At 38.0% G+C, this 118,778-nt stretch overlaps 1 protein-coding gene across 1 annotated transcript; it reads left to right on the top strand.

Moving 5' to 3' along the window:
• Positions 1-5,532: 5,532 nt before the first annotated feature.
• On the top strand, positions 5,533-118,577 carry LOC128743189 (uncharacterized). Its single transcript, XM_053839716.1, has 10 exons — positions 5,533-5,548; positions 5,954-6,869; positions 6,930-7,629; positions 69,371-69,462; positions 83,225-83,458; positions 83,537-83,964; positions 92,465-92,775; positions 92,851-93,009; positions 93,098-93,171; positions 118,457-118,577. The coding sequence occupies exons 1-10, from the start codon at positions 5,533-5,535 to the stop codon at positions 118,539-118,541; spliced, it is 3,015 nt and encodes a 1,004-aa protein (XP_053695691.1). The 3' UTR covers positions 118,542-118,577.
• The last annotated feature ends 201 nt before the right edge of the window (positions 118,578-118,778 follow it).

A 118,778-nucleotide genomic window follows, 5' to 3' on the forward strand; every position in this document is an offset into this window, starting at 1 on the left:
TCCCATCCCTACCGGACTGGGAGAAAAGGTTTGAATTGACAATGACACTTCCATCAATAGTGTTTTGTCGGCAACTAATACCTAGACAAAAGAAGAAGTATACCACAATAGATCAAAATAATGTCGTAGTGGTCAAACGTTCCGACAAAAAAAGTAGAAAACAATCTCCCCGCAACTTTGCCAGATAAAATATTCGCCGTGATAACATATAACATTTCGCCGAATACCATTTCACGGAAAATCCTCGATCCTCGGGGTGATCCTCTCCTTATTCGTTGTCACTCGTTCGGTAGGTCAGTAGACCTAGGAAAACAAATAAACCTAGACAGAGGTGATTTCTGCGGGGGTCTGCAGATAGTTTTTGGTGGTCTCGTTATTTCTCGAGTTCGATTAGTTTTTGAGTTACGCAAAAAATTTTGTTTTGTTTGTATGAGAGTCCTTATTCTCCTACCACAAAGGTGAGGGGTCTCAAACCGTCATAAAAAAATCCTGCCTACAAAATCCCCCACATGCCAAATTTGGTTCCATTTGCTTGATTAGTTCTCTAGTTATGAGGAAGTTTGAATTTCGTTTGTATGGGAACCTCTCTCTTATAGGGGGGAGGTTCCTAATTTTCACCATAGCAAAAATTCTTGCCTCCAAAAACCTCTTAGTGGGGGGAGGGATCTCTAACCACCATAAGAACCTTTCCTGGTCCCAAAAACCCCTACATGCAAATTTTCACGACGATCGGTTCAGTAGTTTTCGATTCTATAAGAAACATACGGACAGACAGACAGAAATCCATTTTTATAGGTATAGATCATTGATAAATCCAAGGTAAAATGCCGTTTACTTGGCCAAAATATCAAGATACAACCATGTGATGAAAGGCGATAAACGAACTGTTAGTAACTATAGGGGCATCACATCACTGTGTGCAGGCTCCAGGCTAATGGAAACTGTCGTGAGTGAAGTAATTCTTTTCTCCTGTAAGAATTATATTTCTCCTGACCAGCATGGTTTCGTACCAGGACGATCAGTTGATACAAATTTGCTAGATTTTACTACATTTTGTATCAACACAATTGGCTCAGGGTACCAAGTTGATGCCGTTTACACAGATCTTAAGGCAGCATTCGATCCGATTGATCATGATATTGCTCTGAAGAAGTTTGCTGAACTTGGGTTTTCTCAACGTCTTTGTCGCTGGTTGGAGTCATACTTGAAAAATAGGAAGCTACAAGTTAAAATCGGATCATCACTGTCTGATTTTTTCGTTAATGAGACTGAAGTTCCCCAAGGTAGCGACCTAGGCCCGTTGTTATTTTCATTGTTTTTTAATGATGTGACAGCTCTACTTAACGATAAATGTAAACTGGTATATGCTGACGACCTAAAAATATACATCGCTGTGAAAAGCTTGGCCGACTGCTATGTTCTACGGTCTTTGTTGAAAACCTTTACCAATTGGTGCCAAGAAAATAGAATGACGCTCAGCATTAATAAATGTCTCGTAATTTCATTCCACCGTAAACAAAGCCGTGAAGCTTTCGAATTTGACTATCGTATTAATGATCAGATACTTGAACGTGTGGACTGTATCAAAGATCTTGGAGTTTTGATTGACACAAGGTTAACTTTTCGGAACCATCTCTCAGCGATAAAGCAAATAGACAACTTGGATTTATGTTCAAAATTGCCAAGGAGTTCGGCGACTCACACTGTCTTCGCTCATTATACTGTGCACATGTCCGATCTCACCTGGAAAATTCTGCAGTTGTTTGGTCACCTTATCGTGCAAACTGGATCAATCGGATAGAGGCTATCCAACGCAAGTTTGTTTGGTACGCCCTTAGGCATTTACGGTGGAATAACCCACAGAATCTCCCACCATATGAAGCTCACTGTCAGTTGCTGGGATTGACAACCCTCGAAAAGAGAAGGAAGGTGTACAAGGCTGTTATGGCAGCTAAAATTCTCACGTCAGAATTAGATAGTCCCGCATTACTAGAACAATTACAGGCAAGGGTATTGCCCAGAAACCTTCGTCAACGTAGCGGATTTCTGCATATGCCCATCAACCGATCAAATTTCACGAAGAATTCTCCTATTCAATCGATGCACGCAACCTTCAACGAGTTCTTCCACCTGTTCGAGTTCAACGAGTCGTCATCGGTGTTCAAACAAAAGCTGCTTAAGTTACTTAACTCATCTATTAGTTAGTAATTTGTTCATTTTTGTTTATTGTGAATTGACCATTACGTTTTATTTTGTAAATTATTTTTGACTACTATTGTGAGCTTTTATAATACGAAATGCTAGTTAAACGATATTGGGTTTTATGCCTATTAGAGAATGACTCCACAATCGTTTTTTCTGATCAACTCGAACGGGCTTTCCTAGTCATTTACATTTATGTAGACTATTAGTCGGATGAATTACATTATAAATAAATAAATAAATAAATGTGTCGTAAACAAATACTATGTCGTTGAATTCCTCTTGATGATAGCTTATTTATGGCGAAAAAAGATCAATTTTATCTCAGCGAAATCCGGAGATATGGACCTTTACATCTCTTCTTGTCGAGAAAAGTAGGGTAAAAAGCCCTTCTTTTGGCAAAAACTGCTGGACCCAGATGCGTGCCGTAAACAAGCATCACACCATTGGAATCCTTATGAAAATATCTTTCTTTTGACATCAAAAGACTGATTGTAGCCCAGCGACATTTTGAGATACTGAGATAAAGGCCTTTTTTTCTCAGAAATCCCCACTGTGCAGTGTTAGAAAACAATATTTTAATTAATATTTTTTTGATTCTTTTTTTCGAACTGACAGCTGCCCGCAAGTTGTACAGTGACAATTTTTTTTGTCTTCCAAAACCCACACTTGCTGTAGATTTATCCAATCCGAATCTGATGGAAACTTTTTAAGTATCAAATGAAAGAAAGCATCTCTCATAACATTCTCCTTCGTGTACTGCGGCTGAGTGCCGAGTGGTCGATTCGATAGGCAGAATGCTGACTTTCCCAGCAGGCTGGCTTCGACTTTGGCAAGTTGAAAGAAAAAAAATAGAGTAAAACAATTTTCAATTAACTCGAACCATTACCAGCAACGACAAACAGCAATGAAGTCGAAATGGTACGAGGAAATAAAACTGACCGCCACCAGTGCCAAGTCGCGCAGCGGCCAGACGGTCCGCATTTAGCAGCACAGTAGCATGTTTCAACATAACTCTTATACCAGCAGCACAACAACACAACATAATTTCCATTACATATAGGTATAGGAAGCGGGTTTGGGTCAAACGAGTGCACCGGTTTGTTTGTGGATATTTTAGTAGTTGGTGTACATTTTACCCACTTGTACCCCACCCTCCCCTCCCTCGGATGAAACCGAAAGCAAGCCGCGTCTAATCTCGCCCTTTTTGTATCTCTTTTTTTGCAGCCGCCAGTTCTAAATATACCAGCGCCGCAGTCATCGTCGTCGTTGTCGTCGTCGGTTGCAGCAGCTCATGGACTGTGGTGCGTGCGTTCAGCGTCGTCGTCGTCATCATCATCGTCAACGCAGTTAATTAAACGTAATCCGTGACGTTCCGGGTTAGCTCGCTATGGGTATGCTTGCGCACAGGCAACAACGCAGTAAAATCGATGTGCCTCTGTGTGAATAGCACTTTTGGTGGCGATCCTATTTTGTGTAGCATTTATTATTAGTAGCAGTAGCAGTCGGTCGGTTGGGGATCGTCACAATCGTCGTGGAAGATCAGTGCGGAGATAAATCTTCATCCCGCGTCGCAACATACAAACTCGAACACAATATAGAGTATCTCTCGTCAGGCGCGACGCCTCGCCGAGATTCGAGTGAGCATTGAGCGAAGAGTGACTGGGAGCAAACCGCGAGGCGAATGGCCAGCCACCTATGATCATACTATAGAGTAGAGTGGCAGACAGGCTACTGTGATCGTTAGTCGTTTAGTCGCGAGAGTGTAATTCTACGGGCAGGACGTGTTTGCGAGAGTCGTCGTATTGCCAAGGCGCTCGCCACCCTGTGGGCGTTCTGTCAGGGGTGCAGTGGAATTTGCAGCAAGGAAATTAGGAAGAAATTTTTACAGCAGCAGAGCAGATAGTGACGGCCGGTGTAATTTCCGGCATGCGAAAGTGCTAATGAGCAAGAATATTTTGTGAAGACGAAGAAAATTTTTATTCAATGGCGAATGATTTTCCCCGTGCCGAGGAGCCGAAGCAGAAGAAAAGTGTGATTCTATAAATAAAAATCTTTAGAAAGTGGCGGTGCCTTGTGTGAACATGCTGCAGCGCACTGCCTGGTAGCGTTCCGACGAAACACACGAGCTGCCGCAGAATAAGAACGGTGCAGAAAGAAGATTTTAATGAAAAGTGAAGAGTGAATCGTGTTGCGCTCAGTGGGAAAATCGAATCGAAGCAAGCAAGGAAAATTCGTGTTTTTCTTCCGATTTGTTTCCATTTTGTGCCGCCGACACATACACACACAGAGAGAAAGAGAAAACCCGAACGCATCCTAAATGAATGAAGCTTTCAATTTCTATTATCAGAATTTGTTCTCGATAAGTGAGTTCGAATCACCCCACGTCGCTTTTTTAAACACTACACTGTGATGTGTTAGCCCCTCTCACCAACCAAAAATCTAAAATTGTGAACAACATCGGAAGCGTTTTGCCTTCGGCAATTTCCAAAACAGTGATTCCCGACTCAACAAAACAGAAAACCGCCGAATAATAACATCTCCAAATCAATGTTATAAAATTTGACAAAAAAAAACAAAGCCATTTCCCGAAAACAATCGGTAATAAAACTGTCCTCAGCGGGAAGAAAGAATAATTTTTGAAAGTAAATAACATCAATCAGCCCAACCCACTTGTGCAAAAAAAAACAACAGAATAAGACAGTGTGCAGTTGTGAAACAAAAAACAGCTAACCAACCCATTTCCGCTCTCACTCACATTTGCCTTGACCGCGATCTCGCACCTTAACCCCAGTATAGAAACCACATGATTTGTGTTCGATCCTCTCGTCCCCGACAGCAGCTGCCAAAGGACACAGGCGGGGGGTCGCACAACAGAAAAAACTTGCCACTTCCATTGTTTTCGTTTTGTGTGTGTGTATTCGTGCAATGTGAATAACCATTAATCCTGATGTTTTCTTTTTTCATGTGTGTGTCTTTCTCTCCTTTTCTCTCTATGTTTTAGCTACTAATGTGAATTGAGTTTTGATTGAAAGCGCAAAAAGTTGAAAATTACCAAATGCAAATGTTTGATCGAAAATAATTTTAATCGATGCAAAGCAGAGGTGCGAAACAGAAAGAGAAGAAAACGAGAGCATTTACTCGACATCCATATTTGTGTGCGTGTGTTCGATGCTGCCGGCGCGGCGCCACGGGCGCACCAATAGCCGCTGTGTGAAAGCAATAGCCATAGCAACACAGGCCTGTTAACCGCTACAGTCAAAAATATATACACATACATCCATCTATCAGCCTACAACGGTGCCGCCGTGTGTCCTACGTGGTTCGTGGATGTGGATAATGATGTGTAAGAAATGTTTTTGTAATCTTATCTGTATGATACAAATTCGACGAGCCAAATCGAAACCAAGCAAAGTATAGGAAAAAAGTAGAAAAGTTCCATGTGTGTACTGTATTCTCGCTCATACCGCATTGTTTGTTGTGATTAATGTTGAACAAAGAAGCACACCAATACACATGCCCATTCTGAGAATACAGCCGGCGAAGAAGATCAAGCTCTAATATTTTTTCTCTTTCGTTCCATTCTATTGCAAACGAAACAACAACCGAAAAAAATGATGAATCGGAAAAAATTGTTTGTGCGCGCGTGTGTGTTCTAATCGATGAAAAATTACGATTGTGTGCAAAACCGTACGAACCTACGACTCACGTGAACCGCTCGCCGGAACCCGGAAACCAATGGCGACTACAGCGAAGCAGTCCTCCGCTTCGTCGCCTTCGTCGAATGTGCGTGGTGGCTTCGTCGTCGAAGGTCAACCGTCGAACCATCACCACCACAACCATCACCAGCAGCAACAGGAGGACCTCGATGCGATTGCGAAGCAAATTTCCGATCACGCCGAAGCGATCTATCAGACATGGAAAGCTCGTGGCCTAGCGCCAACTGAAATCCTCAACTGCCAACTGCCGACGACGGACGGTGAGAATGCTTTCAGCAAAGCCTTGAGTCCTACCGGTACTACTACCTCTTCCGCATCGCCGTCGTCGTCGTCGCCGTCGTCATCCGTGTTACCACTAACTTCCGGCAGCAGCGGTTCCGCCGCATGTGGAAGCCCGAAATCGTCCACCACTTCCGGGGTAGCCGAATTGCTGGCGCAGGCTCCCGAGCTATCGAACAACAGTCTCGAGCAGCTGGTTAGCTCGTTCGTGAACGAAGACAAAGCTCGAATAGCGGCTCAGAAGCAGCGATCCACCGGACGAACTCCAACGGCAGCAGGGTCCGCTATCAAGAGTGTGCTTCAAAAGTTCGAACAGAACGGTGCGCAAAACCTGAGCACCTCCCCAGTCAATAAACCCAACTACAACATCCGACCCGGGTCTAGTGTAAATAAAGTGAACAATAACCTAAGTAGCTACAGCAGTAACAACAACAGCAACAACAACAGTAACAATAATAACAATAATCACAGTACGTTAAACAAGAATAACGTGCCCGATGTGCTAAAAGATACGATCGTCGAGAGACCTCGCGAGAAACCTCAAACTCCGGTCAAACCGGAGCATCTGTTGAACCATGTTCCTAGCTGGCCGCTGAAGAACCGCGTAGTGAAGGGTGCACCAGCAGGTCAGCAAGCCAATTCCGACAAAGTCAACCATCACCACAGTTCGTCAGGTCCAAGTAGTGGTCCCAGCGGCGGCAGCAGTAATAGTAGTAATAATAGTAGTAGCAGCAGCAGCAGCAGCAGCAGCAGCATCACCAATAGCAACAGTGGCCTTAGCAGCAGCATCGGTAATCCCGGTTTTCGTGGAAAGAACAACTCCATCCTGCTAGAAGAGGTAATACGCGAAGAGGAACGTCTAATTAACGCCCTTAAAACGGGAACCGTACTGAACAGTAGCGACAGTCTACTGCCGGAAGTGATCACTTCGACGCTCACCGATCGTGACGTTCCCGATTACGGTTACAGTAGCGTTACGGCTCCCGTGAACATGGTTACCACCACCAATCTGATGGCCAGCACCAACGCCAACACCAACGGTATGAACGGCACTAACGGTACCAACGGTACCAACGGTACCGGCGCCGGCGCCGGTCCGGACGGGCCGAACAGCACGGCCGGTGTCAAGCACTGGAACGGTGTCCCGATGAAACCGAACCACATACCGATCCTGAGCCTGCACCAGATCCACGAGCAGCAGAAGCTGTCGACGAACTTCACGCGCAACGTTGCGACCACGAGACTGCCGAAGGACTTTGGCCGGCCGGCGGCGCCGGACGACAAGAAGGACTTCCAAGCGAAAACGATTCCGAGCCCGATCCGGCCGTTCCTGTCGCGCGGTTCGGTTGCCGAGCGGGTGCTGATCTTCGAGAAGTGCCCGGAGAAGGCACCGCCCCGGGAGCGACCGAAGGAACCGGTTAAGGTGCAGGTGAGTGTGATCATTTGTTTTTTTTTTAATCAATTTTGTCACTGAAAACCGATCAGTTTCTCGAACATACAGTCAGTGCCCGGTTGGTTATTAGAATAACCGATAGGTTTTGCACTTATGCAATGTGACCGTAAAGTGCGCTGTTCTCGTTCCACACTGCTGCCACCCGGCCACCATGATGTTTACGATCTGAAAGACGATTATTTTTTTACGATCCTTCTTGTGAAAGGTGTTCCATTGCACAGTGATCCAAAAGGGTGAAAAGTGGAACTTTTTTCCTAGTATCTTTTGTTTCCATTTTATCATTTATGGTCTTCAGCACTTTTGTGTTCGTATGAATATCCCCCTTAATCTAAAACTGTCAAAAGTTAGTCATCGCTTACTATACTGAAAATAAAAAAATAACTTTTTTGTGTTAGTTTCTTTGGCAAAGTTGTAAATATTGTAAAAACAAGCAACTTTGCTGAAGAAATAAAATTTCTATCTTTATCGAGTGCTGAACTATCGCGCATATTCTTTAAAACTTCTTTAAAAATTGGTTTTTTATGCTTAACTTTTCTCAGTTGCATTTTACAAGAATACATTGTTCTAGACAATTATCGAAGCTCTCAAAATACACGTTTTCGCAGAAGACCGCAAATCTCTTGGACTTTTACTTTCAAAGTTATCATATATTCAAGCTTTAAATTTCCATAGCTTCACGAGCCTATGGAGTAAAATGAGGCAAGTGAATTTATGTAATCAGCACTTCATCTTAAAGCTTAAGTCGAGTACTAATAACTTGTATGGGTTTCGTTTGTTCCCAACCACCCAAATGAGAGTACGGCAAGCATACGTATTATATGTTTCGCGTTCGCGAAAGGCTCGATACCCGTCCATTTTTTGTGTTAGTAGATAGACACATGGTTTCTTTGGCGAAGTTGTGGAAAAGATAAAGGCAAATAACTTTGCTAAAAAAATGACATTTCTATCTCTATCGAGTGGAGAGCTATAGAACATTTTCCTTGGTAATTTAAAAAAAATTAGTTTTTCCTACTTAGCTTATTTTGGTTACATTTTACAAGAATATATGGTTCTAGGCGATTATTGAAGGACTCAAAATACACGTTTTTGTAGAAGATTGCAAATCTCTAGGACCTTTCCTTACAAAGTTATCGCTTTTGGCTCGTGAAGCTAGGGAAAAATAAAGCTTAAATAAGCGATAACTTTGTAAGGAAAGGTCCTAGCGATTTGAAATCTTCTACAAAAACGTCTATTTTGAGTCTTTTAATAATCACCTAGAACCATATATTCTTGTAAAATTCAACCAACATAAACTAAGTATGAAAAACTAATTTTTTTTAAATTTTAAAAGGATTTCCAAGGAAAATGCTCTATAGCTCTGCACTCGATAGAGACAGAAATGTCACTTCTTTAGCAAAGTTGTTTGCCTTTATATTTTCCACAACTTTGCCAAAGAAACCATGCGTCTATCTACTAACACAAAAAAATGGACGTGTATCGAGCCTTTAGCGAACGCGAAACACATAATACGTATGCTTGCCGTACTTTCATTTGAGTGGTTGGGGACATGTGGTTGGGGACCCATACAAGTTTATAGTACTCGACTTAAGCTTTAAGATGAAGTGCTGATTTCATAAATCCACTTGCCCCATTTTACCCCATATGCTCGTGATGCTACGGAAATTTAAAACTTGAATATATGATAACATAGAAAGTAAAAGTCCCAGAGATTTGCGGTCTTCTGCAAAAACGTGTATTTTAAAAGCTTCGATAATTGTTTAGAACATTGTATTTTTGTAAAATGCAACTGAGAAAAGCTATGTATGGAAAACCGATTTTTAATGAAGTTTTAAAGAATATGCGCTATAGTTCAGCACTCGATAGAGATAGAAATTTTATTTCTTCAGCAAAGTTGCTTGTTTTTACAATATTTACAATTTTGCCGAAGAAACTATGGCTATATTTCCTAACAAAAAAAGTAATTTTTTTATTTTCATTATACTAAGCGATGACTAACTGTTGACAGTTTCAGATTAAGGGGAATATTCATACGAACAAAAGTGCTGAAGACCATAAATGATAAAATGAAAACAGAAGATACTAGGAAAAAAGTTCCACTTTTCGTCCTTTTGGGCTACTGTGCGTGCTCGTCGCACGCGGTGATCTAGAGTGCTATGCGTGATGTATGAGTTCGTGCAGTTTTCCGATACTAATTCACCACCCAAAGCCAGACGTTTAAAATTAAATTGTTTTTTTTTCTAATTAAAAGTTGCCAAATTTCATGAAGTAGAAAGTTTAAGGACAATTTTCAATACAACATTTTCTCAGCTTTCGAATGAAAGCAACAGAATTGACCTAGCTAGCATAATTTTTGTACTAGAGCTAATTTAAGGCCAACAGAACCGAAAACTAAAAGTGTTTAATAACCCTGTAAAGATTGAGATTTGGCCATTTTTTCCGTCAAATGTGCTCCTCTATCAGCTCCTGAAATATTTACACTAAGCTACCTAACACCCTGTAGGTGCCCCCATAACCTGAAAGTGTCAAAAGTTAGTCATGGCTTACTGTGATAAAAACAAAAAAAATAACTTTTTTGTTTTAGTAGTTAGAGGTATGGTTTCTTCAGCAAAATTGTAGAAAATGTAACGTCAAGCAAATTTGCTGAAGAAATAAATTTTTTATCACTATCCGGTGCAGTACTATTATAGAGCATTTTCTTAGAAAGTTCTTTAAAAATTAGTTTTTTATATTTAACTTTTACTAATTGCGTTTTACACGAACATATTGTTCTAGGCAATTATCGAAGCACTCAAAATACACGTTTTTACAGAAGCCTGCAAATCTCCAGGAGATTTACTTGCTAAGCTATCGAATATTCAAGCTTTATTTTTCCCTAACTTCATAAGCCCACAGGATAAAATGTCGATTATCTCAAAACCTTCCTCTCCGATCTTGCTCAAAACATAACATATTTGTCATTGGACGCACAACGAAAATATAAATGAATAAACTGGATTATCATTTTTTACTGATTCACTTTTGCAAATAGTAGCACCATTTATTGTGACAGATTGATTTAAAATATAATTGCCTTTCAACTATCATACGAACAGCAAGTTAAAATTATGACAGTTAAAATATCATCAATTGAAGCAACATAAAAACAGGGGGCTCTGTAGCCGCAAGGTTACCGAGTCTGCTTTGACAAGCGAATGGTCATGGGTTCGAATCTTAGTAGAATCAGGCCATTGGATGTCAAAGTGACTTTAGCATGGGTTTATTCTCAGGCCCCTCATCGCCCTTCCTTCATGCTGAGTTCTATATTATCCCGATATGGCCTACTGACAGTGCAAAAATGAGACCCTTATAGTAAAAATGCACTGGTTTGCTACGCCAGGGATGACAGTGCAGTGCGGGTTATACAGCAAACACCCGGGCGATATCACAATAGATCAAACGTTACTGGTCGCAGTGATGTGTCCATACAGGAAAAAAACATATTAAACGCCCAAACCTTGCTCAAACCCAAACCAAAATTGCTGCATCACGTCACATGCATGAATATTCCGTCAACCCATTTTTCATACAAGACATCAGTTTTGAATAAATTATTTCGGTATATGAATACAATGGACCGAAAGATAGGCTTCGTCTCTCCATTTTTCATAACTGTTCACTTTCAGGCCATCAAATTGGTCTCCAGGTTTATCGCGGTCCTAAGAAATCTTGCTGGGAACAGGGGATTCGTCACTTTTTCTGGTACACTTCCCTAATACAGACATCAAATTGGTCTAGGTTTATAGTGGCCCTAAGAAATTTTGTTGGTCCGGTCTAATTTAACACCGTCCATATGATATCGCGGCAAGCAATTGAGTTGGGCAGGCGAGTCGAGCAGTCGAATCAAGCTGTTCAGTCAAACACAGTCTGGTTGAGTCGAGCAGTCGAGTCTAGCAGTTGAATCGAGTGGTCGAGTCGAGCAGTTAAATCGAGCAGTCCAGTTGAGCAGTTTAATCGAGCAGTTAAGTCGAGTAGTGTAGTCGAGCACTTGAGTCGAGCAGTCGAATCGAATCGAATGGTTTATGACGATCTGTCAGAGACCTGGTTTTCGGCACAGACATAAGCCTCTTATATTTATGATATTTTGAAACGATGGTCAAATAATTGATGAAGGGACGGTAAGGGAAAGTAATGAAGAAGGATTTTTTGAATTATTGGCAGCTACGCTTAACAAGCTGTCGTTGTGACTCCTACCTTTTGTCCAATACTGGAAGGTGCGTGGGTCGAACCAAGTTATAATCTGGGATTATAACTGGATTCGAACCCACCACACCCGCCAGGGCATATGGCTCGCTGGTACTTGTATCTTTGGACCATAGAAGCTAATGTAGCGACATGGGTTGGGCTATTTTTAGACACAAACTGTGCCTCTTCCTTCATCTGTAGAAACCATCGACCGAGAAGTTTAATCTAACTTTGTGTTTACTGGCGGGACGACGACACTATGCAGGCCCTTGCGACTTACAAGGTACTGCGTGTGACGTTGTTCGTCTGTCAGCGTGTTAGCGATTCTCAGCGTGGGTTTTCGAGGGAAGGCCCCGTTCCTGTGAAATAGACCAAACCTCGTGATTTTAGTCATGACCTTGAAATGCGGTCAGGCATATATTAATATTTTTTGAAACGCGTGAGTCTGTTTGTATGTTTCACCATAACTCCAGAACGTCTTGACCAATTTCCACAAAACTGGGCACACAAGTTCCTTGACATAAGGGAATCATCATTGCGGTTTTACAAATGAAGGAGACAGTCTCTTACAAGGGGGAGGAAGGTTCAAATGGGAAAATGGGTGCGTTTCTATGGAACGAGAACAGTTGAAAGAGGGAATATAATGGCCCTTAATCAGGGTGAGGCTCCAAAACTTTAAAAAAGGCTTAAAAGTGGCTGGGGGACAACAGGAGCAGAACTGACTGAATATTACGCCATTATTCACAACGGGTCATAACATTTGACAGCGAAATAATTGAAAGTTAAACTGAGAGTATTTTATGTGCCAGAAAACATCGTCGTTAGCACTAACGCTAAGACTGTCCTTTCAGAAAATTAACAAATATTTGATCGAAATTCTTTGCAATGATCATATTACCCAGCATAATTAGAAAGAAAAATTAGTATTAGTCAGTCTTAAACAAAAAGAGTGATTGCATTCAACGCTTTCCTTAGAAACGTGTGATGCAGTATGGCGCAGATTTAGGTACAATTTTTTTTATTCATGTTCCAAATCCTGCGCAGAAGGAAACGCGAAGGAATACGTAATCTCAACCAAATAGCTGAGGCATAGAGGCATAAAAATTCAAGTAGAACCTTTAACTCGCATTGATTAGCTGATCCTGTGCTGCGTCTCGGGGTCTGATCCTACGAGCGCCAATTGGTGGAACCATGTCTGCTGCTTCATGGAGCTGTCAAAGAGTGGGAAAGTGGTTTCTACATGAAAACACAATTTTTAATATTAGTCTAAAGTGTGATGTTCAGTATGCAGAAAACCCGAATCAATTCGCCCTTCACGTTATCAAGAAGAAAATATTTAAAATGAGTCAATCAAAATGATAACAATATTTCTGCCACTGCCACCTGAACAGCACAGGAAGGTCGGAACATAGATTTAAATATGGTAATCGCCAATGCCGGATTTTTGGTGTGCTTTCAGCATATAAAGACATAAAGAACTTTTTAGGTGCGCAGAATTAGGAACAAGCATGCGCAAAATTAGGAACATAAACAAAAAAAGTGCGCAAAATTAGGCACCGTGGATAAGTTTACAAAACGAAAAATATACTCAATTGTTGGTCGACTGTTATACCCATATTTTTTGCCAGATATTGAGTTATCAATGTTGTTAAAGAGTCATAAAAATGTCTGAACTGCGCAGAATGTGGTACGTTCACGCTAGTGCTTCACCTTGAGGCTTACGTCAAATATTACAAACTTGCATGGGTACCGCTTGTCCCCAGCCACCCATACGAGAGTACGACAAGCATATGCTTTATGTGGTTTGCGTTCGCCGTAGGTTTTATACACGTCCACTTTTATGGTATTAGCAGTTAGAGATTTGGTTTCTTCGGCAAAGTTGTAGAAAATATAAAGGAAAACAACTTTGGTGGGAAAATTACATTTCTATGTCTATCGGGTGTAAAGCTACAGAGCATTTTCCTAGAAAGTTCCTTAAAAATAGTTTTTCCCACTGAACTTTTGTTGGTTGCATTTTACAAGAACACATTGTTCTAGGCAATTATCGAAGCACTCAAAATACACGTTTTTGCGGAAGGTTGTAAATCTCGATGACCTTTCATTACAAAGTTATCGCTTATTTTAAGCTTTAAGTTTCCTTAAGTTCACGATCCAATAGGGGCAAATGGAGACGTGAAATCAGTACTTCACCGTGAAGCTTAGATTGATGCTCCTATATGCAAGTTTGTAGTACCTGACCTAAGCTTCACGGTGAAGCACTGAGTTGATACATTCACTAGCCCCATTTTATCGTATAAGTTCGTAAAGTTACGGAAAAATAAAGAAAAAAGAACCGACAACTTTGTAAGGAAAGGTCATAGAACATTATGTTCTTGTAATTGCAGCCAACAAAAGCTATGCATGTAAAAATTAATTTTTAAAGAACTTCCGAAGAAAATGCGCTGTACCTTTACACCCGACGGAGATAGAATTATCGTGTCTTCAGCAAATATGTTTGCCCGTATATTTTCTACAACTTTACCGAAGAAACTATGTCTGTGTTTTCCAACACAAAAAAGTTATTTTTTTATTTTTGACTGTTTCGGATTATGGTGTGTTTTAAATTCACTATATTGGTAGAATGAAAACAACAAACGGTAGGGAAAAAGTTTCCTCTTTTCACCTTTTTTTTTTGGACCACTGTGCCATTGCTTGCAAGTGTGATAAATATGAATTTGTAGGTTAATTGGTTTTGTTTTCATTGGATGAATTGTTCTGGCTGTGGTTGAAATTGCAGCCGTTAGTGAAGTGTAATTGCAACAACAAATAAAAAATAATAATGCTACGATATATGACCTAATTTTGTGTGGTACGCTGCGCTGGAAAAAACTTATTTTGGAATCAAAACGATTTTCATGAACTTTCCCGTTTCCTTTGTCGATGATTGCAGTAGTTGCAGGACAAGTGATAGCTGTGCTAGGTATTACCTTTTGCCAGCCCTCATGTAGTTGGTTTTCCCGTTTTTGATAATACCAATAGCATTTGTTTTTTTTATTGTCCCATCGATTTAGAGCAAAAAGTTTATATGCTTATGGCTTCTTCTAAATTCTGAGTAACTGTCTGTATTGGGAACTTTTGATGAAAACTGATGTAGCGGTATTGCTGTAGAAAATATAGCATGGAAAGATATTCCCCTTCCACTCCTTCAGACTCATAATAGGAAAATTCGTTTCTGATTGTTTTTAAGGATCCAGAAGTTGTTGTATTCACTACCGGCCTTTTCTCGAATTTTTCTTTTATCGTCATAACGGAATATCCTTTGATAGCTGAAGCTTCATCAGGCTAGTTTTCGAAGTCCTGAAAAATATTAGTCCTTGAGTGATCTCTTCATGGCAGGATTGCTCAAAAAAGGGAAAAGATCTGCATATTGTGACCGTTTTTCCTGGATTCCTGGCACCTTGAGAGCTTCGAGTAAGTTGATAGAAATGCCTGAGTTTTGAATGTCTAGTTGCTCTATCATGAATTGAAGCGCTATGTCTGCCTCATATAGTGAGCAAAACGCACAGCAAAGATGTTCCATCGCGGCTTGAACCGGCTCAAGCACTTTAATTACTTAACTGACTGCTTTGAACTCTAGATCGCTCATATAGTATTTTCCATTAACCTTTAAATCGATTAAAGTTTTTTGTATAGAACCCTTCAAAACAAAAAATCTTTTCAACATTAAGAGCGCGACTTTGCAGTTTTCTACTAAATTTAATTCTTTATCGCACTCACAGCGGACATAGTTTTGTAGAGAATCATGTTTTACCGGTGAATTCCGGCAGTGCTTTACTACGGTGCGGTCCTTCTTCACAATCGTTAACTTCGGCTTAGCGATTGGTTGTTCTCCTTTACCAGCTTTCAACACGAAAAGTTTTGCATCCGAGTCTGAAAATAAGTTCAGAAAATATGATAAATAAAACAACGTTCATACTAGATGACACTGCTATCATACGATCACTTTCCAAAACGAATTCAGGGTCTGAGGATTCTTTTTGGTATAGAATGCTAATGATTTCCAAAAGAACATATACAAGCAACCTTCCCACCTTCAACATTAGATATGGTCCTTTCACTGTTGTCACTGCGTTGTAACGTCTGCAGAAAGCGATATATGGAATTTCTGTAAATGTTGCTTCAATGAGGATTCTCAGGCAATTTTCGATACAAAATGTTCTGCATTCTGCGGTTAGGTCCAGTCGACACTTGCAGTCGTGAACATTTATGTTCATATAACGGGGATTTCTATTTGATGTCCACTCGTCAAAGGTGAGGCTAATTTTTCGCTGTTCCTTTTGAAGTGTTTCGAACTGTTTACAATTCTCCTGCACCACGAATTCGTGATAAGACTTAACTTTTTGCTTGATACAGATTCTTTACGTCGACTGAACCTAGACCAATTTGATGTCCCTGCTTGGGAAGTTCGCCAGAAAAAGTGACAAAGTTTCCTCCTTCCAACAAGATTCCTTACGACCGCGATTAAACCAAGACCAATTTGATGTCTGTGTTAGGAAAGTGTGCCAGATGAAAAATTAACAAAAAAAAAAACAACGAAAAGCGACAAAAATACGACGGAAACAACATGAAAATGCGATGCAAAGAAGCCAGAATAGCAACAGCAGCAGTTTAAAAGTATCAAAACAAAGGCGTCAAAACAAAAAAGACAATAAAAACGGTAAAGGCCGACGAAAAAGTGACTAAAATGACAAAAACATACAACACAAGACGACGAGGCAGACGACGGAAATACAAAAATGATGGCGAAAAGGCCATGAAAGGATCACAGAATAATGGCAGAGAGATGTCAAAAAGACGACGTATACGAAGAGAAGACAACAAAGAAATGACACTAAGATGGCGGTGGGACATCGAAAAGACAGCAATAAGACGATGACGAAAAGACGTTGGAAAGATGACAAAAATTAATGACAATTAGGCGAAAAGACGATGGAAAAAAAGACAAAAGTTAGCAAAAATGAGACGAACAGCCGCAAAAAAAACGTTTAAGCAGCAACAAAAAATGCTTAAAAAAGAAAAATAAAACAACACTGGCTATAAATAGATTCAGAAAAGGCGATGAAGAGACGGTAAAAACAAAAAAAAGCTTCAAAAAGGTGACAAAACAGGCAAAAAAGACGACGAAAAGATGGCGAATGGCAACGGAAAGACGACGAAAGAACGAAGAATAGACTAAAAATACAGTTTCAAGGTTGACGCCGTGAAAATTGCAAAAATAGAGCAAAAGTCAATAAAAAACAGCAAAACGATGACAAAGGACGACGAAAAAATTACAATGAAAACGGCAATAAAATGACGAAAAAAATATTCCAAAACACTGATAAAATAAAACGACAAAAATTCAAAAAGCTATTTATATTTGATATATTCGTTTGTGACAAAGGAAATGTGTTCGGAGATGTCGAAAAATTATTTCAATGTCCAAAGGCCTACAAGTTTTTTAGCCTGCAAAATCATCGACCAGCCCCTGATATGTCAGCTGTTCCCGATAGCACAAGGTTGCGTGTGGAGTTATCAGGTGGGCTGCATGGGAGATCATGCCACGTTGATTCAAAATTTTACCATCCAACAGTTGTTCTAATGTCGGGAATTCGACATGGTCACGCGTTCCGGCTTTATGGATTTCAAAGCAGCATACGATACAATCGATCGAGACCAGCCGTGGCAGATGTTGCACGGGCACACGTTTCCGGGCAAACCGAAGCGGCTGATCAGAGCAACATTGGATTTTCGGCGATTTTTTCGAGTTGCCGAAGTTCGAGATGCAACAAGTCCACTTTTAAATCAAGTTCAATTTAAAGTAAAATGTCCTTTTATATCTTGCTTGTTAATCACTAATCATTTAATGAACAACTTTTCATAATAACGTTTTTTGTTTTCCCAAAAACTCGGTTTTCGTAAATATTTACCCTTCAAATCTCGTGAACCAAACAACGTAGAGCAAACAGTGTCTTATGGAAATGGTAGTAAATTCTTTTAGCACATTCCCGAGTTTCCGATGGGTCTGGCGTCTTCTGCTGCCCTCCAAAAAAAAAAGAAGCCAGAAACGAAAAAAATTGACCGAAGGAGAAAAAACGGAAAAGCAAATGAAGGAAAGTGTAACCAAAAACTGGCCAAACGGAATAGAAACGGAGGAAAAGCGCAAGAGAGAAAAGGAATAGATGAATGAATGAAAAATAGAAAAAAACGGAACAGAACGGGAGGGAATTCATAAGCGTAAAAAGAGAACGGGAGAGAGAAAACGTGCAACGAGAAAGAAAATAAGGAGCAAAATGGAAAGGTAAAGAACGCGACAGAAGGACAATTCTGTCCGATTAAAACGAGGAAACGAGGAACAGAGCAAAGACGGGAAAAAGGCGAAAGAACAGAACCATAGAAAAGGTGGGAAAAGAGAATGGCAGAGGAACGGAACAGACGAAAAACGGAAATAGAAAAAGAGTAAAAGCGAAAACAGACCAAAACCGAAACCGACAGTAAGGCAAAGTTTCGTAACGGGACAGAAAATGGCATGAAACAGGAAAAACGAGAGAAAACAGAAGTAAACCGATAAAAAATGGAACAGAGGAAAATCATGACGCAAGAAACAAACGAAAAGGAAGTGGTGAAAGAAATGAAAAGGAATAGAGAAAGAGGAAACAGAGGTAAAAGACAAAAGAGGGAACACACACGATAAGAATACAGGAATACGAAACAGAAAACAAGAGAAGACAAAGGGAGGAGAAGATTAGTGAGATAGAAAAAAGAAAACCGATAAAGGAAACGAGGAAAAAGAGGTTAAACTAGATATAAAAGGGAAAGCTGAAATGAAAAATGGGATAAAAACAGCCAATTTTTCTTAAAGAAGAAAAGAAACACAAACTAGAGAAAAAAGTAAACGGGAGAGAAAAGAAGAAAAACTAGAGAAAAAGCAGAAAAATTGATAAAGAAAGAAGACAACGAAGAAAACGAGAAAGAAAATTAGGGCAAACTGGACAGAAAAGGAAAAAACGGGATAGAAAAAAAAATAGAAAATAAAAAAATACGAGAGTAGCACAATGGAGAAACGAGAACAGATAAAGAAGAAAATGGAGAGTAAAAGTCGAAAGATATAAAGGATAAACAGGAAAACAGTACATGACAGAAATGAAAAGCAGCACATTTCCCGCCCCCCTCACATTTTTACTGTTTTTTTACTTCTCTGTTTTTTGATTTCTCTGCATTCTGTTTTTCACTTTTTTCTGCTTCCCTGTTTCCTATGTTTTCTGATATCTCTCTTTTCTCTGACTTTATTGACTTCCCTGTTCTCTCGGAAAAGCGGAGCAAACTGAGAAATTCGAGTAAACTAAGAAATGAGTATATATGGAAACAGAGAAAGCAGAAAACAGAGAAAACTGGAAAGGAAAGGAAAGAAAAAAAGCAGGGAATGCAGAAAACAGAAAAAATAGGGAAAGCTAATAGCGAATCAAACTGAGAAAACAGGAAAATTTGAAAAAATCCAGGAACCAGAGCTAGAAAGCAGAGAAAACAATGAAATCAGAAAATAGGGAAAGCAGAAAAACAGAGAAATCTGAAAATAAAGAGAATTCAGAAAGCAGAACAACCATAGAAAACAGCTCTTTCTCTGTTTAAAAATGTTCTCTGGAATAAAGAAAACTGAGAAATGAGTAGAGTTCGTATTCAATTTTGGAAACGTTCTTTTTTGAATCCACATTGTTTGGGGAAATGCTGTAGGCATACGAAAGAAGCAGAAAGAAACGAGAATACCAAAAACCAGTGCACCTTTTGTTATGCATGGTGCTAGAATATTGATGCGTGTCTTTGCCGCTCCGAAGTGTGTACGACATGACGAGCAAGCGTTTTCCAGGTATTTCTTCTCGGTGCGTGTGTACTAGAAATCTGCCGAATGACTGGTCGCAAGAAATAATGGCAAATGTCTTCAGATTTTGGTCACCAACCTGTACTTTTTACGTCTCTCAATTCAACTCTAATTTCAAATCCGATTCCAATTTCAGAATTCCTATTCCAGATAAAACATCTAACCAAATTACACTAAATTTAAGTCCAACTTCAAATCTAATTCTAAATCCAATTCCCAGCTCAATTTGAAATACAGCTTCAAGCTCAAATTAGTTCAAATTTAAACCTAATGAGGTACCATGTCAAGTTTGATTTCAATTCTAATTCTTAGTCCGGTTTTAATTTTGATTTTAAATCTAATTTCACCGAACAGTCCGGAAGGTTTCAACCTGATAGGTCGGCCGGAAAACTGGAAAAAGAAGAGAAGAAACACGTACTAGAGTAAAAGATAAACGAAAAAGAAAAGAAAAAAAAAACTAGAGAAAAGAAGGAAAGTCAATAAAGAAAACGAAGAAAACAAGAAAGAAAATGAGTACAAACTGGACAGTAAAGGAGAAAAACGGCATAGAAAACAGAAATAGAAAATAAAAAAATACGGGAAGAAGAAAACGGAGAAACGAGTACAGATAAAGACGAAAATGGAGAGGAAAGGAAAGGAAAAACAGTACGTGACAGAAATGAAAAGCAGCACATCCGGTTTCTTATTACAACCGGAATAGATAAAAACGGAAAATGGGAAGAATAGCGAAACAGAGAGAAAAGAAAACCAATAGAGGAAATAATAAAAACGGAAAAAAGAGGTCAAACAGGATGTAAAAGGAGAAGAATGGAACAAACACGGGAAAATGGACAGAAAAAGAAGAAAAGAAAAACAGTGAAAACGTAAGAGAAAAATGGGATATTAAAAGGGTAACCGGAGAGGAAAGGGAGAAAGGGTAGCAAAAAGACAGAAAAGTAGGAAAAATGAGACTTCAAAAAGGGAGAAAATGGAACAGATAAAGACGAAAATTAAAAATGAAAAGAGAGAAAAGGAGTTAGAAAAAGTCGAAAAATGGCAACGAAAAAAGGGAATATAAGATTAAAAATGTCGGAATACGAGAAAAATTTTAACAAAAAACAAGTGAAACACACGAAGGAAAACAGGATTGAAAATAAGAAAAAAATGGTATAGAAAATGAAGAAAAACGGAACAATGAAATAGAAAAAAAGAAAACGAAAAAAAACAGGAAAGAAAGCGAGAACAAAAACCATGCAAACGAAACATAGAGGGGCGAAAACAGGACAAAAAGTGGCAAAACGGGACTAATTCAAGTAATATCTTATCTTATTATGTCCTACTTTTCATCCTAGTTTCGAGTTCATGTTCAAATTTGTCCAAATTCAAGTCTAATTTATTGTTCAATTGCGTGTCTGACTTAAGCCCAATTTTAAGTGTTATTTATCTTCAATTTTAGGTTCAATTTTAAGTTAAATTCAAACTCAGACTTCATCATTTCAAAAGTTCAATTTCAAATGTTTTTCCATTTGAATCCAATTTATATCCAATTTCGACCAAATTACTCTGAGTTTAAATCCAATTTCAAGGGGGAGTTTTCAACCTAAACGGCCGGTATTTTCGTGATAAGCAATAACAGATTTGTCATTCCAAGATTATTTACCTACTCCGTATTACCGTATTCGAATTGTATTCTTCCGATAGGTCGGTTGTCCCATGTTTTGTCCCGGGTAACATCATGGTTCGTAACATCTGGCTGTTAGCATTAGCATATGAGGCTGCACACATCGTCGTAGATGGCTATATAACCGCATTAGATTCCTGGCTACGTCCGAACAACCGCAGGGGAAGTGGGTAGGAATGTTAGTGTAGTATCGGCTTTCGAAAGTGCAGGAAACTCATACTACTTTCATAGATGTTACCAGGAACCAGAGGATATCGTGTTAGTAGGGTAAGGAAAACAATAAGAATCATGAGGAAGGTTTATTCAATAATAAAGTATGTGTATATAGTATATATGGAGTATGTATGGGCAAAAATAGAACAATCTCACCAGCAATCCTTCGAGTAAAATATAATTGCGTCATTTGAGTTTCCGTCCAATTAATTTAGTGTTTTCTTCTGATATCCATCATTATTTAAACTTGTTACGGCTAAAGCCTTGTACAGTAGGAGGTGCTTCATGAGCTAAAACGAAACAAATAATTACAATAACATATTAGGTTTACCTGCCACCTAGGCCTTGTGGCTCAGCCGTCTGCCCAAAATCTCAGTTTTGAGATCAGGCATCTGGGTACCACGCAGCACCGTACCTCTTAGCTTAGCTAGCTACTCAATAGAGTATTACCGGGTATGGCCGCGTGGAGGCGCTAGGTAGGAGCTTGGGCTGGCAAAAGCTATGTTGGACGGTTTCTCGTTCGCCTTCCCCATTTCATATCCACGATTCGTAACATCGGGCTGATGAGCTTAAAATTCAAATTTTTTTTAAATAATATTGAGCGATGTCATTAGTCTTCTATGTTGTTTTCGAATTTTAGAATAGAAATAGAAAATTTACCCAGAAATTTTCTAGTCAATTTATTTTTATTTTATACCTTAGTTTAGTTTAGTTTAGTAGTTTAGTTCCACCCGGCTAGCATTTTCATGTGAATATAAAAGATAAAATTAAGCATTACGTACAGATAAACATGCTAATAAATTGTATTTGATGCGTAAAGTTTCCGTACCATTTTGGAGGCGATCCGACTATATCAGCATTTATAAACGATCATTAAGCGCGACTCGCCCCGTACTGCTATACAATTTTGTGCTAAAAATCGCATGTGTTCCAGTGACTATCATTATATACGACTGAAAATCAACTTGAGCGCACTTTATTAAGCTTCACGATACCGAATTCATTAAAAGATACGAGTACGAGTTGGTGCAAGTTATATGAAGTATCTTGTAAACCCCATAACTGCCCAGCTATAGGTGTTCGGTGTGAAAAGCTATAGTGTTCTGTTCTGACGCGTTCGGCACGTTGCTGGTTCAGAACTGAAAACTGATAATTTCTCCTATTGAATATTTTACCAGCCGGCAACGGCAGGCCATCAGTTGGGGCGGCTGCGTGGAATTTACTTACGCGGATGAAAGTGAAACTGTTTTTTTTTTGTTTTTCTAGCCAGGCTGTGGTTCGTTCGTTCGTTCGTTCACTCGAGCCTGCAGCTCTCGTTTGCATCGGCCCTCTCGAGCTCGGACCGAGAGTGTGTAGTGAAAGGTTGTTATGTTTGTACGCCCCTTTTGCGGGATTAGAGCGTGCCTAAGTGCTGGTCCTGTCCATTGGTTGTGTACGCAATTTGCACTACTTTTTTTTTGGGTTACAAACAGCCGTCCAATCGATGAACCATATTGCTGTGCATGAGCGAGAAGCGCGACCGGAAGTTACGTCGCTTGGTTGCTCTGACTAATTGCGATCGTGACTTAATTTCCGAGGTTGCCGCCGGTGTGCAAGTACGGAGTCGCTGACCGATTCGCGACCTGGTCGCGAGAATAATTGCACCCAGCCACAGGCACAGGCCATGCGTGCGAAGTACGCAGCGCAGACGGTTCCATGCGGCGCAATTGACGCAACTCGTACCGAGAAGCCCTTGTATGGTAACAGAGTTCAGCATTGAGCCCTCCATAAAATTTAATTACCACGCGCTTTGGTGTTCGATCAGACGGCCCAACTCTGTCCTTTATTGGATTGATTTCGCAGTAACACGGCGGAGATGGTATTATGTCCTTTTCTGCTTCGTCTGGAATTAAAAACAATCAACTGATGGGACCATTTCAAGCGGGCTTTGAACGGAGCAAACTGTTAACCGAAAAGTACCTCACATTTGCAGCCGCCAATAGTCGCATCAAGATAATCGAGCCTTGAATTTAGTGGGCTTCTTAAAATAGCGAACATTATCGTAACACGCTTTTACCGCGCCGTGCGCAGTCAAATCTGCGCCCGTGTCCTATCTGCCGCACATCGGAAAGCTCTTCGAATTAGTGGAAACTCCCTCGGAAACATTGCACTCATCACTCGAGTGGCTCCGGTTGTGGCTTTCCCGCCAGATACTACAATGTTGTACGGCGAGAAAGGCTCGATATGAATGAAAAGCACCTTCCAGGTACTTGTATCGCTGGCCAGCCAGCCAGTCAGCCATGTGCGTTAAGCGCACTCGCCAGTGTGCATTGACGAAAAAATACAGTCAGCACAGTTCGGTTTGGTTTCCGATAACCGGTTTTCCGCCCCGTCCCGCGACTAACTGCCCATAAATGATCGCTCCTTCCTACCGTTGCGTTCGTTCCGAACATTAAAACCGCAGCTATTATAAATGTACAGAGATCTTGGTGTTGTTTTTTTTTCTCCACCGCAAACCATTATACTATTACTAGATTTGAACACGGCCGAGTGTGGGTCTATTATGGAGGAATCGACTTACCTGCTGGCTGCGGTTTAATGTATTGTGCAGGAAAAAGAGGCTTGGCTTGGCGCGTATGATCGTCGCCGTAAGTTAGGTCATGGTGATCGGTTGATTGGCAGCAATGGAAGACAAGATTGTCGCTGTCAAACCTATTTATATTTATGTTTAGTTTTTGAATGGGCAATCAACGGTCGAACCTTTCCAAAGGAGTTTCACACAAATTCGCAACTTTCAATTATAATGACTTTAAATTACAACGCTGATTTTAACTGTGAAACGAACTGTCAACATTGATCTAAATACCCTAGTGAATAGCGTATGTTTAAGTAACAACCGTTTATTTAGACTAATTTTGCCACTACTCAACTTCAAGCAACAAGTTTTGTGAAAGCGATGCAATTATGGGCTATTTGATGTAATGCTTTTTCATGATTATACTTAATCACTAGTGCGTCAATTTATGCGATATTGTGTAGAACACTAAGTAGCAGTAATGCTTTTTATTTGCACTCAAAGGTAGCATAAGTTGGTTAAATTACTTATTACAAAGCTTTGCACTAAAGAAAGTGCTTGTTTTCTCTAACTAAGGTTATCCAAACCGGTTGAGACTTGAAAGGTGAAAGTCTCTTTAAATCAATCATGGTTTTCCCGCAACGAGTTTTAATTTTACCAGAACATATTTGTAGGGAGTGTGGAGAGCGTAAAGAAAAGAGAAAAGAGCAGAGAGTGGGATGCTTTATCTGAATTTTATCTTAAAAGATTATTTTAATCTAAATTAGGCATAGCTTTTTTCCATTTTACTTAGTTTATTTAAATCAATTTGGATTTGGAATAATTTACTTTTAATTTTTAAGAAAAATTTCTCGCCAGTTCTTGAAAATACAACACCTATCTGGATATTTACGTTAGTGAAAAAGATTCCCGATCAGATGATTCTAACAAAAATATTACAGAATTGTAGCTCAAGTAGATATTTCTATTAAACTTTGTTATAAATGTGATAGAAAAACTTGCGATACACAAATAGTTCATAAGATTCTTTCTAGTTCGGTTACTGATAACACGCTTTGTTACAATTTGATTATAATGCAAAGCAGAAAGCTGACTTTTGTAAGTCATCTCGATATAAACTAGAACAAATAATTTCATAATTTGATATATTTGTGATATGCATAGAACAGATTTTGTTACAATTTGTGTTATTTTAACTACTAACGAGACCAAGTTTAACAAAACGAGACTTTGTTATAAAAAAATTTGTTAGTTAAAACTCATCCTGTTATAAATTTGATCTTTATTTATTTATTTACACAAATTAACCTGTGTTGTACATAAATCATGAATCTCGGATGATCTTTGTCACAATCTCGAGTTTTGCTAGCCCCCCAGTGGGCGGCGCTTCCGACGGCGGGTCACCGGCAACACTCGCGACCGTCTCGTCCTGAATGATCTAGTGTTACTATAGATAGTTTTTGTGGTCTTGTATTGACTAATGTTTTATGGAAGAGTCTCGAATTTCTCGAGTTCGATTAGTTTTTGAGTTTCGCAAAAATTTCTGTTTTATTTGTATGAGAGTCTATATCCCCATACCACAGGGCCCAGGGGTGAGAGGTCTCTAACTATCGTAAAATAAATTCAAGACTCCAAAATCTTCCACATGCCAAATTTGGTTCCATTTGCTTGATTAGTTCTCAAGTTATAAGGAAATTTGAATTTCATTTGTATGGGAGCTCCCCTCTCAAAAGGGGAAGGGGTCGTAATTCACCATAGAAAATATTTCTGCCATCTAAAACTCCCACATGCCAAATTTGGTTCCATTTGATTGATTAGTTCTCGAGATAAGAGGAAATTTGCATTTCATTTGTATAGAAGCCCACCCTCTTAAAGGGGAGATGGGCCATAACTCGCTTTCTAAAGAAGAGAGGGGTCTCAATTCACCATAGAAAAAATCTTGCGTCCAAAACCACTTACATGTCAAATTTGGTTCCATTTGCTTGATTAGTTCTCGAGTTATGAGGAAATTTGTTTTTCATTTGTATAGGAGCCCCCCCTCCTAAAGTGGGTAGGGGTCCCAATTCATCATAGAAAAAATTTTTGTCTCCAAAAACACCCACGTGCTAAATTGGGTTCCATTTGCTTGATTAGTTCTCGAGTTATGAGGAAATTTGTATTCCGTTTGTATAGGAGCCCCCCCTCTTAAAGTTGGGAGGGGTCCTAATTCACCATAGAAAATATTCTTGCCCTCGAAAACTTTCACATGCAAATTTGGTTCCATTTGCTTGATTATCTCGAGTTATGAGGAAATTTGTATTTCATTTGTATAGGAGCCCCCCCCTCCTAAAGTGAGGAGGGGTCCCAATTCATAGAAAAAAAATTTGTCTCCAAAAACACCCACGTGCCAAATTTTGTTCCATTTGCTTGATTAGTTCTCGAGTTATGAGGAAATTTGTATCTAGTTTGTATAGGAGCCCCCCCCCTCTTATAGTGGGGAGGGGTCCTTATTCACCATAGAAAATATTCTTGCCTTCGAAAACTTTCACATGCCAAATTTTGTTCCATTTGCTTGATTAGTTCTTCAGTTATGAGGAAATTTGTATTTCATGTGTATAGGATCCCCCCCTCCTAAAACGGAGAGGGGTCCCAATTCATCATAGAAAAAAATTTTGTCTCAAGAAACACCCACATGCCAAATTTGGTTCCATTTGCTACATTACTTCTCGAGTTATGAGAAAAATTGTGTTTCTTTGGTACAGGAGCCCCCCCTCTTAAAGTGGGGAGGGGTCCTAATTTACTATAGAAAATATTCTTGCCCTCGAAAACCTTCACATGCCAAATTTGGTTCCATTTGCTTGATTAGTTCTCGAGTTATGAGGAAATTTGTATGGAAGCCCCCCCCCTTTTAAAGAGGAGAGGAGTTATAATTCCCCTTATAAAGAGGGGAGGGGTCTCAATTTACCATTGAATAAATTCTTGTCACCGAAAACACCCACATGCCAAATTTTGTTCTGTTTGCTTGATTAGTTGTCGAGTTATGCAGAAATTTGTGTTTCATTTGTATGGGAGCCCCCCCTCTTAGTGGGGGGAGGGGTTTCTAACCATCACTAAAACCTTTCCTGGCCCCAAAAAACCTCCACATGCATATTTTCATGCCGATTGGTTCAGTAGTTTTCGATTCTATAGGGAACATACGGACAGACAGACAGACAGACAGACAGACAGACAGACAGACAGACAGACAGACAGACAGACAGACAGACAGACAGACAGAAATCCTTCTTTATAGGTATAGATTTTATTTATTTTTATTCATATTTTGTAGCTTAAGAGCTCCGTCTTTTCATGTTACATTGATAATATTGTAGTAGAACGGGCGTCACATAAAACCAACACATGGTAACGAATTTCTTGCCCAAAAACTAAATTTCTAAATTACTTAATCCAAAAAAACTAATCATTTGAAACGCTCTATACACCCTCTCTTAAATGCCGCGTAAGACTCAACTTTAGTTAGATTGTGTGGTAAATAATTCCAATGTACTACACCTCGCACGAAAAATGAATTCCCGTACTTAGACGTTCGGTGTCTTGGCAAAATATGTTTAATAGACCGATTGCTTTGCGTCATTTGTAATCTATACCTATAAAGAAGGATTTCTGTCTGTCTGTCTGTCTGTCTGTCTGTCTGTCTGTCTGTCTGTCTGTCTGTCCTGTGTTCCTTATAGAATCAATATCTACTGAACCAATCGGCGTGAAAATTTGCATGTAGAGGTTTTTGGGGCCAGGAGAGGTTTTAGTGATGGTTAGAGACCCCTCCCCCCACTAAGAGGGGGGGCTCCCATACAAATGAAACACAAATTTCTGCATAACCCGAGAACTAATCAAGCAAATAGAACCAAATTTGGCATGTGGGTGTTTTCGGTGACAAGAATTTATTCTATGGTAAATTGAGACCCCTCCCTCTTTATAAGGGGAATTGTAACTCCTCTCCCCTTTAAGAGGGGGGGTTTCCATACAAATTTCCTCATAACTCGAGAACTAATCAAGCAAATGGAACCAAATTTGGCATGTGAAAGTTTTCGAGGGCAAGAAAATTTTCTATGGTGAATTAGGACCCCTCCTCACTTTAAGAGGGGGGGCTCCTGTACAAATGAAATACCAATTTCCTCATAACTCGAGAACTAATCAAGCAAATGGAACCAAATTTGGCATGTGTGTGTTTTTGGAGACAAAATTTTTTTCTATGATGAATAAGAACCTCTCCCCACTTTAGGAGGGGGGGCTCCTATACAAATGAAACACAAATTTCCTCATAACTCGAGAACTAATCAAGCAAATAGAACCAAATTTGGCATGTGGGTGTTTTCGGTGACAAGAATTTATTCTATGGTAAATTGAGACCCCTCCCTCTTTATAAGGGGAATTGTAACTCCTCTCCCCTTTAAGAGGGGGGGCTTCCATACAAATTTCCTCATAACTCGAGAACTAATCAAGCAAATGCAACCAAATTTGGCATGTGAAGGTTTTCGAGAGCAAGAAAATTTTCTACGGTGAATTAGGACCCCTCCCCACTCTAAGAGGGGGGGCTCCTGTACAAATGAAATACAAATTTCCTCCTAACTCGAGAACTAATCAAGCAAATAGAACAACATTTGGCATGTGGGTGTTTTTTTTGGTGACAAGAATTTATTCTATGGTGAATTGAGACCCCTCCCTCTTTATAAGGGGAATTGTAACTCCTCTCCCCTTTAAGAGGGGGGGCTTCCATACAAATTTCCTCATAACTCGAGAACTAATCAAGCAAATGGAACCAAATTTGGCATGTGAAGGTTTTCGAGAGCAAGAAAATTTTCTATGGTGAATTAGGACCCCTCCTCACTTTAAGAGGAGGGGCTCCTGTACAAATGAAATACAAATTTCCTCATAACTCGAGAACTAATCAAGCGAATTGAACCAAATTTGGCATATGTGTGTTTTTGGAGACAATTTTTTTTTCAATGATGAATTGGGACCCCTCCCCACTTTAGGAGGGGGGGTCCTATACAAACGAAATACAAATTTCCTCATAACTCGAGAACTAATCCAGCAAATGGAACCAAATTTGGCGTGTAGGTGTTTTTGGAGGCAACCATTTTTCCCATTATGAATTAGGACTTCTTACCTTTTTAGGAGGGGGGGGGGGCTCCCATTCAAACGAAATACAAATTTGCTCATAACTTTAGAACTAATCAAGCAAATGGAACCAAATTTGGCATGTGAGAGTTTTAGATGGCAGAATTTTTTTTCTGTGGTGTATTACGACCCCTTTCCCTTTTAAGAGGGTGGGCTCCCATACAAATGAAATACAAATTTCCTTATAATTTGAGTACTAATCAAGCAAATGGAACCAAATTTAGCATGTAGGAGATTTTTGAGTCTTGAATTTATTTTATGATAGTTAGAGACCTCTCACCCCTGTGGTAGGGGGATATGGACTCTCATACAAATAAAACAGAAATTTTTGCGAAACTCAAAAACTAATCCAACTCGAGAAATTCGAGACTCTTCCATAAAACATTAATCAATAACAAGACCACAAAAACTATCTATAGTAACACTAGATCATTCAGGACGAGCCGGTCGTGAGTGTTGCCGGTGACCCGCCGTCGGAAGCGCCGCCCACTGGGGGGCTTGCAAAACTCGAGATAGTGACAAAGATCATCCGAGATTCATGATTTATGTACAACACAGGTTAATTTGTGGCAATACGAAGTTTGTCGGGTCAGCTAGTTTACTATATAAATATCCGGGTTGTTTTGTTTTCGAGGGGCTATGTAAAAATAAGCAACAACGTAGCTGGCTTAAGCTCATTATTGGACATCCTATAAGTAGATGTTGTAGATGTAAAACATGGGAAAATCTATTTAAATTAAACACAAAACGCACACATGAATTCAATGCAACTTTTAATTTGTTAAAAATAGACATGGATATATCATCAAGAATGAAATCACAGGCCAAAAAATGGGGAAGAATAAAGCTCTTGAATATTTTTAATTTAATATCAGTTTTGAGATACGATGCAAAGGTATACAGTGAACGCAATTTTTCCACATCTCGATAATACATATTTATCCCATCCAAAATTCGATTAGATGCAAATGCCTAGGCTCGTTGCATTATCTACAAACTCGACCATATTATTGCCTAAAAGCAAAGATGGTTTAGACTATGATAATGAGCATTATTAGAAATAAAAATAGCTTTTGCTTTAGTGCAGTTTAATGCCAGCTTGTTATTAGTGGACCAATCGAATACTCTTTTCAGATCATCGTTGATTTTTTGAGAGATTTCGGATTTGGAATTATCCGTACAATCAAAATATAACTGCACATCATCAGCAAAAAGATGAATTTTGCAGTCTTTTATTACTTTCGGAAGGTCGTTAATGTATGACGAGAATAAGATAGGGCCCAGAATGGATCCCTGTGGAACTCCAGATGCTACGAAAAGAAATTGGGATAAAGCTCCATTGTTAAACACACTTTGTGTCCGCTCGCTTAGATACGATTTAATTAAGTTTACCGCATGGGTGGAAAACCTAAAATTAGACACCAGTTTTTGACATAAGATTTTATGTGATACTGTGTCAAATGCTTTAGCAAAGTCTGACAGAATAAGAACGAAAGGGCGACCTCCATCAAGCACTAGACCAATATCGTCTATTATTTTACGCTTTGCCGTTTTCATACTGTGTTTTACGCGATATTCGAACTGAAACTGATTTAATAGGTTATTTCTATTGATGTAATCACAAAGGTTTTCTTTAACGATCTTCTCGAATACCTTTGATAAAGCACAAAGAATGCTGATAGGTCGCAAATTGTCTATCATATTTAAATTTGTTTTTTCTGGATTGGTATAATTTTCGACTTTTTCCATGCATCTGGAAATACGCTTGTTGTTATTATAGAATTGAATAAATGTGTTATGGGTTCAATTAAAAGAGGACAGATAGCTTTTAAGAATTTTATTGGAAGCATGTGTACTCCAGTTGTATTAGAGTGTTTGGAGTACGTAGCTTTAACTACATCCATTTGATCAATTCTACCAAAATAGAAAGCATTATGATCAATTTCGCTTGAATCAATGACTCCGGAATGTTGGGAAAAATTATCGCAAAATTTACGGTTAATATCATCAGCAGCAAAGTTATTTGATTTATGAGATGCAGTTTGACCGATTCCAAGTGTTTTAAGATTGTTCCTTAATTCCTTAGGAGCTATGCTCAAGTCGAGACGAGAAGCGAAATAATTTTGTTTTGCTACACGTATTAGCCTGTTGACTTGATTACGAGATCTTTTGAAAGCGAGGTGAACATCTGAGTTATTACTCCTTTTCCATTCCTTTTATAATAAATCGCGGTTGACAATTTCCATACTAATATTAGTACGTATTAAACCAAGGATTATACTTCTTATGACCATAAATTGTACGAATTGGAACAAACATATAATGAAAAGCAGACAAAATATGGTTGAAGAAATTCAATTGAAAATTTGGGTCATCAATTAGATAAAAAGAACTCTAGTCAACTGAGTTGAAAGCTTCTACAAGTGGCTCAATTTGTATGGCATTGTAATCATGATATGTAATAACTTTGGGAGAAGGCAAGAAACTAAAATCGAGGGATGCGAAAATCAAATCATGGTTAGATAATACAGGTGCTTCAACTTGGTTAAATCGCAGCACTTTCGAGGGATCATTAATAAGGATTAAATCTAATTGCGACGCGCCATTTCTGTGAATTTGCGTTCTTTTGGGACAAAGAACTTTGGTCATTTCATCTGGCACATTTCCCTAAGATAGATATCAAATTACTTTTTTTTTAGTTCGAATGTTATGTTTGGGTTTAGTTAATTTTTTTCGGCGAAGGGATGAAACAGAATTACAGAAATTATAAATCGTCAAGTATTAGTAACACGAACTTTAGATTTATCAAGAAACATTTAACACGTAACGCAGAAAATCTGATACATTCCTTCACCGAAAAAAATCAACTAAACCCAAACAGATATCAAATTGGTCTAGGTTTAATCGCGGTCGTACGAAATTAATTTTGTTGAGACGAAGAGGCTTTGTTACTCTCTCTGGCGTACTTCCAAGCAAAGACATCAAATTGGATTAGGTTTAACGCGGTGTTAAGAAATCTTGTTGAGATGAGGAGACTTCGTTATTTGTTCTGGTATACTTCCCAAGCACAGATATCAAATTGATCTAGGTCGTTGATTGATCGTCGTAAAGCATCTTTGACCTATTGGAATCTTGGAACGAGGAGGTTTTGTCACTTTTTTCCAAAAAATCACGTTAAAAATATGATGGCGTCCTTTCCAATCAATTCTAGTTGAACAACCCTTCATTATTTTCAATTTTTCAATAGCGCGCATTTAAAAATCAACAGTTTTCTTTATTGGTGTGGATGCGTACAAGATTTTCCTATCGATTAACGCAAAAATAGTTCAAATCGATCGGGAAACCGGTAAGCTTTTAGCGCTCAAAATGTTTTATTTTTGCGTGCCGCTCGTATTTTTTGATTTTTTGGAATGACACCTTATCCCAAACCTTGCCGTAAGACGTAGTCCTACGTCAACAATTGCTTTAAAAAAAGCACACCCTAGGAGCTACATTTCGTGTTCAAAACTCGACCTTCGGTTTTTTTTACGCAACAGACTTTGCTGCCGACTGTAAGAGTACAGGACAACTGTAGCGGAGCTAGTGCTATGATCCTTTCCACTCTTTCAGCCTTTCCCAGTCGAGATCCGAAGAGAAACATTGCTTACATTTACAAATTCACATATAATGAATAATAGGGCATTAAAAGGGAAAATTCTATTTTGCTCATTCTACCGATCCTGTTAGAATGTTCATCGAAGGAGTGGGAAAGAAACCTACTTAAGCTGATGGCCGCCTGACTCTTCCTGTTTTGTTTTATGTTTTATGATTTCTCCGTTTAATGCTTTCCTTGTTTTCTCTGTTTTGCTAATTTTCAGCTGTGTCTGTTTTCTCCATTTTCTGATTTCTCTGTTTTTTGCTTTCCCCGTTTTCACTGTTTTTTAATTTAATTTTTTTTTATTTTTTTATTTTTCTGTTTTCTGCTTTCCTGTTTGCTGACTTCTCCGTGCTATTTGATTTTTCTGCTTTTTCCTTGATTCCTCCCTCCGCTTTCTGCTTCCCCTGTTTTCTCGCTTTTCTAATTTTCTGTTTTCTGATTTCTCAGAGAAATTAAAGAAAACTGAGAAATTAGAAAATAGGGCAAACAGAGAAAGCAGAAAATGGAGAAAACTGAGGTATCAGAGGAAAGAGAGGAAGCAGGGAAAGCAGAAAACAGATAAATCAGAAAACAAAGAAAACGGGGAAAGTAGAATGCGGGGAAAATTGTACAAGTAGAAAACAGGGAATGCAGTAATCGGTGTAAGCGATAAATTGGAAAAAACTGTGAAATTACAGAAAAACAGGGAAATCCGAAGACAGAGAAAACTAAGAAATTGGGAAATAGAGTATACAGAGAAAGTAGAAAACAGAGAAAACATAGAAAACGGGGAATGCAGTAAACTGAGAAGGTGGAGGAAGCAGAAAAATTAGGCAATCAGAAAGTAGAGAAAACAGAGAGAATATAGAAATTAGTTTTCAGAGAAAACAGAGATTTCTCTGTTTTCACTGATTTCTGATGTTCTGCTATTCATGTTTTCTCCATTTTCTGATTTAGCTGTTGTTTGCTTTCCCTGTTTTCTTATTTCCTCGTTTTCTCTAATTTCTGCTTTCATATTTTCTCTTTTTTTTCTTCTCTGTGTTATTTGATTTCTCTGTTTTCTGTTTTCACTTTTTTCTTTGATTTCTGACCCTTGTTTTCTCTGTTTCGAAGTTTTCTCCGCTTTCTGCTTTCCCTGTTTTATGATTTCTTTGTTTTTTTTTTGTTTTCTGCTTCTGCTTGTGCAAGAACGGCAACGTCGTTCTGCTTTCCCTGTTTTCAGTTTTTTCAGTTTTCGCTAATTCCTCTGTTTTCTTCGCATTATGCTTTCCCTGTTTTCTTTGTTTTCTAATTTTTCATTTTCTGCATTCCCCGTTTTCGCTGTTTTCTGATTTTCCTGTTTTCTGATACTCTCGGAACAGCAGAGCGCACAGTGCGTTGAACGTATGGGAATGCGGGACAAAAATCAAAACTGCTAGTTTTAGACATTTTATCCAGCTAGTGAAGGACAAAACTAGTTTGTAACAATCAAAGCTAATACTTGCTTAAATGTTTCAAAATATTTACACAATGGAAGGCAAAAGTGTCTCAAACGCCAAATTTTTACGCACGCATTGCAAAAGTTTTTCATCATTATATGGGTTGCTGATGGCTATATAAATACAAAAGTAGTTGTGAAAGCGGCATTTGTATTAGAAGTACTTTGGTAAATTCAGCAATGCTTAAAATGTTTGATTGCACGGACTATGAAACTTTTACGAGCGTGATGAATAACCTTCAAAAATGCAAGCAAAATTTATGTTTAAAATCCACTCTGCAACATGACAGTTGGAATAGTAGTAACGGGGTAACATTGATCATCGGGAATAACATTGATCAGTTCAGGAAAGTTGGCAGAAGTTGTTTATTTCACTTATTTATGAGAATGGTCCAACTGATCAATGTTACCCCGATGAACAAAGTTACCCCGTTTTACGGTACATAAAAGCGTGAATTTCGGATGACCTTTGTCACAATCTTGAGTTTTGCCAGTTCCTGAGGAGTTCGACCTTAGATGATTCATTTTGGCAGTTACGTAACTATGAAAGCATGGGTAGTTTAATATACAAATTTTCAATTTTCCTCACAGTAATGTAGAAAACATCTCCCCCCATTGCTTAGCTAGATAAAATAAAGCGGATAGCATTTAAATATTCGCCGTGATTATGTAACATTTCGCCGAATGCCATTTTGCGGAACACAAACTCGGTTGACCATAACGCGGAATATAGAGTTTCGCGGAATACCATTTCGTTGAAAACCTTACGCGGGATGTACCATGTCACGGAAAATGTTTTCGTGGAAAGTACCATGTCGCAGGGGTCATTCTCTCCTTACTCGCTGTCGCTCGTTCGGACCCAACTGAAAGTAATAGAAAGTAGTAGAAAGTAATAGAAGTCAGTAGACCTAGGAAAATAAATAAACCTAATCGATAGTTTTTGGTGATCTTGTTATTGACTAATGTTGTATGGAAGAGTCTAAAATTTCTCGAGTTCGATTAGTTTTGAAGTTACGCAAAAATTCATGTTTTATTTGTATGAGAGTCCTTATCCCCCTACCACAGGGGTGAGGCGACTAAAACTATCATAAAAAAAATTCTTGCCTCCAAAAACCTTCACATACCAAATTTGGTTCCATTTGTATGGATTCTATATCATTTGTATGGAAGCACCCCGTCTTAAAGTGGAGAGGGGTCATAATTCCCCTCCTAAAGAGGAGAGGGGTCTCAATTCGCTATAGAAAAAAAAATTGTCTACAAAAACCCACATGCTAAATTTGGTTCTATTTACTTGATAAGTTCTGGAGTTATGAGGAAATTTGTATTTAATTTGTAAGGGAGCCCCCTCATAAAAAGGGAGAGGGTCCTAATTCATCATAGAAAAACTTCATGCCTCCAAAAACACTTACATTCCAAATATGGTTCCATTTGATTAATTAGTTCTCGAGTTATGAGGAAATTTGTATTTCATTTGTATAGAAGTCCCCCCTCCTAAAGTGGGGAGGGGTCTCAACTTACCATAGAAAAAATTCTTGTCTCCAAAAACACCCACATGTAAAATTTTGTTCTATTTGATTGACTAATTCTCGAGGTATGCAGAAATTTTTGTTTCATTTGTTTGGGAGCCCCCCCCCCTCTTAATGGGAGGAGGGGTCTCTAACCATCATAAGAACCTTCCCTGGCACCAAAAACCTCTACATGCAAATTTTTGCTCCGATCGGTTCAATAGTTTTCGATCCTATAAGGAACATAGAGCAGACAGAAATCCATTTTTAGAGGCATAGATTTGTATGGGAGCTCCCCCTCTTAGTGGGGGGAGGGGTCTTTTGTCATCGAGAGAATCTTTCGTAGCCCCAAAAACCCCTACATGCAAATTTTCACGCCAATCGGTTCAGTAGTTTTCGATTCTAACAGGAACATAGGGACAGGCAGACAAACAGACTAACATTTCGTACGATCATTTTTCGTAAACTTTAGACTATAGAACCCACAGACAACCAATTTTATTAAAAAACTAGCTGACCCGACAAACTTCGTATTGCCACAAATTAACCTGTGTTGTACATAAATCATGAATCTCGGATGATCTTTGTCACTATCTCGAGTTTTGCAAGCCCCCCAGTGGGCGGCGCTTCCGACGGCGGGTCACCGGCAACACTCGCGACCGGCTCGTCCTGAATGATCTAGTGTTACTATAGATAGTTTTTGTGGTCTTGTTATTGATTAATGTTTTATGGAAGAGTCTCGAATTTCTCGAGTTGGATTAGTTTTTGAGTTTCGCAAAAATTTCTGTTTTATTTGTATGAGAGTCCATATCCCCCTACCACAGGGGTGAGAGGTCTCTAACTATCATAAAATAAATTCAAGACTCAAAAATCTCCTACATGCTAAATTTGGTTCCATTTGCTTGATTAGTACTCAAATTATAAGGAAATTTGTATTTCATTTGTATGGGAGCCCACCCTCTTAAAAGGGAAAGGGGTCGTAATACACCACAGAAAAAAAATTCTGCCATCTAGAACTCTCACATGCCAAATTTGGTTGCATTTGCTTGATTAGTTCTAAAGTTATGAGCAAATTTGTATTTCGTTTGAATGGGAGCCCCCCCCCCCCTCCTAAAAAGGTAAGAAGTCCTAATTCATAATGGGAAAAATGGTTGCCTCCAAAAACACCCACATGCCAAATATGGTTCCATTTGCTTGATTAGTTCTCGAATTATGAGGAAATTTGTATTTCATTTGTGTAGAAGCCCCCCCTCTTGAAGTGTGGAAGGATCCTAATTCACCGTAGAAAATATTTTTGCCTCCAAAAACCTCCACATGCCGAATTTGGTTCTATTTGCTTGATTGGTTCTCGAGTTATGGGGAAATTTGTATTTCATTTGTATTGGAGCCCCTCCTCTTAAAGTGGGGAGGGGTCCTAATTCACCATAGAAAATTTTCTTGCTCTCGAAAACCTTCACATGCCAAATTTGGTTCCATTTGCTGGATTAGCTCTCCAGTTATAAGGAAATTTGTATTTCGTTTGTATAGGAGCCCACCCCCACTTAAAGTGGGGAGGGGTCCCAGTTCTTCATAGAAAAAAATTTTGTCTCCAAAAACACACACATGCCAAATTTGGTTCCATTTGCTTGATTAGTTCTCGAGTTATGAGGAAATTGGTATTTCATTTGTACAGGAGCCCCCCTCTTAAAGTGAGGAGGGGTCCTAATTCAACATAGAAAATTTTCTTGCCCTCGAAAACTTTCACATGCCAAATTTGGTTCCATTTGTTTGATTAGTTCTCGAGTTATGAGGAAATTTGTATGGAAACCCCCCCTCTTAAAGGGGAGAGGAGTTATAATTCCCCTTATAAAGAGGGGAGGGGTCTCAAATTACCCTAGAATAAATTCTTGTCACCGAAAACACCCACATGCCAAATTTGGTTCTATTTGCTTGATTAGTTCTCGAGTTATGCAGAAATTTGTGTTTCATTTGTATGGGAGGGGTCTCTAACCATCACTAAAACCTTTCCTGGCCCCAAAAACCTCTACATGCAAATTTTCACGCCGATTGGTTTAGTAGTTTTTGATTCTATAAGGAACACAGGACAGACAGACAGAAATCCTTCTTTATAGGTATAGATAACATATCCTACAAATTATTTTTTTTTCGCCCTGATTTTTCAAGTCAATTTAAAAGGCGGGAGTGACAAAACATTAAAAATCTATTTATATAAGAGGCTTATGTCTGTACCGAAAACCAGGTCTCTGACAGGACGTCATAAAAGGCTTATCGGTAATTAAAAACAGGTCCCTGTCACCTCACTGGTCAACTGCTGAACTGCTGGATTGCTCAACTAACTGCTACTAGACTGCTTGACTGGACTGGTCGATTAGACTGCTCGATTTGATTGCTCGACTGAACTGCTTAACTGAACTGCTCGACTGAACTGTTTTATTCGACTGCTCAACTCAACTGCTTGACTGAACAGCTCGATTTAACTGCTGGAGTGGACTATTCGACTTAACTACTCTATTCGACTGCTTGACACATTTGCTTGACTTACTACTAGACCCGACTGCTCGACTTAACTGCACGATTGAACTGTTCGACTGGACTGTTAGATTGGACTGCTCGACTGGACTGCTTGACTGGACTCTAATCAGACTACATAAATGTTGCAAACAGCCTGAAGTTTTGGTACCTTTGGAAGAGTTTCTTAAGATTAAAAGTTCTATCGTTCAACGGAATTCAAATTTTGATTAATCCCCCTAAAAGTGCAAAAAAAAAAAATATTTTTCTTCAGTTTCAATATAACACATTGATGTGTTTTGCAAAGTTTTACAGAATATTATTAGAAGAAATTTTGCTGAAGACAGTAACCTTCTATCTCTTCAGCGATGATAGAGAAATCCTGTTAAAAATCGTTAAAATAAGTTTTTTCTATTTTAGCTGTTTTTGTAGTTGTTGTATGACTTTTTCCTGTTTTGCAAAGTTGCATAAATAGTAAAAATACACTACATTGCTGAATATAGTATACCTCTATCTTTGCTTGTTTAGGAACTACAGAACTTTTACTATAAAAATACCCTAATTTTGATCCCGAATTACTCGCAAGAAGGCATCATTTTATTCAAAAACTCTCCCCAGAGAATCAGAAAAATTTCAAGCAGACTGAAAAGTTTTATAAATCATGTTTAAAAGCACAAGAGCTAAATAACATTTATAGGCTGACAAAATCGGGATAAAAAGCTGATAAAATCAGGGGTAGACAAAATCGGGAGCTGACAAAATCGGAACATTACTGTATAAGAACTCAAAGAACTAATACAAAGATTAAACATCTTCGCAAACACTGGCCAATGGAATGTACCCGCAGTTTTCGTTATAAACTTTTCGTTATACAGACACCTTTTCTGAGGGCTCAATAAAAATGGTTATTCAAAATCCGCTACAGAAATCACGAATCGCAATGTGCAACTATGTAAGTCGTCCAAACACATGACCACCGGTGAAAAAAAAGCACTTGGAAGCAACATCCTTCAGCACCAGTGCGCGATGAGATCTCCGTCAACATCGCTGGACTTGGGCTGTGAAAAGAAAAGATGGGCAGCCTGGCATGGCATCTTGAGTGCAGCCCATCGCATTCCGCTGTTGATACTCGTACACGGCCACCCGCGGGCCTGCGGATTGTTCGGGGTCCGCTGATGCTGGGACCGTCAACGTTCAAGAAAAAAAGACCATTCGCTTGGCATTGCTTTAACGCCATTTTCCCGCGACTGCCTCCGCTATAAAGCGCAGCACGTGAATCAAAACAAACGGCACAAGAGCAAAAGGGATCATGGATTCAAACGCACCGCCCGATGATGACGGCGAAGCAACCGCAGGCGTTGATGCAACAAAACGGCGTATGATTCCCTAGCCCTGACAACCGTTGGTTGGAATAGCATTTATTTTTTCGTGACTAGTTTCTGTTCGCAACGCGACTCAGCAGGTACTTGAAAAGTTATATATAGCGAAGTGCTCCTTCTACTTCCACTACGACAGCTCACCGCCGGAGGCTGGACAGGAATGCAACTACCCCAATTCAACAATAACAACAACTTCTACCGCGGCCATCGGCATGGTTGTACCATTTACATACATGACCGAGTGCACATTGCGAGTCTTGCACGAACGGTTCTATAGTATGCTTGCATAGTAAACATACCAGTTTTTTTTCCTTATCGCTCGTCTATCTCTACCGTAGTTATTCATCTTCAACTCTCACACCGACGTTCGTTGGAGTATCATTCCAAGTAGCATAACGAATCCACTCACTCCCTCCCAGGAGCGTCACCAGGATAACGCCTAAGTTTGTGAGGAATGTTTAGCATAAAAAACTAAACCTTGCGACGCAACTCCCTGTTCACAGTTTTATACTCCTTCGCTTGCTGCACAAGCGGTACCTATTATTCATGAGCCTTGACTGAAACACGCCAAACTCGGCGTTGCAGTTGCTGCTGCTGCTGCTAAGGCTGAGGCTGCTCCCCGAAGGCGTGTGTTGTTGTAGTACTGTAGATAGACCAGGTGACCTACTGTGGGAAAATCTCAACCCAACTGCGCGAACGTGCGCGTTACATACACGTCATCCGCCACCAGACAATGAAAGCATTAATTAATCGGCCTCGTACGGCAGTGCCTTTTGACGGCATTAGCAAGCCCTACCGGCGCGGCGCGGCGCGGCGGCGATGTGACATACTGTGGGAGCTATCTACTAGGTAAGCCGGAGATCTGCAAATTGACTAGACAAACTAGGTTAGCAGGACAGAGAAATGATAGAGATAGGAAGCATTAATGACGTTCTTAGTGTTGCAGGTGGAGCAAATGGCAAGTCTTCACTTTAACTTTGATTTTAAGTCGAATTGAATTTAAGTCTAGTTTCAAGTCTAATTTTAAAACCAATTCATTTCTATTGCAAGTCCAGCTTAAAGTAAAATGAAGAAAAGTCCGAAATAGAATAGATCTGGCATGAAAGAAAAGAAAAACGAAAGAAAACACGGAACATTACGGGATGGAATTTATAAATATAAAAAGAAAACAAGACAGAATAAGAACGAAAATGAGTAACGAGAAAGAAAATGATGATAAACTGCAAACAAGACAACAAAGGAGAAAAAACGGGATAGAAAAGGAGAACGACAGTAGGAAAATGGAGAAACGAAAACAGAAAAAGAAGAAGAATGCGACAGGAAAGACAAAAAGTAAAGAGTTAAATAGAAAACGGCAAACATAAGGACGTAATAAGAAAAGGAGCCAAACAGACGAAACGAGAAACAAGATAGCAAAGGAGTAAAAAGACAAAAATAGACGAAACGGGTCAGAAAATGACAAAAACAAGAAGGAAACAGGAAAAAATGAGTCTGAAAATGAAGAAACGTGAAAAAAACGGAATACGGAAACAAGCAAGACAGGTCAAACGGAATACAAAAGGAAAACGATGGGACAAAAAATGAGATAGGAAAAGAAAAACGGACTAGAAAAAGGTAAACGGAAGAAAAAATAATGAAAATCGTTAACGAAAATGAAGAAACAACAGGATAGAAAAGGAAGAATACAAAAGGAGAGATTACGGGAACAGGAAATTGGAGAACAGAAAAGGAAGAAAATGTATGGAGAGTAAATGGAAACGGAGAAAACGACAAAGAAGAACTGAACCATGGAAAAAGTGGAAAAAGAGCAGAAAAGTCGAGTAAAAGCGAAAACAGACGAAAACCGGAACCGAAAATAAGGAAAAATTTGAAACGGGACAAAAAATGACAAAAAACGAGATAGACAAGAAAACGAAGACAGAAGACGAGACGAGGAAAAACGGAACAGAGGAACATCAGAACGCAGGGCACAAAAGAAAACTAAGTGGGACTGGAAATGAAAAGAATAGTAGTAATAGTAGTAGGGGAAAACCACCATCACTTCAAGGGTTTGCTAGTGTATGTAGGTAGCATTACAGTAGATCCAAATTTGATTATCAAATGAATTTCACACTAATGCTGTTACAGAAGGACCAAAAGAGATTGGGCGAACCCACAAGCAGAGGCACTTGTGCGCATTCCCTGGGTTATAAGAGACGCCTTCCAGCATTAGGATCCATGCAATCCATGCAATAACCAATTTCGCTGTACCAATTTTAACCCACGTGATGATTTGTTCGTGAGAATTGAGAATTGCCATATTTGCTTCAGATCTTAAGGTCTCTGGTTGGCAATTTGAATGGAATAGAGTTGGATCATCGGAGTTTCCATGAGTGCTTTCAATAATTAATTTAATTCTATCTTCTGATATCCATATGCATTCAACCTCGTTTTGGCCAAAGTTTTCACTATATAGCAGGAGGTGCTCCATAAACTAAAACGAAAAAAAAAAATTAAAATAACTTATATTATGCTTACCTATTAGTTAGTAAGGCCGTGTGGCTCCGCCGCCGTCTGCCCAAAACCGCGGTTTTCAGATCATGCAGCCGGGAACCACCTAGCAACGCACCTCCTAGCTTGGCTACTCAATAGAGCATTACCGGATGTGGCCACGTGGAGGCGCTTGGTAGGGGCTTGGGATGGCTATAGCTATGTTGGATGCTCCTCATTTGCCTTCTCCATTTCATACCATGCACTGAAAATGAAAAGAATAGGAATAGAAAAAGAGCAAACAGTGGTATAGTGAAAGAGAAGAATGAAAATCGATAAACGATACGAGAGAAAAAAAGAATAAACTAGATGTAAAAGGGGAAAGCTGAGACAAAAAAATGGGATAAAAACTGGGAAAATGGAAAAAGAAAAGAAAAACGAACTAGAGAAATACGTAAATGGAAGAGAAAAGACTATAGAAAAGAAAAACTATAGAAAAGTAGGAAAATCGATAAAGAAAATGAAGTAAAGAAGACAAACTGGACATAAAAAGAGAAAGAACGGAATAGAAAAGGAGGAAAAGAAAATAAGAAAATACGGGAGTAGCACAATGGGAAAACGGATAGAGAAGATAATAGAGAGAAATAAACGGAAAAACAGTACGTGACAAAAATGAAAAACGGCAGACAACCGACAAAGGACACGAAAAAAATAAAACGAGATATAAAAGGAGAAGTATGGGATTACAAATACAAATACAAATACAACTACAAATACAAATACAAATACAAATACAAATACAAATACAAATACAAATACAAATACAAATACAAATACAAATACAAATACAAATACAAATACAAATACAAATACAAATACAAATACAAATACAAATACAAATACAAATACAAATACAAATACAAATACAAATACAAATACAAATACAAATACAAATACAAATACAAATACAAATACAAATACAAATACAAATACAAATACAAATACAAATACAAATACAAATACAAATACAAATACAAATACAAATACAAATACAAATACAAATACAAATACAAAAACAAATGCAAATACAAATACAAATACAAATACAAATGTACAACAAATAATAACAAATAATAACAAATAACACATACGGGAAAATAGGTCAGAAGAAGAAGAAAACAAAACCAGAGAAAACGGAAGAGAAATAGAAGAAAAACTGAATTTGAAAGGGAAAAAAGTAGCAAAAAGAACAGAATCAACGTGACAGAAAAGAAAGAAACAGAAGAAAGAGGCATCAAAAACAGGAAAAACGTAACAGACGGAGACGAAAAATAAGAATGAAAAGAGATAAAAGGAGTTAGAAAAAGACAAAAATTGGAAATGAAAAAAGGAAAAATGACATTAAAAATGCCGGAATACGAGTAAGAATATAATAAAACACAAGTGAAAAACATGAAGGAAAACCGAACTGAAAGTAAGAAAAATAGGCCGGGAAACAAAGAAAAACACAATGAAACAGGAAAAAAACGAAAGAAAAACAAGGAAAGTGAACAAAAACCAAGAAAACGAAACAGAAAGGAATACAAAACGGAACAAACAGAGTAAAAACGGGGCTGGAAACGTATGGGAAAATAAGACGAAAAATGTCAATCCAAATTTCAAATAAAAATTCGTTTAATTTGTTTAAATTCAAGCCTAATTCAAGTTTAATATCAAGTTCAATTGTGTGTCTGATTTAAGCCCAATTTCAATTTAATTTAAGTTCAATTTAAGGTTAAATTTAAACTCAGACTTCATCAATTCAAAAGTCGAATTTCAAAAATGTTCCTTCCTTTTGCGAGGGCATCGATAAGTGGAAGTGAATAAAAAAAATTTGAAAAATCAGAAGGGTTATGCACAAGACACCGCTGCCTAGGTAGCGTATTTCTGGCAAAATTCCCTAACATAGACATCAAATTGAACTAGGTATAATCGCGGTCGTAAGAGATTTTGTTGGGACGAGGAGACTTTGTTACTCTCTCTGGCGTACTTCCCAAGCAAAGACATCAAATTGGACTAGGTTTATTCGCGGTGTTAAGAAATCTTCTTGAGACCTGAGACGAGGAGATTTCGTTATTTGTGCTGGCTTACTTCCCAAGCACAGACATCAAATTGACCTAGGTTCAATCGTCGCAAAGAATCTTTGACCTATTGGGACAGAGAGGTTTTGTCACTTGCTTTTTCTTAAACACGTAAAAACGTTGATGGTGTCCTTTCCAACCAATCACGATGTGAGGATTTCTCGTTGGACAATGCTTCATTATTTTCAATTTTTCAATAGTGCGCACTTAAAAATCAACAGTTTCCTTTATTGAATATTGAAAATCGACGGAAAACCGCTAAGCTATTAGCGCTCAAAATCTTTCATTCGTTCGTGACGTTCGTCTTTTTCGATTTTTTGGAATGACACCCTATCGTAAACCTTGCCGTAAGACGTAGTCTTACGTCAAAATCGACGGCGAAAAAATGAAAAAAATTGTGCTGAATTTTGATTGTGAACAAAGCTGAGTATTTAGTGAAATTTATGACCAATTTATAACCAGCCTATAGAATGCAATGTTTATTATTTTGAATTGCAAAATCTTCTTGCTACTAGCAGGTTAGTTGGACCTATTGATCTTGCGATTAAAATTCCAAGTCGCCCAGCAACTATCAGCTGGTCGCAATCTACTTCTAGTTGACTCGTAGCTCTGTAAGGGGGGGAGATGTAGTGCCCCGATCCCGCGATTTTTGTGCTTTATCCTCCCGGACACTGTGTTCTTCCGAATTTCTATAAAAAAAACCCGCTGGTTTGGCCAAGCGGTGACACACAGTAAATTAATTGTGTAAAACCAGGTTCCAGTTTCAAGTCCAATCCAGTCCAGTCCAGGAAAAGGGCGCGAAACGAGACAGAAATAGAAGAGACAAAGGGAAAACAGTAGCACGTCTTTATAAGAATTAAAAGCTAGAATTCGAACGAGCTTGTTGAGAATTTTGGAAAAAGATTCTCTAAAGTAGGCCCAAGGGTGCTTTCTATGGTGCTTCAACTAGATGCCGTATTAGATAGGATTGAATTCATCTCTGATGACCACCTTAATATACTTAACACCCACTACTGAAACTGAACGAGATGCGAAAGGTGCAAAATACTGAAACAGATAATACCAATATAGTATGTTGACAAAACCGAAACTGATTTCAATTACAGATTCTCTATTGTGTCCGGTTTTCGCTCGTACGTATCAACGTCATCTTCCACGCTGCCTCACCTTGGCTCGGGGGTGATGAAACCAGTTTTATGGAGGACAGCTCGAACACCCCGGAGATAAACACTCTGTGGCACTAGACAAACTTGTTAAGCATGAGGCTATCACTGTGGCAGTTCGGTAGCAGCCTAAATGCAATACATTTCGTTTGTTTATTTTTTAACAAGGATGCTTTCGGGTCGGTCCGCATAATGACTAACCTTCAGGAAGCAGTCTTTTGCACTATGTTCTATTCCGAGGACTCTCGCCGTTTAAAATTCAAATTAGTCCGACACAGGAAAGTCACTGACTCCTCTTTACGACGACATGAAACGACAAACACAGCACACAACTTATGATCAGATGATCTGAGTTTCATCGAACGTCCAAAAAGCCACCAATGAAGTATAATTTATTGGCAGGAAGGAATAAAATCAAGTTTGCACACTACTTCGGAAATGATTTTTGACTATCTATCTACCCCGTTTGTAAACAAAGCGAATGAGATTTATTGTATTGCAGACCTGAGGCCAGAAATATAAACTCTCACTGTGTTTGTTTACCTTCTACCTGCGGAGATGGTCATCGTAGCTAATCAATTAATTTCCATTCAAATGATTTCACCCAAAGGTACTCCACTCTCGTTACCAGACTGGCAAAAGCAACGAACGATTATTATGTTTGCTTCAGTTCAATTGCATATTTATTCATGTAAGGGAAACTTAAGTGTTGCACCATCAATCGGATGAGGCATTTAAATTCCGCGTGATTAATATTCATTTATGCAAAGTGGGAAGCAGAAAGTAATAAACACTACTTTAATGCCGGCATTCCACATGGTGACTTGAGGTTCGGTTGCGAAAATATTCCGCACCGTTTTATGATTCCCTTAAAAAAAAGTACTAATTAATTTGACACGGTCTTAACAAATAAATATTTTTCGGGGTTTAAACATCTGTAACCTACACCCAAACTAGCGTGCCCAAACACCAGCAAAAGGTGGTGCATTCGACCTTTTAGAAAAATTGTTTGTCGTGGGATTTCGAATAATCGTAGGTTGGTGACTCTATTTATTATTTGTCACAAAAATACTGCCCGGTTAGGTTGAACATTTCGAAATGCCTTCGGATTCGGGTGCAATTGGATTTAACATCACTGTTAAAATTGGAGTAGAAATTCGACTGAGAACCACACTAGAAATTTGAGTTGAAATTGGGCTTGAAATTGGACTTGAATTTGGAGTAATTTGAACTGAAAGTTTTACTTGGAATTAGACATGAAATTGAACTTAAAATAGAATTTGAAACTAAATTGGAATTTAATTAGAATTGGAATTGCCAATTATCTAAAATTAAATAAAAAGAAGAAAACTAGAATTAAATTGGATAAGGTTTCTTTTTTTTTATTTAATTTTAGGTTTCGTATTCTACTGAGACGCTCCAAAAACTTTAGTCAGTTGCCAATTATACCTGTTGGATTTATACCTGTTTTATACTGGTTTTTTCTCTTTTTAGTCCTGTTTTTGTTCCATTTTTTCTTCTATTATGTACCGTTCTTGATTTTTGCTTTCACTTTTCCTCTTTTTATTTTCGTTTTTATTTTATTCTATTCTGTGCTTTTTCCTCCTATTCAATTGTTTTCGATTGCTGACTCATTTGTTCTTATTGTCGGCTTCTACTCTTGTTTTTCGCCCATATTTGATAATTTTCTCTCGTTTGTCCTCGTTCTTTTTCCACTTTTCGTCTCTTTCCAACTGCTTATCTTTATTTCTTTCTTGCACGTATTGCATTCGTCTTCGTCTGTTCCATGTTTCCTCTTATAGAATTGTTCTTTTATCGGTTTTCTTTTCTCTCTCTCGCTCTCTCTTCTTTTCTCTTGTTTTCTGTTCCATTCCTTTTCTGGTTCGAAATCTCTCTTTTTCTTTCTAGCTTTCTCACTTTTTTTAATCACGTTTTTGCTATTTCTGTGCCCTCTTCCCTCTGTTCGTTTCGTTTTACCTTCATCTCTATCTTCGATTGAATTTGGCAAGTAACTCCTGAAATTTCCACCTAAAATTAAACGATTTTTATAAATTCACTGCAGTTTTTAGCACATCATTTCATTATAAGTTTTCGTTGCTAAGTTGCTACAGACAACACCTACTAGCCACATCGTTGATAAAAAGGAAGAAATTATAAAAATGGAGGGACATTGAAAATTTGTTTGAATGAATCCAAGACTGCTTGATCACATCATCTGTTTCTTGCAGCATGTTGTACGTAAATTGCACCATAGAATGACATGAACAGTTAGTGACTAATTGACCAAGCCATAAGGAGAGCTAGTGCAGTGTTTTTCAATAGACAGTCAGCAGTATGAACTGTTTAATCAATGATATCTTCAATTAAATCAACCAGAAACCCTTTCCCGCAAATAAAGCAAAAGGTGTTGCTATCTACCGGCTGCAGTTTCTTAGGAGTTTAAAACCCAATGGGATTAATTTTTTGAAAGACGCTAGGGCTTATTATGAGCTTGGCAATTATCAAAAATCAGCAAACTAACCTGAAGTTTATTGAGGAATCACAACGGGTGAACAGTACCGTAGGCTTTTTTTATTTGCACCAGCATTTTATTGCATCTTACGTTAAACAGGTGGTTGAGTCTTGAAAACAACTTTTCACTTTTTTTTCTTCTGTTTTAGCTCATTTTCAAGCCCGTTTTTCCTCTTCATCAGTCTAGCTTTTTATGTTTTACTTGTCTTTGACTGTAGCGCGGTCCAAAGTAAACTTTTTTGTAAAGTGGAGGAACGTAAGAAGAATGGTAAACTGTATGAATGTATGGGAAACTTCGATATGAGGTTGAAAATATATTGGGTAGTTCAATGACAGGTGGGACTCCAGTCTGCACTCTTTCGGTTGGTACCCGAATGTTTTGGCGATTAAACTACAGCCGTCGCACCCTTCTATTGTATAGTCTCCATACACGCATACATACGCTTCCCCGCCGACGATAATTTTTATTGTACGATTGCTTCTACCACCAAGAAGATAGACGGTTATCAACTATAGTGTAGTAGGAGCTAACATTCGGGTGCCGACCGTCTTTTTTAGTTTTCTTTTCAAACTTCCTCTTATTAAACTCTGTTGTTCCTCTTTTTCTGTCACGTTCTGTTTTCCGTTTCATCCCGTTTGTCATTCGCTTTCTTTGTTTTCCTCTGCTCTCCTCTGTTTCTGTTATCGATTTTCAATTTTCCTGCTCCCGTATTTTATCCATATTTTCCTCCCTTTTTTCGTTGTTCGTTTGTTCGTTTTTTTTTCTACTGTTATGTCCAGTATGTCCTGATTTATTCATCATTTTTCTTTCTTTTCTCTTATTTTTATTCCTTTCTTTCTCTCTCTTCTCCTATGCACTCTCTTCTTTTTTGCCATGCTTTCCCTTTTTTTCTCCCGTTTTCTTTTTTTATGTCCCGTTTTCTCTTCCATTCTGTCACGACTTTTCTGTCGATTCTCTTTGTCTTTCAGGCTAGTAAGGCCATTCCAAATATTTTATAAAGTTTTTGTCCTTCTGGTGTTGGGCAACAAAAAAATATGCGTTTTAGGCATTTTCATTTAAAGTTTAAACGTGAAAACCAAATCTATTCTTGATATGCGTTTTTATTTTCCATGCAAAAACCTACGAAAAGAACGACAAAAATAAAAGCAAATTTTGTTTCCCGATTTTCGAAAATTCCATTGGTCGAGTTTCCATTTCTGTTCTGCCTGTACACTCATTTTTCTAGATCTTAGAAGTGTATAGCCTACAGACAATTTATTTTATAAAAAAATTGACTGATATCCCACAAATTATTTTTTTGTCAATTTTAAAGGGGGGAGACAAAAACTTTGAAAATAATTTGCACTGTCCTAAAAGGAAAAAAACAAAAGAGAAGGAAATATGGGATAAAAACGGAGGAAAACAAAAAGAGCATAGGAAAACAGAGAAACGAGCATAGAGAAATGAAACGAGGTAAAAGCAAAAAATGGAGAAAAATGAAATCGGAAGACAGTCGGATTCAGAAATCGAGAATCGAAAATCGAAATGGAAAATCGAAAACGAAAGAAAAAGCATAATGTAACAGAAAACTTGTAGAAGAATGAAACGAAGAAATGGGGCAGAAAATGAGTTTAAGAGCAAAAAGCGGCGAAACCCTTGATAGTGTACTCACTTACTTCAATCACACACTGCGCCCTAGGCTATAAAATAATAAACAAGAAAACATACCCGAGTACAGCGCAGGAGGCATAAAACATATAGAATATGCATATTCCATACCCTTCAGTATGGCCACACCGAACTCGCCATATTCAGGAAATGGGTATTAATACCCTGGTTTTGGAAATAAATGTCAGTCTTATGGCTCCTGCATTACCTGGAGGCTACATTCTGCAATGTAGCCTGAAATATCTAGATGAAAACGGTTACATTATGACAACAACGAGACCGAAAAGAAGAAAAGAGTCGAAAAATGACAAAAAAACGAGATAGGAAACGAGGAAAAACAGAAGAAAAAAGACAGAAGACGGAACGGAGGATAAAATGGGACAGGAAATAAAAAAAAACGGGGTTAGGAAGCTGATAAAAAAACGAGAACACGCTAACGTAGAACTTCGAATGTAGATGCAATTCGATGACGCTGGATGTTTTTCAAATGTTCCACAGTTTATTACACAAATTTATAACTTTGTGCTAGATGATGTCGAGATTATACTTTCCAAATGCCTGTATCTTGTGTATCAGTTTCTTCGAATGTGTAGTTCTATAAAGAATTAAACCATCAAGAGACCAAGTCACTATCACACATCCTTTGGTGTTTGGCGGTGATACCACATTTTGTAGGCTTACTGACTGGAAACCACACACCAGTTGACAATCGATATACGTTTATTGGCTTAAAAAATTTATTCAAAGCATAAAATATTTGTCATTTAACACAAAACGTTTGGCTAAACAGTTAGGTATAATCAATTGATCTGCGTTATCATTCACAAAACTAATTTACTATTATTAATTTATTCGAAAATAGTTAAAACGCAATTTATTATGGCATATCGCTTTGATTTAAGCTTGTCTTTCAACTAACATGTAAAATGCTAGTTAAAATCTCGTAGGTTGGAAGATTTTCAATTGATATTATAGTTCAAAGTACATTGAAGGTTTTCTTGCCACTCTGCTTCTCAGTTATTTTTATACTTGTGGCGACTTGACTTTATACTTGTCCGTACGTCACGCAAATTTTGACCAAAATCAAGCCCCCCTCCCCCTTGTCACATTTTGTCACACATTCATGACCCCCCAGAGAAAGTACGTCACGTCACGGCAACCCCCCACCTCCCTTCACATAAAAAAAAACTAAATATACATTCCAAACTTTCTATTTAAAAAAAGGAAAATTTTCGAGCTTATAAGACATCGATTCACGGATTTTGAAGAAGATCTCCAATTGCTACAATCGGATACGCTTCAGAAGTCGCTGATGTGTCGTCGATTAATGTTTTATTATTATTATTATTGTTTTAATCCATCTCGCGCCTCTCTTGAAATTGCGGTGAGAAGAATCTACAAAATATATTTCACTTTTCCGTAATTTGATCAAATCCCGTCAAACGCCTAGCGAGGCAAAAGTTCGATTTACTGACGGGGTAAAAGTGCGATTCATGGATCGAGAATCTAACTCATTTTACTGACGGGACGACGCCTTCGTTCCTATCACGGAACGAAAAAACTCCAGTTTTTTTTCAAACGAAATGATTGTTGCTTTGAGCCTCAATAAAATACTTTTATAACAACCTTAAAATATTTTTGTTTCAAAACGAAATTCTATTTGAATCAAGAAAATAACAGTTTTGCATTAAAAGTAAAGTATTTTTAAATTGAGTATAACATCGATATAATAATAAATATTTTCATTTCAATCATACATTTCAGTTTAAAACAAAACGAAATTTCTGTTTGTGCGTAAAACAACCATCAATATGGTTGAAACTACATTTTTATTCTCCGTGATGGAATAGACCAACTGTCGGTGGTTTCTACAGTAGACGGAGGAAGAGGCACAATTTGTGTCTGAAAATAAGTAGAGTTCGTAATACGTCGTGCAAATATTCAATTATTTTCGAATGAATGTTAATAGTGCCTCAAATCTTACTTCAACATCAAACACTATTTAGTTACACATATATCCTAGTACCTATATGGATACAATCTGACAAAAGGAAAGGATGACCACTCACTTTTCGATGACGTTTCACCTTCAGGACATTTCAATTTCAATCCTAAATGTTAAAGGCGGTTAAAGAAAAGGGGTAGTTTTATACTTTAGGAAAATTGTTTACCTTCAGGACATCCCATTGGAGGTTTAATGTTGAAACGATAACATCGGTTGAAGAGAAGGGGTGGTTAAGCGCCGTTCTTCGACAAACTTCGTATTGCCACAAATTAAACTGTGTTGTACATAAATCGTGAATCTCGGATGACCTTTGTCACAATCTTGAGTTTCTGGGGAGTTAATGGGTGTTTTAATATACAAATTTTGCTCACAGTAAAGTAGAAAACAACTCCCCCCATTGCTTAGTCTGATAAAATAAAGCGGATAGCATTTAAATATTCGCCAACACTACAAACCTTTCCGCCAATTACCATTTTGCGGAACACCAATTCTCGGTTGACCATAACGCGGAATATAGAGTTTCGCAGAATACCATTTTGCGAAAAACCTTACGCGGGATGTACCATTTCAAGGAAAATCTTTTCGTAGAAAGTACCATTTCGCAGGGGTGACCCAACTGAAGGAAAGTAATAGAGGTCAGTAGATTTAGGAAAATAAATAAACCTAGATAGAGGTGATCTCTACGGGAGGCTGCCCCCCCGCAGTGGCCGGTGCTTCCGACGGCAGGCCGCCGGCAACACTCGCGGCCTGTGGCCGTCTCGCGCTGATTTATCTAATGTTACTATTGATAGTTTTTGGTGGTCTTGTTATTAATTCATGTTTTATGAAAGAATCTAAAATTTCTCGAGTTCGATTAGGTTTTGAGTTACGCAAAAATTTCTGTTTTATTTGTATGAGAGTCCTTATCATCCTACCACAGGGGTGAGGGGTCTCAAACCATCATTAAAAAAATTCCTGCCTCCGAAGCCCCTCACATGCCAAATTTGGTTCCATTTGCTTGATTAGTTCTCGAGCAATGCCGAAATTTGTATTTGATTTGTATAGGAGCCCCCCTCCTGAAGCGGGGAGAGGTTTCAATTTACCATAGAAAACATTATTGTCTCCAAAAAAACCCATATGTCCAATTTGGTTGCATTTGCTTGATTAGTTCTCGAGTTATGAGGAAATTTGTATTTCATGTGTATGGAAGCCCTCCTATTAAAAGGGAGAGGGGTCATTATTCTCCTCCTAAAGAGGGGAGGGGTCTCAATTCACCATAGAAAAAAATTGCCTACAAAAACACCCACATGCTAAATTTGGTTCCATTGGCTGAATTAGTTCTCGAGTTATAAGGAAATTTGTATTTCATTGGTATGGGAGCCCCCTCCTAAAAACGTAAGGGGTCTCAATTCATCATAGAAAAAAATCATGCCTCCAAAAACACCCACATGCCAAATATGGTTCCATTTGATTAATTAGTTCTCGAGTTATGAGGAAATTTGTATTTCATTTGTATAGGAGCCCCCCCCCCCCTTAAGTGGGGAGAGATTTCCATTCACCATAGAAAAAGTTCTTGTCTCTAAAAACACCCACATGTAAAATTTTGTTCCATTTGCTTGATTAATTCTCGAGTTATGCAGAAATTTGTGTTTCATTTGTATGGGGGCCCCCCTCTTAGTGGGAGGAGGGGTCTCTAACCATCATAAGAATCTTCCCCGGCACCAAAACCCCTACATGCAAATTTTCACTCCGATCGGTTCAATAGTTTTCGATTCTATAAGGAACATAGAGCAGACAGAAATCCATTTTTATAGGCATACTAGCTGACCCGACAAACTTCGTATTGCCACAAATTAACCTGTGTTGTACATAAATCATGAATCTCGGATGATCTTTGTCACTATCTCGAGTTTTGCAAGCCCCCCAGTGGGCGGCGCTTCCGACGGCGGGTCACCGGCAACACTCGCGACCGGCTCGTCCTGAATGATCTAGTGTTACTATAGATAGTTTTTGTGGTCTTGTTATTGATTAATGTTTTATGGAAGAGTCTCGAATTTCTCGAGTTGGATTAGTTTTTGAGTTTCGCAAAAATTTCTGTTTTATTTGTATGAGAGTCCATATCCCCCTACCACAGGGGTGAGAGGTCTCTAACTATCATAAAATAAATTCAAGACTCAAAAATCTCCTACATGCTAAATTTGGTTCCATTTGCTTGATTAGTTCTAAAGTTATGAGCAAATTTGTATTTCGTTTGAATGGGAGCCCCCCCCCCCTCCTAAAAAGGTAAGAAGTCCTAATTCATAATGGGAAAAATGGTTGCCTCCAAAAACACCCACATGCCAAATATGGTTCCATTTGCTTGATTAGTTCTCGAATTATGAGGAAATTTGTATTTCATTTGTGTAGAAGCCCCCCTCTTGAAGTGTGGAAGGATCCTAATTCACCGTAGAAAATATTTTTGCCTCCAATAACCTCCACATGCCGAATTTGGTTCTGTTTGCTTGATTAGTTCTCGAGTTATGGGGAAATTTGTATTTCATTTGTATTGGAGCCCCCCCTCCTAATGTGGGAAGAGGTCCTAATTCATCACAGAAAAAATTCTTGCCTCCAAAAATACCTACACGCCAAATTTGGTTCCATTTGCTGGATTAGTTCTCGAATTATGAGGAAATTTGTATTTCGTTTGTATAAGACCCCCCCTCCTAAAGTGGGGAGGGGTCCCAATTCATCATTGAAAAAAAAATTGTCTCCAAAAACACACACATGCCAAATTTGGTTCAATTCGCTTGATTAGTTCTCGAGTTATGAGGAAATTTGTATTTCATTTGTACAGGAGCCCCTCCTCTTAAAGTGGGGAGGGGTCCTAATTCACCATAGAAAATTTTCTTGCTCTCGAAAACCTTCACATGCCAAAGTTGGTTCCATTTGCTTGATTAGTTCTCGAGTTATGAGGAAATTTGTATGGAAGTCCCCCCTCTTAAAGGGGAGAGGAGTTATAATTCCTCTTATAAAGAGGGGAGGGGTCTCAATTCACCATAGAATAAATTCTTGTCACCAAAAAAACACCCACATGCCAAATGTTGTTCTATTTGCTTGATTAGTTCTCGAGTTAGGAGGAAATTTGTATTTCATTTGTACAGGAGCCCCCCCTCTTAGAGTGGGGAGGGGTCCTAATTCACCGTAGAAAATTTTCTTGCCCTCGAAAACCTTCACATGCCAAAGTTGGTTCCATTTGCTTGATTAGTTCTCGAGTTATGAGGAAATTTGTATGGAAGCCCCCCCTCTTAAAGGGGAGAGGAGTTACAATTCCCCTTATAAAGAGGGAGGGGTCTCAATTTACCATAGAATAAATTCTTGTCACCGAAAACACCCACATGCCAAATTTGGTTCTATTTGCTTGATTAGTTCTCGAGTTATGAGGAAATTTGTATTTCATTTGTATAGGAGCCCCCCCTCCTAAAGTGGGGAGAGGTTCTTATTCATCATAGAAAAAATTCTTGCCTCCAAAAACACCTACATGCCAAATTTGGTTCCATTTGCTGGATTAGCTCTCGAGTTATAAGGAAATTTGTATTTCGTTTGTATAGGAGCCCCCCCCCCACTTAAAGTGGGGAGGGGTCCCAATTCATCATAGAAAAAAATTTTGTCTCCAAAAACAGACACATGCCAAATTTGGTTCCATTTGCTTGATTAGTTCTCGAGCTATAAGGAAATTGGTATTTCATTTGTACAGGAGCCCCCGCTCTTAAAGTGAGGAGGGGTCCTAATTCAACATAGAAAATTTTCTTGCCCTCGAAAACTTTCACATGCCAAATTTGGTTCCATTTGCTTGATTAGTTCTCGAATTATGAGGAAATTTGTATGGAAACCCCCCCTCTTAAAGGGGAGAGGAGTTATAATTCCCCTTATAAAGAGGGGAGGGGCCTCAAATTACCCTAGAATAAATTCTTGTCACCGAAAACACCCACATGCCAAATTTGGTTCTATTTGCTTGATTAGTTCTCGAGTTATGCAGAAATTTGTGTTTCATTTGTATGGGAACCCCCCCTCTTAGTGGGGGGAGGGGTCTCTAACCATCGCTAAAACCTTTCCTGGCCCCAAAAACCTCTACATGCAAATTTTCACGCCGATTGGTTCAGTAGTTTTTGATTCTATAAGGAACACAGGACAGACAGACAGACAGACAGAAATCCTTCTTTATAGGTATAGATATTTGTATGGAAGCCCCCCCTCTTAGTGGTGGGAGGGGTCTTTCGCCATCGAGAGAACCTTCCGTAGCCCCAAAAACCCCTACATGCAAATTTTCACGCCAATCGGTTCAGTAGTTTTCGATTCCAAAAGGAACATAGGGACAGACAGACAGACAGACAGAAATCCTTTTTTATAGGTATAGATTTTGAATTGTATGTACCTTCAAATCAATATGTTTCATTATTTGGCGTAAAAATATTTGAAATCGAATCACGAGATGAACCAGCCCACGGCTGAAAATCTCGATAATAAAGAGAGAAAAAAAAAAAAAAAAAAAATATTTGAAATCGATCTGGAAACCGCTAAGCTATTAGCGCTCGAAATCTTTCATCTTTTGGTGACGCTTGCCTTTTTCGATTTTTTGGAATGACACCCTATTTCAAACCTTGCCGTAAGACGCAGTCCTACGCCAATAGAAGGAAAACGAGACAAGAAAGGGAGTCCGGTACAGAAAACAAGAGGAACCGAAGGGGAAAAGACAGAGGAAACGAAGAAAATGAAGATGAGACGAAAAATGAGGGAAAATATCCGAAAAAGCAGCAAGACTGAAAATAAGAAGAAAAAAAAAATGGGACAAGAAATGGAGGAAAAACGGAACAATGAAACAAGAAAAACAGGACAGATAAAAGGATAAAGAGTAAAAACGGAAGGAAAGTGAGCGCAAAGACCAAGAAAACGATATTGAAAAGGAGAAAATACAGAACAAATAGTTGAAAAACGTTACTGTAAAAGAGATAAATCGGAACAGAGATGTGAGATAATAAGGCGAAAAATGTCAATCCTAATTTCAAGTGAAACTTTGTGTCTAATTTCATGTTCATGTACGGTTTGAAGTAAAACCTCTAGTTCAAATTAGTTCAAATTCAACTCTAATTCAGTTCCAATTTTAGGCACAATTTTAAGTCAAATTTCAACCATGTTTTCAAGGCCAACTTGAACTTAAGTTGTTGTACATCAACAACTTAAGGTCTAATTTCTAGTCTATTTTAAAATATAATTACATGCCTAATCTCAAGTTCAAGTTATGTCTAATTTCAAGTTCGATGAGTGTAAATAAGTGCAGTGATGTGATCGTGATTGTTTCGGGCGGTCGATCTCGTTCTCGGATAGCTCTCGTTGTCGATGCAATAAACCCACGATGATATCACAGTCTCACGCGGGTAGTTTAGTGATACTATACTATTCTTTATACTGATGATTTAACAATGCTTGATAATTTTCGCAACGAATATATTGGGTTTATAAAAGAAGAGTCAGACATTCCAATTAATTCCTACCCAAAATTGTGTGAAACAATGTATCATGAGGTAAATTCCGGATTGCCACCAATTTCAAAAATGTTTCCATTACGAAACATCAATGAAGCGACGACGACGACGACGACAGTCGTCGTCCCCACAAATAATATTTGAGGTCAGCGAAATGACACATCCATTAGCAGGGGCTCCTCGCTTACTATGAAGATGGAAGAATGCAGCCCGGTCCGGCCGCCGTCCGTCGGGTCGAAGCACAGATACGACCTACTCGTTCGGCTCAATCATTATCCGCTTGGTTGCCAATTGTTGTTTCTCGCATTTGTGCTGCTCAGCTGACTTCCATTATCGCGCTGACTGCCGACTTATTAGCATTATTGGCTCCTGTTTCTCTTCCTATTAGTGGCCGATGTTTTCTTTTCACTTTGTGCACTGTATGCCTCCACTCTGAGTGGTGTTGAATGGTTGGTAGGTTGACTGGCATGCGAGAGGGAGAGAGAGAAAGAGAGAGTGAGGCAGCCAGGCACATGCAAAAACAAAACAACATTGCTGGACCATAAGGCAATCGAAATATAAAAAAAAATGCATATAAAACAGTCGATCGCGCAGATGTAAACAGAAACTGCTCCTGACTTCGCGAGTTTGTTTGTTTCGTTTATCCAACGTTTTATTACATGGCTGACAAGGCAACAACGAAGAAGTGAAAGAAGAAGAAGAACAAGTTGATTAGCGCAATAGTACAGTGTGCAGTCGTGCCAGAGCGCAAGCGAAAACCGCTGATAATAATTAAACTGGGGAAGCCAAAGGGGCCACCGGCAGGCAGGCAGGCATTTGGAATTTACTTTTTTTCCGCTGCAATCCGCACTATATCCACATTAATTAATTCATTTGTTGTGGGAAAATCAGCTACCGCTGCTGTTGCAGCTATTGCAGCACCAGCAATGAAGTTTTCCATTTGCATCGATTTCGCGTGATTTCAATGTTAGAAATGATGGCCCAGTCAGCCAGTGATTTGTTGTGTTTTATTTTTAGTTTGACTGCCAACTGTTGGTACCAGTTTAATCGCAGAACAAAATTTGTGAATGAGCAAAGATCATACTTTGCCAAAGAAATAGCACTGCATTTAGGTAATCAGGTTGCTAATTGTTTCGAAGAAAGTGATTCACATTCGTAAATACCGACCAAGTTTTTTCATGCCCAATTTAATCATATGAATTAGAAGAGGATGAGGCCTCAACGTGCTTTTCAACCCAGACTGTACCACCAATTTCAAATAAACTGACCGAAAAATTCATTTTACAATCAAATCATTCTGTGAACAATCAAATTCGAATCTTTTAATTTTAATCTTTTCGGATATCATAACATTCTTGCAACATTGATTGCATGCATTCAACAAATGAAGTGTCATGGGACCATCCACGAGATAAATAAAACAGTTGAGTAGAAAACAAAACGAACACTAATTCTGAAAACTAGAGTCTGCTGAGCATTCAGTTTGCCTCTTGCTATGAATGCACAACTTATGGATGAAACGAGCAGTCGGAAAACTTTCTGGGCTGCAATTTTATGTGAAGGTTGTTGCCGAAGGCTACCCTATACCCCTACAACAATCTTGAGTCATTTCCTTACTCAGGAAGGACCACCATCGTGATATTACTAAGTCTTCGTCAATTTAAGAGTGTTTTATTTTAAATTACCATACAAAATAAGCTGAACGTCATAAAGCTTTGCACAAGGGCACAGCGAACATGGAAATTATTTTTAAAAATTTCGAGGTTTCCTATTTTCTCAGAAAAATAACAAGAAAAACTGTTCAATTTTCTCTAATATTTCTCTAATATCAAACAATGAAAACAGGGAAACCAGAAAACAGAAAAATCGGCACACAGTGGAATCAGATAATAGAGAAAACAGGGGAAACCAGTAAACAGAGAAATCGGCAAACAGAGAAAAAAGGAGAAAACGAACAGAAGACAAGGAAAGCAGAACGACGTTGCCGTTCTTGCAGACGCGGACACAAGCAACAGAGAAAACTGAAAAATCAGAAATAACAAGGAAATTAGAGAAAACTAGGGTAAACAGAAAACAGAGAAATCAAATAACAGAGAGAAGTCACTGAAGTTTTGGAGCGTCTTAGTAGTTCGAAAACAGACACTGAGGAAGCCTGCAAGTCGTAGGCGAAATACGTATCTGTCGTGAATAAAATACACATAGTAGAATTAAATTGGATAAGTTTTCTTATTTTTTATTTTTAGGTTTTTTAGAGAGAAGTCAGAAAACAGAAATCTCTGAATTCTTATTTCTCCATTCTCTGTTTTCTATTTGTTCTGTTTTCTCTACTTTCTGATTTCTTTGTTTTCTCTAATTTTTCTGCTTTCTCTGATTTCACAGTTTTCCCGTTTTCTTTATTTTCTCTATTTTCTTCTTAAAATTTATCTAATGTTCCTTCCATGAACATTCTAATAACATCCGGAATTTAGGAATTTTCTCTTTTGATTGCCCTATTTATTGATTACTAGCTGACCCGGCAAACTTCGTATTGCCACTAATTGAATTAAATGACGCAAATTGCAAATTTCGGTTATACTCAAAAGGTCAGTTTTGTACTTGCTTTGAAAAGTTTAGCCTTTGAGGGAATGGTTAATTGGCTACTGAATTTTCTTATTACGTCTGTTTCTTACAACTGTACTAAACCATTAGTTAGAAATGGAAGTCTTTCCGAAATCGTGAAATTTAATGCCAATTATCCATTGTAAACGTCTGAAAATGTTGACCGTCTAATGATATACAATATTTATTTCTGGAAATTAAATAAAAAGAAAACTTATCCAAACATATGTTTTCGAAAACAGATACTGAGAAAGCCTGCAAGTCTCTATTTAATTTTAGGTTTCGTATTCTACTAAGACGCTTCAAGAACTTCAGATTGAACCTAGACCAATTTGATGCCGTGAAAATAAGGCCTTTTAAAGCAAGTGACCGACCACTCCTTCCTTTTGCCTGGTTGCATCCATGTGCTGCAAGAACTTATTCCAAACTGATGTCTTGCATGAAAACAGGGATATTCGTTCATCATAAAGTGACACAGCAAATCGCAAAGCGAGGAAGAATTAGCGACTGTCTTATTCGAAAACAGGTTTTGGGCATTGAATTTTCTGCTTTGAATCGGTTAGTTGCTTCAATTCTTTACATAGTTTGAATTGTATTGCTTTAAGCAGGAAAACGTTTGGAAATAAATGGGGATTGAAACCTAAAATGATCCATTGGATCTATACGGCAATAGTAAGACCCAGAATAACATATGCAGCCTTAGTATGGTGGCCGAAAACTAAAATTAAACATGCACAGAAGAGACTGGAGAAGTTGCAAAGATTTGCTACAATCTCCATTTCTGGAGCAACCGGTAGTACACCATCAAAAGCACTAGATGCTATTTTAAGTTTACTGCCACTACACCTATTCGTGCAATTGGAAGCTGAGAAAAATGCACTAAGGCTAAGAAGAACAAAGAAGTTTCTTGATGGAGACCTTAGGGGCCACCTCAGTATTTTAAGAGATTTCAAAATTAATCCTATATTAACCCAGGAAGACTGGATGGATAGGTAATATAACTTTGAACGACTATTTCAAGTGACCGAAACAAGTCGCACGGAGTGGGAATCAGGTGGGCCTAATATTCAACCAGGATCCATCATCTTCTACACTGACGGTTCTAAATTAAACAACAGAGTCGGAGCAGGGGTAACGGGCCCCGGAGTCAACATATCAATATCTATGGGTCAATGGCCGACTGTATTTCAGGCAGAAATACAGGCAATAATTGAATGTGCTACAGTTTGTTTGCGGCGAAATTATAGACATGCAAATATATGTATATTTTCTGACAGCCAGGCTGCATTAAAAGCACTAAAGTCAGTATCGTGTTCATCGAAGCTGGTCTGGGAATGCATTCAATTGCTACAGCAGGTGGCTAAAAAAAGTACAGTAAGTCTTTTTTGGGTACCTGGGCACTGTGGAATTGAAGGCAATGAAAAAGCGGATCAATTGGCAAAAGCTGGATCGATTAAACCTTTCATTGGACCAGAACCATTCTGTGGGGCCTCAACGTGTACCCTCAGAATGGAATTGAGTAACTGGGAAAAATCAATGATAAATGACATATGGAAAAATAATTTAACAGCTCGCCAATCAAAGCGATTTATATCACCTGACAAAACAGTAACTCAGAGATTTCTTAGTCTATCTAAAAAAGATTTACGTACTTTCTGTGGCCTGGTAACGGGCCACTGCTCAAGTAACTATCACTTAAAACAGCTAGGCAAATTGGAAGATGACTCTTGTCGTTTTTGTAACCTAGATAGTGAAGATGCGGAACATCTGCTTTGTAACTGCGTAGCACTTTATCATAGAAGGAGCAAATTCTTTGGGGAGGGTTTAATACAACCCTCAGTTGTGTGGACAAGTTCTCCCAATAAGGCAATTAACTTTATTCGTGGTATTATACCTTATTGGGACAATGCCATTAGTCAACAAGTGGAAACTACTCCTATTAATAGTGATACGACACCTTGACGTGGGTTACAGTAAATAGGGGCCCGCCACAATAGATCAAATTACTGGTCGCAGTGGAGAATGCACCCAAAAAAAAAAAAATTGTATTGATAAAAAATATAAATTAACTGAAAAGTAGAGTGTCAAAAAGAACTAGCAATGAGCAGAGAGGCTAGCTAATTGGTGAAATTTGTCCAGCTTTTTCTCATTTACTATTTATATCTCGGTTTATTCAAATCAAAAATATAATTTTGAAATATTTGAATTTGGAACAATTCAGTTTTAATTTTTAAGAAAAATTTCTCGTAACTTTATGAAAGTAAAAGGCCTATCTGGATATTTACGTTTGTGAAAGAGGTTACTTGACAGCTTATGAGTGTCCTCTAAGAAATGCTAAGCTAATTTCATTATGCCTTGCTTTCGTCGGGCATTCTGGCCACGTGCCCAGCCCACCGCAGCCTGCCACATTGTACTACCTTCACTATATTAGCATATTTGTATGCTTGGCACAGCTCGTGATTCATGCGTCTGCGCCACACGCCATTTTCCGTTGTGCCGCCTAGTATAGATCACAGAATTTTACGTTCAAAAATCTCAAGCACTCGTCGATCAGCTTCCTTTAGCGTCCATGATTCATGTCCATAAAAAGCCACCGGGAGGATTAGTGTTCTGAAGAATGACAGTTTTGTGCGGATTTGCAAACTACGGCTACGTAACCTGCAGATTTGCGGCTGTAATTCGTTGTTTCACTTCGCGGTTGACATAGTTGTCACATACCAAGAGTGTACCAAGGTATATAAATTCTTCCACCACTGCTTATCGTTCCCCATCTAACTCCACCTCGGCACCAACACCACTTGGTCTCCCACGTCCCCTGCCAGCAACCATGTACTTCGTTTTGGCGGTGTGGTAAACCCCAATCTTATCGCTTGCTTTTAAGAGGCCTGAAGGCCTCTTTCACCGCTCTACGGTTGATTCCGATGATATCGACGTCATCCGCAAAACCAAGAAGCATGTGAGATTTCGTGATGATAGTTCCATTTTTGTCCACGTTTGCTCTTTGTATTGCACCTTCCAAGGCGATGTTGAATAGTAGGTTAGAGAGCGCGACGTCACGAAAAGCGGCTGAGGTCTCACTCGCTATTCTAACGCATGATTTGGACCCATCCAGCGTCGCACGAATCAGCGTTACTAGTTTCGTCGGAAAACCATGTTCTAGCATTATCTGGCACAGCTCATTTCGTTTGACTGAATCGTACACCGCCTTAAAATCCACAAACACTTGATGTGTCTGCAAGTTGTACTCCCGGAACTTGTCTAGTAACTGACGCAGGGTAAACATCTGATCCGTCGTGAAGCGACCCTCACGAAAACCAGCTTGGTACTCGTCAACGACGGTATCAGCCTGGAAAACAGGATACGGGAGAGCACCTTATAGGCAGAATTGAGCAATGTAATTCCGCGATAGTTTTTACACTCGAGTCGATGTCCCTTTTTAAAAACTGAGCAAATGAGGCCATCCAACCACTCCTCCGGCATTTGTTCTTTCTCCCAGATCCTGACAATAATCCGGTGTAGTGCTTCACAGATTTAGAAGTTCAGCCGGGATACCGTGCTTCCCATTTTTCAGCTCACTGATTGCCATTTTAATCTCCTCCTGTGTTGGTGGCTCCACAGCTTGACCATCGCTTACAATTCCTGTCCTGTCTCTGCTGAACTCTGCATTTATCTCTCCATTCAACAGTGTCTGTATTGCTCCTCTGCGCCGGCGACCACGTGCTCCTCGTACTCGCGTTATTTTAGACGATGAATTCTTTTTGAATGAATTCCGCGGCTCTAGTCTCTCTGTACCTCTTCTTGTTTTGACGCGTTGCCGCAGTGAGCATGCGACTCCTGGTCTGGATCTTTTCATCTCTCACTCTCTGGTATTCGGCATTAAACCACGCAGCTCTCGAGCAAGCAAGCCAGCTCGTTCGTGGAGAGTTCGAACATTCCAGGTACCAAGTTTCCAGTTATCTTTATCCATTACTCGATTCCTTGTTCCTTGCCGTGTCGTATACCGATTGGTCTGTTCTGTATTTCCTTCTTCGTTGTCTGTGGTAAATGAGAGTTTCGGTATGGGTCTACCATCTAAAGTATAGCATGCGGGATACTGCATTTCATAATCAGCCGTTCGCTGAGCCGAGACAGACGCTGCGTGAGCCACCCCTCACCAGGGGTACAGGCGCTCAGGTTCGCATTTCCTAGCTTAGCTGTCCCAGTGTGCACATGTGTTCAGTCAAATTCTTAAAGAAAATTAAGATTTTGCAAAAAAAAGAAATTGAGCAGAAAGAATATCATTTATACCGAACCGGCTTTTTTAAATATGAAAAAACAAGAAAACCAGTCGATGATCAATTTTTCGAAGAAAACAGAAGAGCTTCAATGTAGTGCGTGAAAACCGGAAATTTCTATGCAAAGCAATTTTTCAAACATTTTTAGTCAACAAGTATACATTTCCGGGCAAGACCATCAATTGTCATCATTTGACTTAGATCTGCGTGGAGGCGCTAGGTTGGAGCTTGAAAGAGCCAGAGCTATGTTTGACGCTCCTTCCAAGTAACTCTGCCCAGAAACATTGTTTACTTTTACATACTTACGTATCTTCTATCTTCTATATAATAAAATCAAGTTGGTGCGTTTATATGTAAGCGATAAACTCAAGAACGGCTGGACGGAATAGCATGATCTTTTTTTCGGTTGTTGTGTTTTGGTCTGCGTCAGGTTTATATGCCTATCGGTTCAGTAGTTTCCGAGTCTATAAGGAACATACGGACAGACAAATAGACAGACAGAAATTCATTTTTATAGGTATAGATAAAAGTAAACTCGATAGTTTTAGATAAGGATTCATTTCATCTGCTGCAGTTGACCGTCGAAATGATATATGGGTCCACGTCAAGTGACCGTGAAAAAGTACAAATTTGTAATCGACCTTCTCGGATTTGAACCAAATTTTGTCAGATTGTTCGTTTCTGGTCAGGAAGAAAAGATCCTAAGTTTGGTGCCAATTGGACGTTCCCAATTTTTAATGAAAAGCCACGTTTTTGTCAAATCCTCTTATTTTCTTTTGCTTATATCTTTGGAAATACTAGGCTTAGAAAGACTATTTTATCGGATATGCAGGAAATCCGAAAAAAAAATTAGTTTTTAGCGACAGTACTGCCAAATATGTTTAAATTCGATTTAAAAACTAAATCTGCATTTTTCTCTCAATGAGTACAATTTTATTTCAAAAATTCCAATTCCATCAAATTCCTTAGATTTTTTTACATAAGAATTGCTCAAAACTACAAACTACGAAGTGTTCTTTGCCGATCCAGAGTTATAACGATTTGAAGAAAGAAACCAGCGATTTTTCATAAATAATCAATAGTAAAATTACATTTCATTGAAGCAGTTTAACAAAGAACCTATCGGACTAAAGCTAATCTTTTACCTCATTTATCAAATTAATGAAACAAACCAAAACTGGAAACTTTCTACGTGCGATACGTATCTAATGCATGATTACAAATGTTTTAATGACTGAATAAATTAGATATAAAGCTATCTGGCCGTCAAGTGAACAATACAGGGGGAAGTCCCCCAGCGCCGGACAGCTCCCAATACCGGACACTTCTGACTTTCATAGTTCAAATGGTGCCCCTTAGCGGCTAATATGATAAAATCAATAAACGGGACAAAAAATCAGCATGTGAGATTTTACAGGCCAGAGTCATTCATGAAAACAGAGATTTGTTTGTTTTTATCTACCGCCGATCGAATTGCTATGCTTCGGCTAATTTTCGGATCAGCATTACAGTATTTTTCGGTCGCATAAAAGTTCATGTATAAAATATCATTAAATATATTCCTAGCTCCGTAGGTCATTTTTCCACAAAGATATTCAATTCGTTAAAAAATATAAATTGTACTCAATGATTCCCGTCACCCAGTACCGGACACCAAGCCGTCCTTCAATACCGGACAGCAAAATGCTTTGCTAGGTTCAGTCAAATTCTTAAAGAAAATTAAGATTTTGCAAAAAAAAGAAATTGAGCAGAAAGAATATCATTTATACCGAACCGGCTTTTTTAAATATGAAAAAACAAGAAAACCAGTCGATGATCAATTTTTCGAAGAAAACAGAAGAGCTTCAATGTAGTGCGTGAAAACCGGAAATTTCTATGCAAAGCAATTTTTCAAACATTTTTAGTCAACAAGTATACAAGCAATAAGAGATTTTAAACATTTTGACATGTATTTTTCAGAACTATATACCCTGAATTGGATTATATTATAATTTTTTTTCACTTGTCCGGTACTGGGAGACACTATTTTTAAGTAATGATTTATATAGATTTCTATTTGGTTACTAAAATGGTTCATTAGTGATGCAAGTACGTGTAACCTATTCCCAGCTAGCACCAACTCGTATATCAATGTACGAAAACTATCGTAAATATCTCCTAACAAACTTGAAATCGTAACTAAAGCTGGATAAAGTGGGATCAAGTTGATTTTTGTCGTATATAATGATAATGACTGACATACATACGATTTTCAGTACAAAATCGTAGAATAGTACGGCGCGACTCACGCTTAATTGGATATTATCGTATATAAATACTTACATAGTCGTAACGCTCAAAATTATTCGTAATCACGTATATCGCCTCCAAAATAGTACGGATATGCCAATTTTGCGCATGAAATACGATTTATTTAGCATGTATATCTGTACGTAACGCTGATTTTTACCTTTTTTATACATATGAAAATGCTAGCTGGGTTTTTATTGGAAAACAGTCTTCTAAATTATTCTTCCAGTTAATAAAAACTGAAGTAAGGCTAAGTGTTGATTTTATATATGTCAAAATCCGTAGGTGTCCGGTACTGGAGGACTTTCCCCTATGATTTGTATTAAGAAATGTAAATAAATTTTGTACTTGAAAATTCTATTGTCTGGAATAAATTAACAGTAAAAATATATGTAAAACAGTTCTGCAAAAATTGTAACCAGGAAGAGTAGTCAACAGTAAGACAGCAGGAACAGTGAGACAACGGGAATAACTTCGCCATAAAGCATTCAAGATCCACGATATTTTCCTGGAAAGTGAAGTTTGTGAACCTATATTACATAATGTAATTTGAGAAAAATTTGGTAATTTTTCAATATATTTTTCAACAAAAGTCAAAGTAAATTTGGATGTAATCATTTTCAGGTGATTTTCAACAACAAACCGCATACTAAATCCAAATTGAATTTACTACATGGCATCACATAGTAATGAAAGATAAAAATGTTTTCGAACTTCATCCAAACTTATTAACTTAACTTAAGCCTGCAAGTCGTAATCGAAATACGTATCTGTCGTGAATAAAATGTACATAGTAGAAATAAATTGGATAAGTTTTTTTCTTTCCGATTTGATGAGTTGAGCAAATAAGTGCTGAAAACAGATTTGCCTCGTTGTTCTTTTCTATCCCGTTTTTCTCCTTTGCGGTCTCGTGTTTCCTCATGTTTATCATTATTTTCTTTCTCGTTGCTGGATTTCTATTTCGTTCTCTTTCTATATTTATGAACTCCCTCCCGTTCTGTTCCGTTTTTACTTTTGTTTTTCTTTTTTATGCTAGATCTATACTATTTCTCTCTTCCGTTTTCCTCCTGTTTTCTATTCCGTTTGTCGAATTTTGGTCACACTTTCCTTCGTCTGCTTTTTCAGTTTTCTCCTTCTGTCTAATTTTTGTTTTTACGCTTTTTGGAGAGCAGCAGAAGACGCTGGACCCATCGGCAATCCGTGAATGTACTAAGAAAATTTATTTTAAAATTTCTTTTGGAGCAACTAAATAAATAGCCTTTCCGTATTCTGTTCCACCATTATGGTTTGTGGCCTATTTGATTACTAATCAATGAAAGTCCAATCGCGGCAACACTTCAACTACAGCTGGTCACGAAACAGTGAGTGGAATAAATTGTGAATTTCCCTCTCTACCAAAGTGCCTATCGAGAAGAAAAATGTAGAAAAGAAAATGCTGTTACAACCAACGGTTGCGAACACGAACACCTGTTGCAGGTATGATGAATGCTTGAAACGGACAAAAGTTCACTTTCGTTCGGATGCAATCCTACACGCAATAAATTTATCTCCCGTTTTAATCTTGTCTTGAAAACAAATCAGCCGTCGTCGTAAATTTCCCGCGCACACCGACAGTCGTGTTCGTTTGTTTGCCTGCCTACCTGCCCGGTGATCGATTCATAAATTCCATCGTTTTCACAATTATTTCGCTACACTCACTAATTCATTCTCCTCCTGCCGATCGTTCGTTTATACTTTTGCGTGAAAAACTAGCCAACCGTCAAATGAAGAAGCCCACCAAACGGCAGTAAGATCCCGTATAGTGCGGCTACTTTTTGCGAACCAAGCAGTTTGATGTGATGTGATGGCGATAATGATCTCGGCTTGATGCTTTCGATAGCGATGACGACGCCCACCGCTGCGCGATTATTACGCATTCAACTCCAAAAGCCGCCGCTGCGCTGGGCTGCTGCTGTTCGAGACTGTCTGGAGGCTGTCAATTTTCTCGCTGGCCGACCGGGCTAAGGCTGTTGTACGGTTTTACCTATTCAGATGACTGTCAGACTCGGACTCGGACTCGGACTCGGTTTGCCGTTTAATAATAGTTAAACAGTGTAGGTATGTGTAGTGGCCGTGGCCGTATGCCAATCATTTGCGGCTGCTGCTGCTGCTGCTGCTGTCGGTTCGGATGGAAACTGAGCTGAGCTGAGGTGAGGGCAGGGAAGGTGTGGTGGAGTTTCGCGTGACTGACCACAGGCGTAACGTTTATCTGCACGCGGATTATGTTTTATGGCAGAGGCATGCTTAAACAGGCTGCTTAAAGTTGGGGTTTACAACACCAGAAGCAGGGTGAAACTCATCCGTGGAAGGTATTAGGATGCAAATGGATGGTTTTTCTGTGTTGTACGCTCAAATCGGCGCTTTCTGTGCTTTCCGCTGCACCATTAATTTAAATTACGTTACGTTTTCGCCAATTTTAACAAAAGGTTAGAGGTTAAAAACACATCAAATTTATGAAACAAAAAAGAGGATCATTAAAATGAAATATCAAGATTTTCCCAATGATTTTCTTCCGACAGTCTAATGGAGGCGGATGATGATTTGCTACGCATGGTGGTGGTTGGTTTTTCCACAATCGTCATCGGTCGGATGTCACAGTTTGTCCGGTTCTTACGCAAATGGGATCACGCATGGGATGTCGGCTGCGGGAGCTGTGATCTTGAACTGTCGAAATGTTTCCACCGCCCCGCCTAATTATTCATGCGCCGAGACAGCGAAGATTTTTCTCCTACTGCCGGGTGTCAGCCGGAAATCTTTCAGTCGTCAGCCGGGCACGTGTAGATTTGACGATCGTTTTCTCGAGAAAGCTGAACTGACACAACACTAATGTTCCGCGCGTCTAGATACATTTCACTGATTGAGATTTACCATTTTATCTAATGTTCTTTTTGGTTTCGTTTTTTTCTCTGCTTGTTTCAGTCCAAAGCTGTCAACAGACTAATCCCGCCAAACATTCATACGACGCTTCAGCGGCACTTGAGGAACTCGACGAAAGCTCCCTACATACCACAGTAAGTATTTTTTTATGTCGGTTTTTATGCAGTATTGTATGATGCACAGTCTAGGTCGGTGCTTCGTCATCGTCATTTCGTTCGGTTGGTGGGCGTTCTGTTGGCATTTGGTTGCACTTCCAACAGAACTCTACAATCGGAATGCAAACTCAGACAGTCAATTGATACTCACTTACATTCTTTTGAACGTTCCTTACCCCGGGTAGATTTTGGTTGCAGGTGCATCTGAAATGTGAAACATCGGATTAGATAAATACTCCAAATTATTCCACTTTTGCTAGGTGATCATATTTAATAAAAAATATAGGAATTCATTTGATGTTTTAACGAATTGTTAACTAATTCAGGCCATAATTCTTTAATAGAGCGATAGACGACAGCCTGCTCTTTAAGTTAAATACTGCTTGCAGCGAAATTGAAAGCAATTGAAGCTGGGCTGAGGATGCATTGATAATCGCCATTTATCTGTCTATTTAACTCGATTCCGCCTGGCTGTTGCTTACGAAGGAAATGCGTAATTGGTTGTTCGTTATGAACTCGATTAGTGTCGCCGCATCTTTCACTTACAATTACCGAACATACACTGGCACAGTAGTCCAAAAGGGCGAAAAGTGGAACTTTTTTCCTAGTGTCGCTTGTTTTCATTTTATCATTTATGGTCTTCATTTTATCATTTATGTTCGTATGATTACCTTTTTTGTGTTAAGAAATATAAACATAGTTTCTTCGGCAAAGTTGTAAATATTGTAAAAATAATTAACTTTGCTGAAGAAATAAAATTTCTATCTTTATCGAGTGCTGAACTATAAGGCATAATCTTTAAAACTTCTTTAAAAATTGGTTTTTCATACTTATCTTTTGTTAGTTACATTTTACAAGAATACAATGTTCTAGGCAATTATCGAAAATTGACCAAACTCGTGACTTTTAGTCATGACCTTGAAATGCGGTCAGGCATATATAAATATTTATTTTTGAAACGATGATTCTACAATTGATGAAGGGACGGTAAGGGAAAGTAATGAAGAAGGATTTTTTCGGGAATGAAGGGGAAGGGTGGAAAGGAAGGGGGGGGGGGGGTAATAGGTAGCTATGGTTAACAAGTTGTCGTTGTGACTCCTATCTTTTGTCCAATGCTGGAAGGTGCATGGGTCGAACCAAGCTGTAATCAGAGATTATAACCGGATTTGAACCCACAACACCTGCCAGGGCGTGTCGCTCACTGGTACCCGTGTACCTTTGAACCACAGAGGCGCAGAGAGTCCAGCGCCTCTGTGGTTCAAAGGTACACGGGTACCAGTGAGCGACACGCCCTGGCAGGTGTTGTGGGTTCAAATCCGGTTATAATCTCTGATTACAGCTTGGTTCGACCCATGCACCTTCCAGCATTGGACAAAAGATAGGAGTCACAACGACAACTTGTTAACCATAGCTACCTATTACCCCCCCCCCCCCTTCCTTTCCACCCTTCCCCTTCATTCCCGAAAAAATCCTTCTTCATTACTTTCCCTTACCGTCCCTTCATCAATTGTAGAATCATCGTTTCAAAAATAAATATCAATTATCGAAGCTTTCAAAATACACGTTTTTGCCTAAAACCGCAAATCTCTTGGACCTTTACTTGCTGAGTTATCGCATATTCAAGCTCTAAATTTCCATAGCTTCACGAGCCCATGGGGTTAAAAGGGGGAAGGGGATTTATGAAATCAGCACTTCATCTTAAAGCTAAAATCGAGTACTATAAACTTGTATGAGATCCGCTAGTCCCCAACCACCCAAATGAGAGTACGGCAAGCATACGTTTTGTGTGTTTCGCGTTTGCGAAAGGTTCAATACACGTCCATTTTTTTGGACATGGCTTCTTCGGCGAAGTTGTGGAAAATATAAAGGTAAACAACTTTGCTAAAGAAATGATATTTCTATCTCTATCGAGTGCAGAGCTGTAGAGCATTTTACTTGTAAATTTTTTAAAAATTAGTTTTTCATACTTAGCTTATGTTGGTTGCATTTTACAAGAGTATATGATTCTAGGCGATTATTGAAGGATTCAAAGCACATGTTTTTGCGAAAGGTTGCAAATCTCTAGGATCTTTCCTTACAAAGTTATCGCTTATTTAAGCTTGATTTCGCCTTAACTTCACGAGCCAAAAGCGATAACTTTGTAAGGAAAGATCCTAGCGATTTGCAACCTTCTGCAAAAACGTGTATTTTGAGTCCTTCAATAATGGCCTAGAACCATATACTCTTGTAAAATGCAACCAACATAAGCTAAGTTTGAAAAACAAATTTTTAAAGAATTTCCAAAGAAAATGCTCTATAACTCTGCACTCGATAGAGATTGAAATGTCATTTCTTTAGCAAAGTTGTTTATCTTTATATTTTCCATAACTTTGCCGAAGAAACCATGTGTCTATCTACGAGCACAAAAATGGACGTGTATCGAGCCTTTCGCGAACGCGAAACACATAAACCGTATGCTTGCCTTACTCTCATTTGGGTGGTTGGGGACAAACGGATCCCATACAAGTTTATAGTACTCGACTTAAGCTTTAAGATGAAGCGTTGATTTCTTAAATCCGCTTGCCCCATTTTACCCCATCATGGGCTCGTGAAGCTATTGAAATTTAAAGCTTCGATAATTGCCTAGAACATTGTATTCTTGTAAAATGTAACTAACAAAAGCCAAGCATGAAAAACCAATTCTTAATTAAGTTTTAAAAAATATGCCCTATAGTCTTCTCCGTAAAATTTAATGTGGGCAAAATAATTATTGTAACTTGGACGTCCGCAGTTTTTGACTCACTCGGTTGGTAATCTTGCGATAAGTGTCCAACTTCCACACCGTTTGGGGGTTCAATTTTAAGTCTTGTTTCAAGTCCGATTTAAAACAAATCCATTTTCATTTTTAGGTCCATTTTCATGTTAAGTAATGGTCAAAAACTCCAAAGAAAGTCGGAAAATTATGACCTGTCACTTGGGAAATATTTGAACTATTTTATTCTTGTTTGCCAATTTCTAATCTTTTAACCGATTATGACCAGCGTCAGACTTGGCATGCACTTTTCGCTTCAATTTTGCTCTTTTGATTACTGCTCCTGAACCAACCAGAATTCGAAAAAGTGATGTACGGGACATTTGTAGAACAAGTCATTGTCTACAATATTGCTGAAGAAAGTAATGTTTTATCTCTTACGCTATAGGGCTGCAATGCCGTTAGTAGCAAAAAAGAGCGCTCTTTTTGCTACCAAAAGGGTAGCAACCTTACAGCGCCGTAAATACAAAAGATAAAAAATTACTTTCTTCAGCAATATTGCAGATAATAACTAATTCTACAAATGCCCCATATATCACTTTTTCAAATTCCGGTTGGTTTAGGTGTAGTACTCAAAAGGGACTTCATCGCCTTTTCTGCATTTATTTATTTATAGTCCTTTCGTCGTTGTTCACTATGCCGCTTGACTTTTTTAGTTGCTTCTTTTGTGTGATTTCAACGTCTTTTCGCCGTATTTTTGTCATCTATCGTCTTTTATTTTCATCGACTTCGCCACCTCCATCGGCCTACTGGATTTTTTCGCCACCTCTTCGACGTCTTGTTGTCGTTTATTTGCTGTGTTTTTGTTGTTTTTTCGCTATCTCTTTGTAGTCTTTTCGACGAGTTTTCTGCCGTATTTTTGTCTTATTTTCATGGCCTGTGCACTATCGTCGTCTGTTTGTTGACCTTCGTTTTTGCATTTTTTGTCGTTTTTTCAACGAATTTTTACTTGTCGTCTTTTCTGTTGCTATTTTGGCACCTTCATTGTGGTATTGTCATTTTGACGTTTTTTTTGTTTTCTTTTGTCACTTTTTCATCGTTTTGTCGTTTTGCCGCTTTTTAAATTTTTTTTGCGTGTTTGTGGCCTATTTTGTCATCATTCCATTTTATATACGTCGTCTGATAGTCGTTTTTGACGTTTTTAAATGTTCTTTGGTTGCACTGTTTGTTTTCTTGGCTTATTTTTTGTTGTTGTTTTGGTATCTTTCCGTCGTCTCATTGCTGTTTTTATGAAATCTTTTTGTTGTCTTTTCTCAGTATGCATCGTCTCTCTGTCGGATTTCCCGAGCAAAGATTGACAACAAAAGTATATCAAAATTATTACATATTCTGCTGTTGATATCAAATAGAAAACATGTTTTGTTACCAACTCAAAATGATGTATCAGACTTTGCTATCATTTTGCTTTCATTTATATTGAAAGAATATGGTAGATTCTATATATGATGTAAATAAACCTTCAATATTTAAATTAATCTATTCTCACTTAAATTTTTTTCTTGTGAAATTGTTGGTTCAAATTATATAATGATAGCAAAATGATGATGATATGATAGTAAAATGATAACAAATTCTGCTTTCCTATTAATATTGTGTAACAGCAAGATTAGTATTCCGTTTGATATTTTTGATAACAAAAGCAGTATTCAATTTAATTACACGGCGTGGAATTTTTGCAATCAATTTTGATATTTTAACCGCTAAGTCGACCAAAATGAAATCACACCGAGTATTCAAAATCCGTTACAACAAGATATCAACTTTTGTTTTCAATTTGCTCTAAAACCCTGCTCGGGTTGACTGTTTTGTTTTCTATTGTTTCTTTATTGTTTACATTGTGCCTTTATATCTCCTCAATGATTTGCTGTAATATTTTATTGTCTTTTGGTTGATCATATTTTTGGCGCTTTTTCGGCGATTTTTCATCGTATTTTTGTCGTTTTTCGTCCTTTTTCTATTGATATTCGCCCATTTGTCATTACCTTTTTGTCATGTTCCCGTCGTCTTTTTGTTGCCTTTTTGCCGTAGTTGCATCGGCTTTTAGTCAGCTCTTTGTTGTCTTTTCTCATAGTATTACGGATTGTTTTTGAGTTATGGCTAAAATAGACGGTTTTCCAGAACATTTACCTAATTCAAAAATTCATCGCATAAACCAAACAATGGCAGCCGATTTCTTATGAAAATGTTAGTCATTTTTCTCAGCAGGGCTATAGAGTTAGTTCGTCTTCTGCTGCTCTGCAGAACAAGAAGAAAAGCGGGAAACTATGAAGGAACAGAAAGAGTAAAAACGGAAAGGAACACGAAAAAAAAACGTGATAAAAACTGGACAAACGGGATAGGAAAAGAGCAAAACCGCTGCGAGAGCAAAAGAAGAAAAATCTGTCTGAAAAAAAGTGACAGAATGGGAAGAAAAGCGGGCTAATAAACGTGAAAAAGTGGAATACACCAGAGGGAAACAAAGGGAAAACGTGCAGACTTAACAGAAAAATATGAAGAACAATAGAGAAAAATAGGTCAAAACCAAAAGAAAAAGAAGAAAACGAGGACGATAATGAGGATAAACTGGACAGAAAAAGAGAATAGAAAAGGAGGAAAACAGAAGAGGAAAAATCGGGAGCGGCATAATGGAGAGACGAGAATAGAAAATGAAGAAAAAAAATGTTAACGGAAGGCAAAAGGTCCGGCATAGAAAAACAGAAAACTGCAGGAAAGGAGACAAGGCAGAACATGATAAGAGGGAGAACAGAATAGGCGAAAGCAAAAAACGGAACAGAAAAGGAGAAAAAGCGAAAAAAGACAAAAATCACCAAAAAAAAGTTAAAAGTCGAAATGGGACAGAAAGAGACACGAGTCAGAAAGAGAAAAACGGGCCCGACAACGAAATAAAAACGGAACAGAGGAAAGTCAGGACTCAGGAAAAGGGTGGAAAACGGAAAAGGAAACAAAAACAAAAGAAGAGAGAGAGAGAAAAAAACAGAGAGAGACAGAGGGTAGAAAAAAGGGACGAGACAAGAAAGGGAACAGAACGAAAAAAAGTATAACAAGAGAGAAAACGCGACAAGAGACGGAACAGAAATCGAGATAAACCCAAAGGGAAAAGCAAAATTGCGAAGAGAGAAAAAAGAACCGATACAGGAAGCACGATGTAAAAAGAGAAAGATGGGACAGAAGGAGGAGAAAACATGAAAGAGGTAAAACGGAAGAGAAGAAGAACAAAATCAGTAAATAAGAAAAACTGGACACTAACGGTAACACGGTACAAAGAAAACGAGTGAAAAAAGGAGAAACAGAAGGAGAGTGAGAGCTAAAACCAAGAAAACGACACAGAAACAAAAAAAAACGGAACAAAACTCAAGTAACAACTCTAAGGCCGCTTAATTTTTTTAACTGTTTTTCCTTTTTTAAAAAGACAGCTGAAGCTTATAACCTGATTGTTAAAGAGGCTGTAAAGGCCTTTTGAAGAGTGGGCCCCTTTCCCGGGTTTCCTTTTTTGTCTCTCCATTTTCTTCTTTTTCGGCTCTCGTTTTTCAATTTTCCGGTTCCCGTATTTTCTACTTTCCTCCTTTTTTTCTTGGTTTGTTCCTTTTTTGTTCCGTTTTTTCACCTTTTCTATCCAGTATGTCTTCGTTTTCTATCTCGTTTACTTGATCGTTTTTCCTTTTTTCTCTTATTTTTCTTCTATACTCTTATTGTTCATTCGCCTCCAGTTTTCTCTAAGTTTGTCTCGTTTTTTTCTCTAGTTTCCTTTTCCACGTTTTTCCTTTTTACGTCCCGTTTTCCCAATAGGAGGGAAATTTTGTTTCATGTTTTTTTCATTTCTCTTTTTTTATGCCAGTTTTTCTCTAGTTTAAGTCTTTGTCACGTCATGTCTAATGACACATTCCACGCGCATCTATCCCATGAGAGCAAATTTTGAAAGTAGTAATATTAAAAATATTTGTATGTAGTATGTTCCAACATACTATAAAGCTTACAAAAATCCGTAATTGCCATATTGTTTATTGACAATTTATGCAAAAATGCATCTTACAAGTGGGAGGTTAACAACATAGAGTTTTCATCATTTAGGCAAGGCTGAATTTAATTCTCTGTCAATAGTTTTAAGCCAAAATAATTTAAAACTGTATATCATCAAAACATGTTTCATTACTAGGGTAACATTTTGTTCATACAGAGTTTTTTGAAAAATGAAAGTATTTTCCAGATAGGCGGCCTTTAAAAACAGGTACTTTTATAGTGGTGTCCCGTAACGAAAATTTTGCATTTATTTCCATTTACCAGTGAATTTAAATCCGAATTTTTTGAAACTATGGATTTTCTTTAATCATATATGTACAATCAAAATCGCGCTGTGCTTGACTTTTGATAAGCATTTCTATGTAAAAAAAATAGGTGCTTCAAAATGGTGTCCCGTAACGTTTTGTTTAATGCAAAAAGTAATTGAATGAAAAAACACTTATCACATCATGGTTCAACTAATCTTTATTGACGATAACAAATCTATTATTTTGATGACCGAATGCAAGTAAATATGTATTTACTATAAATATGTATAAATATGATTACAATATAATAATAGATTGTAATATTGAGGAATGTACTGTAAAAACGGGTACCTCAAGATTAAAATTCAATATTTACACAAGTATCTCTGTTTGATATAGCCATACTACTAGTAAATTTTGTTCAAAACTAATACTTTATCATCAAAAACATTACCTAGTAATCATATTTTTAAGACATTGTACAGAAAAACGGACACATTATATGAAAGGTGGACACCGTAAAAAAAGGTGTGATGCCTGATGAGTAAAACCTAACCATCCAGTTAGCTACGAGATATGATACCAGTCGTCGTATGTTCGAATCTCAACTGGATGGTGCTGCCAAAGTCAGTAGGATCGTTGTACAAACCCCGTAGAGTGATTTATCTATTTTGGACAGACGTTGCGCGTACGTTATTTTGGACATTTACGGCAAAATCAAATAGAAGTGACCAAAATAAAGTAGCTTTTTTAGCAATCATAGTGGCTTCGCAGAGCACGTTAGCAAGAAAACCTAGCCCAGAAAATATTTTTTAGCTTGCAAGATGCATAGTAATTGTCGTACTTCGAACGGCATCACTTTCAGCTACTTTTTCTAGCGATTCTTTTTTGAAAGTTTTCATGACCTTTTTCAACTGTTTTATTTTTTTTATATTTTATATAACTGTTTTATAACTGTAGAATAATTTGCAAGTTATCAGCAAAGTTATTTTAATGAATAGGCAAAATTAGTTTCAAATTTATGTGTTCGTCTTTTGTAGCAGCTTATGTTATAGTTATAGTTCGCAACATGAAGTAAAACAAAATACCTAATTTTTGAATAATTGCTATTTAATATCATTTTGGCGTGCAGCGCAAATAAAGCATACCTTTCGCATCAAGAAAAACCTTTTTACCGTTTTAAATTTTTTTAAATAAAATTTTTGAATTTTGTTATTTTGGCCAAAATCATGCAAAATCTTACATAGGGGGAAGGGGCGATTAGTCAACAATGGGGAAAACTCGTTACATAATTAATGCACAGCCCCTACATTTTAATTACTAATGTGTCCAAACCCTAAGATTAGGCAAGCATTTCATTATAATACTTCAGTATAGTTCTCACATGGGTATTTCTCTTTACCAGGAAATAAAGTTTACCTTACATATACTTCGTTACGTATGTCTTATCACTAAACTATAACACACCAAATCAGTACACTATTGTTACAAAATATAGTGAATATAGACCAGATATAGAAAATATGACGTCCTGAACAGAAATCTAGAGAAAATAAACCATATAATGCAGATTACTTTTTTCGTTACGGGACACCATTTGCAGAATACAGTTTGCTCGACAGCGCATGGTGTCCCGTAACGAAATGATTTCTTAAAAACTAAACACAAAACCTGAATATACTTTTACATTTTGAGTTTCAGGCTGCCTTCAGCTAAAAATTTTCGGAACATGTCGACATTGAAAAACTTGTTCAAAGAAAAATGAGCATAGACGATGATGGGAGATTCTATCAAACGCCTTGCTAAAATTTATCAGCAGAAGAACAGTCTAGTTTTTCTTGTTCACTATACCCTGAGGAACGCGGTTTTAGCTCTCTGCTCTTGACGGAGCATTAAGTTGATCTGAAGATAGAAAGGTACTGGTTTGCATTTTCAACAGCATTTTAAATGCTCCAGATTAGATTGAGAGGACGTTAATTCAAATTTTAGATGTAAAAAGAGAGATTCTATAACATTAGCCCGAATACCACTAGCCCGAAAACCACTAGCTCGAAAGCAACTAGCCCGAATAACACAAGCCCGAATGTAACACATGCCCGAATGTAACAGTAGCCCGAATGTAACAGTAGCCCGAATGTAACACAAGCCCGAATGCAGCACGAGCCCGAATGTAACACATGCCCGAATGCAACACTAGCCCGAATGTAACAGTAGCCCGAATGTAACATAAGCCCGAAAGTAACACAAGCCCGAATGCAGCACGAGCCCAAAGGTAATACCAGTACGAATGTAACACAAGCCCGAATGTAACATTTGGAGCTCCATAACCGCAAGGTTGCAGAATCGGCTGGCTGCGAAGTCTGTTGTATAAAAACAGAAGGTGTACGGAGTGTAGCACCCAAGATTTACTTTCGGATCGGTGTTGCGAAACCCACACTCGTGTGGTCTAATTTCCTCACAGACGCGTACTCATTCTTTCGGACCCACGCTCTTATTTATTCATGCACTGCAACGAATTTTTGCGAGTGTGTGTTTAGCTAACAGCTATGGTCGTCGCTCTTGTTCGTCGTTGAAGCCCGAGCTGCTGATACAAATTACTCGCGAGGGTTCGCACTCCCGCCCATGAATAGAATTGAGGGCGAAGATGACGAAGAAAAGAAAAAGTAATGCAAAATTTGTATCACAGTTCTTCATTAGCTTCACAGGCAACTGATTGCTCGTGAGTTTTTCGACTCGCGAATAAGCTACGCAGAAAAACGGTGTGAGACTGTGCGTTCACCAGTGTGTAGGAAGCCGAATGTCTGCACACAGCAACGGCGGCTGTTTCTTTTACGACTGCGTGAGCGTTGTAACCGTTGAATACTATGCTTCTCATACTCTCTCGCGTGTGAGTAGGCATCGTTGACTTTTCGTTCGATTCGCAACATTGCTTTTGGTTTTATTAAATCCCAAGAATACTCAAGAATTAGACACACAACAATAGTAATTTAACTGCTGTTATTAATTGTTATGTAAACTTTATTTGAAAACTAGCCTCGCTCTAACCTAGCCTATAAATACTGAAACAAAAGACCGCCGCTTATTCAGTGTGAAAGTCGCAAAAAGCGGCTTTGCCGCTTTATATTTTACAAAAGTTATATCGATGCGAGGACTAGGGAAAACTAACTAGTGGTCAGTAGACCTAGGAAAACGAATAGACCTAAATAGATGTGATTTCTGAGGGGGGGCTGCCCCCCCACAGTGGCCGGCGCTTCCGACGGCGGGTCACCGGCGAACACTCGCCGTTGCCTACGGCCGGCTCGCCCTGAATCATCTAGGAAACGCTTGCTACTAATCTGGTAAAAAGGTCCCATATCTTATGATAAGCCTAACTCATATCTCGCTTAACTAAAATCAAAGATTTAAAAATTGCTGAGCTCGAAAATCAGCTAACTTTAGTCAAGTGATTGAAATCTTACAGTGTAATAACGACAAAGCAGAAATAATTCGTAGCAAAGCCTTGGATTTATACCGTCTTTAGACATTATCCTTCTTTATCGACAGACTTCGCAGCCTGCCTTTAGAATACAAGAAAATTACGGGGCCAGTGCAACGATCCTACTGACTCTATCTAGCAAGCACCGACTAGGCGAGATTCGAACATACGACGATTGGCTTGTTAGGCCAGCATCGTACCTCGAAGCTAACTGGGCGGCTTTATTTTATAAAGGTAACTTGATGCGAGGACTAGGGAAAAATAACTAGAGGTCTACTAGATCTAGGAAAAAGAATAGCCCTAGACAGATGTGATTTGTGCGGGGCCCCCCGTTTTCTAGTGTTACATTCGGGCTAATGTTACAGTCGGGCTAGTGTTACATTCGGGCTAGTGTTTCATTCGGGCTACTGTTACATTCGGGCTTGTGACATTCGGGCTACTGTTACATTCGGGCTAGTGTGACATTCGGGCTAGTGTTACATTCGGGCTAGTGTTTCATTCGGGCTACTGTTACATTCGGGCTTGTGACATTCGGGCTACTGTTACATTCGGGCTAGTGTCCTTCGGGCATGTGGTATTCGGGCTTTTGGTATTCGGGCTAGTGTTATAAAACCAAAAAGAGATGACGTTAATTCAAATTTCGGGCGTTAAAATGTAGATCTAAAAAGAAATCACGTAAAGTGAATGAACGTAAAGAGACATTTTAGTGTAGTCAATTGTGGTTTTCATAATCAGGTATATTTTAATGACGTCAGCATGAAACGTAACACATCTCGATGGTAGCAGTACAAAGAGCTCATTGCTGAATAGTGCAAAAAACATAGGCCCTAGGTTGCTTCTTAGAGGATCCTACGACAGATTGCAAAACAATTCCGATCTTGCACACTGATCGTAACACACTAAATCAATCTGATTCCACACTGATCGTGATATGACCAAATCAATTTTGTATACGTAATGTAAATCTCTTGTACTGGAGTCATTTGTAAGCTCTGTATAGTCGCCCCTAGCCATACGAATCTGTCATTTTGAAAATCAACAGCACAACTTGCCATATTTTTGTAGACTAGGAGACCTAGGGGTCTTCGAAAACCAGAAATAAGCATCACTTCCCAACAATTTGATTGAATGTTACTTGCTTCGGTTAGGGCGGAAACAATTAGCTCTATAAAAATCCAAGTGACTTGTATCCATAATATCTACAAATTCAATAAATACTTGTAAACCAACTAACACTACAACGATGTGTCCGGCCATCCGTAGCCTACCGACTTACGCCAGATGTACGTTGGGAATCTCTCCAAGCAGTGCCTGCAGCTCGTGATTCTTACGCTTCCGTCAATCCCCGCTTTCAGTTTGTACTCCACCAACACCAAATTACGTCCACAGCTTCTTCCACTTGAGCATGGCAAGGGCGCGTATATCCTTCGTGAGCAGTGTCACGGCTTTAAGGCTTTGCCGGGAAACTCGTGTTCATGCATTAGCTGCCATAGCTGGTCTCGATCGACTGTATCGTATGCTGCTTTGAAATCAATAAAAATGTGACGCGTGCACACGTAGTACTGTCGATAGTTCAGCAAGATCTGTCGGATGGTAAAAATCTAATCCGTAGCTGCGCGAGGCCCCATGAAGCCAATCTGGTAATTCTCTACGAAACCCTGTGCTTCCGATGACAGCCGGCGTAACAGGATCTGCGAGGGTTGCAGCAGTCGAATCGATCACTCTTTTTGTATATGGTGCAAACCACGGATTCCATCTATTGCTCCGGCAGCTTTTCCTTCTCCCAAATGTTGGAAACAAACGTGGGTGTTCATATCGCCACTGACGATCTAGATGTCCCGTGGCGAGCAGCTGTCGTACATTGCAACCGGATCGCGTAGAGCGTTTCCTTCTCATAGTCGGGTCTACACAATTATCAGAAACGTCAACATCAATTAAAGGAACATTAACGCAACTATAGGTACAATCAATTTGAAGCGGAAAATTCATTTTTTTCTTTTTGAAGTTCTTCCTACAACTAATTAAGAGATTACTGATGGGACAAATTGATGCTGTAAAATCAATGGCTTTGTATCACGTGCAAAACCTGCAATCGTGCAATCAGCAAAGATTCGTTAACGGACACAGAGATTAAAAAATTTAAAATTATAAAAGATATAAACTTTGAAACCTTGCTCGACAGCTGCTACTCTTCAATCGTTGGAATTGTTAAATGTCAAATTCCCAGTCGTGAGACAGTAGTTTCATTGCCACAAACAGCCGGTAATTATTTTTCCCAAATTTGACCCAGTTGCCCAGTCTCCGAATGGTCATTAAAATCGAGAGGTTTATCGTTTTTGTTACGGACCTAATTCTACAGACATATATAATCAAAACACACCCGAAACCCACGACTGCCACGCTCATTTCTATGCGATGATAATCATAATAAAATCAAATCAAGTCGAGGCCGGTTACGTACACATTCGATTTCCGCTTTCCGCTTTTGGGGGATGCGCTCGGATTTCGTGTGGGTTTCCGTTTCGGTTAACCTTTACGCATATACGAAACGACGACCGGCTGATGCTCTCTGGTGGTGTGGTGGTGACGACTGGGCCAAGCAAGCTCTAAGACGGGCGAATAATTTGATCGCACTTCCGCCAGTTCTGATGTTGATGTTTTGTCAAGTTTTCCTTTCATTTATTTTTCTTTTCGCCTCTCTCTCTCTCGCTCGGGTTCGGTAGAAATTTTATGAATGAAGTAAAAACTTTTTGGCAGCTTGCGGCTCACATCTGCTCTGCGGCAGAGCAGAGAAGCTGTGCTGTGCCTGCGCTGCGGTGTGAACTGGCCAGAGCAAGGTCTGGTTTTCAGTGTTCTGAACATCACACTGCCCCAGAAACGCAATTGCCAAGTCATCCGTCGGATGACTGCAGAGCGGAAGGATTGGCTGAGATTCGAATAGTGATTTTGCTAGAGCAGGCTGGCTTGTGTGTGTCTCTCTCTCTGCCTTGACAAGTATGAGAAATGTTTAATTTAAATTCTTTATGAATTTCGGTTTGTCAGCTTGTTGGCAACGTTTCCATTAGTTTTGGTTAGACTTCAATCAAGTATGAATCATTCGTGCGATTTGCTGAGGCGATGAACCGTACACCATTCAGTTGCAAACATATAGTAAAGCTAGGTATAGTTTATCATTTTCACCGTCCTACTTTTCTATCTGCTCTCTTCTAGATTCCATTTCCCCAATGGCAAACCACCGCCATCAATCACGACAGAGACAACAATGCAACGACTGGAGCAGGTCTTCGATAATCTTCCCAACTACGAGTGCAGTCGGGACAAGTTCCACATGATTGTCACTATGTGCCAAGTGCCACTGTACTGGCGAGTTCCGCTCTTCATGTGCACCCCACTAACCTCCAGCGGCTGTGTGAACGGCGACAAGTTCATCAGCTTCTGGCGACAGTGAGTATCCGGTCTAAAAAAAAACAACCCCACCGGTAAATGAAACTAAGTGCAACTAATTTTATTATTCTCTTCCAGAATGACTTCCTTCTGTCACGATCCACCATCCCGCTTCGTGTACATCATGTCCCGGGGCGATCGAACCCGGCCTTACATTCTACCGGAGGATTTCGCTCCACTAATACAGGACGTGGTCGATACGCATCCGGGGCTGGCATTCCTGAAGGAGGCGGCCGAGTTCCACTCGCGCTACGTGCACACCGTGATAGCCCGAATATACTACAACGTCAACCGCAGCTGGACGGGGAAGATTACGACTCCCGAACTGCGAAAGTCCAACCTGCTCGAGGTGATGCAGCTGCTCGAGGAGGAGGAGGACATCAACCAGATTATGGCGTACTTCAGCTACGAGCACTTCTACGTCATTTACTGCAAATTCTGGGAGCTGGATCGGGATCACGATCTGTTTATCGACCAGCAGGATTTGGCTCGGCATAACGATCACGGTGATTATATTGATAATTTATTAAGGGTGAACTACCCGGACATAAACGAAGAGTGGGGCATTGAATTGAATTGAATTTCGGAAAATCAAAGTTGGAAATGGACTAGAAATCACGGTAGAACCTGGACTTGATATCGGACTTGACATGGAGCATTGAATTAATAATTAACAATTCGGACTTAAAGCTGTATTTCAAATTGAACTGGAAATTGGCCTTGAAATTGGATTTGAAATTGGACTTAAATTTAGAGTATTTTAGACTGGAAATTTTACTCCGAATTAGACATAAAATTGGACTTCAACCAAAATTTTAAGTTTTTATTTGAAATTAGACTTGAAATTGAACTTGAAAATGGATGAAAATTGGAGTTTAATTGGACTTGCGATTAGATTTATCAATAAATTTAAAATTAGACTTGAAATTGGAATCCAAATTCTGCTAGAAATCAGACTTGCAATCAGAGTTTAAGTTTGACTTCAAATTGAACTTAAAATTGGCCCGGCATAGAGTTTTATACGTAATAGATTAAGGGACCCAGAACCCAGAGGATGACCCAGCAAAAATGGAAAAGAATTTCAAATTAAACTTAAAATTGGAATTAATGGAATTAATGGTCTGAAATTGAGTTTAAAATCGGACATGCAACTGGACTTAAAATTGGAGTTGACATTGGACATTATAATAGATTTGATTTTGGACTAATTTGAATTTGAAGTTTTACTTCAAACCGGATATGAATACGAAATTAGACACAAAGTTGCAGGAAGCAAGGATTGACCATTTCGCGTCTTTTCTGCTCAGTTTTTCTCCTTTCCAGTTCCGTTTTTCTACTTTTCGTTCCGTTAGTTTTCTTTTTCTGTGCCGTTTCCTTGATTTTCGTTATCACTTTTCTTCTTTTTCCTTCTGTTTTTCCTCTTTTGACTGTCTCTTGTTTCATTTTCATTATTCTGTGTTTACTTCGTTTCCTATCATATTTTTATTTGTAAGCCCTGTTATTCCTCTTGTTGTTTACTCGTTTTTGTCTCTCGTCCCTTCACCCTTCTTCGCTTCCAACTTTCACTTTTTTTCTTTCCTGTCCCTCATTTTCACTTCAGGTTTTCTTCTTCCAACCCTTTTATTTTTCTTTTTATTTTGTTCCGTGTTTTTATTTTAATTGTTGCGTGTTTCATCGTTTCCTGTGTTTTCCTTTTTTATTTCCTGTTATTAATCTTTTTCTTTGCCATTTCATCTTTTTCTTCGTTTGGTTTTTCCTGTTTTTTTTCTTAGTTCGTTTAGTTTCCCATTTTTACTTACTTTTAGTCCTGTTTTCGCCATTGTTTTCCATTCGGTTTATGTTTTCTTACCAGTTTTCCATCTTTTTTCTTCTCTTTTTCTATTTACCGGTTCGAGCTTCCATCTTTTTTAACCCTTTCCCTCTCCTCGTCTGTGTCTGCTACGTTTTCCTTTTTTTTAATGCCTTGTTTTTCTTTATTTCCGTTGGGCTTGATTCACTTTTCTGCTTCCTCTCCAGGTTTCCTTTTCAATTTCCTGTTATGTTAATCATTTTCTCTGCCGTTTTACCGTTTTCTTCTGTGCAATTTTCCTGTTTTTTCTTATTTTCCTGTCCGTTTTTTTCAATTGTTGTCCCAACTTCTTTAATTGCCCCTCTTTTAACCATTTTTCCTGTCATCTCTCATCATTCCTCTTTTCCCTTTTGGTTTCCCTTGTTTTCTGTATAGTCTTTCCTTTCTCTTTCAGTTTTCCACTTTTTCTGTTACATTTTTAAGTTCGTTCTTAAGCTCTCCTTTTCACTACAGTTTTTGTTCTTTTCTCTTCCGTTTTTTCTTCTGTTTCGTGTTTTCATTCTCGTTGCTACGTTTTCAGTCTCATTTTGTCTTATTTTTAGTTATGTTTTTCCTCGTGTTTTTCATTCGTTTTAGGTTTTCTTTGTTTGCTAATTTTTGTCGTCCATTTTTCCTTTTTTCGGTTCCAGCTTTCGTTTTTTCTAACGCTTTTTATCTCGTTTTCTTCTCGTTATTCGCCTGTGTCTGTTACTTTTTCCTCTTTTTGATGCCTTGTTTTTCTTTTATTTTCTGTTCGGCTTGTTGCTTGTTTTGCCTTTTCCTTTTCTTTTTTCTAATTTCTGTTATTAATCTTTTTCTCTGCCATTTTACCCTTTTCTTTCGTCCGTTTGTACTGTTTTTTTTCTCTTCTTGTTCTATCCCGTTTTCCCGATTCATCTCGCTTTTTTTTGATTGCTCGTTTTATTTTTTACGTTTTACTTACTCTTTTTTCTAGTTTTCTCTACTTGATTTCCTTTTTATCTCTCATATCTATATCTTGTTTGTTAGGTATAGGTTTGTTAGGTATCTTGTATAGGTCTTTCGTTTTAAGTTTCATTTTCTCCAGGTAAAAATTCTGTACGTGTTTTTCTTTCCTGCTCCTCGTTGTCACTTCAGTTTTTCTTCTTTTCCCTTCCGTTTTTTTCCTTTTTCCGTTCCTTGTTTACTTCGTTCCCTATCCCATTTTTTCTTATTCCTGTTTTTCCTCTTGTTTTTCATTAGTTTTTCCTTTTTTTTGTTTCCTGGTTTACAGTTTCTTCCTGTTTTACTGTTATCATTTCCAGCTTCCGCTTTTTTTGACTCTGTTTATCTCCTTTCCTTCTCGTTATTGCGGGTAAGTTGCATTTTTAATCTTTTGATGCGCCTTCCTCTCTAGGTTTCCTTTTTTGTTTCTCGTTTTTCGTCCTTTTCTCCTCCGTTTTACCCTTTTTTGTCCGTTTGAACTGTTTTTTTCTCTTCTTGATTTTTCCCATTTTCCCAATTTTTGTATCAACTCTTTTTTTAAATTTCTTTTCATTTTTTACGTTATTATTTTTCCATGTTTCCTTTCGGATTTCCTTTTTATCTCTCATATCTATATCTTGTTTCCTGTTCGTCTTTCCTTTTATTATTCTCGTTTTTTCACTCTTGATGTCTTGTTTTTTCTCTTCCGTAGTTTCATTCTCATTGCTCCGTTTTTTTCTGTCCTATTTTTATTTTTTTCTGTTCTGTTTTCCACTCTGTTTTTTATTTGATTTCTCGTTTTCCATCTTTTCTTTTTATTTGTTTTCAGCTTTTGTCAGCTTTTATCTAACTCTTTTTATCTTCTTGCCTTCTTGTTATTTGTCTGTGTCTGTTACGTTTTTTCTCCTTTTTTCTTCTTCCTTTTCTGTTACGCTTGGTTCCTTTTTTTGACTTTCCTCTTCTCTCCTCTCTTTTCCTTGTTTATTTCCTGTTTTTCGTCTTTTTCTTCCCCGTTTTACCTTTTTTGGTTCGTTTTTCTTATTTTTTGTTTCTTCTTTTCCTTTCCCCTTTTTCCCTTGTTTTGAGCCCACACCTTTTATGACCCGTTTATTCGTTTCTTTTTGCCATTTTACTCGGCTTTCGTTTCTATCTCTCATTTTTCCTCTCTTCCCTTTTGGGTTTTCCTTTATCTCTTATCTCTCCTCTTTTCTTTTTTTGGTTCCTTTTGTCATTTGTTTTGTCTTTCCTTTCTTGTTTTGTGTTCTTTCTCTTTTTCCCACCTTTTCTGTTACATTTTTAAGTTCGTTCTTAGGTTCTCCTCTTTTTCACTTCAGTTTTTGTTCTTTTCTCTTCCGTTTCCATTATCTGGTTAGTGTTTTCTCATTGCTGCTTTTTTCTTCGTTTTCTGCCCCATGTTTTAGTCATATTTTTCCTCCAGTTTTTCAATCGTTTTTTCTTTTCTTTGTTTCCTATTTTTATCGTTGATTTTTTCTTTGTTCGGTTCCGACTTTCGTCTTTTCTAACTGTTTTTAACTCGTTTTCTTCTCATTATTTGTCTGTGTCTGTTCTGTTCTTTTCACTTCTTTTTTCTGTTTCGTGTTTTCATTCTCATTCCTCCATTTTTCTTCGTTTTCTGCCTCATGTTTTCTATCTGGTTTTCATTCGCTTAGTTTCTTAGTTTTCTTAGTTTTTTTTTCTTGTCCATTTTTCCTTTTTTCTGTTCCACCTATCGTCTTTTCTAACTTTTTTTTACCTCGTTTTCTTCTCGTTATTCGTATTCGTATGGCGTTTTTATCTTTTTGATGCCTTGGTTTCCTACTTTCCTGGCACGCTTGGCTCCCTTTTTGCCTTTCCTTTCAAGGTTTCCTTTTTTGTTTTCCATTTTTCTATTTTTCCTCCGTTGTAGCCTTTTCTTTTTGTGCTGTTTTTTTTCTTTTCTGGTTCTGTTCTATTTTCCCGATTTTTGTCCCAACGTTTTTATGTTTTACTTATTCTTTTCATTTTTTCTGTCCCTTTTTTTCTTTCCTGCTGCTGCTCACTTCATTTTTTTCTTTTCCCTTCCGTTTTTTTTCTTTTTTCCGTTCCTTGTGTTCATGCTCTGTTTTACTTCGTTTCCTGTTTTATTTTTTCTTATATTTAGTCCTCTTTTTCCTCTAGTTTTTCATTCGTTTTTTGTTTTCTTTGCTTCCCGGATTGCCATTTTCCCTGTTTACCTTTTCCTGTTTTTCTTTCTTTTTCCTGTTACCAGTTCAAGCTACCGCCTTTTCGACTCTATTGCTATCTCCTTTCCTTCTCGTTACTTGTCTGTGTCAGTTGGGCTTTTTCTCCTTTTCTGTTGGCATCCTTTTTATATCTCGTTTTTCCTCTTTTTTCTGATCCGTTTGTCTTTGTTTCGTGCCCCATTTTTTCTTATTTTAGTCCTGTTTTTCCTCTTCGTTTTTCACTCGTTTTTTGTTATCTTTCCCGTGTTCATCTTTCCTTATCACTTTTTCCATTCTTCGGTTCCAGCTTTCGTCTCTTCTAATTGTTTCCTTTTTATCCTATACGAATCAAGAAGCGGGGAATAAAAAAAGAACCGTGGAGATGGAAGGGAGCCAAGCTTGACAGGAAGGTAGGAAAAGCAAGGCACCAAAAGGACACAGACGAATTTTCTACTTTTGATGCTTTTCCCATTTCCTCTCCAGATTTCCTGTTCTATTTTTCGGTTTTTATCTTTTCCTTTTTCGTTTCGTTTTTTGTTCGGTCTCTTCTTTCTTGATTATTCCTTTTTCTCTCCCGTTTTGTCACATTTTCCGTTATGTTTTTTCTGCCGTTGTCCTCTTTTTCGCTTTAGTTTTTCTTCATTTCCTTTCCGTTTGTCCTCTTTTCGACCGGTTGCTTTTTTGTTCTGTCTTACCTTTTTCCTCCTTTACCTTTACTTTTTTCCTCCTTTCCTTTTTTCCCCTGTAACTCTTTCTTCTTAATTTTCTATCCCTCTTTTAACTCCTGTTCAATCTCGTTTTTCGTTTTCGTCTGTTCTGTCTGCTTATTACCACTCTCTTAGTTTTTTTCTGTCACGTTCTTGTTTTCTCTTCTTGATACCTTGTTTTGTTTTGTCTCACTTTTTTGCCTTTCCTCTCAAAGTTTTTTTTCTTTTTTCTGTTCCGTGTTTTCATTCGCTTTGCTCGATTTTTTTTCGTTTTCTGTCAAGAAAACTTTACTTTTTTACAGTTCTGTTTTCCCCTCTGTGTTTTTGGTTTTCTTTCCCGTTTTCCGTCTTTTTTCATTGGTTTCAGCTTTTGTCTTATCTCACTATTTTCATCTCCTTTCCTTCTTGATATTTGTCTGTGTCTTTCGTTTTTTCTCTTTTCGATGCCTTGTTTCTCCTTCCTTTTCTATTACGCTTAATTCCCTTTTTTGCCTTTTTTGTTTTTCTCTCCCGTTTTACCTTTTTAGGTCCGTTTTTCTTGTTTCTGGTTTCTTCTTTCGTCCTTTTTCCCATATTTTGACCCAACATGTTTTATGTCCCGATTATTGGTCCTGGGATTATTGGTTTTTTTGCCGTTTTCCTTTTTATTTTTTATCTTTCATAATTCCTCTTTTCCCTTTTTGTTCCTCTTGTTTCGTGTTTCCTTTGTTGTTTTGTTTTCTCTCTCGTTTTCCCACCTTTTCTGTAGCCTTTTTAAGTGTGTTCTTAGGTTCTCCTCTTCATTTCAGTTTTTGTTCTTTTCTCTTCCGTTTTTTCTCTGTTTCGTGTTTTCTCATTGCTGCTTTTTTCTTCGTTTTCTGCCCCATGTTTTAGTCATATTCTTCCTCCTGTTTTTCAATCGTTTTTTGTTTTCTTTGTTTCCCATTTTTCTCGTCAATTTTTTCTTTGTTCGGTTCCAGCTTTCGTCTTGTCTAACTCTCTCTCTCTTCTAACTCTTGCTAGTTCTTTATCTCGTTTTCTTCTCGTTATTTGTCTGTGTCTGTTACGCTTTTCTCTTTTTTGTGGCTTGTTTCTCTTTCTTTTCTGTCACGCTTGGATCCCTTTTCTGCCTTTTCTCTCCAGGTTTCCTTTTTTATTTCCCGTTTCTCATCATTTTTCTCTGCTGCTTTACCTTTTTCTGTCTGTTTTTTCAGTTATTTTTTTCTTTTCTTTTACTGTTTCGTGTTTTCATTCTGATTGTTCCTTGTTTCTTTGTGTCCTATCCCATTTGTTATTTTTTAGCCCCATTTTCCTCGTTTTTTGTTCCAACATCTTTTATATCCTGTTTTATTGGTTTCCTCTATCAGATCTTATTTACTGTATGACTATTCTTCTTTTTCTTTTTGATTTCCTCGTTTTTTGTTTCATATTTCCTTTCTTGTTTCATTTTCTCTTTTCTTGTATTTCTACCTTTTTGCCAAGTTTTTTCTTTCTTGCTCCTCTTTTTACATCAGTTCTTGTTCTTTTCTCTTTTTTCGTTTCTTTATTTTCATTCTCATTATTACGTTTTTCTTCATCTTTATTCATTTTTTGTTTTCCTTGTTTTCTCACTTCCTATCCTTTCTCTTCCTTTTTCCTGTTAACGGTTCCAGCTTTCGTTTTTTCTAACTCTTTTATGTTTTTTTCTTTCTCCTTAGTCGTCTGTGTCTGTTGCGTTTGACCTCTTTAGATGCATTGTTTTTCCTTTTTTTCTATCTCTCTAAGCTCGTTTTTTTCTTTCGATTTTCCTCTTTTTTCTGCACCATTTCTCTTCGTGCCCTATTTTTTTTTATTTTTAGTCCTGTTTTTCCTCGTCGTTTTTCACTCATTTTTTTGTTATCTTTCCCGTTTTCATCATTTTTTCCATTTTTTGGTTCCAGCTTTCACAAGTAATGGTTTTCTTCATTTTTTCCATTTTTCGGTTCCAGCTTTCACAAGTAATGGGAAATAAAAAAGTAAACCTGGAGATGAAAAGGGAAAAAGGGAGCGAAACGTGACAGAAAAGAAGCAACAACAAGGCATCAAAAAGATACACACGAATAACGATACGATTTTTTTTCGTTTTGATGCCTTTTCCTTTACCTTTCCAGATTTTTTTTAAACTTTTCTCTCCCGTTTCACTCGTTTTGTTGGTTTGCCTTGTTTGCTCGATTTATATTATTCCATTTTCTCTCTCGATTTTTCCTTCATTTTCCTCTTTTTCACTTCAGTTTTTCCTCCGATTGTCCTCTTTTCGTCCCGTTGCTTTTTGTTCCGTCTTTCCTTCATGTTTAGTTTTTCCTCCTTTCCTTTTTCCCCTGTTTCTCCTTCCGCTGTTTTATTTCTCTTCCTTTCATGTCTCGAGATTTCGTGCTGATCAGTACGGTTTTTTCTCTAGTGTTTCTCTTTTCGGGAAATTTTGTTCATCTTCTTCCTGTTTTCTAATTTTTTTCCCTCTTTTATCTTTTTTTTAATCTCGTTTTTTGTTTTCCTCTATTCTGTTCGTCTTATTACTATTATTATCTTATTTTTTTCAGTCACGTTCTTGTTTTCTTTTCCAGTGTATCACGTTTGTCTTCCATTTTCCTTTAACCCTATTTTTTTTCTTTTTATTTATTTTACTTTACATTTTCTGTATCGGTTTACTTTTTCCTCTCGCTTTTCTTCATTTTCCTTTTGGTTTGTCTTGTTTTCTGGTCTCTTACGTACCTCGTTTTCTTCCTTTTTCTCTTCCACGTTTTTCCTTTTACTGTCTGCTGTCCGGTTTTTATCAGTTCCTTTGCTTTTCTTTTCCTGTCCCGTTTTTCCTCCCTTTTTCTGAGTCTTAGTTTTTGTCTGTTCCGGGTTTAGTCTTCCGTTATTGCTCGCTCTCAGATCCATTTTTTGCTCTTTACCCAGCTCGTTTTTTATTATTTTCCGGCTCCGGCCGGCTGTCACGGTTTTCCTATTTTTCTATCCCGTTTGCCAAGTTTTTGTTGCGTTTTTCTTCTTCTCGTCTCATATTTCCTTGCTTTTGCTTCATTTCCTGGCGAGCAGCAGAAGACGACGGACTAATCATTAGAAGATTACTAAATGACAATTAGGATTTGATATCGGAATTGAAATTATAGCTGAACTAAACTTGAAATTCAATGTATAACTAGACGCGAAGTTGGACTTGAAACTGCCACTATTTTTACGCAATTAATTAACTTATCGTGAAACTAGTGGCCGATTATGGGGATGCGGACTTCTGGGTTACAGAAATTATTTTGTTTGACATTAAATTTTGCAGAGAAGCTGGGGCACGCCAGTGGTCATGATTAATAACGTTTTAATCAATCCGTTACAGCGCTGTCGTCACGCATGATCGAACGCATCTTCTCCGGCTGTGTGACGCGTGGGCCTCGAAGAAACAATCCGAACCCGATCGTGATGGGGCCAAACGGGCCGAAAATGTCGTATACCGACTTTGTCTGGTTTCTGCTTGCCGAGGAGGACAAAACGCACCCGACGGCGATCGAGTACTGGTTCCGCTGCATGGACGTCGACGGCGACGGGATGCTGTCGATGTACGAGCTGGAGTACTTCTACGAGGAACAACAGCACCGGATGGAATCGCTCGGCATTGAAACGCTACCCTTTGAAGACTGTTTGTGCCAGGTAAGTGGCGACGCGTGGGAAGTACATCGGAATTGTGCGCATAATGTATGAGTTGGATTTTTTTTCGTTCGCTAGATGCTGGATATGATTAAACCTACCACACCCGGTTGCATCACGCTTGCCGATCTGAAACGTTGCAAGATGACGCCCATTTTCTTCGATACGTTCTTTAATCTGGAGAAGTACATGGAGCACGAACAGCGGGATCCATTCGCGCAACGTGATAATGACGATGTAGGAATTCAATTATGCAATTTTGTGCAATAATCCTGGACTTCAAATTACGCTTTTTGTTTGTTTGTTTGTGTTTGTTTCTTTGCAGCTCTCGGACTGGGATCGCTATGCCGCCCAGGAGTACGAACTACTGGTCGCCGAGGAGGGAGGCGACACGCAAGGGTAAATAGCTTTCGTACTTTCTTTTCTGCACCTAAATTGGAGATTCTCCGCTTACATTGACAGCAAACAATTCGCACTCACAGTCGTGTATAAATTATATTTACTTTCACTGAACACAAAAAAAAATTGCACCACTAGACTAGATCTTATTACCAGCGAGATTGAACGTCCTAAAGGGTCTCTAAGGTACTCAAAAATAAACTGCTCAAAATTATTATCTGTTGAGTATTTTGGCAACTCTTTGGGATTTCAAGTCTCTTACCTTCTTACCTCTCCAAACTAACAACATCGTTATCAGAACCTCTATCCTCTCTCTCACACACTCTCAATCTATCTCTTTCTCATGAGTCAAATCAACTCAACCGGCTTACATTCCAATAATAACGTTAGGACCACTACTAAACGGCATTTCAACTGTCATGTCACTCGAAAACGACCATTTCGTTCCGATCCAACGCAAAATCCTCACTGCTTTGGAGGAAAGAAAGACAAGTTTTCCCCCTTTTTTGTGTTTTCCTTCGTTGGTACCGAATCCTTCCGGCTTTATTTTTCCAAATTTAAATTAAACCTACCGGTTAAGGCTAATTTTCACGAATGTTCAGCCATTTATTACATTGTTTGTCTTTCTGTCTTTGTTTCATTTTTTTCTTTTTTATCCGTATACACACAACACACTTTGTTTTTGGTGAAGGGAGGAAGAAACCCGATAAAGAATGATGCCGTGTGCAGAATGAATTTTGAATAAGAGAAGTGTTTAGAAAGTAGCGCTGACACTAGGGGTAAGAGTATCACAACATACATGTTGCAAAACAATAGCCTAAACCAAGTCATTCTTCGGAGAAGCATACATTCGCGTGCATTGTGTTCGCATTCACAGGCCAGCCCGCTCGCTCTGTTAATCTCTCGTTGTAACGACCTTTTTCTTCTTTCTACTATCCCGCCGCCTTCTTCTAGTGAGCCTGACCTAGGTCGGCTCGTGTAACCTATCTGCTACCATTTATTGTCTAATAGTTCAATCATCACACTCTAATCGTTTAACCATCACAAACAGGTGACAAACCAATTTTATAACCGTTTAACAGTATACGTACGGTTGGAATTTAATGCACACTAAAATCGCCTCACAAGCATTCCCCCCCGCAAGAAGCGTAAAGCTCTGTGTCGCCCACCACTGGGTCCATCGTCGTCGTCTCTATCGTCAGCTCCGCCCAATTATTATGCTGTAGTGAGCGCCCTAACAAGTGGTTGCAGCACAGAATGTTTGACTAACCGCCGAATCCGGTCGCGAATCAGCAGCACTGCACCGGAATGGAAGTATTTAACAATTTAACAACGTTAATCCGAAATTGTGTGTATTTTCTTAAAGGAAAACTCTCGTAACTATATTTTCTTAGGCTTAACCCTATGTTGTTTTGGTGTTCTGACTTAATAATAAAGTCACACGGTTGGCTTGTCCTACCCTAATGATACTGCAGCTCTAAATTTGAAAGATTTCGAAACTATTCGATCGTTATTGGTTCGCCTTCTTGTGCGTTGGTTTGTGAATTTTGGATGACCTTCAAAACCGGAAAAGATCGGTAGATCTTGTAGCAACTTTTAGTTTCGAAAGCTGCCAGCACAGTGCTAGACTAATTTCATTTTACTGTATCGTGGCGAAGCGAAAAATCTAGGACGGTTGTATAAAACACTCCTAAAACTGAACGTAATCTACAACATTGTTGAATTGAGCACTGCTTTACCTTTTCTATGAGGCACTACTCCACGCGAAGTGCCCGTGTAATCGAGCTTCTCGGATTTGAACCTAATTTTGCACTGCTAGTATGTAATAACAATGATAATATTAATTTCTAAATGTTTACTGAACAAACCTCATACAGGTATTGTTTTTTTTTCGGAGGAAAACTCCCACAACTATGTTTTCTTTTCGAATGAATCAGAATAAATCACATCAGAAATTCTTTAAAAAACTGTCGAAATGACCATTTCTTTCATATAGTACTGCAATTGCCGCTTTCTGAGTCAAGAAAGTTCCAAAAATCATCATTTTTTCAACCCGTTTTCCTTTTAAGAATTCACTACTTTTGAACCATTGAATCGATTTTAGTGCGTTTGATTCCAAATGAAACACCCTTGTATTACTGCTCCCACACTCAAAATGTCTAGAACTCGTGATTCGGACCTAGAGGCAAATTTTCTTTAGCAGTGCGAATTTCGGCGGCTTTTACATGAACTTTTCCTTAAGAACGCAACGGTATAATGCTCTTCTTTATAATCTGTTTACTAGTTTTACCATTTCACTAGTTAACAAAATAAAACAAAAAGCGTGAACTCAGTAAGCTGAAGGTGATTTTTCATGTAAAATTGGCCGCTGTATCCGAAAATGTGGTCAGAAAAATTTAAAGTAGGATAGTTTTTGAGATATGCATGCAAGTTGAAATTTTGCCTAAAGAAAGAAAGTACTTACACATAAATACAAATTTCTCCGGCTGCGGTGCACCAATTTCAAATCTCTTTTTTCCATATTAAAGAGGAGAAATCTTGCTATCGATTAGTTGAACTTCATTTTTCTGTAAGAATAATAGTACTGTAGATATTTGAGAACTTTTTCACAACAAAGCAAAATAGAACGCATTTTTTTGGAATAATTTCAACTTTATCAAAGGTTTTAGACAAGATTAACACATTTTAAAAATTTCATCTTATGTGGGTCTTGAAGGTTGATAAAAAACAAAGAAATCATGGGGTTAATGATAACAATCGGTTGAAAATTGTAGAAGCTATGACCATGTTACTAAAACAGTAATATTTGTGCATTTGTATATCATGCTCCTGATCATGCTTGAAGAGTGATTGAATTTAATAGTAAGAATTGTGAAAATAGTAAGAACAGTCAAAAAAATACCGTAAAAAAGCATGAGTTTAAACGCTAAAATAATCCACAGAAATTCTGTTACGCCTGTGGAAACTATATTTTTACAACCCCGGTTAATTTCACTGCTTCATTGCAAACTGCGCTTTCAATTGCGTGTCCATTTATAAAGATCATGACAAGCAATTCGATAAATGTTATGCCAATTAAGACAGTGATTGTTAGTGTTTGGATATAAAGGGGCTATTCGAAGTTACTGTTTGGATGTAAAGGGGCTATTGGTGAGCCCTATGACCCAGCTGAATGGTGTTTGTTCATAGATAGCATTAAGCAGTAGAGTTTGAAGACTGTATAGGACACCGCCTCTAGTTTCTGAAAATAAAAAACAGAAGTTGGTGCTAGTGTTTCATCATGCGTCATGTGTGAAAATATGCTTGAAACAGTCAATGTTTCCCTGTTGAATACAACTGATTTCGTTGCTTGGTAACGCATATTGTACATATTGAAAACAACCCAATTTGCGCAACAAAAAATTTAATCAGCTTGGCAACAGCACTCTCTCTTTTATCTCAATTTCTTTTGTGTTTACCATTAAAGGCGGTGTAACCTTTGACATTTGAACCAACAAATAGTTGGTAAATATTGTTTTTGTTTATCGCGTCCATGTCACGAAATTTACTTTCTTTGAATTGAAATGTCACAAAAATATTCAGCTCCCAGCTCTCGCACGGTATCGCAATCACCTTCCCGGGCTCACGGAAAAATGATAGTAAGATGCAATGGAGAGGTGTAGGAAAAGTTTGTTTTTTATCAAAGTTAGGCAGAAGTTATGAAAATTAGATAATATTAGATTAGGTGTTATTTAGGCAGCTAAACATAGATAACCGAGAAATTTTGAGAAACGCGTCATCTCTTGAAAAGCAACGGTTCATCTGGTATCCTATTACTACATCAGGGATAGAAATAATCCTCGATTCTCGTAGTTCATGGTACAAGTATGAGAATAAATAAATACTAAAAATACTAAACATGAGTCAAATGGCGCTACATACAATAAAATACAGTTAAACATAATTGGAAAATTTGCTCCGACCTTAATGTTGATACGTGTGTGTTTGAAAAATAAAGAGAGGAAAGAGAGAAAGACTAGAGAGAGAGAGAGAGAGAGAGAGAGAGAGAGAGAGAGAGAGAGAGAGAGCAATATTTGTGACATGTGGACAAGTAAGAGGGTAAAAGCTTAAAGTAAGGGGGTGTTTTACTGTTACTATTTTAGTAAAACCATAACACCTACAATTTTCAACCGATGGTTATTAATAACCCCATGATTTCTTTGTTTTTTATCGGCCTTTAAGACCCACATAAAATAAAATTTTTAAAATCTTTGATAAAGTTGAAATTATTCCAAAAAATGCGCTCTTTTTTGTTTTGTTGTGAACAAATTCTCAAATATCTACAGTACTATTATTCTTACAGAAAAATGAAGTTTAACTAAACGATAGCAAATTTTCTCCTCTTTAATATGGAAAAAAGATATTCGAAATTGGTGCACCGCAGCTGGAGTAATTTGTATTTATGTGCATCTACTTTCTTTCTTTAAGCAAAATTTCAACTTTACTGCATATCTCAACTATCCTACTTAAAACTTTTCTGACCTCATTTTTGGGTTCTGCGGCCAACTTTACATGAAAAATCACCTTCAGCTTACTGAGTTCATAAATGCTGTTAACTAGTGTTATTCATTCTACTCGAAACTTCTTAAAGGATTCATACGGTGAAAGGGATACGATTTATGAAAACTGACAAGCGGTTTGCTTAACATAACTTTGTTCTCAGATTATTTGAGTGATTAAAGCGTGGGTAATCTTGTACATATGGATTGTTCATTTCTGTGGAATAAATACTTGGGACAAAATCACCAAATCTTTCCCGTAATATTCTTGTAGGTTGGGGGCTGCGCATTAATTACGTAAGAGTTTTATTTACTTAGGACCGCGTCTTACTGCAGGGTGCCTTTCCATAATTTAGATTCTAGTTACCGTCACGAAAATATGAAAGATTTTGATTGGCTTTTTATGGTTTAGATACCGATAAACTTATAATAGATGTAGTAATTTTATGGTTTCTATTGTAATTCTCTTTTTCAATCAAGAATGAGTGAAAATAAACGAAAACGTCCCAGCAGGTCGAAGACAGTGTTGCCACATATACAGATTTATCTGGAAAAGTACTGATTTTTTCGATTCTTTTCGGTACAGATTCTGTACGGTACAGATTACAGATTTTTGCCGAAAAGTACAGATAGGTACAGATTTTTCTGAGTGTCAAAAACTCATACTTTTTTCTCAGTACTGTTTCTTGAAACAATTCTTAGTTTAAATGAAAGTAATACAAAACGTATTTATATCTAAGTTTAGCAGAGATATGTGCAAATATCATCAAACAAATAAATGATTTGAGACACGCGCATTTTTTTAATGCTAACGAACCAAATTTTTCTATGCAATAATTATTTTTAATGGTACAGATTTTGGTATAGATTTTTGGAAGAATAGGTACAGATGAAAAAGATTTTTGCCCCTTCCAGTACAGATGAATATGTGGCAACACTGGTCGAAGATATTTTGCGACGTTCAGCCTCAGACTAATACTAATTTGTTACCTGTGCTTGGGAAGTACGCCAGAAAAAGTGATAAAACCCTCTCGTTTTAACAAAATTTCTTACGCCTGCTAAGAACCTAGACCAATTTGATGTCTGTGTTAGGGAAGTGCGCCAGAAAAAGTGATAGGTCTCCTCATCCCAGCCAAGATTGCTTAGGATCGCGACAAACCCAATTCAATTTGATGTCCTGAAAGTGAACGGTTATAAAAAAGTGAGCGACCAACCCTATGTTTCGCCCTCTTATGCCAGACCATAAGTTGTGTGTCCAATGACAAATATTCTATGTTTTGAACAAGATTCTTAAGCTAGTTAGCCTTCAAGTTTCAAGTCAGTTGCCTATAGTTGACTCGAAGTCATTTAAAACTTTTCAAAATGCGATATCGTCGCCAGCCACTAGAAGAAGTGCGATTCAGGCCTGATGAAACTCTTCGTGTAACTACAAGCTCTGCGAAACGGATAAAACTGATATGCAGATCACGGGCCGTTAGGAAATTTAAACTTGTCTTCTTGTATTACATTTATAGAAGTATTTTAGAGCATTTACTACAGTACAATAAATTAAAAATTTGCATGACAAACATTTTTGAGTTTTGTAGACAAAAAACAGCCTAAGAAAAAAATTGAAGGTTGCGTCTGAGACATTACCGCCGTCCGCCTTGTTAACGTAGGACCACGGAAAGTCTTCAGGAAAGGAGTTTTTATTACTGTTTCTGGCGTACCTTCCAACCACAGATATCAAATTGATACGGATTTAAATGTCGTAAAGAATCTCCGACCTGCTGGGACGGGGGGTTTTGTAACATTTTTTTGTAAGAGAAAGCAATACTAAACAGATACGGTATGTATAACTGTCGTCCCTGCCTGTGAAGCAATCCCAAACAGCGCATTTTACGCACTTCTGGTTGCAGAAACCTATTTACAACTAAAATTAGTCATAATTCGGTCGCCACAACTGGTTGGCAACAACTGTGCTAGTAGGGAGGTAATCATGACGAAAAGGAATGGAGAAATTCGGCTTTGAAACTTTTCGTTCATTTTTACTATTTAGAGATTGACAATGAAAATTGTAATTAAAACCATATTATTGCTACATTTAGTTTGAATCGATCGGTATTCAAACCATCAAAATCCATTCGTAATTGGCAGAGCTGTCACCGTCAGCGTTTTTTGAATGACCCCCTGTACCTGTAAAGTTCAAAAGTTATAAAAGTTTTCTCGAAGCTGTGTTTTAAATTGAACTGGAAATTGCATTTGAAATGGGACTTAAATTTAGAGTAATATGATTGAAAGTTTTACTTGGATCTGAAATAGGACTCAAAACAGCATTTGAACTTTTTATTTGAAATTTCAATTGAATTGGACTAGGAATTGGATTGAAATAAGAGTTGAAATTGGATTTAAAAATAAGCTCGAAATGGAACTGAAAGTTGGGTTTGAAATTAAACTCGAAATTGGATATAAATTGGATTTAAATGAAAATAACTACCTTTGAAATTGGTCTTTTGAAATGATAAAGTCTGAGTTTAAATTTTACCAAAAATTTAAATTAAATTAGATTTGAAATTGGGCCTAAATCGGACACGCATTTGAGCTTGATATTGAACATTAAAGTAGACTTGAATTTGGACAAATTTGAACTTGAAGTCCAAATTACTTTAAGCCGGTCATGGTTACGAAATTAAACACGAGCTTTCACTTGAAATACAGATTGATATTTTTCGTCTTATTCTCTCCTGTTTTTCTTTAGTTTCCCTTCTTTTGTTCCGTGCTTCCTGTTTCTTTGTTCCATTTTTCTTCGTTTCCTATTATCTGTCCTGTTCTCTTTTATGTTTTTCACTCGTTTTATGTCATATTCTTTCTCGTATTCCGACATTTTTAATTTCATTTTCCCTTTTTTCGTTCCCAGTTTACCTTTTTTTCGAACTCATTTTATCTCCATTTTTCCTCTTTTTGATATCTCATTTTTCCTTTTTTTCTGTCACGTTCTGTTTTTTGCTTCTTTTTTCCCTTTCTTCTTCGGTTTTTGCTTTTTGTTTCCCGTTTTTCCTCTTTTTTCTTGTTGTTCTTTTCTTCTTTTTCTGTCCCATTTGCTCCATATATGTTCCATCCCTCTCCTTTTATATCCCGTTTGACCTTATGTTCCCCGTTTTTCTCTGAAGGTTTTGGAGCGTCTTAGTAGAATACGAAACCTAAAATTAAAAAAGAAGAAAACTTATCCAATTTAATTCTACTATGTATATTTTATTCACGACAGATACGTATTTCGCCTACGACTTGCACGCTTCCTCAGTGTCTGTTTTCGTTTCAGTGTCGGAATTAAATTGGATAAGTTTTCTTCTTTTTTAATTTTAGGCCCGTTTTTCTCGTTTCCTTTAACGGTTTTCTTTTTTCTCTCTCACTATTCTTACCGTTTTCCGTTTTCGTTTGTTTCGGTTTCGGTCCTCTTATTATGTGCTGCATTTCATTTCCCTCACGACTGTTGCTCCGTTTATCCTTCGATTTTTTCCCTCCATTTTCTTCTTCAACTATTCTCGTTTCTGCATTTTCTAATTTTCTATTTCTCCTTTACTTCGTTTTTTCTCCTTTTCTGTCCAGTTTGTCCTCATTTCTCGTATTCTCGCTTGTTATCGCTTTTCTTTCTTTTCTTTACCGTTAACCTTTTTATCTAGTTCGTTCTTCTTTTCTTCTCTTTCGCTATTCTACTTTTTCCTTTGGCTTCCCTTTGTTCCCTCTTTTCTCTTTTTCTTCTCACTTCCTGTGCCGTTTCCTTTTCCTTTGTTTTATCCCTGCGTCCTGATTTTCCTCTGTTCCGTTTTCCGTTTTCTGTCTTTTTACTTCTGTTTTCCCTTGTTTCGTCTTCTGTTTTCGTGTCCTTTTCTATCCCGTTTTTTGTCATTTTCTGTCCCGTTTCGAATGTTTTTCTTTTTTTCGGTTCCGGTTTTCGCCACTTTTACTCTTTTTCTATTTCCGTTTTTCGTCTGTTCCGTTCTTCCTCCGCTTTACTGCTTTTCCTCCTTTTCTATGGGTTTGTTTTTCTTTGCCGTTTTCTCCGTTTCCATTTTCTCAATCTCCATGTTTTTCCTTTTCCTCTTCTCCTTTTCCGTCCCACTTTTTATCCTTTTTTGTCCAATTTGTACTTGTTTGTTTTGTCGTTTGTCTCCCAATCCATTTTGTCTTCGTTTTCGTTCTTGTATTTTCGTCTACGTTTTCGATCTCGTTTTTTCGTCTACGTTTTCTTCCATTCTGCCCGTTTATCTTTTTTTGCCCCATTTTTTGTCCCACCTGTTTTTTGTTGTCTTGTTTGTTACCGCTGTAGGTTTTCTATTTTCCCCAGCTATATTTCCCTTTTTCCCTCTGTTTCTCTCTCTTTTTTTTCCTTTTTTCCGCTATTTCCTCTTTCTCTTTCTTCTTAATTTCCTGTCTCGTTTTTTCGTGATTTTCCTCTGTTCCGTTTTTTGTCTTTTTTTTCCTCGTTTCCTCGTTTTCAGACTCGTTTTTTCTGTTTCCTTCTTGTTTTTTATCATTTTCTGGCTCTCTTTTCTTCTTTTTTTCGCTATTTACTCCTTTTCTGTCTTATATCTCGTTTTCGTCCGTTCCGTTTCCCTACTCACTATGTCCTTCTTTTTAACCTTTTCTATCACGTTCTCCTCTTATCCTTTTATCTCCTCTTTTTTTTCTTTCCCGTTGCGATTTTCTCTCTTTTTCTGTTCTCATTCTCCATTTTTCTACTTCTCCTTTTCTATCCCATTTTATCTCCTTTCTAGTCTTGTTTTTTCTCATTTTCTGTGCAGTTTATCATCATTTTCCTTATCGTTGCTCGTTTTCCTTCATTTTCTTACGTCGTTCTCCTTTTATGTTTATGAATTTCCTCCCTTTCTGTTCCGGTTTTTTTGGTTTCATTTTTTTTTTCTTTCGCCTTTGTCCAGTGTTGGTCACACTTTGCTTCGTTTGTTTTTCCGTTTTTTCTGCTTCTGTCTCGCTTTTCGTTTTTTTGCTTCTTTTTTTTTGGAGAGCAGCAGAAGACGGTCTAGAGTCTAGACCTAATCCGCGAATGTGCTAAGAACGTTTACTAACAGTTTCCGTCAAGAAACTGTTTGCTCTATGTTAAAAATGTTATTGAGAAATAAATTTTCTATACTAGAAAAAAATATTTCAAAAAATTTCATTAAGAGTGACAGGACATGATGTTCCGACTTTTCTTCCCACCATCATTTTGCTTTAAACTGGACTTGAGACAGAAATGAATTGGTTTTAAATTGGACTTTGAGTTGAAGTTAGACTTGGCAATGGACCTAAAGTCAGGTTAAGGTAAAGACTTGAAATCGGTGCTGAAATTGGGGAATAAATTGAATTTGAATTGAATAAATTTAAAACAGCGGACTTTTGGGTTGCAGATAAAATTTTACAGAGAAGGTGGGGCACGTGCCCCAGTTTGCTCCAGCCTGGGCACGCCAGTGGTTTTTACTTACGCGAAGTTACTCCATTAATTTTAGGATGAGTATTAGGATATTCTAGACTGTAACTGTTTAACAGAGTTGTAACCTTTCATAAAAAAATCGATAATTGTCCTAAAACAATCGTTTTGGGCTAATTAAACAGACCGAAATGAAAGGATAATAAAAGCCCCGTTGAAAAAAGTTCCCAACAAAGAACCTGGTTTCCGGTGCGATGCGGCGCCTAGAATCTCGTTGCAACAATGAACGGAACGAACGAACAGGTGATGCATAAAATGGCAAATCAAAGTTTTCCCGTTTCCGGAAGGCACACCAGTTTTCCAGTTTCATATGCGCCGCAAGGGGGAACTGGGAAAGAATAAAGGAACAAAAAAAACAAGATGTTACAGTCGGGAGTTGAAATTGGGTCGATTAAAACCGAGAATGTGGTGCAGAAATTATGAACCAAAAAAAAAAAAAAGAACTAGTGTAGGAAAGTGATAAGTTTTAATTAAAAGGCACTCGTGGCATTGATTTTGTTCTTCATAAAAGAGCAAATTTTTCAGAAAAAAGTATCATTTTTGTACTTTGAAACTGTGAAGTAAACTTCAGCCTAATCCAAGTGATGTTCGGCAGCGGAAAGCAACCGCCTATTAAACGTGTTTCGCTAAATCATAACCACTATTTCAAGAGTTGTTAGTAGTACAATCTATCAGCATCAATTAATTTTTCAACTATCTGGAGCTGAGTGGAATTATTAAAATCGATTATTTCCTTTTGACCGTGGCTTCACCTACCGCGATCCGTGCGTTCCTGTATCATTTCCAAAAGTGATACTTCCACTGCCGATTGTTCCCGAAACTTTCCCGGTTCATATTGCGCGTTAAAAGCCACAACCCGTGTCGGATGCCAGTGATGCTAGATCTACTGATTTGTTTGTATTTACGGCAAAACGCGATAAGATAACAAAAATATCATAAGACGGCAAAACGCGTCGAAAAGACAGAAGTAAGATGACAAAAAAAAACAACAAAGAGGCGGCGAAAAAACGCCGGATAGATGACAAGTAGGTGAAAAGACGATGAAAAAAAAATACGAAAGACTATAGAATAACGACAAAAAGACTCTTAAAAAAATGAGAAAAAAGTGAATAAAAAACAACGAAAAGACCATAAATAGATGCAAAAAGGCGATGAAGAGACGATAAAAATGACGACAAAAAGACGCCTTCAAGAGCAACTAAAGACGGATTTCACGCCAACTCGTCTACGGGGTTGGCAGCACCCTCTCAGATTTCAATGAAACTTTTTGTGTGTAACGAGTTCATGTAAATAAACAACTTTGTATACTTAGTTTTTCGAAAATTGGTCTAGACTAACTTTTGGAAAGGTCTTAATTACAATCAAGAATAGGTTTTATTCTCACAAATGTGAAATTTTCAAATTACAAACTTTCGAAAGTACTATCACTGTCTTCGGTGATAAAACTACGGACGGTCGCCCCAGCAAAGTCTGGCAACGCTGACTCCGGAACGCGATAACCGTGGCAACTAATCCCTTTTTGATTGGCGTGTTGGGTCGGAAAACTCTCGTTAGCTGTAAATAAAAGCAGACGACGCTACAAAAGCGTTCATGTGATGGGGCACTACCGGCCCGGGCGGGTGTTGTAAAAAGGGCACACAAAATATGGGTGAAATCCGACGTTCGCAATCGGCGGGAAAGAAAAAAAAACTGCTAGAAAAAGTTAGAAATCGTTGAGAATGTGTGTAGTGATTAGCGGAATAGCTGCATATCTGTGGAACTGCACGCAGTAGAAATAATTAGGGCTAATGTTTGATAATCTGCTATCGTAAAACACAACATCTGATCGTTTAGAGAACAAATTTTTTTCCAACGCTAAGCCCAATGTGCAAGTTAGAGACCATTTTGATTAGCCGCAACAATTATTGCTAGTTCGCTAGTTTCGGATAGAAGCATCAATCGGAACTCGCAACCTCGCTGTAGATACAGACCCGTGCTGACCACGAGCACTAGTGGAAACTCTGCTTGAACCTAATAATTATTTTTATATTCTCTTTCCACACCGTGTAACTAACCACACCAATGTCGAATGTCACCCGTGTAATACCAAATGCAAAAACATCACGTGACCAACATCGATCAGATTCGGCAGTCTCGAGGCGGCCGACGACGATGAATACGGTCCCGTTTCGTCCCGACGACCATTATCGGGTGCTTCGTCAGCTGTTGGTCCACCGATCGAGAGCAATACTTCCTTTAACCGGACCATCAGTACCGTGTCTTTTTCCTCCGCTATCAGTACTCATCAGCACTCGAGCGGAAAGACGGACAGCAAAGCTGCCTCCTCCAAGCGCTCGTCCTCATCATCATCATCGTCGTCGTCGTCGTCCTTGAGCTCAACTGCTACTACCAATGCTGCTGCTGCCGCCGCCGCCGCTGCTGCTGCTGCCGCCACCGCCGCTAGTACTTCCGCTGCACCCAAACAGGGCGGCAGAAAGGCGATCGATAATGACATTAGCACATTTTTTAACGCATTCTGTGTGTAAGTAACGCCTGCCTCCTGTCGAAAGCAAACCGTATGCGAACGTTTGTTTCCTTATTAAATAATACTTAGTGTCCTCCTTTTACTATCTTCTTATAAATATTTGCTTTCTTTGTTCACTCCACTCTTAGAAAGTAAACCACTTCCCCTCAAATGCTTCCGATTTGTTGAAAACAAAAAAAAACAAAATCATTGATCGAATGCAACAAACCAATTCGCTACTCGCCAATCGGGAAAGATTCGGATCAATTGGTCAAATCACGTTGTCACGTTGTACAAAATAAAAAAAATCACACTTCAATCAGGCCTCCAAACAAAAAAAACCGACAAAAGTCCGGAAATCACGTACACTTTTTAATTGCGCACCTGCTCGTGAGCCATATAAAAAGTGTTGGTTCCCTCCACTATCGTTTCGTCCCTCGTTTTTTCTTTCCCCCCCGACCTGCCCGCAGACCTGCCAGATTGCCGTTTTTCAAATTCACACAGTCTCTCTCTAATAGCGTCTCTATTTGTTCTGTGTTGTGTAGATATGGCATTTTCGTCTAATCTCTTTGTTAATAATAATAATTTAAAAACAAAAAAACTACATGTTTCCACCCACACTTTTACTACTACTGTGACATGTTCGCAAACAAAAGCAAACTCTGTTGTCTCCTCCTTTGTGTGTATATATAAATGGAATTTTATTATCATCATCGGCCTATACTATTTAGCCACTACTGAAATGATTCATCATGTAATTCGTGCACAGTGTAAAGGTGTTGCACGAACCTCTAATAATTGGATTTATTTGTGCGATTAATGATGACATTGCGGATGATTCAACATTCATTGTTCTATAATCGGATCTCAGTTTTTTATATGTTGCTGTTCACTGTATTTATGTGTACTAAACTAAAGCTATGGATAAGTGTGATGAATACCAGTTGTATTAAAAAAACAGGAAATGTGTTTTTTTATAAAAGAAGACCGTAATCAAATGTAAATTATATGGGCTGGCCCATTGATAACCCGACAAACTTTTTTCCATTTAGCAGTGCAACTAAGTTAAATTTAGTTTTTTTCTTTTGAAAGTTTTTTTTTTTTGAAATTAGACTTGAAATTGGACTAAAAAATACTCGGACTTGAAATAGGATTTGAACTGGGAAAGGAAATGGACTTGTAATGGGACCTAAAATTGAATTAAATTTAGAATTAAAACACAAAAATCAGAATTTTAGTTGAAAGTCGAAAATAAAATGTCAAAGATCACAAGCAAAGATGAAAATCAAAAAAATAATTCCAGAGTTAAATGTCCGAAGTTGAAAGAAAATAGTTAAAATTCAGAATCCAGAATTAAAAAAAAAACACAGCCAAAATTAAAGGCTAAACAACAAAAATTAAACGCAAAATTCAAAGGAAAAAAAATTAAAGTTAAAGTCAGTCTTTGAAAGCCAAAAGTTAAATATCAAAAGTAAAATGTCAAAAATAAAGAAAAGAACCAAGATTAGAGTCAATAGTCAGAAAACAAAAATCAAAAGTTAAAAGCCGATAGTCGGAAGTAAGTAGCCAAAAGTCGAGTTAAAAGTTAAAAGTTAAAAGTTAAAAGTTAAAAGTTAAAAGTTAAAAGTTAAAAGTTAAAAGTTAAAAGTTAAAAGTTAAAAGTTAAAAGTTAAAAGTTAAAAGTTAAAAGTTAAAAGTTAAAAGTTAAAAGTTAAAAGTTAAAAGTTGAAAGTTAAAAGTTAAAAGTTAAAAGTTAAAAGTTAAAAGTTAAAAGTTAAAAGTTAAAAGTTAAAAGTTAAAAGTTAAAAGTTAAAAGTTAAAAGTTAAAAGTTAAAAGTTAAAAGTTAAAAGTTAAAAGTTAAAAGTTAAAAGTTAAAAGTTAAAAGTTAAAAGTTAAAAGTTAAAAGTTAAAAGTTAAAAGTTAAAAGTTAAAGGTTAAAAGTTAAAAGTTAAAAGTTAAAAGTTAAATGTTGAAAGACGGATTGCACGCCAACTCGACCAAAGGTTGGCACGACCCTCTCAGAATTCAATGAAACTTTGAACTTTGTGTGTGTAAAGAGTTCATATAAATAAGTAATTTTGCATACTTAGTTTTTCCAAAATTGGTCTAGACTAACTTTTGGAAAGGGCGCAATTTTTTTTTCTCAACTCGAAAACTAAAGGGCCTACAAAAAAAAATACCTATGGGCAGGGATGCCACATATAATTCTGTGTTTTTGTTGGAAAAACCTGACAATCTGTACGGCGAGGAAAAAAATCTGTCCAATGCAAAACAATGAGAGTGAAAGAGATAGAGAGTCATTTTGCTGACTATTTCCGTCTCTTTCACTCTCATGTAAAAGCTCGAAAATCTGTTTATTCTGTGTAATTTGGCGAAAATCTATATTCTATGCATACAGATTCTGTACAGACGATTTCTGTTAAACACAGAATAATCTGTGCATGTGGCAACCCTGACTTTAAGAAAATATTTTGAATTTTCATAAAAAAATACTGAAAAAATTAATAATTAATTTCTACATTGAAAAAAAAAGCATTTCAAAAATTAAAAATCGATTTGCCAGAAAACGCCATCTCAGAAATTGATGAAATTTTTTTTGAAGATAGATAATTATATGGCCTACAAATCTTCCATACAGCGAAAAATGGTCAAATTGAAGAGAAAAAAGTTTTCCTAACAAAAGCTTTTTCATATACACACTGAAAAAAAGATATAAACAGCTATAAGGTTTTGTTAGAAAAACTTTTTTCTCTTAAATATGACCATTTTGCAATGTATGGAAGAATTGTAGGCCATATAATTATCTATCTTTAGAAATAAATTCATGAATTTCTGAGTTGGCATTTTTTGGGAAATCGATTTTTAACTTTTGAAATGCTTCTTTTTTTCAGTGTAGAAAATAATTTTTATTTTTTTTTCTAAAAGTCACTCATACTTCAATTTTTTTGTAGGTCCTATAGTTTTCGAGCTATATTTTTTATTAAAAATAAGAGAAAAAAATTTGCGCTCTCTCTAAAGGTTAGTCTAGACCAATTTTGGAAAAACTAAGTATGCAAAGTTGCTTATTTACATGAACTCTTTACACACACAGAGTTTCATTGAATTTTGAGAGGGTGCTGCCAACTCCATAGACGAGTTGACATGAAATCCGTCGAAAGTTAAAAGTCAAAAACCAAAAGTCCAAAACTAAAACTAAAAGTCAAAAACATGTTAAAATTTCACCTAAACGCCAAAAATTAGAAGGTGAAAGTCAAAAGTCGAATATTCAAGCTCGAAAGTCAAATTACAAAAGTCATAAATTAAAAGTTGAAAATCAAAAGTCAAAAGACAAACTTCAAAGGTGAAGTCAAAATTCAAAAGTGAAAACCGAAAAGTCAAAAGACAAATGTCAAGGGTTAGACAATAGACAATTTTATACTCAAAAGGTGAAATTCAAAAGTCGAAGACTGAAGCTCGAAAGTCAAATTACAAAAGTTGAAAAATTGAAAGTAAAGAGTAAGAAACCAAAAGTCAAAAATCAAAAGTTAAGCGTCAAGAAAGATTTGAAAACCTAAAGTCAAAAACTAAAAATCCAAAACCAAAGGTCAAAAATCAAATGGTGAAAGTCAAAAGTCGAAGACTAAATATTATAAGCCAAAATTCAAAGGCCAAAAGTTTAAAGTTGAAAATCAAAAATCAAACTTCAAAAGTGAAGTCAAAATGCAAAAGTTAAAACCCGAATGGCAAAAGTTAAAAGTCAAAACACGAATGTCAAGAATAAAAAGTTAAAAGTCAATAATCAGAAACCAAAAGTCGAAAATCAAAAGTTAATTTTTAAAAACTAAAAGTTTAAATACTAAAACCTAAGTGAAAAACCTTGAAACCAAAACCAAGAGACTCAAACACCAAAAGTCAAAAGATGGAAGTTAAAAGTCGAAGACTAAAGCTCGAAAGTCAAAACTCAAAAACCATAAATTGAAAGTTTAAAATTAAAGTCGAAGTTTAAAAGTGAAAACCGAAAAAGCAAAAGTTAAAATTAAAAGTCTAAAACCGTAAGTCAAAAACCAAAAAACCAAAACCAAAATTCAAAAAACAATTCAATATTCTCAAACATCAAAAATAAAAATGTGAAAGTCAAAAGCCGAAGAATAAATATTAAAAGTCAAAATTTAGAAGCCAAAAGTTAAAAGTTGAAAATCAAAAATCAACAGACAAACTTCAAAAGTGAAGTCAAAATTCAAAAGTTGAAACCCGAATGGGAATAGTTAGAAATCACCAAAACCAAAAGTCGAAAATCGACAGTTAAAAGTGAGAGCGAGAGTGTATCACAATATATTCTCACCGACAGTTATCCTGCTCATGCCAGTGAGGAAACATTTGTTTGTCCCTGTATTTTGTTGTCGTGATACCTTCTGGTTGCTATGTATAGGCAGAGAATAATCAGTTTATCGCTCTTTATTTTTGTCGTTTATTTCTGGGTATGAACGCAAGGGGATGGAGACTATAGAGGGGGAAGGCCGAAGAGGGATATGTGAAAAAAGGTTTTATTGCTTTAGCTCCCTTTCCGATAAAGAGAAAACGTTAAGAGGACGAGAAAACTTGCAAAACAATACACATAAAAACTTTGTTGTCCTGATGAAAAGATGACGAGAAACAGAAGAAAAAATACAAAATGGCAACGAAAAAACGTCAAAACCGTAACAAAAACGATGAAAAAAATGTCGCCGAAAAAAGCGAGTAAAAAGGCACAAAAACTCGAACAGACAATGAAAATACGATTAATAGAGGACATAAAGACCACAAAAACAAACAAGACAGATGGGTTACCGAAGGATTAAGAGGTACTCCGTCTCCTGCTGTCCACAAAAACAAGCAAAAAAGAGTGAAACATGTGAAACAATGACACAAGGAGAAACACGGAACTGAGCCCAGAACTGAACAAATAGAATAGAAAAATAAGACAAACGTGCGTGCTCGTGAGAGACCGAGAGAGGGAGAGAAGAAGAAGAAGAAAAACTGGCATGTAAGAAAGAAAACCGAAAGAAAAAACATGACAAAATCGGAGAGAAAGCGGGACATAAAGGGAAAAAAAGGAGAACGGAAGAGACAAAAAGAAAAATGAGAAAAACAAGAGAAAGAAGGAAAAAACAGGACAAAAAAGAAGCAAAGGAGAATAGAAAAAGAGGAAAAACGAGACAGAATAAGATAACAAGGAAAGAGAAAACAGAAACGAAAATCAAACGTGATTGACCGGTAAATAAAACAGAACATAACAGACGAAAGTGAAAAACGGGACAGAAAAAGAAAAGAGACGGAAGAGAGAAACAGGAGGGGGCATAAAAGGGAGAACGATAAAGAAAGCGAAACAAGAAGAAGGAACATGGGACAGACAAAGAGAAAAACCGGAAGGGAAAGTAAACGAAGGCACAAAAGGAGAACAGAAAATTGGACGGAACATAGAAAAAGAGTAAAAACGACACAATAAAAGGAAGTACGGAACAAGAAACAAGAGAAACCAAAGGAGAAAAGAAGAATAGCGGGAAAGATAAAAGAAAATCGATGGAGGAAATGACGAAATCACGAAAAATTGGTCAAACGGGATGTAGAAAGTCCATCTGTCACAAAAAACGGGAGAGAAAAAGGAAAAACGGAAAATAGACTACAGAAAAAAGTAAAACGGGAGCAAAACAATGGGAGGTAAAAATGGAAAATCGGAATGCAAAGGGAAAAAAGCGAGCCAAAAGCAGAATAAATGTGACAGAAAAAAAGGAAAGAGGAAACATGGAACGTACGAAGTTGAGAAAAGAGAAGAAAATGATCTTTCTTTCTTTGTTTATTTTATTTAACACATTCATCTGACAGTGCCTTAGTGAAGGTTACTATCAAATAGTTGAACTTCCACCAAAGGCATTCACAAAGGCATCTAACAATCCTTATAGCCGGGCGACAATCGTCGATAGAACACACGGTGAGAAACACTTTAAGATCGTCAGCACAGATAAGTGCGTATTCGACTTCTAGTAGCATAGCTACAGCGTTGACAAAATGATATGAAAAGCAAGGGGCCCATATTGCTTCCTTGAGGAACACCAGACTTGTTTGTAAGCAGAGATGAAGCAGTTGATTCTAAGTTGACGTGCACGACTCTATCGCGTAAATATGATTCAAGTTAAGCAAATAGTTGTTCTGATGCTAAAGGAAGTAAAATCGAGTAGGTTGGAGGAAACCGATCTAGGCTAGGCATGAAACCGTGCTTTTAGGTTGATATATAGCGTTTGGTACGGTTAAAAATGGTAGAAAATTTGGCTTGTGCAAAGGATTTGCTGAAAATACAACAAATTGGTACAGATAGCTCAAATGTGCAGCAGCAAAGAATAGCGGCTGGAATTCCATCAGGTCCGGGGAAAAAAGGATCGCATCAATCTACGAGCTGCTTCAACAATTATTATTGCGACAATTTCGAACGCGGCAATTTAGACGATGGCAGGAATAAAATTGCATTTGCGTTTTGAGTTTATAAAACTCTAGAAGCCCTTCGGGATTCTTCGCAGGTTAGTTTGCACCCGGAGAACAACAACGGCTTCTTATACAGGGAGGCGTTAAGCTGGCGATATTCGTCACTGGTACGTTTACATTCACGTTTTAATGCTGCGGATTTACGGCGCCGGTACGTGCTTGACAAAAGACGAATTAGATTCGTCTTTTGTCAAGCACGTCACCGGTTAATAGCAGAATAAAAAATTAACCCAAGCACCCTTCCGAGATGATTACGTTTCTAGTTGGCTTGTTGGAGGTTGAGGAAATCCATTCCGTCAACTAAAAGCGCACTCGCAGTGGGAAGCTGCGTTGTATCATGCCATCATTGTTTTCCCAAACAATTGGGTTATAATTACCACAAATGTGTATAGCACCAGTAGAGGGGGTTTTTCGCACAACTCACGAATAGAAGAAACGTGCGATTCGATAACAACAGGATCCTGGCTTTTGTCGGGAGGAATGTACAAAAGGCCAAATAAAATTTTTAGCCTGAGAATATTCGCGGCAATACAAACTTGCTCTAACCTACTCGATTGTACTGACGTGAGGGCAACGCAAGGATGCTGCCGGGCGTCAGCGATCACCTTCAAAGCTACGCTTATCACTATTACGGGAAGGACGGACGCAGCGAAAAACGTTGAACCTTTTGCCGAACAGAATCAATGGAATCGTTGTGTCCGGTTTGCGTCAACATTATGACATCAAAACAGCAGTCACGAGAAACCAAGAAGATATCGTCCACCTTGGTGCTCAAGAAAGATCACTCAGGTCGATAATTTTTGTGTCACAGTTTGGCGGAATGCGTATCAGCTGTTAATTTGTCTATTTCGATTTTTTCGCTCGGTGTATCGATAGCTATCGGGCAGCAAATCAACCTGCGACGGCAAATTAGTATCCATTCTACTTATCCCTGACAAAAGCTGGAAACGAGAAAGAAAAAAAAGAGAAGAGACGGAAAAACAGGACTGAAAAGAAGAAAAACAGTGCAATGAAATAGGAAACACGAGAATATAAAAGAAATACGACAGAAAAAAAGGAAGAAACAACAGAAACAGAAAGATGAGAACGAAAACCAAAACGGTAAATGGAAAGGTGAAAAAGGGACCAAAAAGTGAAAAAACGAGACTTGAACAGAAAAAAATACCAGAAAAAGGGTAAAATATGTGAGAGAATAAGACGAAAAATTTCCAGTCTAGTTTTAAGTCCAAATCCGGTTAGAAGTAAAACTTCAAGTCCAAATTCAAGTGTAAAATAAGGTCAAATCCAATTTCAATTCGAATTTTAAGTTCAAATCTAATGTCAAGTCCCAGTCTAATTAAATTCTAATATCCAGTTCAATTTTAAAAAAGAATTCTGTTTCTGGAAGCTTCAGTCACAAATTAGTCCAAATTCAAGTCTAACTTTGTGGTTTAGTCCGAGGTCTGATTTCTGATGCAATTTTTATCCTTCCGGGTCGGCAATAACGGGTCGGGTACCCTATGCCTGGGCACGCTTGTGCCGTTCTGACCGTAGGAAGCGAAGAAGTATTGATTGTTCGTTTGATTTTCCGATTTTACGTTGTCAATAGAAATACTTGAAAACGTTAACGTTATCTAAGAGGAATTATGAAGTTGTTTATCGAAAATCTGTTGTGACTTTTTGCGTTTTTGTGTGTTTGCGTTTATTTTTTACGGCTTTTCCTGGTTGCTGTTCGATATTGGAACAAACATTGAAATCCGGGTTCCGGTCCTGGTCCGGAAGTCCGAAATTTTCCGGATGCAAAATTAAACAATTAATAAAAAGGAGCAATCCTTTTCAATCCCGAGCAACAATGTGAGTTTTAATGTACTCTTATGGTGGTCTTCAAGACCAATTTTGGTCTTAAATGCAATCATAAGAGTGCAATTAAACCCAAATTGTTACTTGGGAATGTTTTTAATGTGTGGAACCTGTAATCTGTAACCTATAAAGCGGAAGCTTAATCTCTCTCCCTTACGGCTTTCCGGCTTCTGGAAATCGATCATTGAAAAAAATTGAAAAATGCGGCACCATTTTGACTGGTGCTTGGCAGTTTACTCATAATGGAATATTTCAAAACGATGTGAAAGTATATTAAATTAATTTCTGCTTGATCTATCCCTTTTTTGGATATTCAAACACATCCGAAAATGGCGCGCAGTCAGGCATGAAAGTTAGTTTTTCACTTAAAAAATTGTCTTTAGCCGTTTCTAAAAAAATCAAAAATTGCAATATGGAAAAAAGAAGTAACTTGTTTCAGGGGTTTGTGAAATGATAACCGAAGTTATAAACATGGTTTCGATAATAACAAAATTAAAGTTTTTATGCGCTTACAAATAACTGTAACTTTAGAAGTAACCAACAATTTTTTTCATTCAATTCTACTATGATTAGCAATTTATATAATCATTTTTCAAAATTATCCTAAAAATGGTCCAATAGATCTGAGAATTTCTTAAAATTTTGCATTCGACCATAGTTTAAGAACAATATTTAAATTCGCGGTCTCACGTTTTCTTAGAAAACTTGAAAGCAAATTTTCCAATTTTCTCGGAAAACACTCTCAAACTTCAATAAATCTTGAACAATTTTTCATGAAAACACCACAAAGTTTTCTCCGCAATCCAAGAAAAATATTAGTTAAAAAGTTTTTCTCAAAAACACAACTCTCAACAAAAGTCGGAAGAACCATGTTTTAGTTTTCTGCAATTTTTAAATGTTTTTCTTATTTGCTAATTCATTGTCTTTTACTGAACACCTATTTATGAAGATTGCGTGAGTTTTTGTCGACACGTTGAATTTCAGTACCACGTAAATTGTAGTTAAAAATGACGGGTTGCCTAATTCGGACAAAAGAAATCATGGAACACTTCTCACGACTGTTTTCAGATTACACCAATTCGTGAAGGTCCTTGTTGAAAACAAATTGCGTCGTCATCCTTGGAGCGTATCTTCAAGTACATTTTCAAATCGTCGGCGAAGGATAAACGAGGACTTTTAAGTACATAGTTGACATCATTGAAGTAATAGGAAAATTTGCGGTCCCAAAATGGCTACCTTGGGGGATTCCAGATTAGGCCGGAAACGCATTTGATTGAAAACTGTCGCAATCAGTTTATGACCTACGAGATAGGAACTGAGCCAACGCAACCTTCTACCGCTGATACCGAGTCTTTCCAATTTAGCAATCGCAATAGCATGATTGACTTTATCAAACGCCGCAGACAAATTAGTATAGATGACGTCTATACGTCCAACCTGGCGAATTTGGTTGTCCGGGATGACTTCGTCGCAAAAAGTTCTGGCGAATTAAGGAAAGAAGGCCCGATTCCTTACGCCGATCGCTAACATACTTCCAGAACGTTTTTGGTTTCACCTTCAGATTGCGCTGGATTCTCTGCAGGTGTCGTCTAAAGCACTGGTCCAACTGTTTTTTTTTGTATATCAATGTTTAACTTTATGTATTCTTTACGCAGTGATGCGAAGCTTGCGGGTCAACCAAGACTTACTGTTTGACGAATGTACTATCTTGCGTACGTAACGATCGACCGCGTGCACAATTAGATTAGGAAAGTCGAGAACATCAAACCACAGTTGATAGTGGTGAAGAATTCGGCAATGCTTCGGTTTCGGTGATCAGCATTTCGAAAGTCCTACGAAACAGGAGGGATGGTTTTTGTTAGATTTGAGTGGTTATTGTTGAGGGCAAGGGCTCGCGATGGAGGGTCGCGATGAAGCGTGCGACACCACTGGAGCAACATCCTGTGCGCTGGTGAAGCACAGATCCAGACAGCGAATGTTCTCGTTGGTCACGTGGTTGATCTGTCGCAAAATGGCAGAACTGTAGCAGTCTAGAAGCCGTAATGCTGCACTGTGCACAGTGGAGTGATCAGAATCCAGATGGAGTAAACCATTACTGGATGGTTGCCATAAAAGTCCTGGTAGGTTGAAATCACCGATAATAATGAGCTCGTCGGTTGCTGTTACCAAATCGATAACTGACATCACCGAGCGGGAGTGAACGTTGATCAGAGTTTCGTCTCGTACACGATCGGGCGGAATGTAAATTCCACTCAGGAACAACCTGCAGTTAGTAAACTCGATACACACCCGCACCTGCTCAATACTGCCCCATTGAGCATTTTCGATCAGTTTTGCTTTCATTCTCATAGTAACCGTGACAAGTACGGCACCACCTATTAACTTCCGACTATTTCCGGGCCCACGGTCGCGCCGAAAAACTTCATATTCGGGACCAAACACCTGACACGAGAGAGAATTCGCGAGTCGAGCCAGGTATCGGTTAGTGGAATGATATCGTAGCAGCCATCGGATGCAGCCAGGGGGTACTCGTTCATTTCATTTTTCCTGGATTGCTGCAAAAACTTTTGGCATTTTCATAAAAAATTGTAATACAATACTTTGTTTAGAAGTTATAAACTTCATAAAATTCTGAGACTCTTTGTACCAAACCTATCCAGTTTTCCACGAGTGATAATGGCGGCTATTGAGCACATGTGAGCTCAATCTCTTGACGTTCATTGCAAGAGCGTCAGGTTCACCCTGAAGGAGTTACTATGGATACATCCATGATTGTTTACTGTGCACGTGTAAAAGCCGAGACGCTGTTTGAGAGCAAATTTGGCCACGGATCGACCAATATGAAGTTTACGTTTGCCTCTGAGTGTACTCGAGTATTCAATTTGCACGATTGTAAAAGGTATTTTGAGCCGATGCTTTCTGGAAATTATGGCAAGAAACCACAACATTTTGCATCCGTTCAGGTATGTTCCTCTTCAGCTGATCTGCCAAACTAAACTATGTTTATATGTTTACACTCGCACAGCAAACAATCATGGAAGTTTCCATAGCAACGAGCCGCCATCATTGTTACGGACTTTCAAAGGAATACTCGGTCCGGTCCGGTTCCGAAACGCTTCGTTCCGGTTCCGGTCCGGCAAAAAATCGAACTCTAAAATTTCGTTCCGATCGGACTTCGGACCGGGTATCGGACCGGACTTTCCGGACACTACCCGGTCCGATGTCGATCACTATTCCTAGTGCCGATTGCGTGTTCTGATAGAGCCTAGATTCTTTTTGTTTCTTTGAACATTATTTTCAAAAGGGTCAAAAATATGGTGAATGCATTCGACCTGATACTTTCTACCTCAAACCAGAAAAAAGCACACAAAATAAGAGCAAAATTTTGACAGATCGGAAGCTTAAAACTAGGTAATCAGTAAGTTTGATCAAAATTCAGCATGCCATTATGGATACTGCTCAAACCGATCTGATTTCATCAGAATTATGCCTCCGATTGGATTGTACCTAGACTAAGATGTGACTATACTCTAGTTTTGCGGTGGTAAATAGGGTTTTTCGAATTCACGAAAGACGAAAGCAGAGAGTTCCGAATAGTTCTTCCATGCCATGCTCAAGTTTTATATATTAAAATTTGCAATTATTATTGGATAATGTATGATCTTATTCCAACCCTATCTACATGAATACAGGTTGAGTAGTACATCTTTATGATTGTTGGCATTGAACTATGAAAACGTAATAATTGTTTTAGTGTGACAATCTCCGTTGTACTATAAGTGTCCTGTAGTCTTCCAATTATATTACTCACAATAACCTACTTTAAATAAACTAAGCACACAAAACTATGGACAATCTTAAATTTAAGGACAGACATCAACTCTTCACAACAGTTCTCGAAATCCGTTATATGCATAGCTCTTATTTACTTTTGTAAATACTTTTGTAATGGTTAGAGTCACAATGCAAACTAGCCAAAGCGATGCTATGTCTATGTAAATGCTTTTTCTTTCGTTAATTGTTCTAATGTTTGTATCCAAAACATATCCATACTTCACTAGAGTCATCTGCTGCACTTTCTGCACCCAGTAAATAAGTCGTTTCTCGCATCTTAATCCCGCCTACATTCGCTTCTAATAATAAAATTAATTAATCCATACAAATACTTATCTCATTACAATTGTAATTAAGCAATTCATACGCATTAAAACTAGTCAGCAAAAAAAAAACTTACTAACCCACGAATATTTTTCTCTTCTTCACCGGTCCCGTTCTCCGATCGATCATGCTCTGCCAAACGCTCAACATCCCGAAATGTACCCCTTTCACGTCACCACGTCCTTTGCCATATCACCACCACCCCCACCGTCTCCGACTCCGTTCCGCCTCCAACTTCCGAACCCAACCGATCCGTCCGTCCGTCCGCGATTTCTTCTCTTCCGCAGATCATATGACGAGGATGATGATTACGAGTCGAACATTGACATTTTAGAAACGCAGTTAGACGATTGTTTGCTAAACGAATGGTGAGATACGGGGCCCGGCGGACCTCGGGGCCGCCACCACCGCAAGAAACCGCACGTCGCCCCGTCGGACGAGGAGCTGGAGCGGATCGAGCAGGAGATCCTGGACGAGCTGAACCAGTTCTAGGGCGTCCGTCCGTCCGTCCGTCCCTTCGATCAGAGACCGACCGAGAATCAGCAGACAACGTGCGTTGCGGGGGATGACACATTACAGAGTCACGGGATCGGACGCGTCGTCGGATTT

Source organism: Sabethes cyaneus, chromosome 3, assembly GCF_943734655.1.
Source record: "Sabethes cyaneus chromosome 3, idSabCyanKW18_F2, whole genome shotgun sequence".
NCBI lineage: Eukaryota > Metazoa > Arthropoda > Insecta > Diptera > Culicidae > Sabethes > Sabethes cyaneus.

Coding starts and splice junctions, on each gene's coding strand:
- LOC128743189 (XM_053839716.1), top strand. Junction 7,630..69,370: donor AGGAACCGGTTAAGGTGCAG/GTGAGTGTGATC, acceptor TGCTTGTTTCAG/TCCAAAGCTGTCAACAGACT. Junction 92,776..92,850: donor TTGAAGACTGTTTGTGCCAG/GTAAGTGGCGAC, acceptor TTCGTTCGCTAG/ATGCTGGATATGATTAAACC.